Source organism: Phyllosticta capitalensis (assembly GCF_038381095.1).
Source record: "Phyllosticta capitalensis strain CBS 128856 chromosome Unknown BKA78scaffold_1, whole genome shotgun sequence".
In the NCBI taxonomy this organism is placed as follows: domain Eukaryota; kingdom Fungi; phylum Ascomycota; class Dothideomycetes; order Botryosphaeriales; family Phyllostictaceae; genus Phyllosticta; species Phyllosticta capitalensis.
The window spans coordinates 3766051-3892367 of NW_027117439.1; the positions used below are offsets into that span (position 1 = coordinate 3766051).

At 54.3% G+C, this 126317-nt stretch overlaps 48 protein-coding genes and 3 non-coding genes across 51 annotated transcripts in view; 26 read left to right on the plus strand and 25 right to left on the minus strand.

Annotated features, from left to right (window-relative positions):
- Nucleotides 1-1505: 1505 nt before the first annotated feature.
- On the minus strand, nt 1506-2993 carry BKA78DRAFT_244177 (arginase family-domain-containing protein; the record flags this gene model as incomplete). Its single annotated transcript, XM_066884010.1, has 6 exons — nt 1506-1753; nt 1806-2116; nt 2167-2472; nt 2551-2623; nt 2696-2713; nt 2765-2993. The coding sequence occupies 6 exons, from the start codon at nt 2991-2993 to the stop codon at nt 1506-1508; spliced, it is 1185 nt and encodes a 394-aa protein (XP_066750040.1).
- Nucleotides 2994-5024: 2031 nt separating this feature from the next.
- On the minus strand, nt 5025-6643 carry BKA78DRAFT_245095 (mate family transporter; the record flags this gene model as incomplete). The annotated part of the gene is made up of 2 exons (XM_066884094.1): nt 5025-5941; nt 5998-6643. 2 exons carry the CDS (start codon nt 6641-6643, stop codon nt 5025-5027), a joined length of 1563 nt encoding a protein of 520 aa, XP_066750041.1.
- Nucleotides 6644-7949: 1306 nt separating this feature from the next.
- BKA78DRAFT_329561 (major facilitator superfamily transporter) lies at nt 7950-9694 on the plus strand (the record flags this gene model as incomplete). Its single annotated transcript, XM_066889676.1, has 3 exons — nt 7950-8226; nt 8277-9332; nt 9390-9694. The coding sequence occupies 3 exons, from the start codon at nt 7950-7952 to the stop codon at nt 9692-9694; spliced, it is 1638 nt and encodes a 545-aa protein (XP_066750042.1).
- A 444-nt stretch (nt 9695-10138) lies between these two features.
- BKA78DRAFT_23135 (major facilitator superfamily domain-containing protein) lies at nt 10139-12544 on the plus strand. Its single transcript, XM_066883775.1, has 4 exons — nt 10139-11026; nt 11165-11278; nt 11351-11480; nt 11527-12544. Exons 1-4 carry the CDS (start codon nt 10582-10584, stop codon nt 12485-12487), a joined length of 1650 nt encoding a protein of 549 aa, XP_066750043.1. The 5' UTR covers nt 10139-10581; the 3' UTR covers nt 12488-12544.
- Nucleotides 12545-12967: 423 nt separating this feature from the next.
- Nucleotides 12968-15569, plus strand: BKA78DRAFT_304095 (ABC transporter transmembrane region 2-domain-containing protein). The gene is made up of 4 exons (XM_066887597.1): nt 12968-13605; nt 13654-14290; nt 14345-15242; nt 15295-15569. The coding sequence occupies exons 1-4, from the start codon at nt 13105-13107 to the stop codon at nt 15368-15370; spliced, it is 2112 nt and encodes a 703-aa protein (XP_066750044.1). The 5' UTR covers nt 12968-13104; the 3' UTR covers nt 15371-15569.
- Nucleotides 15570-15595: 26 nt separating this feature from the next.
- Nucleotides 15596-20225, plus strand: BKA78DRAFT_304097 (dynein associated protein-domain-containing protein). Its single transcript, XM_066887598.1, has 3 exons — nt 15596-16403; nt 16454-18282; nt 18331-20225. The coding sequence occupies exons 1-3, from the start codon at nt 15960-15962 to the stop codon at nt 19820-19822; spliced, it is 3765 nt and encodes a 1254-aa protein (XP_066750045.1). The 5' UTR covers nt 15596-15959; the 3' UTR covers nt 19823-20225.
- A 1066-nt stretch (nt 20226-21291) lies between these two features.
- BKA78DRAFT_359892 (uncharacterized protein) lies at nt 21292-22425 on the plus strand (the record flags this gene model as incomplete). Its single annotated transcript, XM_066892392.1, has 1 exon — nt 21292-22425. The coding sequence occupies one exon, from the start codon at nt 21292-21294 to the stop codon at nt 22423-22425; it is 1134 nt and encodes a 377-aa protein (XP_066750046.1).
- An 898-nt stretch (nt 22426-23323) lies between these two features.
- BKA78DRAFT_304100 (exocyst complex component Sec6-domain-containing protein) lies at nt 23324-26189 on the minus strand. Its single transcript, XM_066887599.1, has one exon. It carries the CDS (start codon nt 26021-26023, stop codon nt 23732-23734), a length of 2292 nt encoding a protein of 763 aa, XP_066750047.1. The 5' UTR covers nt 26024-26189; the 3' UTR covers nt 23324-23731.
- A 331-nt stretch (nt 26190-26520) lies between these two features.
- BKA78DRAFT_245591 (mitochondrial 54S ribosomal protein uL30m) lies at nt 26521-26787 on the plus strand (the record flags this gene model as incomplete). Its single annotated transcript, XM_066884137.1, has 1 exon — nt 26521-26787. The coding sequence occupies one exon, from the start codon at nt 26521-26523 to the stop codon at nt 26785-26787; it is 267 nt and encodes an 88-aa protein (XP_066750048.1).
- Nucleotides 26788-27219: 432 nt separating this feature from the next.
- BKA78DRAFT_349280 (uncharacterized protein) lies at nt 27220-31193 on the minus strand (the record flags this gene model as incomplete). Its single annotated transcript, XM_066890773.1, has 5 exons — nt 27220-27267; nt 27323-27621; nt 27669-30748; nt 30799-30918; nt 30985-31193. The coding sequence occupies 5 exons, from the start codon at nt 31191-31193 to the stop codon at nt 27220-27222; spliced, it is 3756 nt and encodes a 1251-aa protein (XP_066750049.1).
- Nucleotides 31194-31731: 538 nt separating this feature from the next.
- Nucleotides 31732-32240, plus strand: BKA78DRAFT_291927 (peptidyl prolyl cis-trans isomerase cyclophilin; the record flags this gene model as incomplete). The annotated part of the gene is made up of 2 exons (XM_066885975.1): nt 31732-32052; nt 32103-32240. The coding sequence occupies 2 exons, from the start codon at nt 31732-31734 to the stop codon at nt 32238-32240; spliced, it is 459 nt and encodes a 152-aa protein (XP_066750050.1).
- On the minus strand, nt 32054-33119 carry BKA78DRAFT_304114 (uncharacterized protein). The gene is made up of 5 exons (XM_066887600.1): nt 32925-33119; nt 32854-32869; nt 32706-32768; nt 32630-32642; nt 32054-32566 (listed from the first exon to the last, which is right to left on the minus strand). Exons 1-5 carry the CDS (start codon nt 33063-33065, stop codon nt 32476-32478), a joined length of 324 nt encoding a protein of 107 aa, XP_066750051.1. The 5' UTR covers nt 33066-33119; the 3' UTR covers nt 32054-32475.
- BKA78DRAFT_304117 (cytochrome c oxidase, subunit VIb) lies at nt 33120-34308 on the plus strand. Its single transcript, XM_066887601.1, is given in 5 exon segments — nt 33120-33437; nt 33453-33455; nt 33754-33866; nt 33962-34025; nt 34079-34308. The coding sequence occupies 5 exon segments, from the start codon at nt 33392-33394 to the stop codon at nt 34111-34113; spliced, it is 261 nt and encodes an 86-aa protein (XP_066750052.1). The 5' UTR covers nt 33120-33391; the 3' UTR covers nt 34114-34308.
- Nucleotides 34309-38376, minus strand: BKA78DRAFT_261683 (NUC173 domain-containing protein). The gene is made up of 2 exons (XM_066885428.1): nt 38259-38376; nt 34309-38205 (listed from the first exon to the last, which is right to left on the minus strand). The coding sequence occupies exons 1-2, from the start codon at nt 38337-38339 to the stop codon at nt 34486-34488; spliced, it is 3801 nt and encodes a 1266-aa protein (XP_066750053.1). The 5' UTR covers nt 38340-38376; the 3' UTR covers nt 34309-34485.
- Nucleotides 38377-38416: 40 nt separating this feature from the next.
- On the minus strand, nt 38417-40589 carry BKA78DRAFT_340471 (pyridoxal phosphate-dependent transferase). The gene is made up of 3 exons (XM_066890322.1): nt 39891-40589; nt 39707-39840; nt 38417-39656 (listed from the first exon to the last, which is right to left on the minus strand). Exons 1-3 carry the CDS (start codon nt 40491-40493, stop codon nt 38663-38665), a joined length of 1731 nt encoding a protein of 576 aa, XP_066750054.1. The 5' UTR covers nt 40494-40589; the 3' UTR covers nt 38417-38662.
- Nucleotides 40590-41197: 608 nt separating this feature from the next.
- Nucleotides 41198-43022, minus strand: BKA78DRAFT_329569 (MFS transporter-like protein; the record flags this gene model as incomplete). The annotated part of the gene is made up of 4 exons (XM_066889677.1): nt 41198-41336; nt 41385-42587; nt 42635-42972; nt 42999-43022. 4 exons carry the CDS (start codon nt 43020-43022, stop codon nt 41198-41200), a joined length of 1704 nt encoding a protein of 567 aa, XP_066750055.1.
- Nucleotides 43023-45546: 2524 nt separating this feature from the next.
- BKA78DRAFT_291931 (uncharacterized protein) lies at nt 45547-47547 on the minus strand (the record flags this gene model as incomplete). Its single annotated transcript, XM_066885976.1, has 7 exons — nt 45547-45932; nt 45987-46261; nt 46315-46391; nt 46440-46493; nt 46575-46876; nt 46898-46945; nt 46992-47547. The coding sequence occupies 7 exons, from the start codon at nt 47545-47547 to the stop codon at nt 45547-45549; spliced, it is 1698 nt and encodes a 565-aa protein (XP_066750056.1).
- A 2472-nt stretch (nt 47548-50019) lies between these two features.
- BKA78DRAFT_334911 (D-3-phosphoglycerate dehydrogenase) lies at nt 50020-51280 on the plus strand (the record flags this gene model as incomplete). The annotated part of the gene is made up of 2 exons (XM_066890207.1): nt 50020-50127; nt 50177-51280. The coding sequence occupies 2 exons, from the start codon at nt 50020-50022 to the stop codon at nt 51122-51124; spliced, it is 1056 nt and encodes a 351-aa protein (XP_066750057.1). The 3' UTR covers nt 51125-51280.
- Nucleotides 51281-51523: 243 nt separating this feature from the next.
- On the plus strand, nt 51524-54875 carry BKA78DRAFT_359901 (uncharacterized protein; the record flags this gene model as incomplete). The annotated part of the gene is made up of 2 exons (XM_066892393.1): nt 51524-53476; nt 53632-54875. 2 exons carry the CDS (start codon nt 51524-51526, stop codon nt 54763-54765), a joined length of 3087 nt encoding a protein of 1028 aa, XP_066750058.1. The 3' UTR covers nt 54766-54875.
- A 110-nt stretch (nt 54876-54985) lies between these two features.
- BKA78DRAFT_244271 (aldehyde dehydrogenase) lies at nt 54986-56498 on the minus strand (the record flags this gene model as incomplete). The annotated part of the gene is made up of 2 exons (XM_066884017.1): nt 54986-56116; nt 56172-56498. 2 exons carry the CDS (start codon nt 56496-56498, stop codon nt 54986-54988), a joined length of 1458 nt encoding a protein of 485 aa, XP_066750059.1.
- Nucleotides 56499-57782: 1284 nt separating this feature from the next.
- Nucleotides 57783-59078, plus strand: BKA78DRAFT_304133 (scaffold protein Nfu/NifU N terminal-domain-containing protein). The gene has a single exon (XM_066887602.1). It carries the CDS (start codon nt 57931-57933, stop codon nt 58891-58893), a length of 963 nt encoding a protein of 320 aa, XP_066750060.1. The 5' UTR covers nt 57783-57930; the 3' UTR covers nt 58894-59078.
- BKA78DRAFT_304134 (replication factor RFC1 C terminal domain-containing protein) lies at nt 59079-62935 on the minus strand. The gene is made up of 5 exons (XM_066887603.1): nt 62783-62935; nt 62575-62639; nt 62481-62525; nt 59716-62430; nt 59079-59666 (listed from the first exon to the last, which is right to left on the minus strand). The coding sequence occupies exons 1-5, from the start codon at nt 62849-62851 to the stop codon at nt 59354-59356; spliced, it is 3207 nt and encodes a 1068-aa protein (XP_066750061.1). The 5' UTR covers nt 62852-62935; the 3' UTR covers nt 59079-59353.
- A 190-nt stretch (nt 62936-63125) lies between these two features.
- Nucleotides 63126-63962, plus strand: BKA78DRAFT_291937 (mitochondrial 54S ribosomal protein uL16m; the record flags this gene model as incomplete). The annotated part of the gene is made up of 3 exons (XM_066885977.1): nt 63126-63204; nt 63254-63754; nt 63805-63962. The coding sequence occupies 3 exons, from the start codon at nt 63126-63128 to the stop codon at nt 63960-63962; spliced, it is 738 nt and encodes a 245-aa protein (XP_066750062.1).
- Nucleotides 63963-64238: 276 nt separating this feature from the next.
- On the minus strand, nt 64239-65369 carry BKA78DRAFT_23382 (uncharacterized protein). Its single transcript, XM_066883820.1, has one exon. The coding sequence runs from the start codon at nt 65005-65007 to the stop codon at nt 64282-64284; it is 726 nt and encodes a 241-aa protein (XP_066750063.1). The 5' UTR covers nt 65008-65369; the 3' UTR covers nt 64239-64281.
- A 576-nt stretch (nt 65370-65945) lies between these two features.
- Nucleotides 65946-66398, plus strand: BKA78DRAFT_349294 (uncharacterized protein; the record flags this gene model as incomplete). Its single annotated transcript, XM_066890774.1, has 1 exon — nt 65946-66398. The coding sequence occupies one exon, from the start codon at nt 65946-65948 to the stop codon at nt 66396-66398; it is 453 nt and encodes a 150-aa protein (XP_066750064.1).
- Nucleotides 66399-66934: 536 nt separating this feature from the next.
- BKA78DRAFT_349295 (uncharacterized protein) lies at nt 66935-67408 on the plus strand (the record flags this gene model as incomplete). Its single annotated transcript, XM_066890775.1, has 1 exon — nt 66935-67408. One exon carries the CDS (start codon nt 66935-66937, stop codon nt 67406-67408), a length of 474 nt encoding a protein of 157 aa, XP_066750065.1.
- A 45-nt stretch (nt 67409-67453) lies between these two features.
- BKA78DRAFT_349296 (Alpha/Beta hydrolase protein) lies at nt 67454-69460 on the minus strand (the record flags this gene model as incomplete). The annotated part of the gene is made up of 5 exons (XM_066890776.1): nt 67454-67841; nt 67975-68619; nt 68671-69054; nt 69103-69198; nt 69252-69460. 5 exons carry the CDS (start codon nt 69458-69460, stop codon nt 67454-67456), a joined length of 1722 nt encoding a protein of 573 aa, XP_066750066.1.
- A 1225-nt stretch (nt 69461-70685) lies between these two features.
- Nucleotides 70686-72445, minus strand: BKA78DRAFT_329578 (ASST-domain-containing protein; the record flags this gene model as incomplete). Its single annotated transcript, XM_066889678.1, has 3 exons — nt 70686-70829; nt 70904-72016; nt 72065-72445. The coding sequence occupies 3 exons, from the start codon at nt 72443-72445 to the stop codon at nt 70686-70688; spliced, it is 1638 nt and encodes a 545-aa protein (XP_066750067.1).
- Nucleotides 72446-73009: 564 nt separating this feature from the next.
- On the plus strand, nt 73010-74037 carry BKA78DRAFT_23417 (uncharacterized protein). Its single transcript, XM_066883825.1, has one exon. The coding sequence runs from the start codon at nt 73261-73263 to the stop codon at nt 73948-73950; it is 690 nt and encodes a 229-aa protein (XP_066750068.1). The 5' UTR covers nt 73010-73260; the 3' UTR covers nt 73951-74037.
- An 809-nt stretch (nt 74038-74846) lies between these two features.
- On the minus strand, nt 74847-76040 carry BKA78DRAFT_359929 (uncharacterized protein; the record flags this gene model as incomplete). Its single annotated transcript, XM_066892394.1, has 1 exon — nt 74847-76040. The coding sequence occupies one exon, from the start codon at nt 76038-76040 to the stop codon at nt 74865-74867; it is 1176 nt and encodes a 391-aa protein (XP_066750069.1). The 3' UTR covers nt 74847-74864.
- Nucleotides 76041-77036: 996 nt separating this feature from the next.
- On the minus strand, nt 77037-78215 carry BKA78DRAFT_349298 (uncharacterized protein; the record flags this gene model as incomplete). The annotated part of the gene is made up of 3 exons (XM_066890777.1): nt 77037-77097; nt 77390-77895; nt 77943-78215. 3 exons carry the CDS (start codon nt 78213-78215, stop codon nt 77037-77039), a joined length of 840 nt encoding a protein of 279 aa, XP_066750070.1.
- A 284-nt stretch (nt 78216-78499) lies between these two features.
- On the minus strand, nt 78500-79640 carry BKA78DRAFT_349299 (uncharacterized protein; the record flags this gene model as incomplete). Its single annotated transcript, XM_066890778.1, has 2 exons — nt 78500-79261; nt 79323-79640. The coding sequence occupies 2 exons, from the start codon at nt 79638-79640 to the stop codon at nt 78500-78502; spliced, it is 1080 nt and encodes a 359-aa protein (XP_066750071.1).
- A 789-nt stretch (nt 79641-80429) lies between these two features.
- BKA78DRAFT_349300 (fumarylacetoacetate hydrolase) lies at nt 80430-81649 on the plus strand (the record flags this gene model as incomplete). The annotated part of the gene is made up of 2 exons (XM_066890779.1): nt 80430-80624; nt 80975-81649. The coding sequence occupies 2 exons, from the start codon at nt 80430-80432 to the stop codon at nt 81647-81649; spliced, it is 870 nt and encodes a 289-aa protein (XP_066750072.1).
- A 4177-nt stretch (nt 81650-85826) lies between these two features.
- Nucleotides 85827-86197, plus strand: BKA78DRAFT_349301 (uncharacterized protein; the record flags this gene model as incomplete). Its single annotated transcript, XM_066890780.1, has 2 exons — nt 85827-85945; nt 86005-86197. 2 exons carry the CDS (start codon nt 85827-85829, stop codon nt 86195-86197), a joined length of 312 nt encoding a protein of 103 aa, XP_066750073.1.
- Nucleotides 86198-89697: 3500 nt separating this feature from the next.
- Nucleotides 89698-89812, plus strand: BKA78DRAFT_t16. The gene has a single exon. It is a non-coding gene; the product is annotated as a tRNA-Gln (tRNA).
- Nucleotides 89813-91697: 1885 nt separating this feature from the next.
- Nucleotides 91698-93248, plus strand: BKA78DRAFT_304161 (uncharacterized protein). Its single transcript, XM_066887604.1, has 2 exons — nt 91698-91906; nt 91970-93248. The coding sequence occupies exons 1-2, from the start codon at nt 91864-91866 to the stop codon at nt 92944-92946; spliced, it is 1020 nt and encodes a 339-aa protein (XP_066750074.1). The 5' UTR covers nt 91698-91863; the 3' UTR covers nt 92947-93248.
- Nucleotides 93249-94101: 853 nt separating this feature from the next.
- On the plus strand, nt 94102-95806 carry BKA78DRAFT_243780 (UV-damage endonuclease; the record flags this gene model as incomplete). The annotated part of the gene is made up of 3 exons (XM_066883977.1): nt 94102-94224; nt 94273-94674; nt 94727-95806. 3 exons carry the CDS (start codon nt 94102-94104, stop codon nt 95804-95806), a joined length of 1605 nt encoding a protein of 534 aa, XP_066750075.1.
- A 700-nt stretch (nt 95807-96506) lies between these two features.
- On the minus strand, nt 96507-98598 carry BKA78DRAFT_376605 (uncharacterized protein; the record flags this gene model as incomplete). Its single annotated transcript, XM_066892832.1, has 8 exons — nt 98122-98598; nt 97812-98070; nt 97652-97763; nt 97427-97599; nt 97271-97381; nt 97200-97220; nt 96741-97107; nt 96507-96691 (listed from the first exon to the last, which is right to left on the minus strand). Exons 1-8 carry the CDS (start codon nt 98247-98249, stop codon nt 96507-96509), a joined length of 1356 nt encoding a protein of 451 aa, XP_066750076.1. The 5' UTR covers nt 98250-98598.
- Nucleotides 98599-98853: 255 nt separating this feature from the next.
- On the plus strand, nt 98854-100874 carry BKA78DRAFT_277169 (major facilitator superfamily domain-containing protein). Its single transcript, XM_066885577.1, has 4 exons — nt 98854-99165; nt 99230-99590; nt 99643-100483; nt 100578-100874. Exons 1-4 carry the CDS (start codon nt 98934-98936, stop codon nt 100821-100823), a joined length of 1680 nt encoding a protein of 559 aa, XP_066750077.1. The 5' UTR covers nt 98854-98933; the 3' UTR covers nt 100824-100874.
- A 542-nt stretch (nt 100875-101416) lies between these two features.
- On the minus strand, nt 101417-102503 carry BKA78DRAFT_340489 (uncharacterized protein; the record flags this gene model as incomplete). The annotated part of the gene is made up of 2 exons (XM_066890323.1): nt 101983-102503; nt 101417-101928 (listed from the first exon to the last, which is right to left on the minus strand). Coding segments are annotated over exons 1-2 (957 nt in total), but the record flags the coding sequence as incomplete, so codon positions are not given.
- A 2032-nt stretch (nt 102504-104535) lies between these two features.
- Nucleotides 104536-105309, minus strand: BKA78DRAFT_340490 (uncharacterized protein; the record flags this gene model as incomplete). The annotated part of the gene is made up of 1 exon (XM_066890324.1): nt 104536-105309. One exon carries the CDS (start codon nt 105307-105309, stop codon nt 104536-104538), a length of 774 nt encoding a protein of 257 aa, XP_066750079.1.
- A 242-nt stretch (nt 105310-105551) lies between these two features.
- On the minus strand, nt 105552-106906 carry BKA78DRAFT_23554 (uncharacterized protein). Its single transcript, XM_066883843.1, has 2 exons — nt 105932-106906; nt 105552-105874 (listed from the first exon to the last, which is right to left on the minus strand). The coding sequence occupies exons 1-2, from the start codon at nt 106725-106727 to the stop codon at nt 105795-105797; spliced, it is 876 nt and encodes a 291-aa protein (XP_066750080.1). The 5' UTR covers nt 106728-106906; the 3' UTR covers nt 105552-105794.
- Nucleotides 106452-107531, minus strand: BKA78DRAFT_304173 (uncharacterized protein). Its single transcript, XM_066887605.1, has one exon. It carries the CDS (start codon nt 107465-107467, stop codon nt 106724-106726), a length of 744 nt encoding a protein of 247 aa, XP_066750081.1. The 5' UTR covers nt 107468-107531; the 3' UTR covers nt 106452-106723.
- Nucleotides 107532-109759: 2228 nt separating this feature from the next.
- BKA78DRAFT_t17 lies at nt 109760-109840 on the plus strand. The gene has a single exon. It is a non-coding gene; the product is annotated as a tRNA-Gln (tRNA).
- A 780-nt stretch (nt 109841-110620) lies between these two features.
- Nucleotides 110621-112425, minus strand: BKA78DRAFT_329583 (MFS transporter; the record flags this gene model as incomplete). The annotated part of the gene is made up of 4 exons (XM_066889679.1): nt 110621-111843; nt 111968-112079; nt 112138-112246; nt 112280-112425. 4 exons carry the CDS (start codon nt 112423-112425, stop codon nt 110621-110623), a joined length of 1590 nt encoding a protein of 529 aa, XP_066750082.1.
- A 1223-nt stretch (nt 112426-113648) lies between these two features.
- BKA78DRAFT_t19 lies at nt 113649-113730 on the minus strand. Its single transcript has one exon. It is a non-coding gene; the product is annotated as a tRNA-Ser (tRNA).
- A 713-nt stretch (nt 113731-114443) lies between these two features.
- BKA78DRAFT_291953 (uncharacterized protein) lies at nt 114444-115409 on the minus strand (the record flags this gene model as incomplete). Its single annotated transcript, XM_066885978.1, has 1 exon — nt 114444-115409. The coding sequence occupies one exon, from the start codon at nt 115407-115409 to the stop codon at nt 114444-114446; it is 966 nt and encodes a 321-aa protein (XP_066750083.1).
- Nucleotides 115410-117680: 2271 nt separating this feature from the next.
- BKA78DRAFT_242123 (chaperonin 10-like protein) lies at nt 117681-119196 on the plus strand (the record flags this gene model as incomplete). Its single annotated transcript, XM_066883929.1, has 3 exons — nt 117681-117838; nt 117965-118629; nt 118679-119196. Coding segments are annotated over 3 exons (1341 nt in total), but the record flags the coding sequence as incomplete, so codon positions are not given.
- On the plus strand, nt 119158-120456 carry BKA78DRAFT_243866 (luciferase-like domain-containing protein; the record flags this gene model as incomplete). The annotated part of the gene is made up of 1 exon (XM_066883982.1): nt 119158-120456. One exon carries the CDS (start codon nt 119158-119160, stop codon nt 120454-120456), a length of 1299 nt encoding a protein of 432 aa, XP_066750085.1.
- A 433-nt stretch (nt 120457-120889) lies between these two features.
- Nucleotides 120890-122756, plus strand: BKA78DRAFT_349311 (uncharacterized protein; the record flags this gene model as incomplete). Its single annotated transcript, XM_066890781.1, has 5 exons — nt 120890-120932; nt 120990-121289; nt 121342-122223; nt 122269-122426; nt 122475-122756. The coding sequence occupies 5 exons, from the start codon at nt 120890-120892 to the stop codon at nt 122754-122756; spliced, it is 1665 nt and encodes a 554-aa protein (XP_066750086.1).
- A 1365-nt stretch (nt 122757-124121) lies between these two features.
- BKA78DRAFT_291955 (Molybdopterin-binding domain of aldehyde dehydrogenase-domain-containing protein) overlaps nt 124122-126317 on the plus strand; it is a gene marked incomplete at both ends in the record, with an annotated part of 4159 nt that continues 1963 nt past the window's right edge. The window contains 2 exons of the mRNA XM_066885979.1: nt 124122-124550; nt 124600-126317. The exon at nt 124600-126317 is cut by the window's right edge and continues 1963 nt beyond it. Coding sequence (XP_066750087.1) covers nt 124122-124550; nt 124600-126317 — 2147 coding nt within the window. The remainder of the gene's footprint in view (nt 124551-124599) is intronic.

Genomic DNA, 126317 nt, shown 5'->3' on the forward strand with positions numbered 1-126317 from the left:
ACACCAAAAGGGCAAAACATCACCCACCAAAGTGGGGACCAAACTCAGGCTTTTGGGGGAATCCTCGGTGGGAATCGTGAGATTCGAACACCTATCCTCGGCCTCGGTTTTATCTCACTCTACTGCACCCTTAGTCCGTAGAGACGACTCAGTCTTACCAAGTACGCTAATAGTACTATACAATGTACAAGGCAGACGACTATGGAAACTGACCGCGCTTCCGCAAATCATATGCTGACCTTTGCGCCGCGGCCACTCATGCAATTGCAAAGAGGGCTTCTGAAGGTGCCATTCCAATAATCACCATCACCACGGCTTTCTTCAGTGGCTCTCCCTCAGATCACCTTGCGCCGCCCTACTCGCGCCTACTGCGGCTTAAGGTGACTATGCTGGCACGCTCAGATTTTCGACTTGCGCCGCCCTGCTTGCCTCTACGGCGGCTTGAGGTGACTGCGCTGGAGCGCTTAGACCTCCAACTCGCGCCGCTTGATGTGATTGGAAGACTAGGTAGACGCGATACTCAGAGCCGACACGAGTATTGCTCGCAGGGTTGCTTCACGGAGTTGGTGACTCTCAACCATATTGTTTACTCTGCCACTAAGGACATCCGCTCCAAACGTCGCGCGGCGTGTGTTGAGACTTTGAGGCCCGGGTATCACTCAATCAGGTGCGCCGAATGACGCATATTAGGCATTGCGGTCAGTTATTCAAAAACAGATATCAGAAATTCAGCGGCCGAACAAAAACATCCTGCTCATTTTGCATTGCACACAGTGGGTTGCAAAAGAAATGGCGTATTCAAGGCGGCGCAGGGTATCTGAATGCTCCCTGTAGCTGTCCTTATACCAGCTTAAATGACCAAGTCTTTAGAAAACAATGTGCTTGATCACTCCCCGTGTACACATTTCTTGATTTTCAACTCATCAAATGGCAAAGTTCGAGAACAGAACTACAAGGAGCATTCGAGGACGCCACTCTGGATTTGCCATTTCTTTTGTAACCCACTGTGTGCACATCGACTTTCATTGTGAGCCGCGTTGGTCATTGAGTACAATGTCTGTTTCTTCTTTGAACGCGAGGGTCAAGAGACAAACGGGAGTCACACATTTCGAAGACACTGTGGGCGCTCCATGTTGTGGCTTTGTCGCATGGCGGATTTGTTTGTCATGACAGAGCAACGTTGCATGATTGCTGAACAACTTCATCGATCCTGCTAATGACTAGGCAGTTGGTAGAATTTGCGTCGAAGTTATGCCGCGATCGAATTCAACATTGATTCATGGAGAGAATGGGTGGTGGGGGGCATCAGATTATGAAAGGAAGTGACGTTGGGCTCGGCGGCAAATTAGGCAAGTCGGGTGGTTTCACAAGGCGCCCGGTTTTTCAAGCACCTTGATGTCTCTCATTCAAGTACAAACACCCGCCCACCCTCACACCACCGGATCCTGTTCCTTTCATATCATCCAAGTCATATCCTCATTCTCAATATTTCCTCACTACATTTTTCAAAGCTCCTCCATGTCGTCGCCAATAGAGCTGACGCTCAGCGGGCCCCTCTTGACCATGATGGTCATGACTTCGTACAGAGCGTCGGCAGCAGCCATAGTTGTGTGCTCGGCGTTCGTGTCGTAAGCGGGTGCAACCTCGACGATGTCGGCACCGATCAGGTTCATGCCGTCCAAACCGCGGATGATGGTGCGGAGCTCGCGAGTCGACCAACCGCCAGTCTCGGGCGTGCCAGTGGCAGGAGCAACTACGACGCTGTCAGACTCATGGAAACACGCAAAAAGAGCTTGGGAACTTACAAGCCGGGTCAAGGGTGTCAATGTCGATGCTGAGGTATGCGGGCCTCTCGGTACCAACGCGGTCACGGATCTTCTTGATGATGCCGTCAATGCCAATGGTGTCAATCTCCCTAGCCTCGACAATCTCGAAGCCGCAGTAGCCGTCGTTCTCGTAGTCCGAGAGTCCACTCAGCGTCGTGCGGATACCGGCGTGGATATTGGAGTCGTTGGCGAGCAGACCCTCCTGGGCGGCGTGGTAGAAGTAGGTGCCGTGGTTGATCGAAGCAGTGTCGGAGGGAGCACCACCAAACACCTTGGGGCGCCAGGTGTCGCTGTTCTCGATTAGCTTCGATCTCGAGCAAGCACTCAAGAGAGATCTTACAGGTGAGAGTCAAAGTGGATCACAGACACCGGGCCGTACTCGCGGTTGATGCTGCGGAGCAGGGGCAGAGTAATGGTGTGGTCACCACCCATGGTGATGACACGGGGAAGAGTCTTGCCCTTCCTCGAAAGACCCTTCTTGTTGGCGTTGGTGGCCGGAGCACGGGACAGGATCGAGTTGTGGCCCTCCTCAATCTGCTTGATAGCCCAAACATTGTCGTACGACGTCACCGGGACATCACCGCAGTCGAGAATGGTGGCCCAGCTGTTGAAAGGGTTGGCCTCGAGGGGAACATTGTATCCTCCGCTAAATCCAATTCTCCGTGAGCCTTGACCCTCCACAAACACTTGTGAGCTTCTGCTCTTTGATGGCATAGGGACATACTAAAGATTGAGGCGGCGAGAACCTTGTCTGATTCCGGAAGGACCGAAACGAGCACCGGGCCTGTACGAAGTACCTGGAAGAATCAGCACCATTGACCAATCAAACAGCAAGTATCGGCTGTGGTCCAATCTCATTCAAAACTCACCAGTGTCGAAGGGAGCGCCTGGAATCGACAGTTAGCAAACACCTCAGCCTCAAAGATTGTTCAACATACCCAGGAAGGCAATGTCGTACTTGACGTCGTCGGTAGCCAAGCACGGCGAGTAGGCGACACGACCAAAGGTCGAGATTCCGCTGAAAACAGAGTCTGCCTGGGTGCCACCGTCACCGGGCAGCGTGTTGTACCAAATGCCCTTGTGCGGGCCCTCAATGGGCTCTTGCTTGTGGTCGCCGTGGGCAGCAACCAGCGCAGCGACGCTGGCGAGAGCAGCAACGGTCTTCATGGCCAGAGACTTTGTCGACAATCCAATGGGCAAAAAGGATCAACAAGACGACCTTGGACAGCGCGAGGGGAAAGAGGAAGAACTTGGAGAGACAGAGGGACAGACAGCAAGGAGACGACGGAATCATCCACTCGAGCAGCAGAGGTTGAACAGCAACTGGTTGAAGCTGTGCCGCGCTTCCTGGCCTTCTTTTTGAACCCGCGTCGTAGCGGGGAGGATCCAATTATCGTCTCCACACGCCGAGCGCCAGCACGCTGGTAAACCTTGCCTGTGCCTGACTGACGTCCTCCATACGAATCGACCGGCGGGAAACATCTGCAGCAGCATGGATGACGGTCTCCAGGTCCCTCCAAACCCATGTCAATCGCACAATCGCCAATCCCATATCAACTATCTCCCTTCCACCTTACCTGTCTGCGACCTTAGCAGGCCAGCCCGCCTGCCTGCCTGACCGACCGCTCGCCACGTCGTTGTCGATGCGCCTACATGAGGGACGAACTTACCTAATGTCGTCATGACCACTCGCTCTTACACGTCGCGGCCTCTGCACGCAATTGGCTGAGGTGATCTGCGCGCTTCTGCCGTCGTCGCCGCCGGGCCCGCCGCCGCTGCTGTCCCGTATCCTACGTAATGCCGGACGTATCAATTCACGGCTCTACATGCTAGACTTGAAGCTGGCTGGCTGTTACATACAGCCGCTTGCTCATGTCAAGAGGCGATGCATGTTTGCCTGGCCCGTCGATAAGAGCTGTTGTCGATGAACAGCTCGGCATCGGAAAGGTTGAGACCAACACCATGATTGACCGTCCAAAGACACGAATGCTCCCGGCACCAACATCAGACGGACTATGACTGCTAGCAGCCTTTTCCTCATACAATCCGGCCAAAACAGCAACAGCATCAGGACTGTCCCAAACAACAAGCAGCACATCACCCCACCGACGCGCCGATAAGCGTGCTGAAAAACGGCGTTTACTAACACCAGTGCTGGCCTGTGCTCAAGCTCTCCCCTGTCCCTCTCAGCACCCACGCCTTGTCTGCCGTGCTGATCGCGGCGTCGATCCTACATTGACCAATCACAGGGCACAGCAACGACTACTAACGGCGTGACAAACGTCCCCCCGCAATCTATGGCATTACATATGAGCAGCGACAGAACACTTGCAGAGTCACTCTGCGTCTTTGCGGACGTTTGCCGTTGTACGCCCTACCGTATCGACAAGACACGCCTGTGCGAATACGGCTTCGTTCTGCCCGGGCCAGCCAGCAACACAGACAGCCCGACCCGGATCGCCGCCTTCGTGCCCGTCGCCGTCGCCATCAGAGCGCCGTCGTCGCGTGGGATAAGAACATTGACCTCGGGGTTCCAAAGGTTAAGCTTGATCTCCTCGTGTCGAGGCTCCTCCGCCGTCGCGTTTGCTCGGTCCACTCGCTGTCCACCACGAGTGGGCGTGCGTCGACACTGTCGCGCCGATGACTTCTGCAAGGCCGGACAGTCACAGCGGTAGAGTTGCGGGTGAGTCTGTATCTTCGTCTTCAGGTCTCCCGTTTGTAGACGTCGTGAATAACGGTCGTTCCGCTTGTCGTAATTGTCTGGATAGTTGGTGAGATGCTTCGAGGTGATCCGTCGGCTTCTGCTACCCATGATGGCCATGACGACATTGTGCAGCTTCGAGTGCAACGTGGGGAAGTGGGCGATAAGATGGCTGGCTTGCTGGCTGGCGAGCGCAATCGTGGGGAGTCTAGATTTTTGGATTTCCTGGGGGCAGCGGCCAATGAAAGTCGAAGTCTTTTTCTTCCGGAAGCCCTTTCATTTTATCGGATCCTTCCGGCCTGGACATTTGATGATTTTTGCGGCTGTCGGTTCGGTTCGTGACAAAAAGGTCTTCGTGAGTATCGAAGTCTACATAAAGTGTTGGTCTATGAAAATCGTCTCTTGCTTCTTTCCTGGATGACGTAGCAATCAAGGTATTGCGCGAATACTGAAGAGAGGAAAGAGAAAGGAAAAAGAAACCAGATCCATCGTGAACATCACTCATCATATCCTTCTCCCAACTCGGCCCTGTCACCGTGATCCATACGCTCAAACGCCTTCTTGACCTGATGCTCCCAATTGCTCAGCGCAACAATCGCCCACTCGAGCGCGCCAACAAGGTACAAAGCAATGCACTGACCGACCCACAGACCCGCGAGGCCCCAGCCGTGGAACGCCAGGTAGATGCCAAGGGGCAAGGCGCCGCAATAGTAGCTGACCATGTTGACGGCAGCGCCAATGTGCTGGCGGCCCATGCCGCGCAGCGCGCCACCGCAGCTGCCATTGAGGCCGTCGGCGATCTGGAAAAGCGCCACGTAGGGCATGACTTCGGCGGTCAAGCGCACAACGGACTCGTCGTCGTTGAAGATGCGCGCGTAGAAGTCCTTGACGCCCATGAGCACGGCGAGCACAATGGCTCCCAAGATGACGCTGAGCCAGGCGGCCGTGTTGGCGGCGCGAGCGGCGCCGCGCGCGTTGCGTGCGCCTAGGAGGTTGCCGACGCGGGCGCTCGTCGCGACGCCAACACCGAATGGGATTGTGTTCATGACTTGATCCGTGGTCATGATGACGGATTGCGCTGCCAATGGGATCGTGCCCAGGCGGCCAGCCGCGAGGGCGACGATCTCGAACGCCCACCATTCTGTACCGACGTGGACGACACCCAGGAAGGCGAGGCGTGCAAATACTCGCAGGTTGCGGAGCGCTTCGCGCGGTGCCCATCCGCCCCAGCATTCGCTACCAGCTACGAAGCGCGCGTAGGCGATGAGCAGGAAGAAGGATAGCCAGTAGCAGATGCCTGTTGCGAATGGCGCGCCGAGGAGACCCATATCGAAAGTGTAGACGAAGAGGTAGTTCAGGGCGGCGTTGAGCGGCGAAGTGATGCACAAGACGTAAGTTCCTGGGCGCATGATTTCTATAAAAGTTAGCCCAGATGCTCATTAGGATAGAAAGATGGGTGCCATGACTTACCTTGCGCCTGAAGATACTTCTTCATACACTCAAAGTATATGTAACCCAGACCTCCAGGAACAAGCACACTCAGGAACTTGGCCGAGTCTCGCGCAATGTAATCCTCCTGGCCAAGCACTTTGAAAACTGGCTCTGAGCAAAACCACAAAATGGCTACGGGGATGTAGAACAGGGTCAGGACGAAAAATGAGCGCTGGAGGATGATGCCCAGGTCGTGCTTGTTGCGGCTTCCCGTGAAGCTAGCTGACGCCAGAGTATCAATGGCGGTGGTTCCTCCGAGCGCAATCAGCCAGGCACTGGCCATTGCAAACATGTAGGAAAAGGCAGCGGTTGCCAGTGCCTCTGCGGAGAGACGGCCGACAATGAGGACGGAGATTGTCTGCAACGAGTTTTGCAACGTGTATGCCAGAATGACTGGCACTGAACTCTTGAACAAGAGCCAGAATTCCGCCAGTACCAGCTGTGTTTGACTGCGACCTCCATCCTCAAGGTCGATAATCTCCCCCTCTTCTCTTTCCCGCGGTGGTAGAAGTGATGTGTATTCGTCCGGCGTTTGGAGATGCGACAGGGATGGCTTCTTGTCCCGCCGCAAAAACTTTGGCAGCCATGATCGCGCGCTCGGCATCTCGTCTTGTCGGCTTTCCATGTTGATTCAGCGATCTGGAGATTTCGCAAGAGGGAAGACAATAGAAAATGTTGCAGAAACGCTGCAAGACAAGAGAGAAAAAGCAATTGACACTCAGCGAGCACGAGCAAGCCACGCTCAGCCCAAGGCGCTGCGAATGCGAGGAAAAATTGTTGAAATGAATTGCGGATCGTGGTGTCACTTCAACACTAAAGAAAGATTTTCTGGAGGATGAATGTACTAATGCAGACAGTCACGGCGGAGCCTGGAGAGACTGCGGGTGGCACAGTAGCTGGAGCGATAAGAGCAAGAATTACACATGGTTGTTGCATATGTGAGTTGCCAGCGCCAAACCTTGGTCGGCCGCGCTTCTTGTAAGCAGACAGAATAATCGAAGCAGTAGAGAAGAGGCGATTGGCAAGTGGTTGCTGCTGGGGATCAGTCGGAGTCGTGGCCGGCGGGAGTGCCGAAGGGCTTGAGACAGGGATGACGGGCGTCTTATCGCCGTCGCAGCAGGCTTGGACTTGACTAACGTGGTCGGCTAAGCATTATGCCATGTGCGCAGTCCAAGTCGATCCCAGGGCGGAGGCCGTCTCCGCATCGTGGTCTGGAGGCGACCAATTTGAGGCCAGCATCGCCAATGGCGGCCTGGAAATGGAACAAGTCGATGAAGAGGTGGACAGATGTGGTGAGGTTCTGAAGAAAAGGATTGGTCTCGCCAATTTGGGCGGTGACGAGCGGCAGATCAGATGGCTCCCCCCTCACGACCGACGCCAACGCACTGGTCGGTCCCAGAGAATCCTCGACCACGATGCAACTCCAACATTGGACATCCCGCGCCAAAAACCTCTTGTTCGACCACATCCATGCAGGAACTTCAGCCCGTCTGCGACTTAATAGTCGTCATACAAGATGTACGCCTCACACTTGGCCACTCGCTGATAACCGGAGAAGAGTAGTCTGAGATAAGGAACGGCAGTCCTTTCCGAAATCAGCCAGCACTATCCGGCTCGCGTGGGACAGGTTGCGGCATCGACATATGCTTCTTGCCATGGGCATTAGCGCGAAGCCATACATGTCGTAGCCGCATATGCCTGCCATGACCTGACGGGAAGGATTTGGGTTGACCCTCTTCGCGGCCGTGTGCCTCTTCTTGTCCTCTCCCCTGTCCAGATTTTGTTCCGTTGCTGTGAATCAGGTCGACCACTGGTATAGATAGACCAGGGGTCACTCCAAAATTTCTAGTCTTCCTCAATTTGATCTCTTTTCACTTCGTTGCCAGTCTTGCGCTTTCTTGCTTGTTCCCGAGAGCCTGCATTCTGTCAAGATGGAAGCAACCACCAGGGTTGCGCCAGAATATTCCCAAGTCAACACCGAAGCATCCGATTTTGCAAGCAAAGAAAAACAGGATGGAATCATCGAAGGCTCTTCGCAAACCACGCCCGAGGTCGATCATGGTGTGGTTCTCAAACATGGCATGAAGCTCCATCCACAGCCTACCAGTGATCCACTGGACCCCTTGAACTGGTCAACCGCCCGGAAAAATTCTATTCTTGTCATTCTCATGGCATTGTATTTTGAATTCACATACCTTACGACGACCAGTAAGTTCGTTGGGTTCAGATTGTCGTCAGTGTTTACTAATCTTCTACAGCCGTTCCCTCATTCCCCCAAATCGAAGAGCAATACGGGATCTCCTTGGACCAGGTGAACTGGACCGTCGCGATCCCAGCCCTTGGACTCGCCGTTGGACCATTCCTGTGGTCACCACTTGCCGACATCTTTGGCCGCCGCATAGTCTTCATCGTTGGAACCTTGATCGCCTTTGCTTCCACCATTGGTGCGGCGTTAGCGCCCAATTACGGAGGATACATGGCTGCCAGATTTTTCCAGGGTCTCGGAGTTGCGCCTGCTTCGACCGTTGGGTTGGCCATTATCAACGACATGTTCTACGAATATCAAAGAGGTCTGAAGCTGGGTCTGTGGGTGCTCGCCCTCGACCTTGGTCTCCTTCTCGGGCCCCTGATTGGAGGCTTCATGGATCTCGTGGATCAATACTGGGTGCAGTGGTTGAACGCCATTCAATTTGGCGTGATCCTGATTGCCGAGATCTTTTTCCTGCCAGAGACTCTGTACCCGAGGAACAAGATGTTGGCGACCATGCCATATGTCGAAGGACTTGATCACTCACAGTCCGTCGTGGACATTGAAAAGACTCAGCGAGCACCCAGCATCGCCACCGAGGTTGACCTCAAGCGCACCAAGACTCTTCCCTTTTTCAACATCAAGCCCGTCCCCGGCATGCGGCACCCGAGCATTCTGGACCATTACATCCGCTTTGGAAAGATGTTCACTCTCCCCACTGTATCCGTCTCCGTCTTGATCTACGGCTTTGGATGGTACTGGTGGATCATTTCAATCATCACGTACATCCCCACGGCCTACGCGCAGTATACTCCCCAAATTCAGGGTCTGCTGTTCATCGGGTTGATTCTCGGAACGCTTTTTGCCGAATTGTTTTGCTCTGGCCGTCTGAGCGACTGGATCATTGTGAAGTTGATGCAGAAGAACGGTGGAGTGAGAGTCGCTGAAATGCGCCTGTGGCTCGTTTACCCCGCCTGTCTTGTCACGACTGTTGGTTTGATCCTCTGGGGCATCAGCATCGACAAGGGGTACCACTGGATGGTCGGCCAGATAGCCTTCTTCTTGAGTAAGTTCCCCCTTCCACTCACCTGAGCTTTTTTTGCTCAAGCTTATACATCTGCAGTCGCCGCTGGAATCCAAACCGGCAACACCATCCTGGCCGCCTACACCGTCGACTGCTACCCGCTGCAATCCATGAGCGTCGTCACCTTCTATGCCGTCTTCCTCAACTTTTCCGCCTTCGTCGACCCTTTCTTCATCGTCCCTTGGGTCGAGGGCTCCGGTTACACTTGGAGTTTTGCTGCGCAGGGCATTATTACCGCCTTCTCGGGCCTTGTCGTTATGGCACTCATTCACAAGTTTGGCCCGAGGATCCGCGCAAAGGCGGGCGAGCCGGGCTGGGTAAACCCCGAGTACAGTTCTTTTTAATTTTCCTTTTTTACACGTTTTTTCTTCTGTTTGGGTTTAGGTTGAGAAAGAGATCAGGGCGGTGGCTGTGGAAAAGTTATATACCCCGGGTGTAGGAGAGGAAAGACGCTGCCGAATCGAAATCGTTCAAGTTTGAATTTTCTTTTCACGTTACACGAGCATTTCAGCCATCGCTGTCTCGTTTTGAGTTTGTCCTTCTACTGTGAGCACATCATACAGCACCCTTGCTTTCCAGAACCATTATCGCCGGTGCCTCCTTTGTCTTATCGTCGTCCGCCTGGTTCAGGAGACCCATCGACTGAAATTGCCCAGCGACGTCCAAAGTTTTCCAAGTCTCTCAATAAGGAAAGAACCTTCTCATCTGCAATGAGCTTCTCCATTCCACGTTTTCCATTCGTCGATACAGCAGCGCGCCAGTCAGCCTCGCGTTTCTAATCCCCTCCCAACGAACTCTTGGACCCCATGAAACATTCCCATTCCCATGCGCGGGATTGTCGCTAAACTCCGGTACGTACCTCCGTGTCCCAGACGGCAGTGTGGCAGGACACGAAACGAACCAACAACCGAACGGGAACCAGCGAGAGACAAACGCACCCCCGGGCAGTCCACCAACCAGCTACCACGTCATCTGCTCCCACCACCAATAGCACCCTGGCTATACGTCAGCCTGCTAGGCATGTCAGCAGCCTCCACGAAGCTGAGACGAGAGGTTGCGGTTATCTTGATTGCTGCGCGGCGAAATGCAGAAGATAGCTCCTCGTAAATACGTTTAGGCACATAGTCGCACTTACTGTACAAGTACATACGAGCGACAAAATCGACCGCGCGAGCAACGCGTACAACAACTCAGCGCAACCAGTCTCGTCTACCGAGCTGCAAACCAATCGATGGCCATCCCGCCTGTCGACACCAGTTCCAGTGACGCAAACGACGAAACCTCGCCTCTACTTCCTCGCCGCAGCGCCTCGCCGTCCACGCACACGCGCAAAGATGATATCTCACATCACCGAAATCGTCGCCGCTGGTCCAGCGCCTCCATCTGTCTGCTCCTCCTGATAATTATCGTGTGTCTCGAATTTGCCGACACGGTGCCTCGGCCGGCGCTAACGCGCATCTACGAGGCCGTGTATTGCAGGCAGTATTATTTGGAACATGGCTTTCCTGGCGATGGAAAGGAGGGAGGAGCAGTAGGAGGAAGATTTGGTGGATGGGCAGGTTTTGGTGATGGAAAATTGGCCTTGTCGATTCCAGAGAAATATTGCAAGGTGCCGCAGGTGCAGGGCGAGGTTGCGCTGCTCAAGGCGTGGCAGGTGGCGTTTGATGCTGCGGGAAGTATGTCTGTTTTCCGTGTCTTCTCCCCCTTCCCTGAACGTTTAGTGAGGCATGAAGAGTTCGACTTCCATGGAGACTGCGTTGCTGCAAAGAAGCGCGGGAATAAGAGGAGAAAGGATTATGGCTGACGACTCCCAGGTCTTCTTTTCGCAATACCATGGGGCTACTTCGCAGATTCCTACGGGCGCAGACCGATGCTCTTAATCATAGTCGCCGCGTTCGTCGCCAAGTCTCTGTGGATTCAAGTCGTTTGTATGCCATCCACGATGACTCCTTGTGCTCCGGCTTCGAGCTAGTGCTAGAAACTTGCTGATGCACATCTAGGCTATTGTTGGAAGACAATGCCCATTAGATTGGTCTGGTTAGGGAGTTTGCAATCGCTTTTTGGCGGAGGCGCTGTCGCTGGAGCAGTTCTCTACACCTCTATTGCCGATGTGACGGACCAAGATGAACGGTGTGTCTTCCAGACTGATTCGAATGACTTGCGCTGAAGGCTGCAGAGTGACCATCTTCTTTCGATTCGGCGCCGCGCAGCTCTTCTCTGGCTTCATTGCGCCGCCCCTGAGCGCCTGGCTGATGCAATTTGGTCCCTTCACCCCGACTATCCTTGGAACAGCGTTCTTTGCGTTCGGCTTCGTCATTCTGTGCTTTTTGCCGGAGACCATGAGCTACAAGGGAGAGGAATCTTCACCAAACACGGCGGCTGAGCCACCAAGAGCCGAAACCAGCGATTCCACGAGGGAGCCGAGCATCCACGACCGCGTCAAAAGCCTGCTTCGAAGCGCCCAAGACTCGGCCGCGTTCCTGACGTCCGACATGCGCATCTTGATTCTCCTGCCCACTTACAGCATCCATCTCCTGCTGTACAATACCGACGACCTCCTGCTGCAATACTCGTCAGAACGCTTCGACATCTCCATCTCGCGAGCCACGCTTGTCATCTCCCTGCAAGCCGGCCTCAAAGTGGTCGTCTTGATCGTTCTACTCCCCGCACTCGTCAATTACCTTACCACACGCTTCCCTTTCGACGCCCAGTTCAAAGACCTCCTGCTTGCGCGATGCTCCGCCGCCGCCATGGCACTCGGCTTCCTGTGCATCGGCCTCGCGCCCTCTCTCCCGCTGCTGATCACTGCGCTACCTATCCAGGTCGCTGGTTGGGGCCTCATGTTTCTCATCCGAAGTTTGGTGACGAGCTTCGTCGAGCAGCATCATGTGGCGCGGCTGTACATTATGTTGACGCTAGTTGATGCAGCAGGGTTAATGGTAGGGACACCAGCCATGGCAGCCTTTTTCGATTGGAGTTTGTCAATCGGTAGTTGGGGCGGCGGGTTGCCGTTTGTGGGGTGTGGGCTCGCGCTGATGATGGTGGAGTTTGCTCTGTACTCTGTAAGGGTAGGTGAGGAGAAAGGGGAAGAGGAAGTGGAAGATGACCGGTGCTCCGGGACATCTGGAGGGATCTAAGTCTGCCTATTGGGCGAGGCTCGCATGTGTCGACAGGAGACTCGCACATTTCTGAAGGAAGCTCTATTTCGTCAGACGAGACGAGAAGCGTTCCATTTCAAAGTTGTTGTAGACCTAGAGGGGTAAGTCGAGAGATGGTCTTCTTGTAGATAGATGAGTAGACATGAAAAATGCAAATGTGATGAAGCAACAAAGTAACACAAAACGGAAATTTAGAGCACGGTGGATAGAGTGAATTTTTCCTCTTGATAGGTACTCACAAGGAGCATTCAAAAAATTGTGTCTGAGTATGCGACGACTTTGAATTTCTTTCATCGCCTACTGGGAGGGTTGAGATGCTGAATCAAAACGGCGTTGTGGTGTTTGGCTAGGTTGGTCAAAGCTCTCCAAACGATCGACGACGTCATTTGAATCCGTGACTAAGCCGTTTGCGAGTCAGCCGACAATCCGGGGAACCGAGGTGGGCAATCACATGCATCTACGAGCTTGGGTGCTAGCAGTTCCTCTTGCGGCTACATCGACCATCGCATCTCCCGTCTATCTCTGCGGCGAGCATGCCATCTCTTACAGGGAAATTTCCACTTCTCCAGATGCGCAGATAAGCGCACTCCTCCGCCATGGCCGCTCAGTCGAAGCTTCTGCCCTTGGACCGCTCCAAGGCCCTTGTGAACGAGCTTACCTCGCAGTACCTGAAGCATCGGACTCGCATCTCCCGCGCCGTCTACCTCACTCTTTTTGTGGCCTTGGTCAACCGCATCCGCATCGCCATCTCCGAGCAAAAGGCTGCGTCAAACCGCCAGGCCGAAGTTCGGAAAGCTGGAACTGGGACGACTGAGGGCGAGGCCACTTCGAGGAAGAAGGTCGAGCTCAATCGCGAATTCTTCAGAAACCTCTTCAGGCTGCTGAAGATTGTCATACCAGGATGGCGGAGCAAGGAGCTCCGGCTGCTCATCAGCCACACCGTGTTTCTCGTCCTTCGAACTCTGATCAGTCTGTACGTCGCGGAGCTCGATGGAAAGCTGGTCAGCAACCTTGTTCGGGGCAGAGGCAAAGACTTTTTGACCGGCCTGGTGTGGTGGATGACGGTCGCTATTCCCGCAACCTTTACGAACTCAATGGTAAGGTTGAAATCTCAATATGTCTCTCTGATTGCTGACTGATGATAGCTTTCCTACCATCAATGCAAACTCTCCCTACAATACCGGACCCGCCTCACAAACTACATCCACAACAAGTACCTCTCACAGATGACCTTCTACACCCTCTCCGCCCTCGATGATCGGATAAAGAATGCCGACCAACTCATCACTGTCGACGTTGCCAAATTCTCCAACAGTCTCGCAGAACTGTACTCCAACATTGCGAAGCCGGTTTTGGACATGATCATTTACAACTACTCGCTGTCTCGGAGCGTTGGAGGAGAAGGTCTCTTCATGATGAGCTTGATTGTACAGCTTTCTGCAAGCGTCATGCGAGCTCTTACACCTCCATTCGGTAAATATGTGGCAGATGAGGCGCGATTGGAAGGAGAATTCCGGTTTCAGCATTCCAGACTCATAGACTACAGTGAAGAGGTTTCCCTGTATGCTGGTCATGAGGCGGAGAAGGACACTCTCGACAAGGGATACTTTACGTTGATTAAGCACGTCAACAGGATCCTGAGGCGAAGATTCTACCATGCCATCATGGAAGACTTTGTCATCAAGTATTTCTGGGGTGCGCTGGGCTTGATGCTTTGCAGTGTTCCAGTGTTCTTCAAGATACCCGGCGTTGCTGGCAACAACATGGGAGACCGGACGGAGAGTGAGTGTCCAATGTTTTTGTTTCTTGAAACGGCCGGCTGACAAGAATGTTTAGGTTTCGTCACCAACCGACGAATGCTCCTCAGCTCTTCGGATGCTTTCGGGCGCGTCATGTTTTCCTACAAGGAAATCACCGAATTGGCAGGCTACACTTCGCGCGTCTCGACCCTTCTTGATGTCATCGAAGAGATTCAAGCCGGTCATTTCGAGAAGAAGCTTGTTTCATCGGCCAACACGGAAGAGAATGCTGCCGTTCTACGGAGCCGCGGCAAAGTAACCGAAGGCGAGGACATCGAGTTTGTGGACGTCCCGATTGTCTCGCCCAACGGGGACGTCCTGGTGCGTGCCCTTAGTTTTACCGTCAAACCTGGTGACCATCTCTTGATCGTCGGACCCAACGGATGCGGCAAGTCCTCTCTTTTCAGAATCTTGGGCGGGCTGTGGCCGGTTTATGGCGGCACGGTGAGAAAACCGCCGTTCGAAGCGATCTTTTACATCCCACAAAGGCCCTATCTGTCACGAGGAACATTACGACAACAAATCACCTACCCGGACAATGTTAGACAAATGCGCGACAAAGGAATTACTGATGCAGACCTCCTTCGCATCCTATCGGTCGTGGAGATTGAGTCCATCGTTGACAGGCCCGGTGGATGGGATGCGGAGCAGGAGTGGGCTGACGTCCTCTCCATTGGTCTACAACAGCGTGTCGCCATGGCCAGGCTGTTCTACCATGCTCCAAAATATGCCATCCTCGACGAGTGCACTAGCAGCGTCACGCTCGAGATTGAGCGGATCATGTACGATGAAGCGAAGAGGCTGGGCATCACCCTCATGACTGTCAGTCATCGGAGGAGTTTGTGGAAATACCACTCGAATATTTTGCAATTCGATGGCCAGGGTCACTATATCTTCACGAAGCTGGACGCGGAGCGGAGACTGCAGCTTGAAGAGTGAGTTCCCCCATTTTCATTTTCGACCGAATCTGTGCTAACAATTCTACAGCGAGAAGGAAGAGCTGGAGCTCCAGCTAAGGGCCGTGCCGGAGATTGAGAAGCGGATTGCTGAGTTGACTGCTTGATCATGACCAGGTGTTGGGCACCCCTCTGGCAGTTCTCGATCTTTCGAATCTATAAGCGTTTTGTAGAAGAAGTGCATTATAGAACGTGTAAACCAGGTAGCGCACTTTTGGATACACAATCCATGAGCGATTTGAATTTTGGTCTTTGCTGCAAGCTTCGACACAGATAGAATCAAGATAAATGATCACCATTTCGACCAGGTAAACATTCATCATGTGATGTTGATTGCTTTCGCGCTCTCGACGCGTTCCCGTCCTGTTCGGGAATGGTGGGCTAGCCGAGCTCGCCTCGGGACGGCGCGTCGGTGGTGTTCGCCAATTCGGACTCGACCAACAAAGGGAAGCGCCCGCGTCATCCTCCAGCTGTCACCTTACCCCAAGCTCCCCGCGACCATCAAACACCACAGACCACAGCTTGCCGAAAATCGCCCGTTGTGTAGACGCCGCTCGAGATCTGATTGCGACCGCCCCGTCGTCGCGAACCACAATCCCAACAGCTTCGTGTCATGAAGTGCGCATAACCTAGACCGCCGCGCGAGGGACAACACACACGCCGAATTCGCACGCCCACCTCGCATCCGCTACCAACATGGCCGACGAAGACCTCAGGATTGGCTCGATTATAGAGCTAGCCAACGGCCAGGTCGCGACCGTCCGCTTTATCGGCAGCACCCAATTCGCACCAGACGAGTGGATCGGCGTGGAATTCGACCAGGCCAAGGGTAAAAACGATGGATCCGTACACGGAGAAAGATACTTTGACTGCGAGCCCGGGCACGGCATGTTCTTGCGTCGGACGGGCATCTCACACGTCGTGGAGCAGCCGAAACCAAAGGCGCCCGCGAAACCATCACCGGCAGCTGGAAGGCCTCCAGCCAAATCGGTGAGCAGACGGCCGGGCGGCTCCATAGATCAGGGAAAGAGCAGGCCTAGCAGCGTGGTCACCGAGTCCACAACCGCGAGGCCCAAGCTGGGGAGCCGGCCGACGAGCATCGATACCGGGAGGGGGGCGCCCTCGGGGACGAAGATAGGGGTGAGCTGCTCGTCCACGCCACTTGTGGCGCAAAGACTGATTCGTTGTAGTCTCCTACAAAACGACCAGCTGCAGGCTCAATATCCCAGCGTGCACGTCCCAGCATAGGTGGTGCTACTGCGGCCAGCAGACGGGTGTCCAATGTTGCTGCTGGAAAGACGGCCGCGTCGCCGTCAGGCACTGCATCTGCTCCCAAACACATCTCAAGGCCCTCATTGGGCGGGCCCACTCGCTCAGGTTCGGCGAGGACATCAAGTACAGAGACTCCCAAGGCTCCCGCTGTTCGTCAATCACTTGGTGGGGCAAAAAAGACCCCACCCACGACCGGCTCCTCCACTCCGACGAGTACTCCGGCCGCCCAACGCAGCACCAGCAGTTCACAAGACAAGCAGCAGATTCAGGAGCTCACAACCAAGGTAGCTTTCCTTGAGTCCAAGCGCAATGAGGATCGGGAGAAGATTGTGACTCTGGAGCGCGTGCAAGAAGAACGCGACAGATTCGAGCAAATCATCCAGAAACTGCAAAACAAGATCCAACCGCTTTCTCAGGAGAACGGAGAGCTCAAGAAAAGCCTAAAAGATGCCGAGGGTCGGCTGGAGCAGGTGGAAACTATTCAAGCGGAGCATGAGTCGATTATGGAGATGGCGACGTTGGATCGCGAGATGGCAGAGGAGAACGCCGAAGCATTCAAAGCAGAACTTGATGCTGTCAAGGAAAAGCTTGAGGAGCTTGAACTTGAAAATGAGATTCTCAAGGGCGAAAACGACGAGCTCAGCAAAGACATGAGTCCAGAAGAGCGGACAAGTCAGGGGTGGATCCAGATGGAGCGTGAAAATGAACGACTGCGTGAAGCTCTCATCCGTCTGCGGGACATTACTCAAGAGTCCGAGTCTGAACTTCGAAGCCAGATCAAGGGCTTGGAAGAAGACGTCCAAGAACTCTCTGGCGTCAAGGAGGCCTATGAAGAAGCAAAGGCTGCTCTCGCGGATGCCGAAGCCGACAGGGAGGAGCTCCGTCAGCAACTCGAGGCCGCCCTTGGTGCCGAAGAGATGATTGAGGAGCTCACCGAGAAGAACCTGTCGCAAAGCGAGTACATTGAGCACTTGAAGAGCTCGATCGAAGAACTTGAGACGATCAAGGAGCTCAATGATGAGCTCGAAATCAATCATGTCGAAAACGAGAAGCAGCTCTTGGAGCAAATCGACTACAAGGACGCGGTCATCACGGACCTCGGACGTCGGGCCTTGCAGCAAGACGAGACTGTCGCGGACCAGGAATACACCATCATGAGGTTCCGCGAGCTGGTCACCAACCTACAATCGGACATGGAGGACATGCGCGCCTCAAGGGAAATCAGCGAGACTGAGGCCCAGGAGCTGAACAGCCGGTCAAGAGCGATGATGGATCTCAACAGACAGCTGCAGCAGTCCGCTTCAAGCACCAAGGTCAAGACTATCGACATGGAACTTCGGAAGCTGGAGGCCCAGGAAGCTGCCGAGCACCTTGCCATTGTGCAACTCTTCCTTCCCGAGGCTTTCCATTCGGAGAGGGAATCCGTTCTTGCTCTCCTCCGCTTCAAGAGGATCGGCTTCAAGGCTTCGCTCATCCACAACTTTGTCAAGGACAAGGTTTCGGGAGACGCACCTGTTGCGGACGAAGACATCTTTGAGGCTTGTGACGTCCTTGACAAGCTCACGTGGGTCTCAGCCATGTGCGATAGATTCGTCACGGCCATTTCCACTTGCTCGTTGGACAAATTTGCCAAGTTTGAGGGCGCTCTGTATGAGCTTGAGCCTGTCGAGCGTGCTCTGAATGGCTACATTGAAGCGCTGAAGAATGACGAGCTCAAGGAGAAGCTCGTTGCGGAGGAATTGCACCGGTAAGTCCCTCGCACGTTTTGAGTGATAACCACCCTAATAACTTGCAGGTCCATTGCTGTCATGGGTCATCTGGCCGAGAGACACTTGGGCGACACTCTGGTAGCATATGCAGACGACGTTCTTATGCGTACTCTGCTCATGCAGAGCCACCTGGAAACAACCGCTTCAGCGTTGGCTCTCGTCAAGCTGGAGGTGCAGTCCAAGGTCCACGAGACCGAAGAGACTGCTTACGACGGCATCCAGCGCTTTGTCGAAAAGACGGAGGCTATGATTGCCCAGACTCGCAGCACCAAGGTCATTGTTGGCAAGACGCTGCGCTCCCTCCAAGAGCACAAGGCACGGTCCATGACAATCGCTGGGGACACATCGCCCCAGTTCTCAGAGTGCCAGGACTTTGCCGAAGAGCTTGCCATGTACACACGCGCCCTCGGCGAAAATATCTTCAAGCTCCTGCACGAAGAAGGCCGCAACACTCCCTTCTCTACGAACGAAGTCCGGAATGTCATGTTCAAGACGGCAGAGTCTGTGTGGTCAGTCTCCGAATCGGATCTGTACACGACTTTTGCTGCCAAGCTCCGCCAGTTGGTGGACGTCATTACTGAGCTTAGCAACATGACGTCCGACCTCGAGATGATCCAAGAGTTCGAACGGACACCGGCGCCTTGGGTGCTCAGGTCCAAAGAACTGCAAGACAGCAAGATTGTCTCCATCGATGCCGAGGAGGAGATTCGGCGCCTCAAGGAAGAAGTCCATGGCAGAACCATGCAGATCAAGCTCCAAGAGCAGCGACACGAAGAGGCCACGGTCAAGATCGAGCTGCTCGAAAGCCGCACGCGGGATGCTTCCAAAAAGGCCCAGCGCATCACCGAACTCGAGCGCAAGATCGACGAGCTCAAGGCCAAGGAGAGGGAGCTCGTCGAGCAGCACCAGCAACATGTCGACGCGCTCGCAGCCATGGAAACAGAAAAGGAAAAGTGGAAGAGCGAGGCCGAAAAGGCAAAGGCGCTGGAAGCCGCCATGGGCGGCGAGCTGGGTGCCCAGCAGCGCGGCGGCGAAAAGACGGTCGCCACCAAGCGCGAAATCGACGCGCTCCGCATGGACATTCAATACCTGGAGGCCGCGACCCGGTACCTGCGCAGCAGCAACCGGCGCGAGCACATGGCCAAGACCACAAACACGTCGCGAGACTCATCATGGCTCGGTCTGCCTGTCATGCCAGGCGGCAAGAAGCCGGGCTCGCCGCAGGAGGCCATCCCCAAGCACCGTCTGGCGCTGCAGGAGATTACCAATCTGCCCAGCGTCGCGCAGCCCATCGATCTCACAGCCGTGGCCGACGACGTGGATGCCGAGGAGGCCGCCGGCCCGAGACGACGCCTCCGCTGGCGCCCCATGAAGGCAACACCGCAGTGGCAGCTCAGCGAGCAAGAGCTCCGCAAGGCCGAGGCGTGGGATGCGCTGTGGCGCGGCGACTTTGGGGAAGACAGCCCCTGGAGCGGCATGGGTCTGAGCGTGGCCACCAGCGTCGGAGTCGTTTCGTAGCAGTAGCCTTTTTTCGCTCTTTTCGCAACTTTTGAGGAAAACGGGCGCCTCGTGAAGGTGGTGGTGGGTGGTGGTGCTCTTTTGCTGCTTCTTCCATCATGTCGTAACGTGTGTTTGACTGGCATTGTGCTGCTTCGTTGGTTTCGGGCGCCTTGGGAATGGAACGGATCGGAGCGAGCGGGTTTAGTTGTCTGGTTCTAGGTCTGTACTGTACTCTCACGCGCGTCACGTTCGATACCCCCTCCCCTAGCCTTGTCATCCTACCTGCCTACCTACCTATCTACCTACCTTGCCTACTCGTTGGCAGATGAATGAATGAATGCCGACGATCAACGTAGATTGTTACCACCCAAATCAATTGTCTTTGCCCCCGATCCACTGTATAGACCTAAATCCACCCACCTACTTTAGCCGTATTCCAACCACTTAGGCCGCAGTTGAAAGCTTGTGCTCACAGTAATCTAGCATCCACCTACTTCCTGCCCCATCGGTTCCGTCCACGTCTCAAAAAGGTCAGTCACCCCTGAGCAAGAAGGACAAAACAACAAAACAGCAAAATAATCATAACTGTGGGTCTCGAACATTTGCACATCCAAACCTTAACCTGATGAGCGAATAACAACTAGCTGGTGTCCGAAACCACTTGATCAGCTGGAATTCACTACTCAGTTACCATGAAAATAAGAGTGGGATTTGCAAATTATAACCCAGCAGGGTGTGACATTAGTGACGAAGTGCTTTTAAAGGTCAGCTTCGCCGGGAGGGTTTTAACCAGCCATCCTCGTCCTTCCACATTTCCAGAACTGCCATCTCTTCGTAATTCAAGCCTCTTCTTGGACTGCGCCTCTTTTCTTCTTCATCTCATCTTCGACCTCCATTCACTTCATCAGCACCCTCTTTCGCCCGACTTAACTTCCTGTCCTCACTCCAAGCAGCTTCGACTACTCTCCTCCGTCTCCTCTGCTCTGCTTTCTCTTCCACACCTCCTCATCCACTGCTTCTTCGCCATACACTCTGCTCAATCTACCCTCGACGCTCTACTCGGCTTCAACTACTCTCCTCTCTTACCCTCGACAAGATCACCATCCTGTCAGCCACTTCTCGCCCACAGCTTCACCTGCTGCTGTCGCCAACGCTACCGCCTCTTACCGCTGCTCTTGCGAATATCTCCACCTCTATCAGCAGCTATCTTCACTTGATCTCACCTTGTCCCTCCATCAACGTCATCGACTTCCTCAGCAGCTCTTACAAACACAAGCCTCTCTGTCGATAGCCGCCTTCCATCGACTTCACTTCTCTTGCCGCTCACAAACGTCGCCACATCTTTCAACAGGTCACACGGACATCCTTCTTCCAATTATCTTATCAAACATATTTCTCTTCGGTGTTTTCACCTCACTTCCATTTGGATCGCCCGGATCGAAATCACACTCTTCCATCCACAGCTCGGCATGTCAACCAAAGCAGCCATGCCTTCCCTCACCTTGTCTGACGTTCTCAGCATGGCCACGTCAACGTCTGAGGAACAGACGAAGTTTGTTGAGTCACTCAACGAGCTCAACGTGGAGCCCATAACGGACAGAGAGCAACGAGAGGCGCTTCATGAGAAGCTGAACCGCCTGCCAACCGACATGCAGCATGATGCCTATCAATCAGTTTCACGTGTCTGGGACGTCTTCATCGATGATGACATGGCCTCTGGGTGCAACGGACTGGATGACAAGACCGGCCAGGAAGTCTCAGTGGAAAGTGGCAGTCCCCGCGAAGAATCAGCCAACCACGAAGGAGCCGGACTGTGCAAGCTAGAAGACGAGTCGGAGTTCAAAGACCAAAGTGGCAAGACTGGCTCACCGAGTGGTGCTCAAGTTACTCTGGCCTCTGTTCACCCATCCGACCTCCTCGCTATGCCCACATCCACGCCTGAGGAAGAGAGCAAATTCGCCGAGGAAGTGGCCAAGGTCAACATCAAGCTCATGGATAAACAGCTGCAGGTGATGCTCTCCAAAAAGATGAAGAGTCTTTTACCCGACATGATGATCGAGGCGTACGTTTCATGGTCCCGTGCCTGGGAAGCCTTCATTGATGAGGACACTGAGTCGGAGTCGGAAGAGCAAGACGACGAGTCTTGCGAACAAGAGCCCAGGGAGTACCTTGTCGCCTTCATCTCAACGGGAAAGTCGGAAGCGATGCGCAAGGCTCAGCGGACAATGTTTCGGCACACGATGCACAATGAAGGATGGTGCATGTGCCCATTCGGAACGCCTCTTGAGCTCAAGAATTGGGACAGGTCCACCCCACTGTCGGTCCAGGAAGCCCTGAAGGTGACCAAGGTCGCCATCGGTTCGGGAGTTGATGTCTGCTGCGAGCTGCACGTCACCATGCTCGCATACCATCTTCACATAACCCTATACGACGTGGAAGGACGTTTCAAGGGCCGTGATCCGCTTTTGACCGTCATCCGTAAGACTGAAGGGGAGCCCTTGAAGTACGCTGGGCTCAAGAACCACGGCATGGGTCCTGAGCTCTTCGCCGATGGCGCTCATGACCATGAGTTTCTCCCCGGATTCTACGTTGTGGAGAGGCAGGATGACATCAGTATCTAAAAGAACTGGGAAACTCATCGCAGAGGCTAGGGAGAGGGCCGGTCTCCTCAACGGGCCTGACAGAGAGCCGGCCGACGATGGTGCGCTCAGACATCTGGTCTTGGGCGACCCTCGGTTTTTCTTTTTCTTCCCCTTTTTCATTTCTTTTTCCATTCCCCCTTTTACTTACAGGACGATGGTGCGCTCAAAAGTTCGGTTTTGATGGTCCTCAAGTTTTCTCCTATTTCCCCCTTTTACACTACCAGGGGACGACCGCTCAAAGCCTCAAAAGTCTGGACGGATGGATTGGCGATTTGATTTTGATCATTCTGATTTCCAAGGGGGCACACACAGCATCTTGATCTCCTAGCATAAGGAGTCAGGGCATTTAAAAAGAAGTTGAGCGAGGTGGAACTGGAAGCACAGGCAGCAGCAGGTCGACTCAGACCCACCATACAAAAGTTCACAACACAATAAAAACTCCTTTCCATTCCTACTTCCATTCAATGTCTCATTTAAGACGGCCAACAGCCGTGCGCATGAAGATGAGAAGTGGCAAAAATATCACGAGTAGAGTGAGTGATTGACGAAGGAAATGCGAACTCCAACTCTAAGTGCTGATACAAGCTGATACAAAGATCGCTTGACAATTGACACAAGCTAGTGTGCGAATGACCAAGGCAAGGTGTGTTTATACCGGGAGCATTCGAGCACCTGACTACCTGAATACTTGAACGCTTAGACTGGTAAAAAGTTGGTTAGAGGAAGCGTTCAGGCATACTGGCACCGCCTTATACATTTGAGACCCACTGTTATCCCTGGTGGAAGTTTTACTTTTAAGCTGGTTCATTGGGTCATAAAGCGCAATTCACGGCCGCGGAGATGTCTGGTGGTAAGCAGACACGCACACCCAAAGGAAATCGGCGGAGTTGATGCGCAAGCATTTATTACTGCTTCAAAATCTAGGTATCAAGATATTCCGTCTGCTACAAACAACATCGCGAACAAATGGGAGAAAGCAGCGCATGTCTTCTGCCAGTCGCGCCCGCTACTATTGATTATTTGCTCGTCCACAGCGCCATTGAACGCCCGTCCGCCATGCCAATGAGCGCCTTCACGCCTACCTGCCTACCTGATGATGTCCTTGTATATGGAGAAGAAGAGGAAAAGGTGAAGAGAAGCCCCCCGACAAAATGAACCAAACCACCAGATGAGAGACGGCCGACCAAAGATCAAGATGGTTCCACGCTCGCTCTGCTGCGCTCTGCTCTACACCTGAACGACGACGGCGATGAGTTGCAACCACATCCCGCAGCACGCCAACCGACTACTTGACCTTGCTCATGATAGTCTCGACGCCGCGCTCGACCTGGACGGTCGCCGCCTTGGCCTTCATCTCCTTGATGAGGCTGCGATCGGAATCATCCCTGGCGCGGAGGACGCTCTCGACCCAGCCGACATTCAGGTCCCAGTACTCCATCTTGAAGCCCTCAAAGACGGAGGCGACGACGTGCTTGTCGGCCTCGAGCAGCTGCACGAAGCGCTCGACGACGCGCCACTTCTGCTTGATGTCCGGGCCGGCGCTGAACTGGCCGAAGAAGTCGAACACGGCCAGCACGTCGTCGCGGATCTTTTCGACAAACGGCTCCGTCCGCCGGAACTTGGCTCCCTTGTTGTGCACCGACGAGAGGTAGCGCACCAGGAGCTCGTCGGCGAGCTCTTCGATCAGCACGTCGCGGAGCGATGGGTGCAGCACGGTTTCGTAGTCGTTGAGGTAGTCTTGGAATGTCGACACAATCTGTCCAACGCGCTTTTGCGCGTACCAGCTGGGCGTGAAAAACTCGGCCAGGATAGGCCGGAAGTCGACGTCGAAGATGAGCCGCACGAAGACGGTCAGGCAGTGCGTCGAGAGGTCGACGTAGCCGTCGCGCAACACGTCGATTTGCGCCTGCGCTGTCGCCGAGTATTGCGGCGATGTGAGCGGCACGAGCTCCCGGCTGAAGCGCGACAGATATGACCCGCCGGTTTGCGCTTCGTCGTCACCGTCGTCAATGCATGCGATTTGGTCGTTAGCGATGGCGAGAAGCCAGTCTTGCAGCGGCTGTAGCCCGTCTGGATCCCCGGTGCCCTGCGTGTACTTGTCGAGCTCAATGTCGACAAGCTCCTCCCACAGACGCTGGCGCGACATGAGGGCTTTGAACATGGCGTCAATGACACCCTCGGCCACGTCGGTGCGGTCGCTGCTGCCAGCCACAGCAAGTTGCTCGCGCAACATGGACCACATGTCTCCGAGGGTTTTGGTGCGAAAGTATCCATTGACGTCGGTGTCCAGACTGTTTTCGGACCGTGAGAGAAAGGTCTGCTTGTCCGTCGCGGACATGCGAGACATCCATTCTTCGACGGCCTTGATGATGAGCTGCCTGTACTCGCGGACAAGCTCGGATGCCCGGTTGTCAATCATATGCGGGGTGAGGTCGTCTTCTGGAACACCCAGCTTGCCCATCTTCCTGTAGTACTTTTCCTCCCAGTGGATAATTGCAAGCATGTGGACGGGCTTGAGGTCTGGATCGTCAATGTGTGACACAAGCCAGTCGTGCATCATCTTGTGGTAAATGGTGTAGTAGGTCTTGAAGACCTTCCACTTGCGAGGCATCAAGTTCACCATGCCGAGTTTCACAGTGTTGAGATCATTGAAGAACCAACGAAGGCTCTTCTCCAACTTGTCCGGATCCTCGAGGAACGCCGCCTTGGTGTCGTCAATCTTGGCTCCACACGACAGCTCAATCGCCTTGAGAAACTTCTCCTTGTATCCGCGGAGTTCCTTGGGACCAGTAGCAATTGACTTGAATCTCGCCGCCAGGTCCTTGTAGTCTCTCTGGGCATCCTGCAGCGCCTGGACCTTCTTATCAATCTTCTCCTCCTCCTCAATGACCAATGCCAGCCTGACCACCATGCCGTTGTTGCCAGTCTGCACCAATGGAATGAGGTTCATGCAAGCCAGCCCAACATGCTCGTCAAACATCTCGACGACCTTGTCCAAGCGGTCAAAGTGGTCCTGCAGCGTGCCTCCACTATCCAATCGCAAGTTGTTGACGAGCTCCAGGCTCAAGCTCTCATCGGCACTGCTCTTGATCTGGTCCATGGCGGCATCCCTAATGTTCCTCAGACGGTTCAAGCCAAAGTGGATCTGCAGCAGATTCGGCTGGTTCTCGAGGTCGTCCTCGTCATCCTCGAGCAGGCGCTCCGTCTGGGCCATTTCGCGCTCAAACAGGTCAATGTCCTGCTTCATCTTCTGGACGGCCTCGAAGTTTCGGTGCGTCTGCGCGACCAGGTTGATGTGCGGAAAGTCGCGGATCATCTGCTGCGCCTCGGCGCACAGCTTGTCTATCGTCATCATCTCGTCCTTGATCAGGTTGACGGTGCGCTGGCCCTCGCTGATGCTGTTCATGCCCGACTGCGTAATCTCCAGCTGCTCCTTCAGCCCATGGCGGAGCTGCGCATCCACGGCCGCCTTTTTGCGCGAGAATTCGGCCTTGAGCGAGGCTATCTTGTCCAGGTCTTCGGGGTGCCGTAGCAGCTCGGCCAGCTTCTGGAGGCTGGGGGAATCCGCATCGTTCATGCTGGTCTCCGGGGGCGTTGGATGTGACGATGGAGCATTTGGCCTTTCAGGGCGATGGTAGAGAAAGGGTCCAGAGGTCCGAGGCGGCGGGCGGGGTATTAGTGGTGAAGTAGTTGTTGTCTTGGTACAGCTCCGTATGCGGGAGCGGACGTCTCGGTGTCCTGTTGACCCCAGGAGTGTTGTTGCCTGTGTTGCCGCTCGCTGGTTGCATTGGCACAGTAAATGCGGCCACGCATTATTGGGCCTCTCCCTGCCATTCTATGATCGCCGCGACATCTTGGCACTTGCGGCTTTCTCCAGACATTCCCGCGCAACAATTATTCCAAAAACACAGCAGCCAGCTCCACCTCTGCCAAAACCCAGGTGCCAATTGCGCCGGTAAGCCATTACAGACTCGACGAAACGTCACATCCAGCTGAACCTCGCCCAAACCAGGCCATCCATCCGCTCTCTACACGCTACCGCACTCCCGCACCACCACCATCACCGCCGCCAGCATGGCCTACTTCCGGATAACGCTTCTCCGCTCCGCCATCGCACTTCCGCACAAGACGCAGGGCACGCTCGCTGCGCTCGGCCTGCGAAAGCGCATGTCGACCGTCTACCACCCTGTCACGCAGTCAGTGGCCGGTATGATCATGCGCGTCAAGGAGCTCGTCGACGTGCACGAGGTCGACAAGCCGCTGTCCAAGGCCGAGCAAAAGGAATTGAGAAAATCGGACCCCGGATATTTCATCGAGAAGAAAGGGTCGCAGGCGTCGTGATCGGTCAACGTTGGCGAGGCGAGCTTCAGGTTTTGATATCGATGGGCAGTGGTCCAATGCTGAAAATGCTATGGACTGGTATTGGGTCACGCATGACGATGCTGAGCCAGAGACACTACAAAATGCGGCGCAGGCTGGCTTCAGGCGTTCACGGTTTGAGGAAAGACAGAAGACAATCAGAACTGCGAATTCGACTGAGCGAATGGCTCAAGGTCTATTACACAAACCAAAAAGAGAGCGCCATCTCGGAGGGCTATGCCGCTTCTGTGCCTTCTTGTAAAAGAGAGCAAGGATGAAGAAGAAACAGTTCGACCATGCATACTGAGACTTTTAATGCTACAAGGAAAAAACCAAAGGTCCATCAAATCATCCTCTACCTTAGGCCATCGTGTCCGTGTCATGCCTATTGACATCCAACTCCCCGCCACTTCTTCAAGCCGGGGTCACTCTGCTCATTTGGATTAGGCGCTTGACACCAACCTGTGCCTTTGTCAGTACAAATACCATAAAAACCAGGGGCCAAGAATTGGCTTACCATCCAGTTACTGCCCTCATCGTTCTTGTTCTTCATGAGCTCCGTAAACAGTGCCTGCGCCTCGTCGTACCTCCTAGCTTGAATGTGGTTGCTCAGCTCCACCATTTCCTGAACAGTGTCGGGCTTCAGCAGGTCCTCGTTGTTGAGGTGGTCAAACAAGATGTTGAGGCGCTTCTCCGTGTCGAGGACCTGAGGCATGAAGTTTTGCGGAGCACGCGACTTGACACGTTCCATGTCAGCGGCCAAAATCTCAAAGACTGGCTTGGCCGAGTCGTCAATGTGGGAACGGTCGCCAGGGGCTTTCAAAGTTAGCTACGTTTTCGAACAGAAATTGAGGTCGACTTACGGTGTTTGGCCTTTGGAGGGGGCGGCGGTGGGGCAGCCGAAGCGCTCGAAACGCTTGAGGTCCTCTCTGGCATTCCGGCAGGAGGTCCTGCCCTCGGGGGACCAGCCGGAGGACCAGTCGGCGGACCACGCGGCGGGCCCTGTGGTGGCGGCGGCATGGGGCTAGCTGATGGAGGTGCCGCCGGAGCATACGACTGCTGTGGTGGTGCGTACGGGTTTGGCGCAACCTGGCGGGGCGGCGGGGCCATTTGAGGTGCGGGCTGTGCATTAGGGGATGGGGCATAACGGTTGTTTGGTGGTGCCGAGGTCGGCGGAGGGTTATAAGGCGAAGGACCACGTGGGATGGTCGCTTGCGAAGGGTACTGCTGAGGCTGCGGCGGTGGTGCATACGCAGCAGCGGCCGCAGAGGGAGGCCTTCTGGTAGGGTCCAATTGGGTGATGGGCGAGCCAGCTTGAGGAGGAGAAGTGACGCGAGGAGGTCCCTGAGGAGGACCCTTGGGCGGCGGCGGAGGGGTTGGCCGCTGCTGCTGCTGGGGCATGTAAGGAGATCCAGCAGCAGGAGGAGGTGAAATGACATTCGGCGCTTGGCCTGGGAATGGAGATGTGATGGCACCGCCGTTGCCGCCTGGAGTACCACGGCGAGAGGGTTGCTTCGCAGCACCGAAGCCTTCAGGAAGATCATTCCATGCCGAAATGTTGGCGGCCTGAGATGGCGGGGGCATGGCCGGAGACGAGGCAGATGCTCGAGGAGGGGGTGGGAGAGGAGCTTGCTGCTGCTGCTGCAGCGGCTGAAATCCGCCAGTATACGGGTTAGGCTTAGGGATACTGGCCTGCGGAGGCTGATATCCAGCAGGAACATATCCCCTACCAGCACTGGGGGCGAAAGACTGGGCAGGCTGTGCTGGTTGGCCGACGGGGGCATAAGGGTTTGCGGCCGGAGCAGGAGTGGGAATTGCTGGACTTCCACCAACAGGCATGTACGTAGGAACCACACGTTGGCCCCTCTGTGCGCCGGCGCTGGTGGCTGTAGCAGTCCTGTGGTGAGTAGGCTGAGCGGGAGCCTTTCTCGTGGCCATTCTGACTCTGTTGCGCGCGACCTCGGCTTCGTTGTACTTGTCTGGCAAGAGGTCGAGGTACTTCTCTGCCTCCTGGAGTTGACCGTGAGACGCAAGCAGGTCCGCGTACTCTGCGTACTTGGCGTACAGCGGGGCGAGCTTCCAGTCCGAAGTCTTTTGGCGGTCCGAGTCCTGGAATTTGGTGACCTCGCGGAAGATGGTCACCTTCTCGATGAAGTTCTGGAGAGATCTGGCGTGAATGGAGAAGCTGGTGTCGCCTTCGTTGTGTTCAATGCCAGCAGCCTCACTCTCTTGCAGCTCCTGGGCCCAGTTGCCGACAACCTTTTCAAGCTTCGAACCGGCCAAGTAGCAGAAAGAGGCATCCTTCCTCAAAGATTCCGAGCTTCCAGTTTCTTGAATAGCTTCCTCAAGGCGGTCACCAAGAGCCTCACAGAGATCAGGGAAGTCGGACTGGTCAGCGTAGGTGCAGAGGGTAGCCATGACTTCTTTCCAGTTGCTGAGATCAGCGTTGTAGACCACATCCCACAAGTTCTTGCCAACAACGGATGCAAGCAAGCGCAAGTAGTTGGGTCCATCTGCCTTCTTCTTGAAATAAGCCGATTGAGCCTTGTCGATGCATTTTTGACCACCGCAGATGGCAATCATGAAAGCGTCGGACAAGCGATCTTCCTTCAGGCAAATGTCCAAAGCCTTCTCGAACTGGCCAAGCATCAAGGCCTTGGTGATATCCTTGTCAGCTTCCGTCTCGTTGCCGGTGAAGATTTTGAAAGGGTTGTTCGTCTTTGCGCCCTTGGTTGCTGCCAGATCAGCCAAGAAATTGTCGCTGTCTCCCGACTCGTCGAAAAAGGCTCCAGGGTCCTTTTCTGACGTCCCATTGGTTTTGGCTCCATCTTGAGTTTCCTCGGCCTTTTCAGCATCAGAAGGCGCGCTGAAACCCAAGTAATCCACAAGCTTCGTGCGAGATCCAGAAATCAACGTTTCGATGACTGTCCAATCCGCCTTCTCCTCCTCGGTCTTCGCCTCGGAAATCTTGGCCTCACAAATGCTGGCCAAGTCTCCGCTCTTCAACGCCTGCTCGAATTTCTCCGTGGCCTGTCCAATGGCAGAGTCCACCGCAAAAGTCGAAATGCTGATCTTGGACTTCTTGGTGGTGGCATCTGTGCCCAGCTTGACCAGTTTGCCTCCAAATCCAAAAGAAGCACCGACCGGCCTGCGCAGCCACTTGGGGGCTTGTGGAAGAGAGAAGGTGGCAGCTTGCGGCTGCGTCTGGGCCCTGGCAAAAAAGTCCTCCCCATCCAGAGCAGCCGCTGCCTCTGTAGGTTCCGCCTCTTGCTTTGTGTTCTGGAGCGTCTGGACGGCAATCTTGCCGTCGAAGGAAGCCGTCGCGAGCAAGTTCGGGTTGTGGGGGTTGAATTCGGTCTGGAAGGTCCAATTGGTAACCACGGGGAACTCTCCAAGAGACTGGCCCGTGTGCGGGTTCCAGCAGATCGTCCTGTTGTCCTTGCCGCACGACAAAAGTATGTCGCTGTCAGAGGTGCACCAAGACAACGAAAGCACTCCCTGGTCGTGTCCCTTGAGAATGCGCTCAGGAGCGTTGGAGTTGCGCAGGTCCCACATCAAAATGAGGGGTTCCTGGTCATTGGGGACCGCAGTCATCAACTTTGTGGGTACGTCGGGATCCCATGCCACTGCGCTGACAGCTTTTCTCTGAAAGTTGTTGAGAATGAGATTCTCCTTCTTGGTCTTCAAATCCCAAACTGTCACGAAACCCCCGCTGCTACCAGTAGCCAAAATGTAGGGGACCTTCTTGTTCCAGTCCAGCGCCTCGAAGTCATCGGCGCGGGCGACGGAGTTGCCCAAGCGGAAGGGGTTCGGGTTGTTCAGGTCGGTAATGTATAGCTCGCCTTTTGCGCCAGCCGTGGCAAGGAGTTCGGGTTTGAAAGGGTTGAATTGAAGCGCCTTGATGGCTGCGCTGTGCTTCTCGGTCCGGGAAAGAAAGGCGTCGCTGGACATTTGTTAGATCATCGCGTACATGATTCAACTACTTTAACCTACTTCTGACCCTTCAAGAGCTTGTCCGCGTCCCAAAGGTCCAGGCTTCCGCTTTCCAGAGCTCCAGCTATAACACCCCTCGGGCGGTCGTCGTTGGGGATGCCCCAGGCAATGTCGTGGAATCTTTTAGCAAACGGTCAGTATCATGTCGTCCATGGAAATTGGGGGAGAGTCCAAATCTATACGCACCTGGAATCTGCGCTTATGCTCCCAGCCGGTTGAAGCTCCACCGACTGGCCTGGCGAACCTAGCGCGAGGTCCCAGATCTCGAGCTGGGTCTCGTTTGAGAAATCAGCATCGACCGCGCCAGCTTTGGTTCCAGTGGCAATCAATGGCGGCGCGGAGCCTGGAGACCAGGCGAAAGTCGCCGTCCTGGGGATTTCCCGCAGGCGGACCATGGCTGTAGGTAGCTGCGACGCGGGTGCTCCGAACGGCGGTGGAGAAAACGTGGAGGAAACAGTCGACGCGGGTATCACAAGAGGAGGTCAGAGCTGGCGTAGCTCCTCGACAAAAGCCGGAAAGACGGTGGACGTGCGAGTGCAAAAGGTCGAATACGTGTAAGGAAGTGTCTAGGGTCAGTTTACCTGCATACCTCAAGGTGGCCTCGCGGGCCCGCCAAGACCGGATGGCTCGTTCGAGCAGGGGGCATCCAACGGCTGGCGGGCAACAGCAATGCCGTCCGCACCAGCGAAACCACCGTTCTGCATTGCGATGGCCTCCAACTGCATGTGTCTGGCCAGCTCGCTCCTCTGTAAAGCTTGAAGCTTTCCCACAGTTTGGCACATCTCGCGACAGCTTGCGCCGACTGCAGCTCCATCAATTCACCGGACCGCCGCAAAATCATCCGCACGTGATATCGAACATTGAACTTTCGGCGTCCTCGACCAGACAACCACCTCTCCACCGCGGAGTTCTTAAAGACTGGATCGCGCGATCATGGCGGAGACTGCGCGCCTCAAAGCAACCGTCTACGTCGGCGGCCTCGACACTGCCGTCACGAGCGAAGTGCTGCACAACGCTTTCTTGCCCTTTGGCGAGATTGTTGACATCTCGCTGCCAAAGCCCGATCTGCCCTCGTCGACAGACCCACACCGCGGCTTTGGCTATGTCGAGTTTGAGTACGCAGCGGATGCCCGGGAAGCCATTGACAACATGGACCAGTCGGAGCTGTTTGGGCGCGTCATCAAATGCGCCGCAGCACGGCCTCAAAAAGACCAGAATGAGGGTCTGGGCAGCAAGACTGCGGTTTGGGAACAGGTTTGTCAAATCATTTCGTTTTCAATCTGGTATTCTAACAAGTCTATCAGGAGGGCTGGCTCGCAAAGCATGCAGTCAACGACGAGGATCGCGCGGCAGTAGAGCAAGCAAAGGCCGAGGCAGATGGCCCGATGGATCCCATGCAAGGACTGGAAGAGCTCGATGTGGCAGGCCCGAAGCAAGCATGAAGCAGGCAGCAAGCCTTTCTATCCAGTCGAGGGAAAAGCACAGGAAAAGCACAGTAACAACAGCTCGGGAAATCCGCAGGCTGTCAAGAAACCTCAAGATGCCGCAGAAACCCATGCAATTTGGCAAAGGGAGAAGGCTGCTCAATCCATTCTGTACAAAGAAACCCTTGGGCTTCACCCACCCATCTGCTCAATTCCGCCCCATTTCAAAGAATACCCCAAACCGTCAAGCAATTTACTCGCGGGAACCCGACCTCTTGAGGCGGAGGGTGGGGTCCCTGAAGAGGGACCTGACGACGGAGAAGATGGCAGCACCGACGGCGACACTGGTGGCAAACGTTAGAATGATGATGTAATGGAGCGACTTTGGTTGGATGGATAGATCTTACGCAAGGACGATACCTGGAGAGCAGAAACGAATTAGCAAGTTGATCAAGGACGCATGCGATTTTGTCCGAGGCTCACCGAGGGGAATCAACTCCGGGGGAATCTTCTTGAGGGTGCGCAGACGCTGGGAGATGGTGTGCGCTATGCGAAATCAGCATGTTCCAGGACCAAAGATGGCGGTGCAATTGAAGTCGGCTAAGGGATCAATCGCTGGGGCGGCTCATACCGGCCTGTTCCTCCTTCTATGCGCAAGTTAGCAACTACTCGTAGACTCTGTCATCGAGGCGTGAGACTCACAGGAACGGGAGTCCTCAGAGGGGCAGAAGCCCTCAGGTTGAGGAAGCGAGCCTGCATCTGCTGGCGGACAGGCGCGGCAAAACGGACAGGCTTGACAGCCCTGACGGCCTGGAGGCCGATCATGCGAGAAGGCGCGAGCATGTTGCGAGTGGTGTTGTAGAGTGGAGAGGGGGAGGCAAAGGCGTTGCTCGACGGCGACGTTGGAGAAAGGGAAGCTTCAAACTAACCAAACGCACATCCCGCCCAGCGCCGAGCCGGAGCCAGAGCGGGCGGGCCGAACTGACAGACGGAAGGCGGACGGCCGACGGCGGAGCCAAGCATTTCCGCCCGGAAGAAGCCGCCGCTTCTCTTTCGCAGCAGCGCCTGTCGAACCACCTCCCGTCGCCCATATCGACTGCAACCGACGTCAACGCTTCACTCTCCACTCCCCACCCTCACCCGCATCCCTCAATTGCACATCCGTCACCATGGCCGACGACGAGCGCGAGACCAAGCCCTTCAAGTTTGTCACTGGTAAGCCCACCCGCCCTGCTCTGCCGCTGCGTTGAGCTCCTCTGGACCAAGCTGACCATTCCTTTACAGCTGGTACGTCTACAACTCACTCTCCTCGCACGCTTCCCCGCGCCGTTTGAGCAACAACCCTGCGCCAACCGCACGTCGCGGCCGCCAGGCCCGTCTGCAAACGTCCTCGATGCCCTTCCGCATCCCCGCGTTCGCGATAATGCCGATTTTGCCGGGGCCAGTTTTGCGATGATGGCGAGGGGCAGCCATTGGCATTAGCCATTGGGAGGTCACAACAAGCTGACACCGCGCCTCTGCGCATCGCTAGGCTTTGACGCCCGCTTCCCCAACCAGAACCAGACCAAGCACTGCTGGCAAAACTACGTCGACTACCACAAGTGCATCCTCGCCAAGGGAGAGGAGTTTGCTCCCTGCCGCCAGGTACGTTTGCACCGCCCCGCCGCGCCTCCTGGCTCGAACGAATCTGGAGTCAGAGAAGGAGAAGAGTCCGGGATGGATGGCTGACGTCTTCGCAGTTCTACCTTGCCTACAAGTCCCTGTGCCCCAGCGCCTGGACCCAGAGGTGGGATGACCAGCGCGGTAAGCTGCCCCAAACTCAGAATTCCCTCGAAGCAACACTGACAGCTCCGCAGAAGCCGGAAACTTCCCCGCTCGTTTGGACGAGTAAGCGCAGCGTCGGTCTCGGGTAAAATTGGTCCATGGTAGACAAAGCGCGGTGGAGGGGACGGTAGTAGCAGCATGAGAAATCCCCTTGAACGAGGCGAGGCTCTGTATCATATGCAGCTTGCAATGCACCATCCGCTCAGCCCATAGAATTACTCGACTTTGGCTCCTAAAGAAAATGTGGAAATTGATTTGCGCTGTACAATCGAGGACCAATCAACGGGGATGTGATGACTATGAGTTGCCTGAAAATTGACGACTATCGAAAGACGGCATAACTGATCACCTACCTATCCTTTTGGAAAACACCGACAAAGGAAACTCCCTCTCATGCAAGATCAAACTAGAAAACATTCCACCTTAGTCGATTCGCCTTTTACCTCCGACCGCCTCGTCCACCGCGTCCGCCTCGTCCACCCCGTCCACCACGACCTCCGCCACCACCACGGCTGTCCTTGCCCACGCGTCCGCCTCTCGTGCGATCCATTCCACCCCTGCCACCCAGCGGCCGGCGGTCGGGCTTGCCCTTGCCCTTGAAGCCGGGAGACTTCTTCAAGCCCTCCTTGACCTCGTCCTCATCCACCTCCATCTCATCCTCGTCCTTCCTGCCCTTATTCGAAAACTTGATCTTGCCGCCACGACCGCGCTGCGCGGCGTCGCGCCCGCGGATCGCCGAGACGTACGCGTTGATGCCGGCCTCGAGGCTGCCGCCGTCGAGATCCATGCCGCCGGCGTCTGCACCACCGTTGTCGTCGTCCGAGTCGGAATCTTGGCCCAGCAGCAGCTTGCCGTCCAGGTCGACCTTGGCCTTTGTGCGCGTCTGGCCGGGGGCCTTGGGCTTGACGGGCTTAGTTGACGAAATCTGGCCGAGCGCGCGGCGGTCGAGCAGGTCGAGCGGCTCGTCGTCGTCTTCGACGATGTAGGCCGAGCCGCCTGCGGATTTCGAGGAACTTCCTGATGCTTTGCGTGCGCGGCGGCCCATGGCTTCGTTGTCCGACACGTCGGAGCCGGAGGACGAGGCGTCGTCGTCGTCGGAGCCGTAGACGGCCTCGTCGTACTCGGACTCGAACTTGGAGCGGCGCTTTTCGGGAGCGGGTGCCTGTTGCTGGTCGTCGTCGTCGGCGCCAGCGTCCTTCTTGCGCTTGCGCCGGTCGCGCGTCTTGCGGATGTTGGCGATGAGCTTGCGGTCCTCGTCGGGCGTGTTGCGCTCGACGACTTCGACGCCGAAGCGCCGGATCATGCGCTCGAGGATGTGCTTGACCTTGGCTTTGAAGTGCGCCTTGTGCTCGTGCGACCAGACCATCAGGTGGGGGATGAGGGTCTGGAGACGGGGGAGCATGAGGGAGGCCGGGAGAGAAATGACCGACACCTTGACGAATCCAAGCACCGAGCGCACAATCTCGCGGTTGGGCGATTCGAGGAAGAGGTCCATGGTTTGCACCATGTCCACGATGGTGGCTTCGGGGAGAACGCTGCGGAATTCGTACAAGGAGCGGGTGAGGGCGGTGATGGATGCGCTAATCATGTGCGGTGTCGAGCCCGCAAGACCAGCAGACATCATTGTGAAGAACTCCTCCAAAGATGCGTTGATTGTCGGAGCCGAGTCGTCCATTGCCGGAATCTTGGACTGGACGACGGTGCCTCCTTGCTGCATCTTCTGGCCCATCAGGACAAGGAGATCAAAGGCCGCTGTCCGCGCCTTCTCATTGACTTCCTTGCACGAGATGATGACTTCGGGGAGAACAGACGGGATAAAGTGCAGGTCGGAAGACGGGAGGTATTCCACAACCTGTGAAATGGCGGAGAGACGGTCTCGCTTGGCGGGTGCGGATGCCTTCTCTGCGCTGTCAACAATCAGCGTCTGAAGCTCAGAGTTGCGCTCTTGGAGAGCCGCCTTTCCAATCTCGGATTCAGCCAGACGAGGGATGAGCTTGTAAGCCTTCTTCTGCAGCTGAGGATCATCGTCCTTGTTGATCATCAACGCCGCAATGTTGAAGAGAGTGACAAAGCTGTCCCTGGGAAGGTAAATGGAAATGGTAATGACCAGGTCCATGAGGGTATGGCTTGCAGGAGGCATCTTGTCCGCCGGCTTCTTCTCCTTTTGCTTGTCGGCTTGGGTTTGCGGGCCGCTTTCTGCCAGAGATGACTCAAGCATAGTGCCCACTTGAGCAAAGGTCTTCATGAGCTCCTCCTTGGGTGTAATGCTCAAGTAAGCATTGATGCACCTCAGGATGTTACCCCTGGATTGAGGAAGGGTTTGGTTGTAAACGTTGAAAAGAACGGCGAGAATGTTTGTCGCGAACCCTGCCAGATACTCAATGTTCTTTTGAGCATCAGCCTTTGAAAATCTAGACTGTGCGACAAGATCTTCTTCGCCTTCAACCTCGAGGATGGCCTGGTTGGTCTCGACAAGATTTTGCAGGGAACGGCAAAGGTCTGTGCGAAGCTCCGTCTTCTGGTACAGCAGGTTGGAGACAAGCTCGGCAAAGCTCTGGTCAAACGCCTCAGTAAGGTCCAACGGCAGGTCGCAGTAACCGGGGAGGGTAGCCCAAATCTGGTGCACGATAGTCTCGTAAATCTTAATCTCCATGGTCTTCTCCGCATCTCCGTGGTTGAGTACTCTTTGGAACATTGCCTCACTGAGAGGAACCAGGTCTGACCTGAAATGCGCAAGCCTTGTGTTGCTAATCGCATCTCTCATAATGGGGAGAAGCCAAGCACGTCCTGGCTGACCAGGGATCGGCTTGGTCAGGTTCAGGGGAAGGATCTCGAGTACATTGTCCGGGCCCATGGCCCTGATGGCTTTCGCAAGCACTGCATCCGCCTCCTTCTTTCCAGCGAACGCGTCGTTGCTCCTGAGATCTCCAACGACCTTAACCACAGAGATAAGGACCGGTGCTGCGCGCCACCTGAAGGCTTCAAGCATGGAGCCAATGACGTTGAAGACTTCCATCCAAGCAGCTTGGTACTTGACGCTCAGCAGGTCTGCCGCGTGTTTACCAAGCTTCTCAAGGGTCTTTTCGTCGTAAATGGACGGCTCAAGGAGGACGCTATCGGGAATGCAGTTGGCCATGAGGGAAATCATTCCCTCTGAAGCCGAAATGCGAATGTTGTGGGAGGGCGAGGCGAGGAAGTTGCCCATCATGGCAAACAGCTCTGGGAGCTTTTGGAAAGTTTCTTCCGGTTCCACCTGGGCAGCGACGTCGTATCCTCTCGACAAGACGGCAATCCACGGCGGAAGGAGTTGAGTGTCGTTTTGCGAGGGCTGGAGCTCGCCAATGACTTCGAGAAGGCGAGGCAACTTGGCGGAAGACACCTCGTCAGCCATTCCTTCAAAAATCATTTCAAAGACTTCGAAAACGGCCATGGTCAAAAACTCGTTGCTCGACTTGGAAATGTTGAGAAGCAGCTCGCACAGAGCGTCAATCTTCTTGCTTGGCCATCCACCCGAAGCAGTCGCAATCGTCTTGATGAGTTGGAGCGCGTGGATGAGACCGGGATCGTGCGATTGTCCGTCGCGCTGGGAACGAGCGAGCTTCCGCTGCTTTGCTGAAGCTTCAATGATTTCCTTGAGCGAGCGCATTGCGGTCTCCGCGCACATGTCGGCGGCCGGGTGGTCCAAAGACGGGCTCGGAGGAGGATTTTGCAGCACCTTTGCGAGCGCTTCTTGCGCCCGCTTCCTAACCTTGGGTCTGTGGTCCACCGCGATTGTGAGAAGACCGGCCACGGCTCTGCGTGGGCTGACCTCGGACTGTGGCAGCTCCCATCCCTGCGAATCCTGGGCGATGAGCAGCGATTCGAGACATCCTATCGAGGCGCGCAGCAATGGCGCTTCGGCCTCCGGGTGTGTGATGGCGGGCGCAAGGCTGGTCAGGATCTGGGAGAATTTGGCGCGGAGCAGCGGAGGAGGGACGTGTGGGGTGACGAGATCGAGAATATAAACGACGGCGGAGGCGACTTCTTTATTTACAATTCCCTTGCTCGGATTGATGTACTGTGCGAGGAGGGCGAGGAGGGCGGCAAAGTATGCGGTGGGGGTAAATTCAGACTTTTGGCTGCGCAGTGTATCTTCGACTGCGGAGAGGACGACGGCGCTCTGTCGGTGTGGGTAAGTACAACATCTTGAGGAGCGCAAGCGCACAAACGCACCTGCTGCTGGCTTTGCAGCTTCGGCGAGGACCGGATCTTGTCCAACCGCTCCGCGAGAGACATTTTGGCCGCCGAGTCCATGTCAGCGGGAAAGTCAAGTCGCGTTGGAGGTTGCTTGGTCTCGTTTGGTGCAAAAAGTTTCGGATATCGATAAGGACGAAGTACAACGATTAATGGTCCGTGCGTCCTCAACTATGACATATCTGGTGGGTGGAAGGGAGAAGGGTTTGCATTTTTTGGTTCGTGTATTTCCATAGAAGCCCAGGCTGCAGACTCCTCGCTTAGAGAACAAACATTCAAATAGCAATGCTCTCCGCCCGAATTCCCAAGAAAATTATCATCCCGATTCGCTAAGCGCTTTCCATACACGTTATTGATGTCATTAATTCACTCTTCTCACGCCTTTAGGCTTTGTACAGAGTATCCAAGAAGCCCTTTGCCAAATCCACAACGACGCTCTTGTTGGGCAAGCTGCCGGCAACACCGTACAGCGCCGCAGCGTCTCCTTTGACAGAGCCCTTGGCGCCCTTGCCCTGCGCAACACGCTGCCTCTCCTCCTCGCGCACGCTTTCCACGCTCTCAACCAAATCAGCAACCAGCTGGTCTGCTGCGGCAACGATGGGAAGCGTGACAGCGACGTGGATGGCGGGTGGGTTCTGAAGCGCGTTCAGATGCCAGCCGCGCGCCGACATAGCATCGGCGATGTCGTAAATGTCAAGAGTCGAGGACGTAAAGGCTACGACCGAAACCAGCGGCTTGCCCATCACCTTGAGATCCGCTGCAAGCACCGGATGCGCGTGCAGCTCCGACTCGATGCGCTTGGCTGCCCCGACAATCTTGTGGCAAGCGGCGATGTAGCCAGATTCGCCGCACGCCATAAGTGATGCCCAACAGCCGGCAATGAGCGCACCTGGTCGAGAGCCAGCGATCGATGGCGAGGCATAGACACCGCCAGACCAATCTGGAGAGATGAAGTACTGGTACGCGCGGAGCGTGTCGGTGCGGTAGAGGACAGTGCTGTTGCCTTTGGGAGCGAAGCCATACTTGTGCGTGTCGCATGATATGCTGGTAACTCCTTTGAGACGGAAATCAAAGGCCTCGGTCTCGAAGCCGGCCTTTTGGAGGAACGGGACAAGGAAAGAGCCAAGACAGCAATCCACGTGAAGGGGGATACTCTTCCGAGCAGCTATGCGGGATAGACCTGAAATGTCGTCTATAATTCCATGAGGGAAGTTTGGGGCGGATCCAACAAGGAGAACAGTATTGGGATTCACAAGACGCTGAACGGCGCGTAGGTTGACCCTGTGAGTCGGAGCTGGGCAGGGTACCATGTGGATTTTGATCTTGAAATACTCGCCTGCCTTGCGGAACGCTGTGTGGGCAGTTTCGGGAAGAATCCTAGTGCTTGGTAAGTAGAGAATCATTGCAAATTAAGAGGTCAAGCATACATCTCGGGCTCTGTTACGCCGCGTTCAGCGTAGGCCTTATTCCTTGCGCTCAAGCATGCCATGAGAATTGACTCTGTACCGCCACTGGTCGTGACACCAGCAGCGCCCTCCGGAGCATTGTACATTGCCAGAACCTATTTGCCGTTAGCGCATAGTGATCGGGCTTTTTGACCTTTGGTCTCACCATCGCCACTACTTCCGCCTCCATCTTCCTGACTCCGGGGAACACGTCTGGGTGGATGGGATTGGCATATGTGAAGCTGGCAAAAGCATCCGTCTGGAGCTTGACCAGGTCCTCACCACCATGGTGTTTGACCAATTCTTGGCCGCCATGATAGACCGCGCCGCTGACCCGACCGTCCTCCCACCGTGTGTGCTTCATCTCGCTGAGCTTGACAAGCTCCTTGCGCACCTGCTCCGGCGACCATCCCTCCGCTGGCAATTTTATGTATCGATCGACACCGGGACCGGATGGCACGAGTTTTTGTTCGAGCTTGAGGATGGCTTCGCCAACTTCGGCTTGGACTTTGGAGCGCACGCCCGGGAGGCGCAAGAAGTAACCGTAGAGAATGCGGCGCACAGAGATGTAGGCTTCGACGACTGTGCCAATCAGGCCGCGGCCCTTGAGCGTGTAAAAGGCCTTGCGAGTCCAGCGCAGGAGGAATAGGATGAAGACGACGTTGCGGACAATGTCGAGGTTGAGAGCGAGCAGCTGGCCGCGCGGGGTCGCGCGTTTGCTCTGGTATGCGTCGCGCAGGCTGACGGGAAGCCTGGTGGAGCCGGGCATGTTGCGGATGGGTTGTTGATCCTCAGATGCGAAGAGGCATCTTTGAAAAGCCGGGGAGGACCAGGTTCAAGTAGCGGGACTGCCCAGAAGCCGCCGTGCCGTGATGCTCACACGGTCGGTTACATCACATGCCGACTAATCACTATGGACCCACCCTTCACCTTCCAAATGTGGTAGGCTTACTGCGAGGGTAACACATCTTTTCTTTTTCTTCTACCTCTTCCGTATTTCAATCCAACTTTCCCACCACTTCCACACATCGCATCCAGCAACTGTTGCGACGCGGAGCTCGGCATCTTGGGCACCCGTCGCCACTACCTCCCGCGGCAATCGAACCAAGAATTTAACCTACAACGATATCCATCGCCTCTTACTGGATAATCTTCCTTCCGTCTACTTCTAAATCGCCTCCATTGCCGCAGGACATCCGAGGTTTGATGGGGCATATTATGGCGTCTATGAGAAAGCGATGCGATGACATTACGAAGATGCCGTGGAAAGAGCTCGGACGGGAATCATTCAAGCACCTCAGGGGTACATGATGGGAAGAATGAACGTCCTTGAAAAAAGTGTAAAAAAGTTAAAAAAGGAGGAATCAGATGCACCAGACGCCTTGAAAGGGTAGATGCAGAAAGCGCGGCTTTTAAACCTAACCCTCAGTCGATGGGCGACTTTCTAAATGCATGGCAGCCTCACCGGAGTCCCTATGGTTGGGTTTGCAGATGGTGGACGTTGCTGTCTCGACTCCACTTCCGAAAAGTCTTTCCATAACGGTAAAAGAAGATCCCAAAGAGACACCAAAGTGTGGTCAAGGCCATGTTTGTCATGACCGGTGGTGTGTACCTTAGAAGTCAGCATGACCATCTCAGAGTCTCGTAGGTTTCGACTCACCCTGATTTTTCGCTCCATGGAGTGATGAACTTCGAGAAACCGTATCCCCATACGTTTTTGTTGACTGTTATACTCACAAAAAGGCTTCCAGCAGCTGACTTGTAGCTGTCAATGGCATACGTGCTGACAATCGCAGGAAGAGCTGCCATCTGTATTCCGGCGCAGGTGAAACCAACGACCACTATCGCGGCCCAGTGCCAGTGATTGTCGTAGCCAAGAGCCAGGACGACATGGCCCAGGATCATGATGAGGACGTACGGAATCATTGCAGGCAGCCGCATTTCGGCCTCCCGGACGCCTCCATTCTTGGCCGTCAATCTGGCAGCGGTCCAGTCGCTGAGCGGTCCAGCTGAGAAGAGCCCAATCAGGGCTCCAACGAGAATGGAAATATTCAACAAGCCCACAACTTCGGTATCCATGTTGTAAGGATGGCTTCCGAAAGCCTGCTCCTGGGTCAAGTTGACGATCAAGAAAGATGAGCAGCTGAAAGAGACGACAAAAGAAGCAAATGCGATGATTGGAAAAAGGGAGATTTTGCAAGGAATCCAGAGGTCCAGAAGTATCGCCGTCCAGGGACTCGAGTTGGACTGATATAACATCCATTGTTTCTTTGAAGGTCTGCCCCGGCCGAGCCACTGGTTTGACTGTTCTGAGGCTGTGGTCGATGGCAGTGCGCCTATGGCTACACTGGTCTGGCTTTGGTTGACTCCCGCCGAAATCTCGACCTTGTCGTCAAAAATCTCAGTCAGGCGCCGCAAATCCTCGCCGCTTGCCGATTTGGTGACCTGGATGCTCCCGCTATTTCTCTTTTGCTGGTATCCTCGGTGATACAGAGTCTCCGGTAACAGGAAGATGACCAGGAGTAAAGCCAGTCCAAGCATCGCGGTGTACAACCACCAAAAGCTCCTCCACCCGAGATGCTTCGCCATGGTTCCAGATATCAGAGGGCCAGCAACGAAGGATCCCATGTAGACGACCCAGTACAAGGTGTTCCACTTGCCGCGGGAATGCAAGAAGAAGAGATCTGTGGTGATTGACGGTTGGATCGTCTCGGCTGGTCCGGCGCCAACACCGTCCATGATGCAAGCGCCCATGAAGCTCCAGTACGAGTTGGCTTCTGCGCGCCAAAGGGAGGATCCCATACAAATGAGAGTCGAGAATATCATCGCCGGGCGACGGCCCCAAGAGTTGCTAATGGGTACCCTGGAGCATCTGTGAGATTCTGCACCTCAAGAAACCTCAGAACCTACCATATGAAGTTGCTGAAAGCCAGAACCAAGATACAGACACCACTGAACTGGACAGCTTCTGAGAGCGTGCAGTTAAAGTCCTCGACGTAGTAACTGAACATTGGCGCAAGAGCCAAAGGACCGAAGCCCTGCACGAAGCTGACATAGCTGGTCACAGAAATGGCTGAAATCTTCCACGCATGAGACCAGTTGAGGGGATCATGCTCGTCATTCTCTGGTCGCGGGACTAGAAACAGGCCGTTGGAAACATCGGACATGATCTCAGTGCCTGGAACAATTTCATTGTCGAAGTCATTCTTGCTGCGACGCTTTCGCTGGAGTTCTTTCTCAGTCACCGCCTTCACTGTTCTTCTCAATCACGTACCTGCGTCTCACGAGGAGCCTCCATGATCACCGACGCAACAAGCGGCTTGGGCTAATCGAATCTGGCCCTCGACTATGCATGCGCTCTGCAGCCCGCCCGGTTTATCATCGACCAATCGTCCCCTCCGCTCCCCAACGGCCAGGTACCCTTTGAGCATTGCCATGATCCGAGTTCGCAAACCGAGCGTTGGGTCGAGACAACCCCACTAGTCAGTACCTTGATACTCACAATCTTCTCGATTGGACATGATGTCAACGAGGGACGAAGTTCGGTCATTTCAATCCGATAGCAAGCTTAAGTCGCGCCATGTCTCGCCCTACAGAGCTTAATTATTGCCCGCAGAATATTGCAGCATGTCACAATAGGGGCCTGCCTGCCTATGAATCAGATTAACTTCAGGCAGAGACACTCTTGTACTTCAGCTCCGAGGGCTTGTGTAGGCTTCGCGCGGAAAAGATGCCGCATTACCGCATGAGGCAGTTTTGTGGCGTCTTGTCCTTCTGAAGCTTCGAAGTTTCCAGCACGCCGTTTGCCTCCTTGTCTGTCTCACTCGCACCTGCAGCAACTCTGATTGTTATGCTTGTCTCTGAGCGGCTTGCGTGCATGAGGGTCTTGCCGCGTCGCCTCTTTTTGGCACTGATGCAGCGAGATCAGATAACGATCATCCAGAAATTTTAGAGAGCGCGGACGAGCCTGCCCAGATGGACAGCCAATCACTTGGCACCGCCGAAACCGCCTCAAATTCACCGAAAGAGCGCCATCGTATCGTGACACGCTGCGCTATACATGGGGACGAATGTACAAAGCCATTGGTGGAGCACCCTTTTTCTCGGCAGGGGTGCTCTTTAGGCCCTCGGAAGTTTAAACGTGGGCTCGGTTAAGCCACACCTTCGGCGATGATGTCAAGGCCGGCCGGCCTGCGCCAAAAGAAGCTCAAAGTTCGGCCCGTAACCACGGCTACGGAGAAGCCGCACTACCGGCAAGGGTTCGCTGGTCGTCGGTGTCCTCGACGCGCGGCTTTTTGTATCCTTGGCAAGGGGGTTTTGAAAGGGATGTGGTGTACTTGGGTACCTCGCCATGTGGTAGGCGGGACTGAAGTGTAAAGAGTGGATCGTCTTGGAGCTTGATAGATACTGTCCTACTTTTCCCGTCTTGCCCTGTTCCTTGATGGCGGGCCGCATGCTGGGTTGAGGCCGTTGCTGAGGTCGGATCTAATCAGCGGTAGAGATGATCGGGAGAATGGTCCCGTAGATTGGACATGGCGTGGTTTCTGCTACCTTGCTGGACTTCGGCGTATCTCGCACCGAAACTGGTAGACTTGGATCGAACAAAGATAGGTAGTGGTGGCTACAACAACATGAGTTGGAATATCGAGGACCATTCACCGATGATACTCGGAGGTGTATGAGGAGAATCTAGGGACTGCGTGTGCGAGCTTCGAGTGGCCACAACATTCTGCAAAGACAATTTCATCTTCGAGGCCTGTCAGGGGTGCTTGAATGCTCCCTATACACACACACTATGACTTAGTGATTAGAAAGCTTTCCTGTGATTTGTGACTTTCTCATGCTCAGTAGACCGTCCCTATGAGGCCCCATGTGAGGTGGTTGAGAGACGGAGACATTCGAGTCACTTCCAAACAAGACTGAACCTTGGACGCTTGCACATGCTGAACTATCTCTCCCAAAGATCAGACCACAAAATATCGGATGGAGCAAAATCGCAGTACTGTGAGAGCCCGGCCTGGACCAAATTCATTCATCATCATGGCTGGCCTGCTGCCCAAATGGTGGCCTCGCGCGGTGACTGGTCGAGTAATTATGCTGCACATCGATCTGTGTCTGGAATCGTCCGGCAGTATCATTCCGACAATCACTGTATAGATGAATCTAGGTCGGAGAGACGTGTCGGAAAATCTGCTCAATTCTGTGTGCAGGGGGAACGGACAAGGGCAAGGTTTGTCGCACGCTGTGTTATGATACATTGGTTTTGAGAATGATTACGTTTTCCACTCTTGTTGCAGTTCCAGGAAGGACGAACCTCAAGTTCCAGAGCTGTAGGTAGAGGGAGCATTCGTATTGCTTGTGATTGACGAAACTTCATCCGAACACAAACTATTTGGAAGTAGGAAGTTGAGCAATAAGATGCTCCATCGTCAATGAAAGCAGTGCCTTGTACAAGTCATACTTGCCACCATATTCATCCATCAGTATAAGCAATCCTATAAGTTGATCAACTGTATTGTGACTAGGCTGCAAAAGACATCTCAATTGATACGAAGAGCAGAGATGCTTGAATGCTCCCTGTATGCACGCATCTCGACTTGTGTTTTGAGAAATATCTACATACCAAGTCAAAGTACATGCGTACAGGGAGCATTCAAGCACGCAACCGTGGAGTTGACACTTGTTTCGACACCCACCTTGGAGTGAAGATGAATGGAACATTGCACTGCAGAGGATATGCTTCCGTAACTAGTATTTCAAAGTATATTATTCAGTATATAATCCAACTATCCGACCAAAAGCTCCATTACTGCCCCTTTCCCTCATGAATCAGCGAAAGTATTTGCAAGACCCTTCGCAACACACGCATCCGTCGCAATGACACGTCCACGGTTGAACAAGCATTCAGGGTCGTATTTCGCCTTGATTTCGAGCAGCTTTTTGTAGTTCTGCTCTCCCCAGATCTCCGACGTCTTGGAGTACTGGGCAATGTAGTTGGGGTAGTCGTAAATGTCAGGCTCGCCGAGGCCGTTTTGGAAGTCGCGAAGGTAAGCCATCATGTAGTTCTCGTCGCGGTCGTACATGTACTCCGTCAGGCTGTTGTTGGTCCATTCGCCGGAAGTGAGCGTGATATGCGCGGATGTCGAGTGCGGCCAGGCAGTCACACTGTCATCGGTGGGGCCGGCGCCGTTCCAGCCAGGGAAAACGTCTGAATTGACATGTCAGCATCTGAATGCTCCCCGTCCGCTGTTTTTTGACTTACATTCATCAACCCAGAGCGTGTGACCTGGATCCTCGCCCCTTGCGATCATGCCATTGACGGTCTCCTTGTAAATGGCAAAAGTGTTCTGGTAGAACTCCTTTGTCGAGTTCGTGTGGCTCTTGCCGTAAAACAGGCGGTTGTAGCCGTAAGGATAGTTGGTAAGGAGGTATTGCTGCAAAGTCTTGAGAGAGTATTCCTCGAAAACAATGCTGCTTGCTCCTTCAAAGAATTGACCGTAAGTCTCGTTGAACTTTTTCTGGTCGCCTCCAAAGTACCTATTTGGGGTCAGTTTTGATTTAACGTGTCATTTATATTGAACTTCACTTACAGTGCGTTCAGCTGGAATGTAAATTTGCGCTCGCGCAGCGGAACCAATGCTGAAATATCAGAGGGGTCCTTAAGGTACTATTTTTTGGATTAGCTTTCTTCCAGAATGGAGAGGAGAGAACCAACATAGAGTAAAGCGGGAAAAGCGGAAACGTCATTATTACCCTCCCAAAAGGCTGCCTATGAAGAAATTAGATCAATTATCGCAAAAAATGGGCAAAAGGGGTTCAGGGGGGTTTCAGGGGGAGGGACATGACGTACCGTCTTCTCAAACACCTGATCAGCCTGATCTTCTGACCACGCAATAGTACCAACGGTGACCATGCCCGGGTCAGGGTTACTGCGTATGTAGAAGTGGGTGACGACTCCGAATCCAAGCCAACCAGCGCCGGTGCAGGCCCAGAACAGGTCGCTGTACTCGTTGTATGGAGTAACCATGACGATTTCGCCGCTCAAGAGTACCATTTCAAGCGCCACAACGTTGTCCACCCCCGTACCGTACTCATTTGTTTGAAAAGCTATCCCTGTGGGATCGCGCAGTATTAGCGGGCCTGCGGTTTTTGCTGTCAACTCGTTTTACATACCTCCACCTAAAAGAAAGCCACCAACACCAATGGATGCCGCACGTGGACCTGGAGAGTGTCAGCACTGGCAGAAAAGGCAAGAGTATTCTCGTACCCAGGAAGGCCCAGCCAGTTCCGTCCAGGGCATCGTAGACGTCTCCAGCTTCTGCGCCGCCACCAATTTTCAGGATGGCGTACTCAGACGAGTTCTTGGGAGGATTCGTCACAATCTCCGTGTTCGATATGCGCTGCAAGTCCATGATGACGCTAGGAGACTGGGCTCCTCCAGTGTCAAAGTGGCCTCCGCCCATGATAGCGAAACCATCGCCCCAGAAAGAGTTGGCCTTGGAGTAGAACTGCATCAGAATGCTCACGTGCTCCGGCGTCTCGGGATAGACAATGTAGTCAGGATAGGTCTTGCGCTGGTTTGTCCAGACTCTCGCAATCGTCTGGCCATAGTAGTAATCTCCAGAACCAGCTATCGTGACATTTCCCAGTGCGGTTTTGAGAGCAGCAATGGCGTCAGCTTTTGTCGAAAATGAGTCGGCACTGAATGCGTTTGCCGGGCTCTCAGGCACCGGGAAGGTGTAGTTCGATTTCTGCCAGGCGGTGATGGCATTGGCCGCAGACAGGAACCCAAGCCATACAAGAGAGTGAATGAGGGGCGCCATCTTGAAAGAAAGAGACTGTTGGACCAACAAAAACCCGTGGCCTACCAATCTTCAAGGGGCTCCTGCTGAAGATATATGAATGCTCCTCGTCCATACAGTCACCGCGACTCGCATATTAACGGCCCCGCTGCTCTTACTTTTTTAGCTCATTTCAAAAACACCTTGAAATTGTTCCCAAAAGTCTCCAGATGGGTCCAAGTGGTCTGACGGGGATGTCTTGGTGATTGAGCGGTATTCGGACCAACGAACCAAGCTTGGAGGTCCACGTCGACGGCTATCAATCAGCTCAGACTATAGAAATGGCCGGATTATTGTCCGATGCCACGGGGGAGGCCTGAATGATGGGATCTTTCCTTTTGCCCAAGCCTTTGGGAAGCTCGTAGAAGGCGCCTTGGGTCCTTGGCTAGTCAAGCTTGAGATTGGGAGCAACAGCGTCGTGCTTACCCAATGGTGAATAATGCTCTGAATATGCAAGGCCCTTGAAGCAACAACGATGGGACTCCACACGACGTCAATCAGTTGGGGAAAGTGACACAGAGGGTTCAAGCACCAAACAGGATCAGATGGCTTTTGCCAGCTTGACTGACACGGACGGGATGATCATACCGGCGCAAAGAGCAACTTGCAATGAACATCGCCAGCGATCAGTCCAGTTCCTTGTCGGATGCTTGCCGCCAGTGGTCATGTTCCCAGGTGCTTTTTCTCGCCAGAGGAGCCAAGCCTGCAGCAACGGGAATTTCTCCTGAACAGGACCACAGGAGAAGGGGTCCTGAGCAAGGTACAAAGCAAGTGGTACCTTGCGAGCGCAAAGCGCGCAAACATGATACTGTGGTACAACTGCGACAACGGATGAGGTACGAGTAAGGTTGCGGGGTGTTGTCCCCAGGTGTATACTCGGCAATGGTCGTCTTGCAGTTTGTGCCGACCAGGCGTGCCAAGTTCGTGTTGGTATCGGGCCATCCGAACCCGGCGGCCGCTCCATAACGGAGCGGAGTTTTGGGCCGTGCTGTGGCTGGTATAAGCTTAGCGATAGCGGCAGGACAGAGTAGAAGAGCCGCACCTTGTAATCGCTTGTACGCGTGGGCCAAGTCGACCCTGGAATCAGAGTGACAAGGGTATCACGACATTTGGTCTTCGGAATAATTCCTTCCACCAAGTCTACTCCCCGACAAACATTACCAAGCATTACAACAGTGCAATCGTTGGCTCTTGCTGATTTTGCTTTTTTGAAACAATAGACCACTCTTTGAATGATCTCTTTTCGGAAGCCAAGACATGAGGTGCAGCATCTGAGGTCGAGCCTGGCACTGCAGGGTGACCGGAGAAATTGCCAACTTGTCCCAGTACTAAGGTAAAATGTAGGAATACGGGGAGCATTCAAGCTCTTGGTGCGTTGAAGATCGAGAAAATTCAGGCTCGGGTGAACAGTCCCAAGGAGCAGTCAAGCGCTTGCATTTTAGACTGCGATGACTTGGAACCAAGAGCCGAATTAGTCTCTGGAGTAAGGGCCATTGTAATCGTTCCTTTCCTGTAGTGTAGACATAACGCGTCTCGGGAGCTATCGTTCAACTGTTGCTCTGCTTAGACGGTTTCGATAGAATCATCAGCCATTCTCGAGATCCATACGTTTCGTAACCAATCGACGACCAATCACGCTGGAGCTCCGTCGGGAGGTTGTATGAAACGTGCGCTATCAGGCTGCCAACACACGTAGTTTCTTCTGCGGGTCTCCGCCCCATTCGAGGAGGAAGATCATCACTCGGATTTGCAGCCTTGGGCTATAGGGGATACCGGCTCAAATTCCGACGTCAAGGAGGACTCGACGAGTTCAGCGGGCCGGTCTTCGGAATGTGTTCGGAACGATGGTACCTCTTCCTACGGTTCGCGGCGGCGATTCCCGAGACCTTCAATTTGTATGTTCATGCCTTCAATGTGAAATGACGATTTACTTGCGGGGATGCAAGCAGGTCTGAGAGACTTTGTGAATCCTGGCGGTGGGGGCACGGATCGACCGTGGTGGTCGGCAATGGAGGTACAGCGCAAAAGCAAAGTACGAACCAAAATTATCACCAACAGCAGCTCGCCTCGCCATGAGGCCATCCACTGACATGTGAAATTGGACCCTCCAGCTGACCGAGTAATGCTGTCAACCGTGACCCTGCCTGTCAAAACCGGCAGAGATACCACATAAATTGCCCAACGGACAATGAGCCTTGCCATGGGTAGTTCGGCGTTATTCCTCCGTTGTATCAAGGTTGCATGCGAGATTTTGCTGCAATCTGAGAATAGCTGTAGAAGTAAATCTTTGACTTCTGGGAGATATCAAGGGGTAGGGTTCAGGGGACCTACGTACCACGTTCCAAGCAGGTGGATCTGTATTTTTAAGGACTAGTTTTTGTACGTATCCGCCGTGAGTTCCGCCAGACCTTGCAATTTGATCAATCTCACACTGAAGCCTTCAGAATTGTCATCATGATTCCAGACTTGTACCAGTCCCAGCGACCAAAGGTCTTGTACTTGGGTGAACCAAAGCACTCTTTCAGAGGGATTGAGGAGAACAGCAAATATTTCGACATAGATGTAAGTATCAGACAGTCGGAATCAGCGAGCAGCAACTTACGAGTGACAGATAATCAATGCTGCAGACCGCAATGAACTCATGAGAAAACTGCCCGCAATGGTTGCGGCCCACGGGCCATATCAAGCTGCAGTGTGTCGCCTGTCACCGCAGCCGTATGAGCCTTTCGACGAGGAGCTTCTTGCTCCGCTTCTGCCACATCTCCGAATCGTTGTCTCTGCGCAATCTGGTTTCAACGACTTTGACGTCAAATGGATGACGAAGGCAGGAATCTGGTTCTGCAATTCCATTTATGCCACTGGCGAAGCAACCGCCGACATGACCTTCTTCCTCCTTCTGGCCATTTTGCGCGACACGAGTCGAGCCGAGCAAAACTTTCGACAGGGCCACTGGCGCAAGCAACTGGAGCTTTCCCAGGATCCGGCCGGCTTAACTCTCGGGATCATCGGAATGGGCAACATTGGGCGGAAGGTCGCTCGAAAAGCCGCCGCCTTCAACATGAACATTCGATATTATAACCGCCGCCCTCTTCCCGAAGAAGATGCTCGATATGGGGCTCGATATTGTGCTACCGTCGAGGAGCTTCTGCAGACGTCGGACGTCGTGTCGATTCACTGCCCACTCACTCCCGAGACGACCAAGCTCATTTCCACAAAGCAGTTTGCGATGATGAAGCAGGGCTCGTACATCATCAACACTGCGCGTGGCCCCATCATCGACGGAGAGGCATTGATTGAAGCCTTGGAGAGCGGCAAGATTGCTCGAGCGGGACTGGATGTGTTTCCGGGAGAACCCACGGGAATCCATCCCTATTTCTTGGAGAGCGACAAGGTCGTGGTTCAGCCTCACATGGGAGGCTTGACGAAGGGATCGTTTGCTAAGGCCGAGAAGGAGTGCTTTACCAACATCATGAGCTATTTCCGCACTGGACGCCCGTATGCTCCAGTCAACGACATTCTTCCTAGGAGAGACTCCTTCGAGCCGGAGGAGAATGCGTGAATTTTCTGCTTGGGAATCCAGGGTAGACGGCGTTGGTGGATTTGAATTTGGGTTTCTGGGAAATCTGCTTCCTCTTACTCATGAGAATGTGAGCTTGAATTTGAACGATTAGAATGGTCTTAGATAGCAACTTGGCGACGAAATTGAGTACCGATCAACGCCGGAATTGATGACGGATCCATGTCCCTGTCTTGAAGATCATGGTGCCAACCTGCAGCCAGTATGATAAAGAGCTAAATGACCCGAAATCGCACGGATCTTTTAAGCTTTGAGGTATTTTAGTCGCTGTGTAGTCCGCTAAGGCGACCCACATGCTGCAGGATGCTCGACGTATAAGTGTGGGTTGAGCGCACCTGTGCCTGAGTGCTCCACACACCTTCCCCCCAAAGCACACTCAACATGTCTTCCGATTTACAACCACTTGTCACAATGGACCAGGTTATCAACCGTCGGGCCAAAACACATGACCAAAGTCCTCTTCTTTCATACGCCGGAGAGACCGACTTTGCCCAGTACACCGGCGCCGACATCGAAAGACTGAGCAGATATGCCGCAAATGCCTACATGGAGATTCTCAGTGACGTTTCAAAGGAGTCTGCGAAGACAGTGACAATGGTCGGAATCTCGAATATGGAGTACTACATTACCTTTCTCGCACTTCAGCGCGTGGGAATCACAGCTATGCTGATCTCCCCGCGACTACCGGACCAAGGATTTACACACTTACTTCAAAAGACCGGCTGTCGAGTCGCCATTGCCTCCAAAGGCGCTCGAAACAGCTTGGAAAGAGCCTGCAAATCAGCCGATCTGGACGTATCAATCCTACCAATGCTTGACGTGGAGGACTTTGCCAATTCCACCTTCATCAAACGCTTTGGGGGCCCGTTGAAGCCTATCGACACGAGCGATCAGCAAGGCTTCATCATCCATAGCGGAGGCACCACGGGACTTCCCAAGCCAGTTCGACTTTTCGCAAAGGCGTGGCTGCTTCAAGCCGCCAATGTCGCTGGTCGAATGCCTCAGGTTGAGACTTTGACAACTCTTCCGCTTTTCCACAGCTTCGGTGTCGCAACGCTGCTGAGAAGTCTCGTCAACGGGAAATGTTTGTCCATCATGAACGCCACGCGGCCAATCACAGCTTCCACGGTTCTATCGGGGCTCGAAAAGACGTCATCAGAGGCCTTGGTTACAGTTCCCTATATCTTGAAGTTCTTCACGGAGATTGAAGGCGGTGTCGAGCGCCTGGCTCAACTTCGACAAGTCATCAGCGCGGGCTCCGCCATTCCGGACGACCTCGGGAACCAGATCAGCGACGCCGGAGCGAGGATTTACCATTTGTACGGCCAGACGGAGTCGGGAGCGCTGATGGAGGCGTGTCAAGATCAGTGGAACTGGGTGACGCCATTGCCCAGTGCAAAACCATTCTTGAGGTTTGAGCCCGTTGGCGACGACATCTACCACCTCATCGTACTTCCAGGGCTGCCGACCAAGGTATTGTCTGAGAGGGAAGACGGCTCGTATCCAACAAAGGACCTTTTCCAGAAGCATCCGACCGACCCGCAGAAATGGAAGTTTGTGGCCAGGCAGGACGACATTATCGTCCTTGTGAATGGTGAAAAAGCGGATCCGATTCCACTCGAGGATGCTGTCAAGAAGCATTCGAACGTACGCGCGGCAGTGGTGTTTGGCGCCCAAAAGGACTCCTTGGGGATGATCATCGTCCCTTCTCAAAAGGCCGCAGACTTGGGACTGAGTGCGTCGGCCGTTGTCGACAGTGTCCTGCCAGAATTGGCGCTTGGAAATTCGCGTGTTCCGGCGTACGCCAGGATATCACCAGAGGCTGTCATTGTAACGGCAGCAGATGTTCAGTTGCCAATGACCGACAAGGCAACTATCATCCGTTCTCGATTCCTCAAGCAATTCGAAGAGGACATTGACCGATACTACACCATGAAGGAAACCTCCGGTAGTGGGATCAAGGCGAAGGAGCCCGCCGAAGTCTGCGAGTTTGTTCGACAAGTCATCACAGAACAGCTGGACCTCGACGAACAGAAAATGTCAGAATTCACTGATGGATCGGACCTCTTTTCGCTCGGAATGGACTCGCTTCAGGCAACCAACGTGCGATCCAGGGTTCTCAAGAGAGTCGAGCTCAACGGCCAAAGCCTTGCCACCAACGTCGTCTTCGATCATCCAACGGTCGAGCTTTTGACCAGTCACTTGCTTGAGCGGCAAGCTGGGCGAGGTCAAGAAGTACGCGAGCCGCGCGAGGTGGCTCTGCAGATGATTTGTCAATACTCTGATTTCGTGGAGCCTCAGGTTGGTAACTTGAGTGCTGAGGGAGAGTGCGTGGTGAGTGGTTTCCAAGTCTTTGCATGCCCAAACCCAAGCGTTTGAATACTCCTCATCTCCCTTCAATATGCATTAGCACCAGAGTCTCGCGGTTCTGTTGTAACCCGGGTCACAATTCTCAGGGGTTTAGAGAGAGATTACTGACATAGCGCCAGCTGCTCACTGGAGCCACTGGGTCAATCGGAGCCCACATACTCTCCTCGCTCATCCTTCGAGAAAACGTCTCGAGAGTCGTGTGCCCCGTGCGCGCCGACGACGACCAGTCGGCACTCCGTCGCGTGGAAAGTGCTCTCCGCAAAATGCGTCTATTGTCAAACCTCTCAGCTCTCCACATGGAGAAGATCACGGCTCTATCCAGCAACCTCAGCGACGAGCATCTCGGCCTCTCCCCGTCAACATACGACTCTCTCCTGACCTCCGTCACCTCCATCATCCACAACGCCTGGCCCGTCAACTTCAACATGAACCTGCAAAGCTTCGAGCAGGCGGGCACGCGCAGCACTTACAACCTGTTGAACCTCGCCCTCCGCTCGCACCTCCAGCAAAAGCCGACGGTCGTCTTCATATCCAGTCTGGCGGCCGTGTTGCAGGCAACGCCGCTCCCCATCCCCGAACGGCGCCACGGCTGGGACGGCGTCGCCGCCATGGGTTACGGCCAGTCGAAATGGGTGGCCGAGGAAATCTGCGTGGCCGCGGCGGAGAAGACGGGCTTGAACACGCGCGTCGTGCGCATCGGGCAGGTCGCTGGCGACACGCAGCACGGCATCTGGAGCGCGACAGAGGCGTTTCCGTCGACGGTGCAGTGCGCGCTGACCATTGGCGCGCTGCCGGTCGTGGAGGGCGCAGACGAGGAGCTCTCGTGGCTGCCGGTCGACAAGACCGCGGCGACGGTTGTCGATCTGTCGCTGCTGGACCGCGCGGATGCTGGTGCTGTGTCAGCTGTTCCGCGGTTCTCTCTGTTCCATGTGGCGAACCCTTGCCTGCTGAGATGGAATCAAGACTTCTTGCCAGCGTTGAAGCGGCAGGGCCTGCAGTTCGAGGCTCTCCCTCAGCGAGAATGGGTGCAGAGGCTCGAAGCAAACCCTGACGTGTCGAGGAATCCGGCGTACAAACTAGTGGACTTTTTCAAGCAGAAATACGGACAAGTCTCTGAATCTTCTGTGCAGCCTACCTTGGATGTTACGCTGACCCGTCAACTCTCACCAAGCCTGAGGGAAGAAGCGAGAATCGACGATGGCTTAGTGGGCAGATTCTTGAAATACTGGGTGGAAGAAGGTTGGACTTCGTAATCATACTTTCATTTTTCTTTGTTTGAGCGACGAGCGATTGGATTCAAGAGCAAGGAGAGCGCCATCTGGCATGTTCCTAGACATTCTGTGGACCAGAGCCCTGAACACATCCTTTGAGAGTCACCCACCAAGCCTTGCTCTCGAAGGAAAAACGTAGGAAATGACAGTCCAATGATGCATCATGAACATATTCCTCGCTTCCTTTGCTCCCGCCTCACGCTCACTTCTTCAAGAACAGTGACTGCACATTGCAGAATGCCTTGAATCCACCGGCGCTAAGTTCGTAGCCGACACCGCTCTCCTTGTGGCCGCCAAAAGGTGCGTTGGGGTCAATCTCCAAGTGCGTGTTCACCCACACGCTGCCAGACTCAAGCTGCCTAGCGATGCGAGCAGCCCTGTCCAAGTCACTTGACCAGACACTGGCACCAAGGCCCATCTTGGTGTTGTTTGCGCGGGCAATGACGTCGTCCTCGTCGGTCCACTTCATGAAGGGGACAATGGGGCCAAATGGCTCCTCGGTGGCGATCCGAGAGGTCTCCTCAGGGTTGTCGATGATGGTTGGGGTGATGTAGTAGCCGTCATTGCGGTCGTTGGTACCGCCAACAGCGACCTTCATCTTCTGTGCCTCAACGTCACTGAAGAAACCCTTGACTCGCTCGTACTGCATCTTGTTCTGGACCGGTCCGAGGAAGACACCATCCTCGGTGCCGTTGCCCAGTCGGAGCTTCTTGGTGTGCTCGACTGCAGCAGCCAGGAACTCATCGTAGATCTTTTCGTGGACATAGATGCGCTTGATGGCCAAGCAGATCTGGCCAGAGTTGAGGAAGGCAAGCTCAGCTACCTTTGGTGCAATCTGAGCGACATCGACGTCATCGCAGACAATGGCTGGGTCCTTGCCACCAAGCTCGAGCGTCACGCGCTTCAAAGTCTTGGCTGCCGACTCCATCACCTTCTTTCCTGTTGCGCTGGATCCAGTAAAGGAGATTTTGGCGGGACCGGGGTGTTCAGTCAACCAAGGACCGAGGTGGTCGTCGCCAGAGAGAACTTGAACAACACCAGGAGGGAAGAACTGTTGAGCCAGCTCAACGACCTTGAGGTTGCAGTAAGGAGTGAATGGAGAGGGCTTGATGATGACCGTGTTTCCAGTCATGACGGATGGTCCAATCTTGATAGCGGAAAGACTGATGGGGAAGTTCCAAGGAACAATGCCGACAACGACTCCCAGAGGCGTGTAGCGCACGATGGTCTTCTTCGTCTCATCCTCAGAAATCTCCTCTTCTGCCAACTCCACCTTGGAGAAGTTGGTCAGCCATGCGTAGGCACCTTCAATTTCGTTCAGAGCCATTGGGAGCTGGCTTCTGGTTAGCAGGTTGTCATTGAATAGATTGGACTTGGGCAGGGCTCACAGGCTTTCCTTGCTCCTTGGTCAAGAGCTTAGCAAACTCCGTCTTGTTCTCCATGATTGCCTCCGCAAAGGCTTGCAGAGCCTTGCTGCGCTCCGCGTGTGAAGTCTTCTTCCATGACTTGAACGCAGTCTTGCCGGCCTCGACAGCAGCGTCGACGTCTGCAGGAGTAGAGACGGGGACTTCGTAGAGCTCTTCTAATGTGGCTGGGTTGACACCTCGCCTAGTCTTTTCCGTGGAGCTCAGCTTTCCGTTGATCACGTTTGAGAACTTGGTGAAGTCGAGCTTCGACGCTCCGCCATCACTACCAAACAAAGCAATGGGCGCCATGGTGTTTCAAGTTTCGGGAGAGATTTTAAATGACGAATAATTTTTGGTGGGGTTAGGAAAGCGGCAGGTGAGAGGTCTTGAGCTTTGGAATGTTGATGCAGGGCAAGAGGCACCTTAATAAGTGCGGATGCTTCCGCCACCTTCGACCTCGGATACTGGAGGCAGCAGCGGGGCACCCTCCAGATTCCTAGTAAAGACACCGGCCAAAGACGACAAACTCCACAGAGGGCATTGGAATTTGACTGGTAGGAATGCCTGATCGCGGGGTTAGGTCGTAGATCCTAAGCCTGTCCCACATTACACCGGGGGCTAACGGACCCCACGATGCTAAACGCCGGACCATACACGTCCACTGCTGCCAATAAGACTCGCCAAGACGTATGTGGTGGTGGCCATGGTGTTGGTCGAATCTGGATGAATCCTTTCCGCCGAACGAACAGCTTCCGTATTTGGAAGTTGTAAGAGACCAGGTACGACATGCGTCTATTTCTGCCTCGTCATCCCCTTTACCGGCGGCACCAGTCCAAGACATTACTGGACGACAGGCTGTCGATAGGCTCCAGCGAGGCCATTTCTGTCTTGACGAGACTGATAGAAAATGCACAGTAAACGATAGCGGACCGTCCACCAGTCAAGTTGCGCAGGGTCGAGTCGACTGGATACATGCAATGTAATCAATCAGGCCGGGGGACCTCAATTTCAGACATGGTCGCAGACGCTGTGATGACATGGAGTGTCGTGCAGGAGTTTACGACAACCCCACGTTCCAGCCCTCGGCCAACCACCTCGTCATGGATGAGGAGCATTACGAGCCAAGCGCCGCCAAGACAAAAAGTAATTGATCTCTCTCACCGGGCAGAGGACACAAAACGCCACGGCTAAGCTAAAGTTTTTAAGTCCCATGGTTTGTTGTTGTCGTTTGGCTGCTTTTTCCTCCTAGAACTCTCTCTATGCGCCAGGAGCTTGCCCATGTCCTTCTTGTTGCTGACATGCATCATCTTCAGTGGAGTAGTGGCATAAATCCGAGAGGCAGCCTGGAGTCAATGACTCGGATCCTTTGAACTGAGGCACAGCGAGAGCTGTCATGCTCGTGGCGGTTTGGAACTTGATGGGGGCGAAAATGAAGGCGGCGACGAGAATCCGGAGAAGGCAAACGATGGGGAAGAGGAGTGGAGGTGCACGACCGGGAGGGGTTGACAGGGCAGGCCGAAACAAAACCGAGCGCTCGGCCGTTTTGAAACAAATTGGCCAATCAGCGCAGCCTCAAAAAACCAGCGACAAAGGGTCCAATCACGTGGCGAGGAGGTTGCTGAGAAATCGAGCAACCACGTCATATCTCCGACTGCGTCGCTGGGTACGTGCATGAGAAAACATCTCCAATCTCTAACCTCGAACCTCCTGTCTCGACACACTTCACACCTCTTTCGCCATCATGTCGACCATTGCCGTACCAAGGACAGCAATCCGCACTCTCTCTCGCGCCCGGCCATCCGCCACGGCGGCGCGCCGCGTACAACTCGCCACAGCGCAACCAGCACGACAAATCCACCACGCCTCATCGCCCGCGCCGCTCACATCCACCTCGCGACGGCCCACCTCGCAACCCACGCACCTGCGCCATGGCGCAACCTCGCGATTCAGCCCCATCGAGAGCCGGCGAACAATGTTCATCCAAACGGAAAACACGCCCAACCCAGACGCGCTCAAGTTCCGGCCAAACACGCGGGTGCTGCCCGAGGGCTTCAGCTCGCCCTTCATCGAGTACATGAACCCGCGGTCGACCATCTCGCCGCCGTTCCCGTCGCCGCTGGCCGCCAAGCTGCTCCAGGTCGATGGCATCACGAGCGTCTTCTTCGGCATCGACTACATCACCGTCACCAAGGACAGCACCGTCCCCTGGGCCCACATCAAGCCCGAGGTCTTCAGCCTGCTGAGCGAGCACGTCGCCACCGGCCAGCCCATGGTCAAGATTGTCGAGGGCAAGGCGGCCGACGGCCAGGAGAGCGCCGGCGAGCAGGACAGCTTGGCGTACAACGAGGACGACGACGAGGTCGTGGGCATGATCAAGGAGCTGCTGGAAACGCGCATTCGTCCCGCTATCCAAGAAGATGGCGGCGACATTGACTTCCGCGGCTTCGTGGACGGCCAGGTCTTGCTCAAGCTGCGTGGCGCCTGTCGCACGTGTGACTCGAGCACCGTGACGCTCAAGAACGGCATCGAGAGCATGCTGATGCATTACATTGAGGACGTCAAGGGCGTGCAGCAGGTTATGGATCAGGAGGAGGAAGTTGCCATGGCCGAGTTTGCCAAGTTTGAGGAGAAGCTGCGGCAGCAAAAGGGCCCTGATGCCACGGCGACCACAGTGGGCAAGGGAAGCTTGGACTACGTTGAGTAAAGCTGTGGAAAGAACAATCAAAATTCTTGTAAAATTCTTGGGCGCCTTTAAGGGCTGTGGCGTTGATGAGTGTTTAATTCCGAGAGCGGAATTGTTACGATAGTCGGCGAACAAGACTGGCCTGGGTCTTGTTGAGGTAGATGGATATATCCCTACAATGAATCGAATTGAATCTGGTACTTGGTAAAATGTGGCCCCAATCGCGAGGCTTTTCTTGAACGTGTTTTTGTAATCTGCAATCGTATTTGTCCTAATGCGCCGCTTGATATCCCATGCCTTCCCTAACATGCCGCAGCAAGCCATCAACTCTGAACCTTTAGTATAGGGCGCCCTTGGTCCCAACACCTAGCAAGTACCCCTAGCAAGTGACTCCGATGTCGAACCACACTACTCTGCAAGGTAGCAACAAACAAAACACCATCCCGTTAGCTTTTACCGCCATGTCTTCACACGAATCCCTCTATTTCTTCGCGCGTCCCTTGCCCCTGCCCTTGGGCTTGGGCGCCTCGTCTTCGTCGCCGTCATCGGCAGCCTTCTTCTTGGCCGACGCCTTCTTTGGCGCCGCCTTCTTCTTGGGAGCCTTGATGTACTTGTCCTTGCTGATGTCGCCATCGTCGTCGTCGTCGGCCTTGTCCGCGTCGTCGAAGGCTTCGCCAATGTCCGAGTCCTCAATGGCTTCTTCGAGATCGGGCTTTTCGGTTTTGACGCGGCCCTTGGGGGCGACGACGTTGGATGCCTTCATGAAGGGGAGTGGGTGTGACTGCTGGTTGTACCTGCAAAGACTGTTAGCTGCCAATTTTCAGAGCATATGTGGACACTTACAGCCGGGTGAAGGTAGCCTTGGCTTGGGATTCAATCTTGATCTTCTCGAAGTCCATGGGCCCGACACCGAGCTCCGCGATCGCATCCCAATCATCCTTGGTCAAGAAGTAGCTGTCCATCAACTCGATGATTTCAGGCACGGCCTCTTTTCCGTCCTTTTGCAGTCTCTTGATCATTTCTTGCCACAAAACAGGCACGTACTGCTGGCGAATCTGGTTCCGATCGGCCGAGGTGCGCAGACGCATGTGCCCCTGAATTTCCTTGAGCATGCGCATCAACTTGCCTTGGTTGCTGTTCTTGCCGAGCCACGCCGGGAAAGCCGTCTTGTGTCCAGCCATGCTACCAGAGATGAAAGAGGCTGGGCGGACGAAACTGAAGGCGGCGTGTGTTGGCATGAGAGTCCAGTGTTGCTGCGATCCGTGAATCATGCGGTCCACGAGATCACCGTCGCTGATGCTAGCAGCGGCGTCGTCGAAAAGTTCGAGCATCTTGAGCTTCTTCTCCGGGCCTTGGTAGCTCTGTGCACGAATGGGATTGGCACCAAGATAGTTTTCTTGGAGCATCAGGTAGGAAAGTTCGTGGTCGTTGAAATAGAGCTCCAACTTGTCGTTGAGCGTGGCCTTGCTGCTCTCGGCAAACATACCCCCGCCGATAATCTTTTGGACAATGTCCCACGGCTTCAGGATCACATGCTTTTCCCAAGCCTTGGACATCTGCTTGCCTTTGTCATAGTCCATGTTGCCCTCGTCAAGCTTGGCCGTCGAGATCATGTTGACGACCTGACGGATATCTGCGCCAGTTCCTTCAATCAGGGCGTTTACTACGTTGGGGGGCATTTTGAGGCCCTCGCGAAACGTAATTGTCGAGATTCGAGACCTTATCTGGTCCGTAGTCGGTCTTCTAAAGGGCAAGTCATAGACGGCAAAGTCAAAAGGCTTCATCTTTGGTTGGCGTCGGTCGTTGCAGATGAGGATGATGGGAATCTGTGACTTTCTGCAGACAGCAGCCATGGCTCCGACGCCGCCACGGTCACCAGCTGACATGCCATCGACCTCGTCCATGATGAGAACCAGTTTCTTTTTCGAGCCCTCAACTTCCTTCCCATCACCAGCAAAGTATCCGAGCAATGACGTGGTCTCGAGCACGCCTTTGAGACCCTGCTCGACGAGCTTTTTGCTGCGAGCGTCGCTGGCATTCGTTTCGACAATATCGTAGCCTTCGAGCTTGGCAACCAAGTGTGCAGCGGTCGTCTTTCCAATGCCTGGCGGGCCATGAATCATGACTGCGCGAAAGACACCACTTCCATCCGGTCCGCCCATTTTGAACTTCTTCTGCTGGAACTTTGGAAATCCACGGAGCCATCTTTGCAGCTTCTCGACTTGAGCCTTGTTGCCGCAGATCTGAGCAAGAGTCGTAGGCGCATACTTGACTGTCCACAAGCGGCTGTCAGGGGCCGACTGTGAACTCACTGATTGAGAACCGGGGGCACTGCTCGCGGGACCTTGGCTGGCTTGGGGGCGGTTTGCTTTGCTGGAAGCTTTTGCAGCAGCATCGCGGGCGCGTTGCTCTTCTTGCTCCATCTCTTCAGCTGCCTTCCTAATCTTTTCCTGCTCATCCGCTTGCTTCTTTTCATAAGCCAATGCTGCTTTACTGTCTCCACCATTCGCAGGCAACCTGCTGATGAGAGCGAAGAGGCCCTCTTCATTGATGGTCTTGATTCCAAGTTGTTGAATCTTTTTCAGCTTGCTGGGTCCAGCCTCACTGCCCAGCACCACGTAGCTAGTCTTGCCGCTGGGTGCGCCTGTGACCTTTCCTCCGTACCGCTTGACCAATCCTTGAGCAGTTTCGCGGTCGAGGTATTGGAGCAATCCCGTAAAGACGAAAGTCATACCTGCAAGACAATTGGGCTGACCCTCAGGAACCTCCACAGATCCGGCCATTGGAGCTGGACCTGAGTTGGCGTGTCCACCCCTAAAGTCGAATTTCTTGCCTTCTTCAGACGCTGGCGGCGGGGTGGGAGGGCGAACGGTGGGGATGCTGTTGAGAATGTCCTGCATTGCAGCGCTCTCTGGTTCGTCCTTTTTCTCCTTCTTCGCGCGCTTCTTCGGAGAGGCCTTGGGTGCCGCAGCTCGTCCCTTTGATTTCTTCGGCGCCTCCATTTCCAAATCGTCGTCGTCCTCCGACTCTGTCGACTTGCGCTTCCTTCCAGCTTTGGCCGCTGGTTTCTTGGATTTCTTCTTCTCGACGAAATCTTCATCGTCGTCGGGAACAACAAAATCCTCCTCTGAATCCGCGTCCTTCATATTCTCGTCCTCATCTGGAGCAAAGTCATCGTCTTTGCCTTTCTTTGCACGACCTTTATTGGTGACCGTTGGCTTCGGCATCTCCTCTTCCTCGCTGGCTTCGACATAATCATCGTTCTTTGTGGTGTTGCGGAAATCGTCGGCGAAGATGTCGTCTCCACCATCTTCGTCAAAGTCCTCGTCCTTGATCTCTACGTATGTCGACGGTTGCTTCTTGCGGGCAGATGAACGTGACGGCGTTGCAGAGGTCTTCGAAGCAGCGCCATTAGCCTTCGATGGGGAGGATTTGGGGGTCTCAGTCTTCTTCACTGTAGGCTTCGAAGTCTTGCTCGTTGCTGATCGTGAGGGCTTTTTGTCACCAAAGAATGCACTCGCTGTCGTGGCTTCGCCTTCGGGAGAGGGTTCACGCTTTCTGTGGCGCGGATTAGATTTGGTGGTGAAACAAACGCAGGTGAAACTTACGCCTGCTTCTTCGGTGCCGCCTTCTTTGGGCTTGCCTTCTGTGGTCTACTTTGGCGTTAGTGCAAGGCGATTTCAATGAGCGGAACCATCATACACATCGTCGTCGTCCGAATCCTCGACGACCTTTCGGGCTGGCCTTCCTCTTTTCTTGGCAGGCTTCTGCAAAGATTTGGTGTTAGCCATTTTGATGGAGAGATCTTGAGTGAAAAGATTGAGGGAGAATCAAGAAGAACCAAGGTGTTGAAGAGTCAATAGGTGGCGGTTGCTGGTCATGGAAAGAGCTCGCCAAGGCAGTCACGTACCTCTTCCTTTGCTGGCTCGGCCTTCTGAGCCGGCTTGCCGCCAAAAAAGCTCCTAATGTCGGACGGCATGCTGCGAGAGTGCCAATTCGACAAGTTGTGCAGGCCGAGCAGATGAGAGACGCTGGGGTTGGTCGGCGTCGCTGCGAAGTCGAGGGGCGGAAGCACGGAGTCTGACTTCGGCGACGCGACTTGGTGATGTCGAGCGCGTCGCAGCGGCGAGCACAGACCACCTACCGCGCCAATCAATTCCGATCAGTTCCTCCGACGCCGAGAAATCCATCGAGACGGCGGACCTTGGCCTGCGATTGTTGCGCTGCTGCTCCGCAACACATCAGCGCCAGCCATGCCGCCTCCAAGACTGTTCCCCAGATTAGGGGCTCCGCTGCGGAGCAGCCTACTTGCTGGCTCTCAAAGATCTTGCCGTAATACAAACTGGCGCAGTTACAACGTTTGAGCTAACTCCATCACCAGTCCAACACCTCCGCTGCACGCCGCAACCCTCCGCTCCAATCTCTAGAATCCTCCCCGCCGCCCTCGCCTCCAAGTCATTCAGTACCACCTCTTCCCAGCAGAATTGGCTCTTCCCCAAAGCTGGTCACAGCAAGAAGGACCGCAAAGGACGTCCGCGCGTGCGAACCGGTGGCAGCACTGTTGGTACGACCGTCGCATGGGGCGACTATGGCCTGCGTATGGTCGACACTCAGCGCCGTATTCCCGCAAAGAACCTCAAGATCGCCGAAGAAACCATCCGTAAAAGATTGAGGGGTATGAAGTTTCGCCTGTACATGCGGGTGACGGCAAACATTGGTGTGTACGTGAGTGGCAACGAGCAGCGTATGGGTAAAGGAAAGGGTAGCTTCAAGTTCTGGGCTACTCGTGTCGCTGTGAATCATCTCATCTTCGAGCTGAAGGGTGATGTTCACGAGCAGGTGGTGAAGGACGCTTTTCGACTGGCTGGCAACAAGCTGCCTGGTAAGAATACAATGTCAACAATATTTGCTTGAAGTGCTGACTTTGTCAAGGCCAGTACGAGTTTGTCAGGAAGGGCGACCCTGCTGTCATGGGTATCACGAAGCTTGGTAACGGCGTCACGGCGGAAGATTTGATGAGACCGAGGAAAAAGCTGCCCCTCCCGGCCGAGGAGACCGCGGAACGGATCTCAACGTCGCCGCCGCCTTGAATTTGCTGTAAAATATCCAACAATTCCGAATTCCAGTAAATGGCTATCCAAGATTCATCTGCGTGGCCATCGATGCTCGGCAGAAATGGTATGACAAACAAGAGAGCGACTGCGCAGGCATGGAGAATGAGTGCCATGAACACAGTGGGTGTGTGGAGGTCAATCTGCTTGAGCTTATGAGAGTGTAGGAGCATTGAATTCCCTTCCAAGTCTCTCGAAGGGTAGATACAGGGAACCGTTAATACTATGCGTGCCACGACCCTCCCAGGCAAGTCTCCATTGTTAAAGATGAAGCAGCTCAACCCCTTTCTTTGATGGACTACGCTCTAAAATTCCTAGGTCCCAAAGAGTAGTCATTTCCTATGCTCTCCCCCGATGCTTTCGGTTGACGGGGTTGGGTTTCCAAGAATGATGACCACCACCTTCGTCTTCTCGGTCTGATCTTCCTTCTCCACGACCTTGCGCAAAGGTTGCTCCGGCTTCTCCTACGGCCTATCTCTCTTTCCTGGTGATGCCGTGCCAACTCCCAATTAAGCCGTTCCCGTACATAAGTCAGGATGCCACGGCGCCAAGAAAATCGAGGGCGCTCCAGGACGACAATATGGACGGGTGTGTCTCCCGGCCTGTGCACGGGTACGAGATGCTTTCTCCTGCCGTCATCAAACTCAAAGGTTACATGAGACGGCGTGGGCGAGTCTCTCCCTGAGCTCACCCAAGGTTTCGGGATAGCGGGCGGAGGCGTCCGAGCACGAGGCGGGATGGTTACCCGGTGTCTTTGTCCACGTATGCAGAGGCTTGCCTGTCGCCCTGGGCATGGTGTTTGCGGACGGATTCCCGTCGAAGTATTCGGCCTCCTGGGCTGTCCAGAATCCACTCTGTTGACCTCGCCTTCGACACCTTGCTGAGTATTGCTTGGTTCCTCTGTCCAAACGTGGTACGTTGGCAATGCACGTGGACGGTTGCCGTCGTCGGATCCGCCGCCCTGGTTTGACTGTGGGACTTTGCAGCGCAGCAGGAACGAGAATATCCGCCAGTCCTTGCCCATGGCTATTGTTCTCGGTCTAGTGAGATGTGGAATCAAGGTCAGAAGGACGATGTTGAGGAAACAAAGGGATCATATTAAGTAATGCGGGAGTCTCAACGTACAATCTGTTGCAGAGCTCTAAGGCGTACTCAGGGCTCTGTGCCTGAAGGGTGGCAAACTATGGGTAGGTGGTCCTCCCTTTTGTATCCAAATACCACACCATCCTCATGGTCATGTGGCTAGATCGGACAAGCGTTTCTCGAGCACGTACGATTGTCATGCATGCTAGCTGACATGATCACTAGCACATTGAAGCCATATGGAAACGGAGACCGACCACCTCTGGTACTGTACTAATTTGGATCGCTTGCGTCAAAATCTACCAATCATGCAAAACCCTCTTCATATCCTTCCGAAGAGCTGCGAGAATTGACCTCCTCGGACGAACCGGAGCATGTGAAATATCCCTTCCAACGGCTTGGGAACGGCCCGAGAATCAGAGCCAAAAGCGCGGTATACGCTAAAGGCCGTTTTTAAGACCGTCCTTCTCAAGAGATGAGCGGCCAGTGAGCACTCGAACGTCTCAAAAATGGGACCAGGAAATCCCTGCCGTCCATGTGAAGAGCATCCTAACGTCTCCAACGTGAAAGATACGGGGAGTAGTCGTGGCAGTATGTGCACGACTTTTGCTACCAAGACCCAGTATCCACATGCGATTTTAGCGTCACTGGTCTTTCAACCCATGGTTCGGTGCCGGGCTGGACGCCGTTGTTGAGCCCGATTCGCAGAATTCTGACCACTCCTGTCTGAGAAGTCTTGCCAACAGACTATCCTCAAATACATTTAGCTCGCTCACCTTTGGCTTCTCTTCTTGACCGTAAGTGATCTCGGGCTCGATTTCCACCTCAGTTACGACAGGCTATCAAATCCACCACACAACCACCATTCGACCCGCCAAAATGGTCTCCGAAAAAGACACTCTCCAATTTGGCAATGATCGAGAGCTCCTACGCCGCCCAGAACCAGCATTCAAGCCCTCCCGCTCGGTCCAGGACTGGGACGAAGAAGCAGCGATAGACAAGGCCGCCGAGACACCATCGCCATGCACCGAGTGCCTGCTTTGTCCAGAACACGCTACGGAAACAGAGCGCGAAGCGGCAATCAAGCGACGACAGGCAAGAAACAAACGGGACTACAGACGCGGTGTAGCCTTTGGGATTCTTCTCATCGCCATCATCGTGCTGCTCAGTGTCGGGCTCTGCATTGCCCTTTCGCCACAAATCAAGGACCGCCGCCCTGAATTTACGCAGGAGGTGAAAGACTCTGTTAAATCTATGATCGGGTCCATGCGTGGCCGCGTCCACGACTGGATCAATGGTAAAAAGAAGGAGCTCAAATCTACCACGGATTAACCCGCCTGGGATCCCTCGCCTCTGGACCACGTTTTGGAGACCCTGGCTCCCTCAACGGCTCTCCCTCTTGCGACAACCGGCGTCCGCTGTCAGCTCCGGCGCGTGGCAACTTGATGGCTCCTCACGACTTTCCACTAGGACGACGAACGCTCTCTTGGGTCTTGCTTCCGAATTCTCCGAATTCAAGGAAACGGCGCCTTTCGAACTTGAGGAAATCGACGTTTCCTAGTTATTCAACAATATCAATTGTCTCCCAACTTTCTTGTGTACCATGGCTTCGGCCACTTGGAGGTCAACAGTTCTTTCATGGCCCATTATGTCTGTGTCGTCCAATCTCTGTGATGTCCCTGTCTTCCTTCCCGCCTCAATAGAAGATGCCATCTCGTGTATAACTAGCTTCCCTCTCTTTCTGTTTCCTACCCTTCTCTTGTCTCTCCATCGCTCCTCACTCGGTCCCACATCCTCAGCACAATTCACCTTTCGCCGTCGCAATGAACACACACCACCACAACGCGACCCACACCACCCTGCCAACCATGGACACGTACAAAGAAGTCAACCTCCTCGACGACATCGAGCTCCACTCCCACGGCAGCAACTCAACCCCCTCAATCGACGACAGCGAAGCCGCGCGCCTCTACCCCAAGCCCACCCTCCGCCGCCGCATGGCCACGTGCTGGCACAAGAGCCTGCGGCCGCGCAGCTGGTGGACTCCCAAGGCCAAAGTCTGGACCTGCCGCATCATCAGCATCATCGTGATTCTGGGCATCATTGCCGGCTTCGTCGTCGGCATCCGCCAGGGCGTCCTGGAGGACGAGGCCAAGGCGAAGAAGCACGAGATGCATCACAAGCAGGTCGAGTTCATCGCCGATCGCGTTGGCCCTTTTCCCACAAACGGCCTTTTAGCCAAGCAGGATGCGGCGATGCTGCCGCTGTCGCAGTTGTTGGTGGTGCCGTTGCCCTCGCCCTCGCCCTCGCTGCGGCCGCAGCATTCGTTGGTGTCGCAGTGATGGACACCTGCGGCGCCTGCGCCCTGGCTCCCTCGCTGGCCTCTCTCAAAACGCAAACCGTGGCTCAGCCTTCCGTTCCCCTTCTCTCCACACCAACCTCTTCGGCGGCTCTCCATCCTCGCCCGTCTCCTTGGGCAGCGGCACAAACGGCTCGGTGCGCGTGCTATTCGGCGGGCCGGTCGTGCTCAAATCGTCGCGCAGCATCATCTCGCCCGTCGCCATGTCGCGCCCCTCGATGGCGCGGCGGAACAGCTCGAGCGACGCCAGCGGCTGGTAGTACGGCACCAGGTGGCCGGCTTCGTAGACGCGCACGAAGGAAAAGTTGCCGTATTGCCTCACGGCGCCGTAGTCGGTGCCGTTGACCAGGAAGGGGGCGTAGCCTGATGAGCGGAATTGTGTGGCGTGTGTGTAGTTGACGGCAAGGGAGAGGGCTCTGGTGGGGTTTGTCAGTCTTTGGCTGGAAAGACGGATGGGCAGGTGTATGGGCGTTGTGGTGTTGGGTTCCCGTGCTGCTTTTTGGAAAAGAGGGAGATGAGATGAGAAAGACGGAGGGGAGGACGACATACTCGCCACCAAACCAATTGCAAATGTAATCCGCATCGCCATAATACAGAATCACGCGTACCCCCTGATCCAACAGCATCTCCATGTCCTTGACAAACGACGGATAGACAAAGTCGCCCGACGCCTGGAACGCGTAGTAGATCTCCGAGTTTCCCGACGAGTAGTTGGCCGCCACGCCCAGCGCATCCTGCACCTCGGCGCGATTCAGATACTTCTTCCAGTACTCGGGCGGGACCGTATTATTCGAGTTCTCGCGAACATCGTAAGTGTTGCGGTCGCTGAGGGCCTCGTAGATGCCCTCGACATTATCACGACACATGTTGCTTGCCTGGGCGCAAATGGCGCGTTCAGTTGGGGTGGTGTAGTTTGTCTTGCGGCAGGCAGCGATCTGGTCGATGCAGCCGCCTCTGCGATTGAGCGCGAATTTGGCAAACGCGTATTCCGTGTCGTTGATGCCTTTGATGCCGTACGTGTTGTTGACGGCGAACTCAGGATAGTAGGGCATTTGGATCAGCTCGTCGATGACACCGTTGCCAATGCCGAGCGTGTTAAGCTGCAGTTGGATACCAGCTTCTTCGCCTTTGGCGATCTTCTGGTTGTGCTCGTAGAAGTACTGGAAAAAGGAGGGCCCGTAGTGGCCGCCATAGCTGGACTGTGTCAGTCATGTCGTGTGCAGGGCGGATTCAGACTCCGCGTACCTCTCTGTCCACAGATTAAACTCCTTGCTCTTGACATTCGACGCGAGCTGCGGCAGCGCGCTGTAAAAGCCTTGCAGCACATGCCACGCCGACACAGCCGCCAGATCAGTCGTATCCACAAGCTCTGGGTCAATCACGGGATACACGCCTTCCACTGGGGCCTGGCTGGAGTTCTTGTACTCGCCCGTTTCGTTGTTGAGCGATCCGGGAGCTTGCTCTGCGTACGAGAAGCCGACACCTACAGGTTGCGAGATGAACAGTAGATTAGACACTTCGTTCCAGCTGTACGGATTCAGTTGCGTCTGGTTGGCCTTGGTCACGTTGCAGGGGCCAAGCTCCGAAAACAGTCCAATGAGTGCATCAGATCCTGGACCGCCGTTCAGCCTTTTCGAGGTTAGCAGGAGCGTTCGGGTGCCACATGTTCAGTCATACCACAGCGTAATCTGGTCATTTGCGGGATCTCTTCTTGACTCAAAGAACCAAAAGAACGAATGAGATGTCGGCGACAGATCTATGTATCCAGAGTATCTTTTACTTGTTAGATTTCCAAAGTGTATCCTTCAAAGGGAAGGGAGACGTACGAATTCACTCCTGGCGTCGTCTCACAAATCCCCTGTTTTCCCGGCTCTTTATATCGTATAGTGACCCCAGACGGCGAAGTGATCGTCTTGACATTTGCCGGACTCTTTGGTATTTGCCTTTTTGTCAATGATTGTGAGGGGATGAAGCTCGAGGCGACGCCAGCGAAGAGCAGCAATGCCAAACAGCGAATTTTTCTAATGAAGACCATGGTGATGTGGGTTGAAAGAATTCAAGGACAGGAAAGAAATGGCAAGGGAATTTGGCTAAAGCAATTCCAAGTATTTGGAAGCAGCAAAGTGCGGTCGTCCATGCCGAGAGCCAAGCGTGGGTGGTATAGTACGGTCAAGCAACGAATCGGATGGGATTGTGGGTGGGTTGACGCCAGCGCAGACGGGAGCACCTTCCCCAAACAGGCAGGTCGCGACACTCATCCCCGTTCTGGACCTATAAGCCTATTCTTTCGCATCTCATCCGAGCTCTCGGGCTTCCTAACAGGGCGTGCAAGACTCATATACAAGCAAGTCTTGTTTGAAAAAGCTTTTAGGGGTGCGCAGTGCTGCCCGAATAGTAATTGAGGTGCTGCTGGACAGATGGTGGGGTGGTATCTGGTGATGGACGGGCTGGGTGGGCGCGGGTCCTAGATTGGTAGGCTGGTTCACCGCAGTCGTCCCGTCCCCGGCGCGAAGTCGTTGGAGTTTATTGAACTAATGCATGTGTTGGATGACGATGCTGGGAAGCGGTTGCCGCTCATTGTTTATCATGTTTCCTGGCTCGGTTGGTCATGCTCACCGAGCCGCTGGTCTGCTGCTTCATGTCGAAAGTCGTGACATAGAAATTCAGTTAATCGAGTGCGCAGATTTGGGAGATCCCCGGCCTCACCTGCGCTTCTCGAAAGGGATGACTGCTCCCTCGAGTACAGTACCGTGCAAGTAGATTAAAGTCGGCGGAAGACACCAACCACTATCTAGTGTATTCAAGAAAAGGATGGATAGAACCTGCGACTAGTCAGTAGTCGCCCGGCGTGTATCCAACGTCCGCTTTCCAACGGCGGCTGGCGTCCGCGCTAAACCTCGACTTTTTCCGGCAAGAAGGCAAAAGGTCCGCACTAGGCTCAGCGCCAAACCAGTCTTTTGAAATCCAACCGCCTGGCGCAAAATGAAAAGAGCATGTTGCTGTCTGCGATGAAGTGCTGATTAAATCCATGTGTCCATTGAAGGGTATAGGTAAAGGTTCTGCAAACGCCGCGGGATGCTCTAGTATTATGGTACAAACTGACTCTTTCAACCCCGTTACTCCGCCCATGATTGGTCGTCATGTCTTCGTCATTGGTAGGACTAGCTGCTGTACAGGAGAATAGGTACGAATGTGTGCAGGCTCGGGTCAGAACTGCCTAAAGCAAAGGCAAGATTCTTCTGCCAAGCAACTGCAAAAGCTCAGAAACGTTTGAAGCGTCGTAGCCTCAAGGATGGATAGAGGTTCCAGACAATGGTGCCGAGGGTGCCGCAGGCAAGCAGTCCGAGTAAGAATTGGAGGAATACGAGATCGTCGTCAGTAATTGGCGAGAACGGGCCATCAACCTACCCATGGGGGTTAGCACTCGATTCGTACAGACATACGATCCTGGACGGCAAGTCTGCCGCTGCCGACTTACAAGCTGCCCCATCCGACTGTCCAACACTGGCGAGTATCCTAGAACTTCGCCGTCTTTGTCCAATGCCGCTGCTCGGAGAAATTGCCCCGGCTTTCCAGCAAGGTGGAAGCTGCTTTCGAAGCCCACCTTGTCCACGGTGCTCACGTCTGTGAAATTCCCCTCCGTGTCCGCTGCTGCTTGCAGCGTCCATTTCTTCACCTCTGTCGCTCCGTTCCAGCTCACGTAGACCCTGCTCTTTCGTCTTGCAATACTGGGAGACCAAGTCGGCCGTCCCACCCAGTTTCCTTTGAATGCGCGGTAGGACTTGATCCAGCCCCATCCGAAAAATGCTGAAGATCCGAAATGCATGTCGCACAGCACTTCTCCGTCATCCCGCTTGAATTCTGTAAAGGCTGCAGAATGACCCCATCCCACAAACGCATTTCCATTTTCAAGAAGCTGCACGGATCCTTGAGAGTGGGCGAGAATGCCTGCAGGGCTGACGTAGTCGGCGATGAGTTTGGCAGTCATGTTGGCCAGATCTAGTTGTATATAAAGACCACGGCTGTAGTCTGCAGTGTAAAAGTTGTTGTCATATGCGCCATTGTCAAAAATCGTCAGGGTAGTGTCGTTTTCAAAATAGCGCATGTGGTGTTGCCACGAAAAGTTGGACGCGGCTCCGTGGGAGAGGTCGGTAAAGTCGCTGTGTTGGCCGCCAAGTCTCCATCGAACCTGGCCGTCGGGACCAATGCACGTAATGGTGTGCGTATAGCGAGCCGAGATGTAATAGTTGCCCTCGCTGTCCTTGTCCACGCTGTTGATGTGAAAGTAATCCCACGCGTCGTCTTTGCTCCTGCCCTTCTTTTTCAACGGCGCATAGGACTCGTTGACATGGTAGAAGCTCGAGGCCCGCCATTGGAAGATAGCCTCTCCCGTCTCAATGTCCAACTCTTGAAAAAGACCGTCGTATATCCACCCATCCTTTGGCCCACCAACGGAGGAAAGGTCGGCCGGGATGATCTCGTAGATTGACATGAGGGCTGTGCCGTTTGGTGTAATCTCGAACTCGTGGAGGTCACCCTCGAGCCCGTTTGTAGGATTGACAACGCGCGCCACATCGTAGGATGAATTCAGCTTCTCACGTTAGCTTCCATAAGTTGGCGGCGGTGACACTGGGCGCACCATGTAGTAAGATCCTCTTCCATGCGTCCCATCGTCAGTGCCAGACCAAAAGGTCAGATAGTCTTCACCCTTGTACGTCTGGGGGCGAAAGTCCATGGCCTCTCCAAACTTTTGCTCCATGTACACAAGGTGACCTTCAGCATCGAGTATCATGGGCCCCGGCTTGGCCACCGACTTGCCGCGCGGTTCGAGGAAAATTTGGCCCGGGTCGCATTGTGTGCTCCAGGTGAGAATGTTCACTCGCGGGGAGCTCAGATCGAAGGATACATAGTCTCGCGACGGGTAGGCGCCGAAGAGGCCCTGATCGTACCAGAGGGAATTGAAGTCGGTCGAGGGGAGGGCGCTCACGAGGGCGGGTAGGGCGGCGAGGACAAGCCGCATGACGAGGCGGATGGCGCAGGTTGAGAGGAAGAGGGCGACATGGCAAGAAGAGCAAGATGTGGGGGAAGTCTAGGTAAATCAGTAGCCACTCGTGATACGGTCTGTATTGAATCTTCATCTTACAACGCGGCTCCTTGGCAATCCCACACAGCTGATGATGCGGTGACGACGCCTGTGGGCCAAGTGGCGCAGGTACCAAGTGTTTTTTCGCCCACGGCGGCAGGCGTTAGAGCAGCACGAATCAGACGGTGTAATTTTCGTCCATTTTGAAGACGTCGGCTCGAGTGGTTTGCCCTAAAGCTGGAGGCTCGCCGTGTGACCGGACAAACGCCCGAGGCGGGAAAGAGTCCCAAGGCCGTAGGAACATATTGGATGTTCTGGGTGGGTGAGTCTGCCCAGCGCGTGCCCTCCTCGGTGAAATCCAATCTGCGATGCTAAGTCCGGCGCTGGGGGTGATAAGTGACACGGACCGAGAGGTTGTGCGGGCGCTGTATAGGAAGTGTTGGCCAAGCTGCTAGTTTCAGCTGGGCATGCACTTGATGACTTTTGCGTATCCCGAAGCGCATTTTCGCATCGGCGGCCGAGTTGCCTGATGTTGCGGCAGGACGTACGGAAAAGAGTTGAGATGGGAAAGATGTCGGCAGACACCGCTCGGGCGGATCCTCCCTTGACGCGCGCCACAGTCGGACGCGTCCCGTTGCACAGGCGCATGCTCCCCCGCAGCCCCCTGTGCCCCTTTTACGCCACATCCATCACCTCTTGATCCTTTGATCCTATCGCTCCACCATCGCTATCAGAATGGGTTAACCGATGCCATGGGGGCACCTTCAACACAACTTCTTATCAACTTTTCAGCCTGTCTCGCGTGTGTCACCGATTTTTCAGCAGCCCCCAGGTTGCCAAGGTGGGATTTTCAAAAGAAATTCTTGGCCAAAGTGGCGGCCAATTTTTGGCAAGACAGTCTCACTCATGAAGAAAGACGCTGCACCACGACTAGAGGAATTCGAGTCATCTATAAATCATTTCATCTCACACTTTACAGAAAACAAGGAGGGGAGAATCAAAAGAGGAGAAATTCGGAAAAGGGAGAAACACGCCTTCCTGCTTTCATTCAATCACATTATATTGCTACAAAGCCGGCCGCTTATTCATCAATTGCAGCTTTAGCTCACTTGGGAGAGCGCCAGACTGAAGTTTCACTTCGGTTCTTACGATCTTCCGAACGACTTGCTTCGTCGGAAGCATCAGCCCTGTGCGGTATCTGGAGGTACTGTGTTCGATCCACAGAAGCTGCATTGATTTTTGTCCTTTTGCCGGTCGTCCGTGCTTTTGGTGTTGAGGATGGATCCGCGAATATCGACGTTGTTGCGAGGAACTTGATGAGAGCGTCGAATGCGTTGTTTTGCCAAAATTCGGTGTTCAGCAGCATTTGGAGTTTGAACAGCTTCCTAGCGATGGTCGACATGCGAGTCCTCGGGATGCCACTCATACATGGCAAACTGTGAAGCGAAGAGAAGCGAGAAAGGGGACACGGAACTCGACTGACAGCAACGACAGTGTCCTCACATCACCAGACAGGTCAATCCCCACTGAATTCCTTTCTTCTGTGGTCCACCTCGAGTCCCTTGGACATCGGATATAGCAAACCCGCCAGCAGCATCGGCAAAAGATCTAGCAACCGAAGCTGCCAGCCTGCCGAGCCGAACCAAACGCCGTTCGGGGGAGGTCGGCAACCCCACATCTGTGGCGTAGCCTGTCACACCGCCACAGCCCAGTTTTGTGGCGCTGCAGGATGGAGCGAGGGAGCTCGAATGCAAGCATGGGCGGTGAATTGGTGAGGTCAGTTGGCCTTGGGATGCTCTGACGATCTATGTTTGCTCGGAAAAGATGACTGAGAAAAGTATGGGTGAGGTAATGCAATGCTGTTGAATCTGTCCGTGGCCGTTGCGGTGTTGATGGACCAAGTTAGTCCTGGAGCACATACAGAGTTCTTTGCGATTGATTCCTCGGCTTGCCGAAATGCCGAAAGATGGCATTGACGCGCTGTGCCGGAGTCAAAGTAGATGGCAAAAGCAATGCCAACTCCATGACTTGGTGTCGAGTAGGAATACGTAGAGACGGATGGGAAGTCTTCAAGCTTCTGATGCTTTGAAGATGGTGTTGCTAGACGCTCGGTTCTCAAGTCGGAATTGGATTTGGCACATGGCCCGGACTAATATTTTGGGGTCATGAAATTGGGGAGCTCTAGGAAGCGAGTTCACTTGAGCAGAGTATTTGATTCGCCATTGCTTGATACGCTGCTCATCCAGCATGAGGCTTATCTTGTCTCATTCGATGCTCTCTCTCGTTCTTTTCGGGTTCGTCTCAACATTCGCTGTTCCTTCTCCTGTCTCTCCTCCGCTGTACCCTCTTTTCCTTGTCAGGGTTGTCTGATTGTTGATCTGACCCACGTCAGTGATTTGAACGACAAAGGGTTTTTTTTCTCGCTTACCCGCTCATTTTCAACAAATTGCCGGCTCACTTGACCTTTGATTCGGTCGATGTGCAGATCGTGGTACGAAGCCTTGACTCCCCTGCATCCTTTGCAGCGTTCAAAGGACCCCGTCGTCATACACTTGTTGCACTTGCCGCAATGCCAGATTTTCCAGCCTTCACACCGGCCACAGTCAGCACAATGGCTATAACAAGTGCTATCGGACCAGGAGTTGTCGCAGAAAGAATAATAGTAGCCATGGAACTTGGTTTTGTAATCGAAACCCGAATCAAAGGCCATTCTGAGCAGATCGCGCATGGCCTGTATCTTTCGGGTACTGTTGTCCGCATGGTTGGCGACCTGGTCCCACTCTTTTTTCCATTCGTCGTAAGCATCACTGGTGGGCGTTCCAGCTTTGAGGATGGGTTCAACGAGTGACTTGAGTGTGATTTGCTGCAAGAACTCAATTTTGTGTGTACGTTTGCTGATCCATTTGGCGAAGCATGGGGAAAGCTTCGGATTAGAGCTGCCGAACATCTGTTCCAAATTAAGGAATTCGAAAGGGTTTCGACAGGCCCCAAGTTCCTTGAAGCAGCCGCACGTCTCTCGAGAACATCTGTAGCCCCATTTGACACACGCGCAAGAGCGACAAGGCCCAAGATCACCTCGAATCAATATGCCGGCCCGTCGTGAAAAATGTTTGCCAGTCTTGCATCGGCATTTGGGGCTGAAGTCTTTTGGTATTTCGTCTGTCCATTTCTGCATTGTGTTACGAATCAATGCTGCATGTTGTTTTTTCCATTGTGGACTCACCTGGGTCACCAAAGCGTTTGGATGGTAGATAAGCGGCCCATCAGGACCTTCGAAGTCATCAGGACAATTGACACAAGTGGCGTCATGCTCGTGGGACTCAGTGGCAGCTATGAGTTCTTGCTCTGTTAGCTCATACCTCCCGCGAACCCCTCGCAGGTATTCAAGCAGAGACATGTTGTGACGGCTGGCGACTTTGCTGTGATACTCTTTCCAAAAAGGAGGCATATTTTCTGCATACTTTTCCATCTCCTGATCGGACCAAGCATGCGCATACATGCGGCTGGCGCTCTTGGGAGACAACCACAACATTTTTGACAAAGAGATCGTTCGGTCCAAGAGGAAACGGAGTGAAGACGTAATTGTGGAGAGTCAAAACTCAAAGAACTTGAAGAGCAGTGTAGTTGATTGTTTCGGAGGGTTGCGCCCTGAACGTGGCCTTAAATAAAAGGAATCGAAGTCAGCTTGGAGCTCACCCAACTACGCTAAAAGTGGAGAGAACCACGCTAAAAGCCCAGTTGACCACCACTCACCTGTCTCACCACGTTACTAAGGTGACTCCTTCTGGTGGCGCAAACGCTTTCGCGGTCGTCTCGCAGTATCATACAGCCAAGTTCGACCTTGTCCAATTGAATGTTTTCCAATTGTTCCCAGTTCAGGCCGTCCTGCTGGTTGATCTGGTTGCCGTCAGTCATGAATGCGCAACGTCGAATTTGGCTCACCTACCTTCGACATTTTGAATTGAAAGCTCAATCCAAGCCGCTAAGCGTACAACCGACTTCGAGATGCCATGATGAATGTAGTACACTCTGCTTGGCAGCATCTTTTCCCACCAGTCTCCAACGACTCGTTCGATTCAGGACGTCGTACGATTTGATCTAGCCTTTGTGGGCCATGGATTTTGCAAAGCGCGAAAGATTGCTTACCTTTCCAACCCGGACATTGGCAATTCAGAAGCCCAACTATGGCCTCAGACAAGAACCACAACCAATCCTCTCCTAAGGCCTCAGCAACTCGTGATAGTTGGTGGCTTTGTAGGAACGGCGAGAGGTGATTCTTTGCACTGGCAGGGAAGGGCTAAGGCAGTACAGGGCATATGGGCTTGAAATATCGAGCTATTCTTCTCCGGGCTCAAATGGCTTGGTCTTTGGGCAGTTGGGTATTTCAAAGCTCCCTGTGAACATGAGTCTCAACTTGATGATTTGAATTTGCTCTCGTCAACCACTGCGAAGCGGAAAGTCCAATTCATGTCCCTCGCCGTATAGCCAACTTCAAGTATGCTACACTGAATGTTTTGCCGTCCTCGTCCTAACATTTTCTCATCTTGCCTCCAATGAGGTGTCCAACGCACAATGCCGTTTGAATTGATCTGTTTTTCGTCAGTGACAGATTTGCAAATGAGAAGGCCCTGCTCACTTGTTCTACATTGGCAATTAGCCAATGACACGTCCAACCACAGTCTCTAGCAAGAGTCGTAACCACTTCTTCTGTTCATCATGTGGTAAGTCTCACAGACTCCACCGCAACCATCGCAACGCCCACCACAACTGCACTTGTTGCAGTTGCGGCAATGCCAATCGTCCCAGTCCATGCAGTCGCCGCAGCCGCGACAGTGCCAGGATTTGGTGTCTCGACGCCACGTGCCGAGTCTGTCGCCGTACAGTCCACCTGCGCAAAAGGAGAAGTAGTAGCCGTTAAAATCGCCGTAGGCAAAGTCCTCGTCGAAGGCGATGTTGATGAGGTCGCGCATGGCCTCCACCTTCTCCGGATGGTCGTCGTTCTTTTTGGAGACCTTTTTCCAGTCCTTCCTCCAGGCATTGAAGGCTTTGTTGAACTTTTCAAGCTCCTGTCTAGCAGAATGGTGGAGCTTGTCGAAAAGCCACTTGAGGGTGATCTGGCGCAGCTCGAGCTTGTGGTTTCTGTAGCCGCGCTTGAGGATCCAAGAGATGAAGCACGGCGACAGCTTCACCTCGGGGCTGCTTCCTAAGATGTCTTCGATGTTGAGGGTGTTGAAAGGGTTCTCGCAGGCCTCGCTGCAGCCGCACGTCTCTGGGGAGCAACGGTAGCCCCATTTGCTGCATGAGCAGTTGACGCAAGGTCCCTGCTTCCCTTTGCCGCCCTTGCAACGGCACTGAGGCTTGAAGTCGGAGGGAGGCTCGACTTGAGTCTGGGATATGTTAGAACGACTGCGGATGAGTTCGGCGGGTTGCTCACCTCTGTGATGGGAGCCTTGGCGTCGTACTTGCCCCCTCCAAAGTCGTCATCGGAGGAGAATTCGTCGACAAAATCGGAATCATGCAGTGGTATTGTAGGGTCGGTGAATCGTGCCGGTCGAGCATTGGCGGCCTCTCCGCGTTCGCCCTCTTGCGTAGTCGATGCGTTTTGCGATTGCGAAGCCTGTGTCAACCAAGCTGGACTGTCCTCTGTGCGCTTGCGCTTTCCGAGATTCGATGAAGCGTTGCCGCTGGATTCTACGGGTAAAGACATCGCGAGGGATAAGATCCTACGTTCCTGGCGATTGGAAATGGAAGGGTATTGTGGTTGAATGGGCGTTGAGGAGGCGGTGCTGTCTGGGTGCTGTGGTGGACGGGAAAGTGAGATGCGTTCGCGACGCGTCCAAATGGAACCACGCGTGAAGCCCACCCGATGACGTAAAGCTCAGTCACCTCAATTGACCACATAACTCCCATTAAGAAATAAACATCGCTCCAACCTAACGCCACATGAGTCGTTCCCAATTCATAACCTCGTCGAACGCCGAAATCGAGAATTTAATCCAAGCTGCCCGCGTCTGAAAGCCCATCTGAAAAATTGCCTGTCCTCATACGCTCCTCCCACTTGTGATTCTCATGGTACGAATCACAGACACCCTTACAGCCTCGACAGCGCAGACTGATACCATAGGAGCAATTGTTGCACGTGCGGCAGTGCCAGTCTCTCCAGTCACCGCACTCGCCACAGCCGCGACAGTGCCACGTGCAGTTGCCCTGCTGCCATGTTCCGATTTCCCGGTCTCCCCATGCCTTTCTGCAAAAGGAGAAGAACCAGTCGTGGAGCTCGTCTCCATATTCAAAGCCTTCCTCAAAAGCCAGCCGAAGCAAACTGCGCATGAGATGGATCTTGCGCGGGTTGTCGTCCGCCGCGTCATCAACCGTTTCCCACTGCTTGACCCACGCATTGTAGGACTCGCTGAAGTCCGAGATGTCCATATTCTCCTGGACGCGGTCGAACAGCCACTTACGCGTGATTTGTGGCAGATTGACCCGCGCAGGACCCGCCTTCTTGTAGCCGCGCTTGAGGATCCACGTCACAAAGCACGGATGAAGCTTGACGGACGCGCTTCCAAAGAGGTCCTCCAGGGGCAAAATGTTGAACGGGTTTTGGCACGACGTGCTGCAGCCGCAGGTCGAGGGAGAGCATCTGTAGCCCCATTTGCTGCACGCACAGTTGACGCAGGGGCCGCGATTGGCCCTGCTATTGCCAGACGAGCAGCCGCATCTGGGGGAGAAGTCCTGGGGCGGTTCGACTCTTCTCTAGGCGTTGTCAGCACCATTGTTAAAATTGCCCGCCATCTCATTCGCTGCGCTCGCCCACCTCGGTAATAGGAGCTCTGGGGTGGTATGTGTCCTCGTCACCAGAGTCCCCCGAGTCGCCAGAGCCGTCATCGTCGTACATGTCTTGGTCAGCCAGCTCCATCTCGCGGCTATAGAAATCGAGGTTGACTTGAGCGTTCAATGGCGTCGATATAGCAGCCCACAGCTCCAATGGCACGTTGGGGTACCGTTGAAAGAACTGTTCCTGCGTCATTTGGTCTAAGGCATCGGGGTCGTTCATTGCGAGGTCGAACATGTCGCGCAGGGCGGCTCTCACTGCATTGTCTGCCACATTGCCCGAGTTTCCCGCGGAAGACATGTTGGTCGAAGTGCAATTAATGTGCAAGAGTGAGGTTTGGAAGCCAGTCTTGAATTGAAGGTTGTTGTAAAGAGACGGGCGAACGCGTTGAGACGCGTCCAGATAAAACTCACTCGCAGCGCCAAAGTTTAATTGACCAATGGCACTGCTATTGCGCAGAAGCACAGGCCGCAATCCCTCACTCCAAGGCCAGGGGGAAAACACGGGCAAGGGGGCGTCATGAGCCAACGAAAGGGGAAAGATCGGGCAACGACGCCCCCTTCTCACGCCTCCTCTCTTCCCTCAATAATTTTGGTGACAGCGCAACAATCAATCAAAATTGCGACGCGACGCGTCCAAAATAAGAGACTACCCACGGGTCCACGCGTCACCGGAGGAGCCCCTCCCCGCCCTACTAGCGACACGGCCCAATTTCTAGACCCCGCTTCCCTTCCCACCACGGCACCGAGCTGGAGCTACCCCACGTCGTCGTCCCCACCCAATTGCTGTTCCGATAGGTACAAGAGAAGGACTGCCGTCACTTCCGACAGTTCGTGTCAAATGAACATCTCCTCTGCGTCTCTTTTGCACGTCTGCCGCTTCAATTGCAATCCTACTGTCGCTGCGAGCCGCTGCAGAGCCATCTCCACGCTCATCTGCCCCAAACGAGCTTCCTTTTGCGCGCGTTCTACGCCGCGATCACCACCACTTCGAACAGCAATCAGCTCATCGTGGCACTTACTGCATCACTCACCCCGCCAATTCGCTTCCTCCGTCCGCGCAGCGAAGGGAACCGCCACCGCCAACGCAATGGGCAACTGGACGCACCTGATCCGGTTCATCGCCAAAGAGGACGGCCAGGCGCACTATGGCCAGGTCGACGCGACGCGGTATCCGGATGTCGGGCTGACGACGTATGAGGGCAAAGAGGAGGTCAAGGTAAAGGAGGTGACGGGCGGCTTGTACGACGGCGTTGTTACGGACAGGGAGTTGAGTGTTGCGCAGGTGAGTTTTTGGCTGTTGTCTCGCGTTGGGGAGAGGGGATGGTGGAGACGGTTGATTGCTATTGGAAGAAGAGGAGGAGGGGGCTAGGTCTTGTTTCTCTGCTCCATGTCGATGTTCGTTTTCTTCCCTTGGAGTTCAATCTTGTCTGAAGTTCCAGTTGATCAATCGGCGCTCGAGGAGAAGAGGAGACGATATGGGACCGGACGACAGGATAAACGCTTCTTGACTTTCCGCTCTCCTTCCAACTCTTTGCGAGGCATTCGTCTCTGCATTTTTCGGTCCTCTCCAGCCTCCCCATCCGCTTGTTGGTAGCATCCATTTTGCACACTCCACTAACACCCCCTCTCCAGCTCCTGCCCCCACTTCTCGCAACCGATATCCCGCTGATCCGGTGCATGGGGCTCAACTACAAGGACCACGCGGCGGAAGCCAAAATGGCGATCCCCGACGTACCCATTCTCTTCATCAAACCACGCACCGCAATCAACGGGCCGCACCCGGCGGCCATCAACGTGCCCAAGCTGGCGCAAGACGGCACCTCAGACTACGAGGCCGAGCTGACCGTCATCATCGGCAAAGAGGGGCGCGACATTCCCGAAGAGCGCGCCCTCGACCACGTGCTGGCGTACACGGCCGGCAACGACGTGTCGGCGCGGACGCAGCAGTTTGCGACGAGCCAGTGGAGCTTCAGCAAGGGCTTTGACGGGTCGGCGCCGCTGGGCCCCGTCCTCGTCGCCCCGTCTGCCCTTCCTACCCCTGATGCCGGCGCCCTGCGCATTCGTGCTTTGCACAATGGCGCGGCGGTCCAGGACTCGAACACCCGCGAGATGATCTTCAACGTCGCCAAGCAGATTGCGTGGTTGAGTCAGGGGACGACGCTGGAGAGGGGCACCGTCATTATGACGGGCACCGGGCCGGGCGTGGGCATCATGCGGGACCCCAAGGTAGTGTTGAAGCACGGCGATGACATGAGGATTGAGATTGAGGGCATTGGGACGCTAGTGAATCGCGTTGTCTATGAGTAGATTGGTGCAGGTGGAGATCTGAGTCGGAAATCGTGGGTTGTTGGATTGAGGCTGTAGGTGTCGATTAGATCAATGAAGACGCAAAACGAGTTCGGCAGTCCGATGGTTGGGGAATGGTCCCTTTTATGAAGTCATGTGGATCACATCAGAAGAGACTCAGAAAGAAAGCAAACAGACTGCCCTGCCAATCCCCATCCATCACCCCCATACTATCCGCCGCCGCAGCGGTGTCGACAATCCCATCAAAAAAATCGATTTTTTTTTTTTTTTCAGCCGTTTGAAGTTGCGTAGGTAGGCAATTACCCCTTAATGTCGAATTTGAATTCCGAGTTGAAAACTTGAGTTTTTGGTTTTGCTACGTTCGACGTTGGCCGAAAAAGGCAATACCTCTCTAGCCAACGTCGAACGTCTGAGAAGAAATGGGTTTTCGAGGTGATAACCAGAAGTCCAGGATTTTGATTCTGCTACTACGTTCAACGTTGGACCGAATAGCTGATTGCCTTTTTGGGTCAATGCCTTTTTGGGCCAACTTCAAACGCCTAGGGAGAAATGGGTTTGTTCTAGGTGATAACCACGAATTTTGATTTTGATCTGATTTTTGCTACGTTCGATGTTGACCAGACAGGTACTGCCTCTTTGGGCCAACTTCAAACGTCTGAGGGTCTGTTCTGAGGTGATAACCAGGATTTTGATTTTGATTTTTGCTACGTTCGATGTTGGACTGAACCGGTATTACCCCTTTGGACCAACTTTGAACGTCTAAGGCGGGGCGGGTTTGTTCTGGGTGATAACCACGAATTTTGATTTTGATCTGATTTTGCTACGTTCGACGTTGGTCCAAAGGGGTAATACCGGTTCAGTCCAACGTCGAACGTCTAAGAAGAAATGGGTTTGTTCCCGTCTGACGTGATAACCAGCATTTTGAGGATTTTGATCTTGCTACGTTCGACGTTGGACTGAACCGGTATTACCCCTTTGGACCAACTTCAAACGTCTGAGGAAATGGGTTTGTTCTGAGTGATAACCAGATTTTGGTTTTGATTTTGCGACGTTCGACGTTGGACCGAACAGGTATTTGCCTTTTTCAGCCAACGTCGAACGTCTGAGGAAATGGGTTTGGTCCGAGGTGATAACCAGAATTTTGATTTTGATTTTGCTACGTTCGATGTTGGCCAGAGAGGCATTTCCCCTTTGGCCCAGTGATAACCAGATTTTGATTCTTGCTACGTTCGATGTTAGCCAGAGAGGTATTGCCTCTTTCGGCCAACTTCAAACGTCTGAAGATGTGGGTTTGTTCTGGTGATAACCACGATTTTGAGGATTTTGATTTTTGCTACGTTCGACGTTGGCCAGAGAGGTATTGCCCCTTTGGGTCAACTTCAAGGTATTACCTCTTTCGGCCAACTTCGAACGTCTTGAGGAAACGGGTTTGGTCCGAGGTGATAACCAGCATTTTGATTTTGATTTTGCTACGTTCGACGTTGGACGACTGAACAGGTGATTGCCATTTCAGGCCAACTTCGACCGTCTGTGGAAGAATCCTGAGGTTGAAAAATCGGTTTTTTTTTTTTTTAGGCGGAGCGCAATTTTCTAGCAACATCATCACATCACACTTCGCACCCACCTCACTCAAATCCCGTCCAGCCAACAGCCAGTTGCTCCTCGCAATCGCCCATCACCCCCGCTTCCCCAGACGACCGCTTGGGACCGACTCTCAAGCGGTGTGTTGAGCTTTCGCAAAAGTGAGGCGGCCTAGATGTCTTGGTATGCGAAGCCCATTGCTGTTGTTGAGGTGATGGGACAGATCAACCACCGAACTAACTATCCCACAGAGGAGGTCGCGGAGGATGGCAATGCTGGGGCGTGGTAGTGTTGTGGTTTTGGAGTTTGTTGGGAGGTTGGTTGGTGCGTCGAGTGTTGACCTTGTGTCCAAATTTTGAAGGCGGGGTGCGCGCGCGTAGAGCTGAGCACTCCTACTGTGCGCTGCTTTGCGGTTGATGTTTCTTTTACAAATACTGTAATGTTGAAGAATCGAGGGCGTCCCATTCAGTGCGAACACACGCCTCTTCAATCATTGGCTCGATTAGGAACGGCGCCTAGAAAGACGAGGAGAGCCAAAGAACATTCTGAGGGCCATTGCGATGGGCCGGAGTAGTCGAGGACGCAGGAGCGATATTACAAGAGAACCATCCGCTTTTTGAATTTACATCGACGACTTGCTTGGGCGAACAAAATACTGATGCTGTTGACAACAAACGACGAGATCGCCCGAAGCTGAACGCTAGTCGGCCTCGGAGATTGGCGTTCAAGATACGAGCGGGTCGACGGGTAATGTGGTAGCTCCAGCAGTAGCGGCAAAGGGAAATGAGCAGGAAAGGCAAGACACGAAGCGGCCTGGTGGTGAAGGTGGCTCAGGCTGAACTGCCTTCTCGGTGGTGTCGTCTATCGTGAGATGGCGGCTGGGATAATGGACGACGGAGAAGAAAACAATCTTTGCATAGAGATGCAGCAACGGAAGCGCGTGATCAGCGCGCAGAAGATGGATGAGGGTCTCAGGAATGTAAACTAGAAAGCCTGACTTATCAACCACCGACTGCTCTGGAGTCTGGCGCCATCGTGCATCTACACCCAGCCTTTGAGAGCGAATGCGTCGTCTTAAGGTTGACTGCGCCTTTAGATTTGTTTGGAGAGCTGCATGCCATTGACGCTGCGTCAAAGTTTGACGACCTGCAGTTCCGTGTTTCTACGAATCCTTCGGTGGTGAGAGGCAGCTTCGAGACACCCCAAACATGTAGAAGCATGATTGCGTTGATGCACGCAGGCGACGTGCAAGATTGCGTACGAGGCCGCAGAAGGATTGATTGGTAGTTGAAACGATGGAAATGGAGCGCGCCGAATGCGACGGCGTGATGGAAGCTGTGCGACCCTTCTACATACAATCTCCTATGTCGTCGATTTTGAATGATGACGACCGTCAGACTGTCATTCCGGGTCCTTTGGTCAGACTACTACGGGTGTACAAACTCTCGACCTAGCGCAACACGTGGATGGCTCCTTGGAGGCCTGGTGCGGGCAGGATGGCGGCCGTGCGTATTTCCGAGCCTGTTCTGGGGCTTGACAGGATCATGGTGGCTGCAGAGTCCCAAAAAGGACAAGTCCAGACGGGGTCAGGAGGTCTCAGAGCTACATCCCATCTGGCGCTCGAGTCGGTCAAACACTGCACAACGTGGCCATCAGTCAGGTTCGGAGTCGGGAGAGAGCCGGCGGTGGGAGTGAGCTTAATCAAGCTCATTGACGACCAAGTTTGAAGCTCCCGAGACGAGATGATTTGCATGACGGCTTTTGGCTCTTTCTCAAGATTTGCATTGTCCAAAACTTTTGCTTGGCCGGATGAATGCGGCTGTTGAAAAAGACGAAGGCCAAGGCAGCTTGGCGGGTGGTTTGGACGCACGCATCAGAGCTGTCAGAGGTTCGTGTGAGAGTCAGACAGCACAGAGAACGACGACGACGTGTGCGTGTCTTTGGGTTGAAAGAGGTGGATTGATGCCTCATCGTCTCAACGTCGATCGAACGTTGGAAACAGGGTTGGCAAAGTCTGTCGAGCCGTCTGGCAGCAGTAGCAGGATGCGATAAAGACGAGCGGCCTTGGGCTGCGCTGCAATGGGCTTGATGGTGTCAAGCTCCGGCGATGGCTTGGCATGCAGTTGCGCAGAGATACTGTAGTTTCGGTGGCGGGTCAATCCGTTGTTGTAGCAGTAGGAGGTATTCATGCGCGCAGAGGTGCGACGGCGACGCGGCCGGGGAATGCTGTTGATGGTCGGCGGATGAAACGCGTCGAGTGTGTATGGAGGTGGAATGTTTAGTGCAAGAGTTGCCCTGGCCGTTTGTCCCGCTCCCGAGTCTGCGCTGCGCTGCTTCTGGTACCGATTCCGTCATTGGCCATCCCTACCTGCTCCCTAATCTCCCCATCGCTTTGGCCGCAAGACTTTAATGACCTTTATAACCATCCACCACCCTCGCTCGTGTTTCGTCCTCACCGTCACTCGACCTTTAACCGTCCCCTCGGCCTTATTCCATTCAGCTCCACCTCTGATTTGAAGATTGCCTCTATAATCGACTGCTCCACCACCACCATCACCAAGTCACTCGTTTCCTCCACTCTCGCTCCACCTCCACCATGCCAATCGTCAATTTGGCCTCCCGGGACTCGTGCAAGGACAACGACCAGGGCAACACGTGTGAAAAGCCCGTCAGCACTGCCCTCAAGACTGGTGTTCCCATTGCCATTTTCGTGTGGTATGTAAATACCGCGCCCTTGCGTCCCCCAGACCGGCACTCTAACACGTTTACTGTAGCATCTTCCTCGCCGCCGCCATAGTTTTCGTCATGCTCCTCCGAAAGCGCAGGCGCGTCCTCAGCAAGGAGGAGCTCTACGACAAAGAAGACGGCCGCCGCTCGCTCGACTTTGACCTCGACGGTCCCACTGGTTACAAGTACGTTCCAATGCCGGCAGCCCCCAAGGCGGCCGTCGTCAAGGGGAGGAGATGATTCCCAGGCCTCCCACCGACGCAACAACCACTCGACCCGGCTGCTCCTCAGCAGCATTCTCCGACACTGTAATCATCGCCTTGCGAGTGCGCATAATCCCGCCTAGAAATTTCTTCTCTCTCGCGACCATTCTCTGATGCGCACCAACGACCGGCTGCCCGGAGCGAAGCGAGTGCGAGTCACGGGGCGGCATGCGGCCCGGCGCCCACCATTCTTCTTCCCTTCCCCGCAGTCTGTCTGCACCCGCACCTGCACCTCCCACGCCAGCACGGGACGTAGCGGCAGGCCGACCGCCAACATTCTCTTCTCGTCTGCGCCCACGCGCACCTGTAAATGATAACCACTAATGTATACACCGTACGACGACGACGACCGACGACTGCACCACCACGGATCCGCGCGGATCCCAAAAGATTTCCACTAGTATCTCATGCAGCCAGCACGACCAGACCAACCTCTCGAAACCACTGGCGAGAGATTGCAATTTCCGCTGTGCAGCGCCCCGCCACACCTTGTACAGCCGGCGGCGCCGCTGCCATTCGTCCGCCGGCGAGCATCCAACAACCATAAAACGCAAAGGGTCCAACGACATGGCGACAGCCGCGGCAGCCATTGCGTATATTTGGAACCGAAACGCATTCGCAAGTGATGCAACCCCTGCCCGGCGGCTCGAGCGTAGGTTGTGGAGAGAGCATGCTTTTCGAGCGCCGACGTCGACTGGCGAATGCGAGCCGCCTCCGCCACGGCGGCGATAGGCACGCGCAGGGCAGGGATGCGAGATCTGGGGGAGAAAGCATGCGCTATCGCGGGCTACTGTACATATTCACTACTGCTGCTACTGCTGCTGCGGTGCTATCGCGATGACGCTGGCCTTGCTAGACAATGTCGACGACAGAATTTAATGCCGCGACGATGATCTGCCATTTGCTTCCCAACCTCACCCGCTGTCGCGCGTCTGCTGATCGTTTGATGTGCAGGCCAGTCAGCCACATTGTAACATACCCAAGTATCCCGCATCCACACGCCACTATCTCGGTCGTACTCACTGGCAGGAAATGCAAACACGTCCGCTGACAGGTCGCCTTCTGATGTCCCTCTATGCCTCCACTCCATGCCACTGCCACCACACATAACCACATCCTCCGTCCGTCACTTCATCAGCCGCTCCCGCTTCGTGCCCTACATCCCTCCCGTTTCCGTTTCTCTCTCGACACTCATCCCTCGGAAAGAAACCGAGCTTCGGGCGAGGAGTCTTCAGCCAAGCAGTAAATGCCTGCGTTCTGCAGCGCTGCACTGCACCTCGCGCACAGATCGACGCCGCTAGCCTGTTTGGGTAGCTGGAGCTCGGGTCCATCTGTTTGTCTGTCTGTCTGGCGCTGTGTTGGCCGACCGACTGGAGGTTGATTGTCCTGGCTAGATGCGCTCACGACCTCTTTCTACTCATAGGACGACGTCGAAGTAGTCAAACGAAGCAAATATCAACCTCAGACTACAACTTTCCACCACTTCTCCTCCCTCTCCTTAAACCTAACGAAAGCAAAGTCAAGTGCTGAGGTTGAATCGCTCTCAACCTATTCAGCAGTCCCCATTGACCCAACTTCAAACGTCTACGAAGACCTCGCTTATGACTGAAAATTTGAGTTCTCGCTGCTACGTTCGAAGTTGACCTTATGTGGCAATGGTCCATCATTGCATCATCAAACGTCTGTGAAAGCCTTGCTTATGCTTGAAAACTTGAGTTTTCGCTGCTATGTTCGACATTGGCTGAAAGGGGTAGCTTGATTACTGTCCTTTGCTTGCAACCCCTCAGAGAAATTTGAACAACAGCCCAAAAAGGCAATAGCCCATCTTCGCAACTTCAAACGTCTATAAAAATCCCTGGGTTGAAAAATCGATTTTTGAGGATAGACGTGCAACATTGAGCAGGTCAAGTAATTACCTCTTCGAGTCAATTTCAAACGCAGCGACGGAAGTGCGTCGAGGACCTCTACGGACCGCGTGGTGGATATTGATAGACGTTTAACGTTGAGCAGATCTGGCAATTACCTCTTTGGGCCAACATTGAACGTAGTAAGGGGAGGTGTCAAGGGCTCCTCTAGAAACGCGTTTAAGGATTTGTATGGAAAAATTCCACACCAGGCTCCAATTGACCGCGTGGTCAGGCTTGACAGACGTCTGATGTTGAGCAGTCCAGTGATTTGCCCTTTAGGCCAATTTCGAACGTAGTAAGAGGGAGGTGTCAAGGGATCGTATGGGAACGCGTTCAAGGTTTTGTAAGCAGTCGACAGTTGGTCTCCAATTAACCGCGCAGTCGTTCTTGATAGATACTCAATGTTGAGTAGATCTAGTAATTACCCCTTTAGGCCAACATCGAACGTAGTAATGAGAGGTGTCAAGGGCTCCTCCAGAAACGCGTTTAAGGATTTATGTGAAAACATTTAAACCCAGGCTCCGATTGACAATGTGGTCAATCTTAATAGACGCTCGATGTTTAAAGTGGCATTGCTCTTTCGGGCCACTGGAAAAGCGGAAGCTGAAAGAAAAGCAGTCGTCGCTTGCCTCGTATGTCGAAGTGCGCACCCGACTGCTCCTTGTAGACATCATTATAGAAAGTGAGTCCTCTTTCTCTAGGTTCTCACGTAGGCGCTTGGATGCTCCCTATCTTTCAAAACTCTGGCCCAGCCACCAACATGAAGCCCTGAAATTAGTGATCTCTCTCGTCGCCGCCGTGACAGTGCCCCAAGGAGGAAAAGCTCAGTGGCTTTCATGAGAGCGTGGCGCCAGATCAGACGGAAGCCGCAACGCCGAGGCGGAATGAAAGATCCCAAGTATTCAGGCGCAAAGGTGCTCGAATGCTCCCTGTACACACGCTTTTGCCTTTAGTGAGTCTAACCTCCTTGGACATCGTGAGTAGTTTTGGCGCAGAACCTCAATCTTGACCTTTTTTTCCAACGCCCACGACTTCAGTTGCCTCATGCCTGGCAGTCTCGTCGCATTTCCGTCTATGCCCACGCCTGCTTTTGCAGATGGAAGATCGTAGTAGACAGGGCTTGCCACTAGGCCGTGCGGTGCGTGTTCCCACCTGTGCCATAGCCGTTGTCAACTGTGGTGGGGCGCTTCGAGGAAAGCCTTCCGTGCACTTGTCCGGCACTTGGCTATTCGCTTTAGAAGTCATGATGAGAGACGGCAATATGGCTAGAGGTGGTGGAGAAAAAGAGCACGCCGTATAGCGGCCGAAGCGCGGACGGGCAAAACGCGCTAACCCGATCATGCGAAAATCGCTGACTTGGCATCCTTCGAGTTTCCATGATCCTTCCACTCTATTCCATGTCCAGCTGCAGTTGAACTTTCGTGAGGCAGTCAAGATAGGGGGAAAAATGAAGGCTGTTGGGTGGATTCTCAGTTTCGGCTCGAGGCTGGCCACAGACCCCCTGAGCAGGGGGCGCCCCTTTTTTGATACCAGTATATTATTTTTTTAAGCGCTCTATCGACCAATCAGAGGTCTATTAGTGTAGTGGTGAGCACATCGGATTTTGACGTAAGCAGCGTATTCTATACGAATATGATGTGATGCTGAATGTTCCGGTAACCCCGGTTCGACTCCGGGATAGACCTTTTGTGTTCTTTTTCCCCTGGATCCACCCCTTCTCTTTTTGCCCCACCTTCCCTTTTGCAGCACTACCAAGGCAGATCAGCGGTGTTTGATGAATGCTCCCAGTACATACACATACGCTTTCATGGGCTCAAGTGCCGAAGTCCTCTTGACGTGGGGCGCTTGAAGACTCCCTGAGCATACGCAGCCGCCCTTGGCCATTTGGACATTCTCTGCGGTGCGAGGTGTTCGTACGCTCCCTGGGCGCGCGCAGGAGGACTGTGAACTTGTGACTTGTTGCTGGGATCGGGGCAAAGCTGGCGATGATGGAGACTCCCTGAGCACACGCAAAGGACTTTGAACTTGTGACTTGTTGCTGGGACCAATCCAATACTGGCGACGAGGGAGACTCCCTAGACGCACACAGGAGGACTTGTGACTGTTTGCTCGTTGCCGGCAACAAGGCAAAGCTGACGATGATGGACACTCCCTGAGCACATGCAAACCCCCCCTTGGCCGTTTGAATAATCTCTGCGACGCGCACGGCTTTCGGTCCTACCCCATGAAGTTGACAATTCTTTTGCGGTACACTGTGTGAGGCATGGTCTACTGGCTGGCCGGGGCAAGAGTGGGAGTATTGGTGGACTCTGTCCAAAACTTTCGGAGGTTGTCGCGTAGGTGTTCCTATTGGCCAGAACAGTCCTGCCGGCAAGAGGATCTGCTGTTCGAAGATAGGGAGTTGTCGAAGGCTGCGAGACGACTTCTTTTGTTGGTTCTGGATCGCAAGAAAAATTTCAACAGGCGTCCCCACAAATTCTTTGGAGCGATCATCGACGTGGTCGTTGGCGAATCGATGCACCAGCACAGCCCAAGTTCCAGAAATACATACGCCCGTATCATCGGAATCGAACAGTCGCAATCGGGGCCTAGATTCCCATCAGTGGCTCGGTGCGTGTTGTTCATGCCATCATAGCCCAGGCTCAACGTGGCCAGCTTGCAGCAGCGTCATTCCGGCAGGCCCCATCCAACATTATGCGTGGGAGCAAATTCTGAAGCGCGGCAGATGGAATTGGTGACGTCCTGGCGGAGCACATTGTATATTGAAGTCAGTGCTTGGTGGAGCATAAACGCGTGGTTGACATGCCACCGGGCAGCGGTTACGGCAGCGGAGCTCGGGGCGGTCGATCCTGGGCGCAAGTCAGCCCACGACTGGGGTTGCAAGGTCTGATCGACCATCTGGCGAATTTTGGCTGAATTGGAATGGCCATTTGCGTGCTCTCTCCGCGGCGGTCATGATGTGAAAGCAGAGGGTTCACGTGGCAAGGAGATCTCGCGGGCGTGAAGATCATCCGCGGGGTGGCTATTTTAAAGAAGAAGATGCTGGCTCATCAAAGACGACTTGAAGCAAAGTCCTAGAACCATCCCGACTTCATCACCGCCATGGAAACAATTTTTGTCGACTCCTTCGAGGCCCACGAGCAGCTGGCGGCTAGGCCAGACTGGAACAGGCGGCGGCGAATTCGCAGCGATTTCGGCAAAGTCAGCGATTGCGGCAAGTTGAGCGATTCCGCTGGGCAGGAATCATCATCATGGCAGGGCCAGGAGCCGAGCAAAGACCGGCATTGATTGAGTGAAACGGCGGGCGGGGCGGGAAGTTCAGGAGTTGGAAAACTGTCGTGATGGCAGCGTCGACAATCAGACAAATGTCAGCCCACACCGGGCACTTCAGGGGCGGAATGCCCTCTGGGCGGAAGCGTTGCGAGCCTCTCGGGCGGGCCCGACGAGTGGCCTGATCAGCACGCCAGCTCGGAGACGCAGCGGCAGCGGCAGTGTAGCGTCACGGGTCGGCTCACCCGTCCGGCAACGCCCTTGAGTTCCGTCCCAAAATCGCCGTGCAGCTTTTTTTTCACGACGCCTTGCCAAATAAATAAATGCTGCTACGGCACTTTGCCCTGGCCATGATCTCATCAGCATCACCAACAGCATCAAACAGCACTCCGCTCCCGCTTCTGCTTCCGCTACCGCATCCACATCCACATCCACCACCTCAGCAGACAACATTCCACCCCAAGTCATGACCTGCGATTGGCTCGAAGCCACCATCATGCCTTCTTTGTGTTAGCACTCCCGAAGCCCGCTGGCCGCTCCGCTGTGCATAGGGCTGACCATAGCTCCTCCAGCATCGTCCCACGAAGCATCAAACAGCTTCGACCCCCTGGACTGGATCAACGCAGACTGCCTCGACTTCCCCACCACGACGCTCGATTCATCATCATCATCCGTCACCACGCCACCCCTGCTGCCGCTCAGTCACACCACCCTCACGCCAGATTTCCGCAATCGCTCCATCCGCCCGCGGTCAAAAGACCCTCTGGCGCCACAACATACCCCCTTCCAGCCAACAACCGCCGCCAATCCCTTCGAGACCCTCCCGACTTTGTCCGACGACTATCCCTTTGAGGAATCTTCCAACGCCCTCCAATCAGCTTCGCCCTTCCACGTCGACTTTTCTCCAGACATGGCCCCCTCCCCCACCCCCTCCCTGTCCGGCCCCGAGTCCCCCTTCTCCCACGAAGATCATTCCATGGAGGGACTCACGAGCGCCACCACCACTGCTCCATCATCCCCGCGTAGATCTTCCGCTATCTCTCTCAAGCGCTCCGCGCCCTCGTCCCCTGTGATGGACACCATTCCACCTGCCCCAAAGAGGCAGCTCCGCACCCGTCACCACGAGGAGCCCCAGCACGACGATGATGCCCCTCTCGATGCCAGAGCTTCTGCTCGCGCCGCCTCCAACAGGGCCCAGGCCAAGACTCGCCAGCCTCACAACATGGTCGAGAAGAAGTACCGCGAGGGCCTCAACAACGAGCTCGAGCGTCTCCGCCGAGCCGTCCGCACCCTCCCTCAACCACGCACGCGGTCCCTTTCTTCCGATGACGACGACGACGGTTACGGCTACAGCTCATCCGTCCCCAAGCCCAGCAAGGCCGCCGTCCTCGCCGGTGCCGTCGACTACATCCGCTACCTCGAGACGGAGCACGAGCGCCTACGCAGCGAAAACGAGCAGCTCCGCGAGCTCGAGGGCCTGCGCCGCCGCCGCGAGGAGGGCTGGGTCTGGCGCAACCGCGCCGCGGACCCCCTGGGGTTTTTGAGTTAAACTTGCCCGACGAGGTCGAACGGGCTGCTTGGATTCTTTTCAACATGGCGCAACATCAACAACATCATCCGCGGCAGGACGGCGTTATTTTTGGGAGTGGGAATGGGAATGGCGATTGACAGGTTTTGGTCTAAAGGATACCCCATCAAGCAAGCGCAAATTTATAGAGCCGTGCATAGAAAGCGGTCTTGAACAGGCGTTTGTGACTGGGGTTTGTAAACACTCCGCTTTCTTATGGAATCTTGACGAAGTAGTATGAAATGTAATATCTCCACTTTGAGCTTTTGCACTTCTCGATTGAGCATCATGAGCCTTTTCCTCGAGCTCTGAATAACTCCCTCAAAAGATCGGTATGTCTTTCAAGATTTGGAGCGCGTATTAGATTTGGTGGTGTGAGACGTTGCACAAAACACGCCAATGACGTCACATCGATCGCAGATCTGATCTCTGGGTCCCGGGGCTGCTGTGGGGAACCATCCACCGCACCGCAAATCCATCTCTGCGCGTCATCGACTCTCAGGGACTCCCCACGCATCTGATCTCATCCATCAGCCATCAGCCAGCTCCCAAACGGAATGGCCTTGGCGCGTCTTTGTGGCGCTTGCGGCTCCAAAATGCGCGGCTCGCAGTTCGCCTCTCCCACACCTCAAACCTCTCCCTTTACCTAGCCACCGGATGCCGATTCCACTACTTCGTACTGCAAGAGCTTCGCAAATTGCACTCCGCCTTCTCACTTCCAGCTCATTCCTGCACGTATCGAGAAGCCGAGTCGCGCAGCGTTTGCTGTCCACCATGCCGCCCAAGCGCAAAGCCGCTGCGACTCCCATCGCAGCTTCGGAAGATGTTGCGCCTCCCCCCAAACGACCAACTGGTCTCTCGCGAAGGTCTTCAACGCGTACTGCAGCGCGCAGGAATACGAATCCAAATGTCAATAACGAAGTCATAGACGCCCCCAATGCACTCAGGGCGAGCCCGGATGCTGCGCAGGTTGAAGACGAGCCTGTTTTGGAGCAGACGGCGCAGGAGACCAGAAATGTCGTGTCAAAAGGTGGATTGAAGAAAAAGGAGACCAAAACAAAACCAAAGGCAAGACAGGAAAAGAAGCCAATTCAAGCTCCCATCAAAAAAGAAGACGCCGGAGAAGATGCGTTTGGAATGGACCCAGAAGCTGATGGCGGAGAGGATGCGGGCGAGGAGGAGATCAAGGCCGCGGTCTCAAGACCACCACCGGTCAACTCTGATTATCTGCCGCTTCCTTGGAAAGGACGGTTAGGATATGTAAGTGGAAGCAGAGCCGCGTCGAGTCCAAGTAGCTGACAACTCCAGGCATGTCTCAACACCTACCTACGCAACAGCAACCCTCCCGTCTTCAGTTCTCGTACTTGCCGCATCGCGTCAATCCTCGACCACCGACATCCTCTCAAAGACCCCTCGCAGCCTGAACATGCCACCAAGAACAGACCGGACAAAGAGCAGCCAGCCGAAACCAAACTCGGGCAGAAGTTTGTGGAAGAGTTGGGGCTGGCAAATGCTAGAGACATCATCAAGATGGTCAGGTGGAATGAAAAGTATGGTATCAAGTTCTTGCGATTGAGCAGTGAAATGTTTCCGTTCGCAAGCCACGAAGAATATGGGTATAAGCTCGCTCCATTTGCAGCGGAGACTTTGGGGGCCGCTGGTAGGGTAATTGCAGAACTGGGTCACAGAGTGTCCACTCACCCTGGCCAAGTAAGTCCATACAACTTCATCGTAAAGTATCCTCACTTCTGACAGGGTGCAGTTTACCCAACTTGGTTCACCTCGACAATCAGTCATCAAAAGTGCCATCCGAGACCTCGAATACCATGATGAGCTGCTCTCCCTCCTCAAACTCCCACCCCAGCAAGATCGCGACGCTGTCATGATTCTCCACATGGGCGGCACCTTTGGCAACAAAGAGGAAACACTGGACCGCTTCCGCCAGAACTACGCTTCCCTCTCTCCATCCATCAAAAACAGACTGGTACTCGAGAACGACGACGTTTGCTGGCACGTCCATGACCTGCTCCCCATCTGCCAAGAGCTCAACATCCCACTCGTCCTGGACTATCACCATCACAACATCATCTTCGACGCCACCCAACTGCGCGAAGGCACCAAGGACATCATGGAGCTCTACCCGGCCATCCGAGAGACGTGGACGCGCAAGGGCATCACACAAAAGATGCACTACTCGGAGCCAACGCCCGCCGCTGTAACGCCCATGCAGCGCCGCAAACACAACCCGCGCCCCGCCACGCTGCCCCCTTGCGCAAACGACATGGACCTGATGATCGAAGCCAAGGATAAGGAGCAGGCCGTCTTTGAGCTCATGCGCAACTTCAAGCTGCCCGGCTGGGATCTTTTCAACGACATGATTCCGCACGTGCGGACTGACGAGAACAAGCCTGTCCGCGCGCCCAAGAAGAAGGCGGCGCCCAAGAAACCCAAGAAGCAGAGCGACGCAGCCAATACCTCCCTGGACGCCGCCGAGCCAGAGCCCGCTCCTGCTCCCGTCATCCCCGACGAAGAGGTCGGCATGGGCGGCCCGGATCGCCGCGTCTACTGGCCGCCCGGCATGGACGAGTGGCTCCGACCAGCGAAGCGCGTCGTCACGAAGAAGGAAGACGCAGCAGCGGATTCGCCGGCGAAGAAGACTGCGCCTGCAAAGGGCAGGAAGGGGAAGACGGCGGTGGCGCCCGTGCCGACCCCGAGCACCTCGGATGCCGACGATGCCGACGCGGCGCCGACGCCTGTGGACCGCGAGGAGGGCATTTCTGGCAGAAGGAAAAGCGGAAGGGCGGGAAGGGGTGCGGTCAGCTACAAGGAAGAGGAGGAGTGAGGAGTGAGTGAACGGCCTGACCATGTTGGACTATTGAACTTGGGCCAGAAGAGGCAACTGTCCAGCTATCCAACATCAAACGTCTACGAAAAATCCGGAGCTGAAAACTTGAGTTTTGGCTTTGCTACGTTCAACGTTGACCCAAAAGGGAAGTGCCTCCAACATCAAACTTCTATGAGAAAAATCCGGAGCTGAAAACTTGAGTTTCTTCTACTGCGTTTGATATTGGCGAGAAGGCGGATTGCCTCTTTGGGCCATCATCGAACGTAGCAACTTCAAAAACTTGAGTTTTCAACCCTAAGTAAGGATCATGGGACCCGCAAAGGCAATGCTGACTGCTCCAAGGCAGTGCAGCAGTGCTTGAATGCTCCCTGTACACACACATTTCAACTTCAAAATTTGGGCAGATGAGGTCAAATCGCTAGACAACTAAGTCCAGGAAGATGACTACGGGGAGCATTCGAGCACTGTCCTGTCTGATTACTCGACTTCAACAATATAGCGACTTGAATTTAGTGTACCTACATCTCCAGCTACAGCGCCAGGACCGGGCAGTGACTTCAGCAGTGTTACTTGCACACTTACTACTCTCCCAAGAACCCAAGACGACTTTTGGAACGGGCCACTATTGCAAAAGCAAAAATTTCCAAACGTATCCCTTCTGCCAGGATTGCGAGTGCCAGACTCTTGACTCGGGATATCAGCCCGAGTGCTTCTTCCTCAAAAGGTCATCAAACTTCAAGACGGCTCCGAGGAGAGTCTGGGCTCCGACGCTGCAGTTCTCCGGCGATGCATACTCCAGAGGATTGTGACTGATGCCATCACGGCAGGGAGTGAACACCATGGCTGTCGGGACATGCATGTTCGTGTAGAGCGAGTCGTGAGCTACACTCATTAGCTACTTGCTTGCTTTCGACATGCTCTCTCGTCATACCTGTGTGGCTAATCAACTTCTTGTAGTTGAACCCTTGTTCTTTCGCCGAAGCCTCGACACACGCAACAGCGTCTGCGTCAAATGAATTCGGATCGTAGCTGTAAATGCAATCCAGCTCGGCGACCTTCAGGCCATCGTCGGCAGCAACCTTGTGGATGAACTCCTCGATATGCTTCTTCATGCCATCCAGGGTGGCCTTGTCTGGGTGTTGCATGCTGAAGGAAAAGTCGACGGCCGATGGAATGTTGCAAAAGTTCTGCGGCTGCGACTTGAAGAGCGACACTGTGGCCATGCCACCAGTTTGGCGACCAAGACGCTGCATCTCAAGAACAATCTTCGCGGCACCGGCGAGCGCATCGTGTCGCATCTGGTTCAAGTCAGTCTCTTGGGCTGCTGTCGGTGCCAGACTTCTTCAAGTCAAAGAAAATGTCAGTCTTCGATTGAGTTTAGCTAACTTACCTCCATAGGGGTGGTATCAGCCTTGGACAGTTAGCATGCGACGCGCAACACGATTCCACTCGAATACTCACGTGTCGTGTGAACCCCCTCAAGCCTGCATTGAACCAATGCATTCCTTGGACACTGTCGACAACACCGACATCCTTGCCCTCCCTTTCCAGACGCGGCCCTTGTTCGATGTGCTGGAATACGTCAGCACTGAACAAATACTCCAGAAACGGACTCACAATCTCAAAATGAGCACTCAATGGACTGGCCTTGTACGAGCACTCTTTCTTGCCAAGGTATCCGATCCGCTTCAGCTCGTCGCCAATTGTCGTCTTCTTGTCCGCGGTGTCGGTGCACTTCCGGGCATACTCGAGGTCGAGCTCGCCAGCCCAGACAGCGGAAGCCATGCAAGCTGAGCATATGTAAGCTACGCCTCGAAACCAGAGACTTGGTACGGTATTTACCTGGCGGAAATCTGGCACCCTCCTCATTGGTCCAATTGATGACGGCAATCGGTGCGTAGGTCTTCTTTCCGCTGTCCTTGATGACTTTGGCCACCTCCAGCCCGGTCAATACCTGAGTCACTCAGCAAGTCATCTTTGTCAATCAACCTCAAGATCATACACCCAGTGGACCATCGAATTTTCCTCCGCTTTGGACAGAGTCAAGGTGAGAGCCAACACCGATGGGAGGAATCTTGTTGTTCTCGCCCGGCAGCACCGCCCATTGACAACCCATGGCGTCCACTTCGTACTTGCATCCCAACTTCTTGACTTCGTTGGCAAACCAGTCCCTCGCTATCTTGTCGTTATCATCGCACGAGAGTCGTCTCAGGCCGCCATCCCTGGCTCCGGCCATGTCGCACGTCGAGTGGATGTTGTCCCTGGAAAACGTTGAACATCGGAGAAGCAGGGATGACGGTGCTTTTGCTCACCACAACCGGTCTTGAGACACTTTCAGGGCGCCAAAGGACGAAGCCCTGCGCTGAAAGGCTGACACAGATGGCGCCAGCGTCTTGCGCGCGACAAACGAAAGGTTCGACTTGAAAATTACGGCAGCCATGTTGATTCAATTGATTGGAGACAATTCACATTCGAAACCTCTGAGGAAAAGAACACAACTTTCTCAATTGCTACCTTCCTGTGCTCCTCTGCCGTGTATATGAATGCCGCAAGTTGCTCTTCCCCGCACCCAAAGAAAGAACAATTTACCAGGCAAGACTTAGGTTCGCATTGAAAATGCAAGATAACAGCCGCTCCTGCCAGGGACCTGCGTTGAGATATGAGCCGAAGCTTTAAAAGCAGAAGCGCGGGCGCACGTTTGATACGCTACAGACGCGTCCAAAAAGTGTAGATATGGTGTTGCGCGCTCACGGCATCCCACTTTCGACAACGGGAAACAAGGTTAGCGGGCCTCCGCCATTGCCGCGTTCGTGGCGCCCACTGACTCCAGTCAGCGCGCTAGCATGGTATCTGAATCGATTGCGCCCGGTTAATAGGGCGGCTTGGAAATCAAGAGGCCGGATCCTGCATGGATACTTTACTGAAGGAGTCGGTTTTCCTTATCGGCTTCTCCGTTCTGGCACCGCGATGCCGGACAAGCGTATTTATCATGAGGCTATCGCGTTGGATGAAGAGGGGTATCTGCAAAATATCATCACTCTCGGAGGACGCGTCGCTACTTCACGAGCGAGTGCGCGTAGGTCGGCATCTTCTCAACCTCCACCTCCACAAACACAACACGACCATGGCGGCGCCTCGTGAAGACATCGTGCCAGGCACGGTGCACCTGGTCGACACGCAACATGAAATGCGCTCGAGGCATTTGGAGGGGAACAAAGACATTGTCCTCGTTCCGCAACCAAGCAATGATCCTGAAGACCCATTGAACTGGTCTCCAAGCCGCAAGGCGCTGGCAATCGGCATGGCATATGCCTACACCCTGGGCGTCGGCATCTCGACTGCAGTCCAGTACAGCGGTGCGTCGAATCAGTGCGCGCGGCAGCAAAACCACCAACCACACGACCGCTGACGTCGTTTCAGTCCTCACAAACATTTCCGACCACACTGGCCTCACTGTCGCGCAGCTCAACCTGGGCACCGGCCTCATGTTCCTGTTCCTGGGCTGGGCAAACCTCATCTGGCAGCCGATAGCTCTCGTCTATGGCCGCCGTGGCGTCTATGTGATATCCGCCTTCTTGTGCACGTTTCCTGTCCTGTGGTCCGCGTATTCGACCGGAAACAAGTACGAATGGTATGCGCATCGGATCATTCTGGGAATCTTTGCCGCGCCCATTGAGTCGCTGCCCGAAGTCACGGTTCCGGATCTGTTCTTTGCACACAATCGTGGTCTCTATATTGGAATCTACGCATTCCTGTTGTTTGGATCCAACTTTTTGGCACCGTAAGTACTATGCTGTCTCGCAATGTGCGCGAGCTCAGACTGACTGGTGAAGGTTCTTTGCTGGATGGATCAACGTCGCCGCTGGCTGGCAATGGGTCATGTGGTTTGGCGCGATCGTACAGGCCGTGTCCTTCTTCATCTGTTATTTCTTCATGGAGGAGACCATGTACTTCCGCAAGTCTGTCGAGGGCGACGAGACAGCCGCAGCAGAGAAAGAAAAAGAGATTGCACCGGCAGCGAAAGAGACCGTCACCGTGCAGGGGGAAACCAAAGCGCCCCGATCAGAAACGGACTCGGACCGCGAAAAGACGCAAGCAGAAGCGCAAACGTACGAAGCAGTAGCCGGCGAAGTGACGAGGAAGAAACGGTCGTACTGGGATAGTCTCGCGCTGTTCGTCAAGATGGAAGGGCGTCCGTCGAACCAGGCCATGTTTACCATGATGTGGCGGCCGCTGCTCATCATGTACTACTTTCCGTCCGTCTCCTGGGCCGGCTTCTTGTACGGTACCTGCCTTTCGTGGTACAACGTGCTCAACGCAACGGCCTCGGCAGTCCTCAGCGCCGCCCCCTACAACTTTTCGTCTGGACTCGTCGGCACTGCTTACCTGTCTCCCGTTATCGCCGCTGGCCTCGGTGCACTGTGGAGTGGTTGGTCCGCCGACAAGTGGGCGCTCTGGCTGGCGCGCCGCAATGGCGGCATCCGCGAAGCGGAGCATCGTCTCTGGCCCCTGGCATTCTCGGGAATCATGTGCTCAGCTGGCTTGATTCTGTGGGGTGTCGGCGCCGCGCGTGGTGTGCATTGGTTTGGACCTATCGTGGGCTTGGGCCTGCTGGCTTTCAGCGTTGTCTGTGGTGGTTCCATTGCGCTGAGTTACGACGTTGATTGCTTCAAGGTATGCTCGCTCAATCCTCATGACTCTCTTCCCTCCCTCTCAGCCACAGAAAAAGAATCATTAACACGGTACTCATCGCTGACCCTTCTTCAAGGAAATCGCCGGCGAATCCATGATATCCGTCATCATCATCCGCAACACGTTGGGGTTCGCCGTCTCGTGGGGCATCAACCCGTGGATCGACAGCTTGGGCCTACAAAACTGCTTCATTTCCGTGTCCATGGTCGCGCTTGTCTGTACGGCGACCTTTTTGCCCATGATCAAGTTTGGAAAGCCGCTCAGGCGCTGGTCGACCAAGAAGTATTGGGAGTACGTTGCGACAAGTATTGCGCCGCACTGAAAGCCTGTAATTGTGGTTGGAATTAGTGTATGTATAATGAGAAAGATCAACTGATGCCTTGCGTCTGCGCTACTGCTTTGCGTAAGAGCCCCTATTTGGCAATGTTCACTGGTATATGGACAAACTCTACGGCCTTCTTGGGCACTTCATACGAGAGTTCATGTACCAATCACAAAAGAAACACCGACTCTGGGGAAGTCTATGGATGCTTGAATGCTCCCTATACACACCTTTTGAGATAGAAGTTCTGAATACCTCTGGTTGCTATTTTGGTTGCTCTCTCAGTCACTTCCTTTAGTCAAGCCTTCCTTCCAACCATGTCATCGCCTTTTCTTTTCACTGCCGCAAGAAATAATCCACTCTCCCAGATCCAAGCCCAATGAGACGGAAGCCGCCACAGCTTCTCCTTCCGTCGCCCTCAATTTTTGATGTCATCCAACTCCTCTTCGTCCAAAGCCTCACTCGTCAAAAACGTCCAAAGAGTTCCTATTGACAAGTATGTAGTCCCGGGAAAAGCCGTCCGGAAAGAGGACCAGGGGGAGTGACTTGAATTGCCTAGGATATGTTTCCTCGTCGGGATGTAGCTGGAATTCCTCGGGATATATTTCCTCGTCATCTGGCTGCTTCAAGAGAGTTGGCGCCCCTTGAAAGTTCTCGTAGTCTTCTGGTCGCGATGGAGTCATAGAAACTCGCCATTTCCATTTCAGTACTTCTACCCCGTCACAGTCGACAAATGTCTCCCGGGCAATTGAACGAATGACGACAAGGTCGGATTGGGTGTGGAGGTGAGCGACGAACTTTCTTGGAGCATGCCCGAAAGTGTCTCGAAACGAGATGCTCATGATGTCGGGACACTTTTCAAAAAGGAAACTGGAGATGTGCCATTTTGCCAGGTAGAGATTGTCGACTACCCAATGCGGATCCATCGAGATGAGGCCTCTTGGTGGCAGAATCCAATGAAGGACTTGGGGTTGACTCCTCATTGCGGCCACGATTGTCGGCATGTCGATTTCATCTGCCCCAACGTAGTTTTCTGGCAGGCATTGCGGACTTTTCGTGCTAATCTCCATTGTGGTCAGGGTTTGGGGGAGCCTTGGCCAGTTCACTTGGGTAAGATGAGCATTGACAACTTTGAAGTTGTGGGAGCGCAAGAGCTTACCAGGATCAGGCATGTCATTGGTTACTGAAAGTTCAAGTCTGGTAAGGAACTGCAGATCCTTGCAATAACTGAGAAACCTTGCTCCGCCCGACGCATCGCCATCCAAACATGTCGGAACACTGGATAGCAGGCGCAGGTTGGGAGTGTATTTCATGATGAACCACATGCAAGTCGATATGCGCAATTCTTTGACGCTTGCAAGGTCGAGTTCATGGGCGGCCTCCGAGTTATCCAGGGTCCATTTGAAGACATCGGCTTCATCTCCTATGAAGCCGATATCTAGACTCCTCAGCATTGTTGGTCGAAGAAGCAGTTTGACTATGAGTGGTGGAATCTCTTCGCTAAGATCAATCTCAATTTCTTCGTTAAAGAAGCGGTGTACCTTGAAGTTTCTAATGTAAAATGTCAGACCGAATGCCAATGAATGAGCCTTAGAGTGACTCATACCGCACGTGCTTAAAGACCTCGGGTGGTCGTCGTAAGCATTCAATGAGGTGGTCGGGGTGATCGGGATGTTGAACCTGTGATAGTGCAGCACAGAGGCGAGTTGTGCTGTGTAGTTGTCTTGGCCTCTTTCTAAGCAACCAGACGTCCCTAAGAATGACAGGAGCCACAAAATCTCGAAAGCGGCGAGAAACCATCGAGAAGTTGACGAGGTCCGACCTTTGATCAGGGGTGTCCATCGCTTCTGCAATGCACATGATCACCTCGTTGCTCAATTTCTCGATGGGGCCCATGTTGGAGAGGCTGATGAAAGGTAAGCCTTAGCCTCAAGATCTGCAGTGTTGTCTTACCCAGCTTGGACGCTCGGCTTTGAAATCCCGCGGGGTTGGTTAGGTCGTCAGGAGGCGGTGGGAGTTGAAAAGGGATGGAGCTACTGAAGAGTCAAGACCTTAAATCACCCCTGGAACCCTGAGAAGGTGATTTGGCTCCGCAGGCTCGCGTGTTTGGAAAAGGCGCTCGGCTCTGAAACTGCTCGTGGGCGTTGGGAGGGGCCGTAGTAAGTGAGAAAAGGGCGCTGGTCCTAAATCCCGTGTGGTTAGTAGGTTGTCAGGAGGGGGAGTGGAGTTGAAAAGGAATAGAGACGGCGGAAGGGTGGGGACTTCACATACCTCCTTGAAAGGCGCTAGGCTCCTAAATCCCGTGTGGCCTTTAGGGGCGCTGGGCTCCCAAATCCCGTGTGGTCGATAATGGCGCTGGGCTCCTAAATACCGTGCGGTTGGTAAAGGTGATGTTCTCCTAAATCCCACGTGGTGGGAAAACTGCAGGAGGGGTGGAGTTGAAAAGGGATGGAGACGGTGGAAGGGGTGGGAGCTTAAAAACCCCTTGAAAGGCGCTGGGCTCCCAAATCCCGTGTGGTCAATAAGGGCACTGGGCTCCCAAATCCCGTGCGGTGGGTAAACTGCAGAAGGAGGTGTTGGTTGAAGAAGAATGGTTCGAGGTAGGAGAGAGAATGTGAAGTACCCAGCAAGAAAAGAAGCAGGAGGAAAGCGCGGGCCCAATGGAACGCGCCGTTGCAAACTCGGTGGGGAAAAAGAAGGATGTAGAAAGATGGTTTAAGGCAGAGTGGAATTCTTGTAGAGACTAAGAAACAAATGAGGAAGAGGGCCGTAGGCTTCGTTTGAGTAGCTGTTGGATCCTTGTAGGTACGGGCTTCCTTCGAGTAGCTGTTAGAATCCTTGGGAGGTCGCTGGCTGTAATCGAGTAGCTGTTGGAATCTGTGATGGAGGTGGAAGAAAGAAAGGAGGTCGGATAAAGAGTCGACGTTGAATTACTTTATTATGTAGCTCAGACGATGCCCTACAAAGTGGAGCGGTAGATGGGGGCTTTGATCCAGTAGCTGTTCAATCTGTTGTAGATGTGGGCTTCTATTTAGCAGCTATCGCAATCCTTGGTGGGTCGCAGGCTTTGATCCAGTAGCTGTTTGAAACATTGCAGGTGTAGGTTTCGACCAAGTAGGTGATGGATCCTTATAGGTATAGGCTTCGTTCGAGTAGCTGTTGGGATCCTCAGTGGAGTGGAGTCAGAAAAGAATCTGGAAAAGGAGAACAGGCTGTAGGACTTGCCCATGTACTCGTGAATGTTGCCAAATAGGGGAAGAAGCAGGTGTATGGCTTTTATTGAGTTGCTGTCTGAAATGTCGGTAGAGTTCGCTTCGTTCGAGTAGCTAGCAGTAAAGTGGTAGATTGAGTGGAAAGTGGAGGTAGATCGTCGGACAGAGTGAATGATCTATTCTACCCCTGGCTGACCCTTGGCAAGAGTATCCAGCTAAAAGCCTGGAGGATCGGCTTCAATCGGGTAGCTAGCAGAAAACTTATGGAGTTGGGGAAGGGTAGGATGTCGATGAAGTTGGCCTGGGATAGATCCCTAGAGGTGAATCCGAGCAAAAGTAAGAAAATCCTTTGCAGCCTGATGTGCTGCCAAACCCCTTCTACCATTTTTCCCCTTCGACTGCCAATTCCTAAGGCAATGCCTTTAAAGTAAAACCAAAATTTTTCTGGGCACCAAAAGGACCCCCTGCCCAAGCACTCATCTCATCAGATCCATCCGAACTCACTTTTCAACGTTGCCACGGGCCCTGCCACCCCTGCCATCCCTGCCACCCCTGCCTTGACCGCCAGTGGGGCTACCAGGAGCCTCTTCCTCATCGTCGTCGTCCTCCTTCACTTTCTCAGCCGACTCGGGCTTCTTGCGAGAGGACCTGTGGGTTCCAGGTGTTGGCTCTTTGGCAGCCTTCTTCGGCTTCTTGGGAGCCTTCTTTGGTGCCGTTTTGTTCCCACCTCCCTTAGCTGGGGTAGTCTGCATTGGCGTATCAAAGCGTTCGGGCTGCAACTTCTCCAGCGCCTGCTCGTCCATATCTGAGAGGTCCTCCTCATCGCTCCCACTGGTGATCTTGACAGTCTTGGCCACATTACCACTTGTTTGCTCAACTGGCGGCGTCTTGGGCGGCTCGACGGGCGTATCTTCAGGATGGACTGTCGGAGTTGAGGGAGACTCCACAGGTGCGTCCTCCAGCTCGACGTCCGGGTCTTTGGCCTCACCATCCTTCTTCTGCCGCTTCGCCGAAGCGGTGGTCTCATCTTCGGCATTCTTCCTCCTTCCAGAGGGCATCAGGGGCTCGAGCAGTACCGGCAGAGCGTCGTCAACGAAGGCGACGACGTCAGTGAACAGCTTCGTAATCTCTTCATCGTCCTGATCCTCCAGGGACGTGACCTCGTCGCTCTTGGCGCATTGCTCCGACTCACAGAATTCGCCCAGTAATTGGTAAGAGTATGTTGCAGCGACTACCAGATTGCGGAGGACCTGCATCTTGTCGAGTTCTTCCATGGCCTGAATTACCGGGTGCGACTTGATGGAGTAGAGCAGGCAGGGGCTGCCAAGCTCAATTTATGGGACGAGGTGGACGAGGTATTCGCGGAGCAAGTCGTGTGCTCTGTCATGGTGATCCGAGCAAAGTAGTCCACACCGGACGATCATGTTCGCGGTGACCTTCTCCTCCGTGTCGTCTGCCCTTTCGTTGCAACGGTCACAAGACCGCCACGTATCACGTACGTGACACTCAGAACCAAAGATTGTGCACTGAAGGCACCGTTGGCTGGGTTTCTTGGATTTGGATTTTCCGAGTTGGAGACGGAGGCGACCGTCCTGCGGGAGGTCTTGCGGCGGTGCGGCAGTCTTTACCTCAACCGGCTTGTCTCCTGGCATGAAGACATTCAACCCATAACCAATGTCGTTCGTGCGACGGTATTTTATGGTGGCCCTTGAGTGTTTTTTCCCGTACATGCGCGCGTATAAGTCATGGACGGCCTTGTTCAAGGCCACAGAGGGTTGCAAAAGAAATCGCAACTTCGGGGTGGGATGCTTGAATGCTCCTCGTGGTTGTGTTCCTGGACTTCTTTGTTTAGTGAGTTCAAATCAGGATACGTGCGCATAGGGAGTGATCAAATACCTTGGTCCCAAAACACTTGGACATTTGAGCTTGTAAAAGGGTAGCTACAGGGAGCATTCAAGCACACCCCGCGCCGCCTTGGAGTGTCGGGTGGACTCGTTCCTGGCTCATCAGGAATGAAAGTCTTGAGGAAGGAGGACATCATCGTCTCGTAAAACAGGCAAGTCACCCTCATGAGGTTAATCTGTTCGGCCGAACCATTCCACCGCTTGCAACGAATCTGGTTGTTGACCACGGTGGGCTGTTTCTTTGGCCTGGATTGCTTCTTGGGCCTCTGGTTGGAAGACGCACCCTGAGCAGTCTGGTTGGCGCCGTGAACCTCGTTGCTGGCCTTGACAGCCTTGTGGCGACCACGTTTGCTGCCCTCAGCACTCAATCTTGCTGTTCTCTTGGCCTTGGCCTCCTTGACCCATTCAAGGACCTCTGCCTCTGCCACTCCTTGGCGTCTCATGTTCTTGGCCGGGGTCTCAATTTCCCGTTGGAAACTTCGCCTCATTGCGTTGCGTCTAGCGCGTTGCTCTGGCGTCTGCCGCTTGTACTCCTCTTGTCTCTTTTGGCGTCGTTGCTCGGCGAGGACATCCGGGTCAATTGAGACGTCGCCCTTGGCCTGCTTGAACGCCTCTTTCAGAGGGACCGACCCGTTGGTAAAGTGCCACTCCATATCGACATGTTTCCATGGACCGAGGTTCAGGTACAATTGGCGGGTGGTTGGAGGGCTAGTGCCTGGCTCATCAGGGATAAAAGTCTTGAGGAAGGAGGACATCATCGTCTCGTGAAACAGGCAAGTCACCCTCATGAGGTTGACCTGTCGGCGAGTATGACCGCTACCATATTCCGGTGAACATCAGGGTCGTCGAGCAGCCGTTGAAGGTATGACCCTTGGCGATCGTCTCCATTGGAGTGCTCGCTTACTCGAGTGGCAATCCATCTGTCGATACCGGTTGCGGACCCGGAGTACCCAAATTCTGTAGAACTGCCAACCGGAGGGCCGCCCTTAATGGAAAGAAAGTAGTTGCCCAAGGCCTTACGTTTGTCCGCCCTCTGGAGGGACTCCATCTCGTGGCGTGTTGGTGGGTCATCCCGATCTAGAAGGTCGCGAACTTCTGTCGTCGCCATGTTGTACAGTTTCATTGCCCAGAAGTTGACATCATTCCGATGCAGGATCGTGTGGGACGCCAAATTGAAATGAGTGATTGGCATCAGCAGCGTACCAGCGGCAAACTTCTCAATTCGTGCTTTGAATTGAGCATGAGCATTGCCGGCCCCGTCGTCGGAATCGTCATGGTTGGCCTCCTCGTCATTGGCGTCCGAGTCGTCATCACCGTCATCACCCAAGTCGTTGCCGTCGGCGGCATCCTCGTCATCGTCGCTGGCCGAGACAGACTCATTCTCACTCTCTGAGCAAGACGAAGAGTCATTGTCGTCGTCTGAGTCGTCGTCGATTTCGACCCATTGCTCGTTGGTGACGTTCAAGGCACCTGGTGGTGAGGTGAGAGCATCACGGAGGTCGTCGTGGGTGGTCAATGACAAGGGCATCGTGACCTCGGTCGAGCAAAGGTCTGAACAAGGTGCGGGCGAGGATGAGGGTGAGGGATTGGAGAGGTGCCGTCCGCTGAGAGCTGTGAGAGCTGGGGAGCCATCCGACTGGCAAGATTGGCAAGAGGTTTCGACCGGGCAGTTGCGACTGCCTGCCCATCATGGCCACCCCACCACCTCCACACCCCACCTAGGCTCAGCGACGCAGGCGCGCCGCGCTGACGTGCGCACGAGGAGTCATCGGCGGCGGCCAACGGAGCCTACATGTAATATAGCGCTGAACTTTTTGGCATATATATCGCGGCGGGTAGAGCACTTGGGCGACTGTGGATTCTTAGCCTGGATCCCCGTCGAAGGCATTGTTCGAATCTCCTGTATAAAAGCTTCGACCACGTACTGGCGAAGAAGCTGCCGAGGCTCGTCTGCATCTTCTCCTTCTCGGCTAATGGCTTTGTTGGGAAGTTTTGTCCTTTCTCTTAGCACGAGTGCTTTCATCCGGGGGTTGGTAGTAAAAGTCGTGGCACGCACATATCAAGGTGGTGACTAACCGCACAGCATCCATGGCAGTTTTGCACCGAATTTGAGCTGTACGGTATTCCGTCACGCCATCTGCCAAGCAAAACAAGACGTGGCTAAGCTGTTCTGGTCTGGTGCGTCCCGGGAGTCATCGTATGCGGCACACAGAGAACCCGATCTCTCGCGGGACCGCGGGATTACATAGTAATCTGCTGAGGCAGGATCGTTGCTTTTCTTCGAGCGTTTGTCGGCGGTACTGATCCCTTACTCGCTGGCGCCGTTCCTCAGCAAGAGCCTCCGGATCGATGTGAACGTATTCTTTAGCAACCCTGGACCAAGATGAATTCTTGGGTCAGCCAGGCCCAAAGCATCTTCACTTTCCGAATATGAGGGTGTATTCATACAGGCAGACAGGGAGCATTCGTGTTTCCGACGCCTAAAATATAGAGAGTATTCTCTGATATCCTTCGTAAGGGATGGGCACAAGGAGCAGTCAAGCGCTTACGTCAAGGGAAGTCGCAACAATGCGGGACCTGGAGTCGCGTCCCGTTGGTCTCGAGCTACGAGCGAAATCCAAATCATTATATACGTGGTTTGGTTTGCATAGGATAAAAGATGCCGATTGGAGGCACTGTGGGTCGCAAAAGAAATGTCAACCTCAAGAGTCAAGACTTGGTGTCAAAAGCCTGGGAATGCGCAGATCATCCAAGTTGCAAACAACTGAGTATGACTGCATGACTTCAGGGAGCATTCAAGCGCCCCGCGTAGGAGTTGACACTTCTTTTGAAGCCCACAGTGGCGGATGTAAACAGGAAAAAGCAGGCAGGGATGAAAAGGATGGGTGCCTTCAACTGGAGGAACTCACGTTGCTTTTGTAGCTTGCAATAATCGAGAGAATGATTTTGAATCGCAAGCGGCCCGAAAAAGTGATGTGTTTGGGGCGGCATCCGAAACCCCCAAGCCGACTGTTTTCCAAGTGTTCTGCTTATTTTAAGGTTGCGTGGAAAAGCGCTCGGGTTCTGCTTGATGAGACATGAGCGTGGTGGATTGATGCCAAATATCCTGAAGAGGCTCATTTGCTTTCGAGCGTGCGCTGGGAGCATTCGGAGTGTCGAACAATCAAGCGACAAGAGTGTTGAGTGAGATGGTAATGAGTGTAGGCACCTGCAAGATGGGTCGCAAACGAAGTTTCAACCCAAGGCAAAAAAAAAAAAAAAGAGCGCTCGAATGCTCCCTGTACACACACATCTCGATCTAGTAGTGTGGACACACAGTTTGTCGCGCGACTTTGGCACCGGAACTTAGAGTTGGCATTCCTTTCGTTGTCCAATGTACTTGCCATCGTGTCCAGCGATCGGGACGGAGCGCGTTTTACCGGTCGGCCAAGAGGATTTCGAAAGATGGGAACTCGAAGACGCAAGGCGTTAAGGCAGCGAGGTAGATGATTCGAAGTCATAGTAGTAATCTACAGAGGATTGCTGGGCGTCGGAGGATGGAGAGGGTACGGTCGGTCGTTTGGTTCTCTGGGGAGACTTGGGCCGCGGATGGCGCTAATCCCAATTAGGCAAGAGACCCCGACCTGGTGTCCCCATCACTTCCGGCTTTCCTCGGTTTCGGGTCTTCCCGGGTGAAACATGCATGACAGGTGCGAATTGCAAGCTCCAATATAGCGGTTGATGGTGTGCTATGAACCTTCAGGCTAGGGCTAACCCCTTTGGCTCAGTCAAAGAAAATATAGTATATACTATTTCTTTTCTTCTACATTGCATCAAGCTTGGTTTATTAGTGTAGTGGTTATCACTCCGGATTTTGAGATACAGAATTCCGGCAACCCCGGTTCGAATCCGGGATAGACCTTTTGTCCATCCAGATATCTAAAATCTTTTGGTTGATGGTGGGGGTGGATGTTGGGGCGTGAGTGACCATTTTGGCAGATCTCGGTGTTGCTGTGCGCACTTTGCGCGCGGACAGCCTTCTGCTGGTAGATTCGGAGCTACTCCGGACAGGTCGGCCCGACTTTGAGCGTATCTCATCACTGGACAGACGACTTGCTTGCCTACAATCCAACAGTCCGTTTGCACTCCTTTGAAGCACCCAAGGCCCCGAGACTGGCTGCAAAGTTTGTGGCACTTAAGAGAAGACCAGAATCTTCGTCGATGAACTGACAGGAGGCATGAGGGCAAACAGGTGCTGGAGGTCGTGAAGCATCCAAGCGTCCTGAGTTTGCAGCGACCGGCGAGCCAAACGACTCCGCCACTACTTTTGTTCGGCACTCCAAACGAGCACTCTTTTCGCATCTCAATCGAAATCCTCCTCACAAAGACAACAGGTCGCATCCTCAACTATGATCATGTTTCTCAATATCGGTCGCTGGGCGGCAAACTGAGACGTGGTTCGCTCGCCGTGTTTCGTTGACTAGCTGCGAGGAGCATGACCGACCGGATCGACCACCGTCGCAAAACACGAATCAAAACTGCTGGCTACTAAGGTCTTCATAGTCCTCCGCCACGAGTTTGCCAAAGCCGGCGTTTCCAACTCCATTCCGAGGGGCTGGTTGATGTTGCAACTGCGAAGTTCTGCAATAGCATGCAGGCCCAACCTCTCAAGAACGTTGATGTGTCTGGCATCGTCAATGGGTCAGTGACTGTGCCCCGTCGCAATTGCCCAAAAATAGACGGCCCATGAAGCAGCCATGAGAACGAGCAAAGCAGCAAAGCAAGTCAGGCTGACCAGTCTATTCAGCCGACTGTGCGAACCACTCTCAAACTCTCTCCTCTCAGCATTGATCGTCTCCCCCTTGCGCAACCGCTGTTTGCGGGTCCATTGAAGCAGCCCCAAATCCACGCTGAAGCAGCTGCCAATCAGGAGGACCCATCCAACCACAAGAGCACCCGCAGCCATGGCAACGTAGACAATGACAACGTGGTTGTAGCTGTTGTCATCGGCGTCCTGGATTATTCCCGTGGCGATGCGGATGATGATGTCGACGGCATTCGCAACCGCAATTTTGATCGCGTACGCGGAGCCAAAGACCTCCTGTAGCACTGTGGCCCGCGTACTGTCGATGATGATGGGCATGCCCAGAGTACTGGCAAAAGCATACACACCAAACGCCGCAGCGGTGCCACTGGCGCCCGGGCCCCACGCGCAGAGCGCCATTGCGACCAACAACCCGGAGCCACAGACGGCCATGACGGTGCAGCGATTGCCGAGCATATCGAGAAACAGGCCGAGCAGCGGCGTGAAGAAGAAGCCCAGGAACTGGCTCATGGACGAATACCAGCCGGCCGTGATGGCCGACACGTGGAAGCGCTGCTCGGCGAGCTCGGTCGCGTTCTGATTGAACACCATGGCCGTGCTGGTGTAGAAGAGCGAGAAGAGCATGATGGCCCAAAAGGTCCACGGCAGCTGCAGCATTTTTTGCACTTCGAACTTCTTGTTGCTGTCTTTGAGCCGCTCGCCCGTAGCGGGATCCGTGTTGTTGAAGAAGAAGTGCGAGTAGCGCTTCTTGAAGAAGAGAAAGGCGACTGACGTACAGACTGTAAAGAGGTTGATCAAGAGGGCTACCCAGTAGACCCACTTGAAGTCGCCCGTGTTCTTTGCAATAATGTTTGCCGTCGACTTTCCAACGAAGGAGCCGACTTTTCCGATGCCGATTTCAACCCCGAGCGTGGTAGCGAAGCCGCCGGACGGTGGGAACCACGAACTGAAAATTTTGTACTGTGCGCATTGGGTTGCCATGTCTCCAAGAGCTTGGATGATGGTGCCGCCAATCATAGTGTTGAATGATCGCGTGCTCGCGCCAGCAGCGATAATGGCAGTCCCAATAAAGTACATGATGTTGTACAAAAGTAAGGCATCTGGGTTCCTTCGGTCAGCGATTCATTGATAGTAATCTCAGACGGCCAGGAGGACATGAAACGGAGTTCAATGACTCCTCAGATGCGTCTCATATGACTTAGAGCTGAAGGGGCAGAGACTCACCAACACCACCAAGCCGGTCAGTCAAAATCCCCGTTCCCAATATCAGTGTGACTCTGACGAAATTCTCGCTCGAAGTGAGGATAGAAAATTGGGTATTGTCGATGTTGAGTTCCTATCCAGCAAAAGTCAGCCACGCATATTCACAACAAGAGCTGGAACTCTCTGCATACCTTCTTGATGGTGCTCTTCATCGCCGAACTCAGCTCCGAAGACCAATGCGAAGTGAATCCAATCAACGTCACAATCACGACTGCCGCGAACTTGACGCGCTTCGGCACTCTCTGAGTGCTACCAGCACCACTGGAAACGGACACTCCATCGCCGTCGAGCTTTTCGATGTTAATATCGTCGACGAGTTTGGAGTGTAGATGCTCTGGCGCCGGCGAGTCAGTGGGAAGGGCCGTCTCCTGGCGCTCGTCCCCCTCCGTGCGGAGCTCCTGAACGGGTTGGGCGATCATCCGCAAAGCTTAGCCGTCTGTGTGAAACAATGGGAGGTTCTGGAGGTTATCTGATGGAATGCTACATCTTATCCATCAGCGACACGGCCTCTTTTATCCGTCAGGAGTCGAAAATTTTGCCATTTGGGCGCAGGATGATGTCCGAGCCGCTAAAACCGAGGAAAGGGTCTCTCCGACATCAGTTTAATCATGCTCAAAGAGTTTCTAAAGACGGTAAGAGTTCAGAGTAAGGCTGGAAGTCGATCACGAAGAGGGGAGTCGACGGCGAAATTTTTGGTGTTGACGGCGCAATTCGGTAGGTCACGACGATTTTGGAAGCCGATAGCGACAGTTTGAAGACGCCTTTTCTAACCAAATGCGAAATCTATTCAATGACACCTTGTGTCGATCTAGAAATTTCGGGATATTCCGCAACGGACGACCATTCTCTTGATTCCAAACTCCATTTCAGACGGCACTTTGTTGCCGGTTGAAATTTCAAATGCACGACCGACCGGTACCGGTACGAGGTGCGGCCTAAACTTGTGAATTTTGTCGAAGTGACTTAGGAGGAAGCAGGACTTCAGTGCTGTTTGCTGGTCATTTTGGCGAGCTTTGCGGCTCCGACACTTTGCGACTGCTTGCCAGCTGGCAGCTGGATCTAGTCAGCGCTGCTCCATCTATTGGCCTCTTGCAATTTTGGAAGGCCTAGGTCGGCTGCTACGCTAATCTAAGGCTAGATGACCGTTGCCAGCATCCACTTCTCTATGTGACGGCACAGTAGGATGCAAAAGCAATCTCAGCTTCAGGGCGGTACCGGGATGCATGAATGCTCCCTGTAGCTGAGCTGAAATGTCCAAGTCTTTGGGTACTAAGGTGCTTGAATGCTCCCTGGTTATACGCATCTGGACTTGGTAATTTGGGCAATGACCCATGGCGTCATTTGTCGTCGTTGCCAGCAGTAGCGGATAGGCGCGTCTGGCGGCAGGCACCGTCCGCGAAACAACAATAACATCAACAACACCAACAACTCATGCTGTCGTCAGGTAATGAGCCCTCCGTCCCGAGTGCCGTCTTCACGCTGAACTTGACCAAATAAACCTTGCTGAATCGATTCCGCTCACCAGATTTGCACTCAAGGCGCTCGTTGTCGCCGGCGCCATTCACTTCGCTCTCTGTCAACGTAACAACGTTTTTTTGCGCCCGGCAGCTCATGATCTCGCCTTGACCGACGTATATATACTTAGGTCAGCCAGGAATCGAACCTGGGACTTGCCGCGGGAGCGACTGTAGCCGCGGCACATGTTACCACTACACCACCAACCCGTTTACGCCGTCTTGTCGCCGTATAATAGGGTAGCGATCGCACAAATTTATATACAGCACCGTTCACGCCGTGTTTCGCTCACCCTGACATAGAAGTTCATGACTTTTGCGTGCCACAACCCGTTGTAACCAGCATTGCGCTGCGCTCCAAAAATTCCAGTCCAAGCGAATTCCTGAAATCCTAAGTTGAATTGCAGACATCTGGGGAAGTATCGTATGTATGATGCAGTAGACATTGTGAAAATTAGGCATCTCTCCATTCAAATATGCCCAAGTCCCCGTTCAGCCTCCCGATCACTCCTTGTCGCCTGAGCTTTTAACATGGAGAAAATTGGACTAAAAACCCCAAGTCAAACTTTAGAGGCACAGGGAGGTATCTTATGTATGCTGCAAAGTCTCTGACCGACCTCCTGATCACTCCCTGTCGCCTGACCTTTTGACAAAGACAAAATCCAATGCCGCTGCTATCCCAAATGCCTCAGTCCCCGCCCGGCCTCCTGTTGACTCCCTGTAGCTCAACCTTTTGCCAGTTCCTTCACCAATTTTTAGTCCCTGCCATCGCATGCAAAAAGTAAAACCATGTCATCCCCTGAAAAAAGTGAAAGCCCAATCCTCTCGCCAATTTTAAGTCCCTATCCCCGAATGAAAGAACCAAACCCAACCATATCGCCTGGAAGACTAATGGTCTTTCCACTCCAAGCTCATTCCTACCATCAGAGCTCTTCGTTCCTGCCGCCGAACAGAAGAAGCAAGATCCACACCGTACCCAGAAAGACCAATGTCTTTGCCACTTTCTCCAAGCTCAAGCCATCCCTTTCCGAGTCCAAGCGCTCCGCCACCTGGTCTTGAACTGGATCCTCCGGTTCCCTGGGAGTCGCCTGAGTGCAGGGAGTAGAAGTACCGCCGCTTCGCTCATGATCCTCATGTCCGTCGTCCGGCTGTTGCTTCGAAGGGGCTGCTGCTTTTCCTCCTTTTCCGCTCGCAGCAGCTTCCTCCTCCTCCTCCAATGTGTAGAAGTCCACTGGCATCGATGGCTGATCAGCCCCGATCTTCCTGCCGTGGACATGCCGGACATAGAAACGTACGAGGGCGACAGCCCTCATCCAATCTTCGTGATGGAAACCCCAAAGGCCCGGGTGGTCCCTGAGGTCTTCCCTCAGCGCACCAGTCAGAATGTTTGGAGGAAGCAAGAGCAGAACCTGGAACGCGGCAAAGAGGGCATTCATGTGGCTCCACCTGTCGAAGGCTCCCTTGGGTGTCGCAAAAAAGATTTCGACTTTCTGATTCAAAGTCCTTGGAGGGGTCTTGGGCAAAGGAAAGGGGGTGCTTTTGTCATGAAAGTAGTCCTTGAGATAGTTCTTGAAGTGTGGGTGTTCAAGCAAAAATGTGATTTGACGCGTGTAAATCGAGGGCCAAACTTTTGCCTGAATGAATTCCTTGCGGTTTCGAGAGTACGCATGGAGCCATTCCACCAGAGTGACGGGACGCTGAGTGTTGTCTCCCACTTGGTACCCGGCAAGTCGAAACAAGTCTCTTCGTGTTCGTTGGTTGAGGTATCCGGCCACGATGCGACAGTCTCCGTTGATTGCGGAGTGGTTGATCACGCAAGAGCCTCTGGGGTTGTCTTTCTTTGATCTCCTGACTTTGTCGAGGCGCTTGCTGTCGAATTTGGTCGACATGATGCTGAATTTCGGCCCTAATCGATCGGTTGGTTGGAAATTCAGTGGCTTGATGGATTGGTGACGGAGGTTAAGGTTGGAAAAGATGGTCCAGGAGAGAAAGGAAGGAGTCGAAGTAGTCCTTATACTGTCCTTGGTAGAGATCCAGGGATTGGCTCCAGCTAAAACACGTTTAAGGTGGTGAATGGTAGAGGTGGAGGTTGGAAATGATGGTCCAGGAGAGAAGTGAAGGATTCGAAGTAGTCCTTATACTGTCCTTGGTAGAGATTCAGGGATTGGCTCCAGGAGAAACGCGTTTAAGCGTTTGGGTAGTGTTTTGGCTCCAGCTGAAACGCGTTTACAGTGGTGAATAGTAGAGGTGGGGTTTAAAGAAGATGGCCCGGATGAAGAGTAAGGGAATTGAATTATTGCGAGAAGGTAGATATTTGGCTCCAGCCAGAACGCGTTTAAGGGCTTGAGTGGAAGGGTGGTGTTTTGGCTCCGGCAGAAACGCGTTCAAGGGTTTAGGTGCTGTTTTGGCTCCGGTAGAAACGCGTTCAAGGTAGTAAGTAGTGGAGGTGGAGGTTGAAGAAGATAGTCTAGGAGGGAAGTAAAGGGGTCAAAGTAGTCCTTATGCTGTCCTTGGTAGAGATTTGGGGATTAGCTCTAGTAGAAACGCGTTTAAATGTTTAGATGGTTGGGTGGTGATTTGGCTCCGGTAGAAACACGTTTAAGGTAATGAGTGGTGGAGGTGGAGGTTAAGTAAGATGGGCCAGATGAGGAGTGAAGGGACTGAAGTCCTCCTTTTGTAGTCCTTGGAAGGGGTAGGTCTTTAGCTCTAGTAGAAACGCGTTTAAGGGTTTGGGTGGTTTGGTGGTGTTTTGGCTCCAGTAGAAACGCATTCAAGGTAGTAAGTGGTGGAGGTAGAGGTTGAAGAAGATGGCCCAGAAGAAGAGTAAAAGTTGAACTGCTCCTTGTATAGTCCTTGGTAGGGGGTACAGGTTTAGCCCGGCCTAGTAGCAAAAGTCGCGACACACAGAACTAGGACTGCTCCCTATACAACTGCGCAAAGGACATAGTGAACTCTTATACAAAGTGCCCGAGACGCTTGAATGCTCCCTGTACAATGGCGTAAAGGACATACTAAGCTCTTGTATAAAGTGCACAAGGCGCTTGAATGCTCCCTGTACAACTGCCATGCATCTCACTCTTGTGACGCCTAACTTCTGCTACTAAGGCTTGGTGGCAAAAGTCGTAGCACACGTAGCTACGACTGCTCCCTGTAACTCTACACAAAGGACTCAGTGAATTCCAGCATCAAGTGCGTAAGGTGCTTGAATGCTCCCTAGACGCACGTCCTTTTAAGATAGAGCATTTCTTTGCATCCGTGGTCGCTCATTTGCATACTCTCTAATCGCTCTGCCACGACTTTGGCGACCAAGCCTCGTACCTACCTGCCTACATACCTAGGTACCTACCGCATTAGGCAAAGTCACGTGTCAGCCGTCCAACCACGCCCGCCACCTACGTACTCATCACACTTCAACCAAAAAAAACTCATAACCACTCCCTCACTCTCACCTCTTCTAACAAACCAAGCACTCGACACATCGAGTTCACGTGTTCCCATTATTTGTTCCCATTCTCGTTGCAACCGACCCATTGAATTTACCTTTGGCTTCCCCGCGGCGATCGCCCATCACGACATCGCGGGGCAGGATGATGGTATCCCGCCAACCTACGTCCCGCCCGCTTGCGAGCTCGCCCACCCATGCATCCTGACGCGTTGCGCGCTGACGGCGGGCGAGCAATTGATAGATGCAAGAGCATTGGAGCTGGGAAGATTGGGTCTAGAGAATGAAGTGAACGGAGAGGGATTATTGGCTGCTGCTTGGAAGATGATGTGCGAAGAGCTAGCTCTCAGGGACTTTGGTGGGGTTGAGATGGATGCGAATTCAGGGTCCACGGCACTGGAATGAATTGCACCATCCCGTCACCTCATATGTAGCCTAAAGATACCATTCGCCATGCGGTCTTGATCAAGCTCCTGGCCATCCCAGTCAGTAGTCCGCTCCGTCGCAAGCAGCAAGCAGCACAAAGTTATCGGGTCGACGTCGTGTCCTACTTATTCTCCCTCATCTTCTCGGCCCACCATGGATCATGTTCCGCTTGCTACTCATCCTGCTCGTTCTGTGGTACCTACTTAACCTGCTCTTCCGCCTCGCCCGCCTCGTCCTGCGTCTGTTGTTCACCTTTTGCTTTTTTCTCTTTGATTTGGTTGCTGTCACGACGATGCCTTCGAAGATCTCGAATGGCCCGTTCCTGGGCCTGCGTCCGGACCCGCAGTGTGGGAGGGAGGATGTTAATGGTCATCATCAACTTGATGGCGCTGCCAACGGTGGCGTGAATGGCCACCATCACCACCATGACAAGCCGTCTACGCCGTTCGTGTCCCTGCGGTCGGGCCCAACCACTCCCAATGGCTCGCAATCCGCAAGCTGGGCGTCGCTAAATGGCCTCGGGAAAGCAATCAACGGACACACGGAAAACACCAACGGCTACAGCCACAACCACAGCCACGACGCCGCCAACGGCAACGGCACCTTCAACGGGGGCGACGAGTTCCTACGCCTCGACACGCCCAAGCAAGACGTGCTGGTGCTGCACGGGCCGCGGCAAAAGTACTCGCTGGAGCGGGCGACCGACATCCCGGCGCTCAAGAGCGACGACGAGCTGCTGATCCAGGTGCTGGCCATCGGACTCAACCCGGTCGACTGGAAGGGGCCCGACTACGGCTTCGGGCAGCCGGCCTACCCGTGGGTCAACGGGCGCGACTTTGCCGGCATCGTGGTGCGCCCGCCGCGCCGCCGCTCTAGTCGCATCCAGAGCGGCGACGTCGTCTTTGGCCCCTCGACCGACTATCGCGATGTACGCAAGGCCGCGTATCAGGAGTACGTCGTCACCACCGACTCCAATGTCGCCCGCATCCCAAAGGGCTACAATGTCAAGCATGGCGCCGCGCTGGGCGTCGCGTTTGTGGCGGCCGCAATCGGCCTTGGGTCGTCGTTTGGTTTGGACTTTGGTGACTTGGTCGCTGATGTGCCGCGCGGGCCCAATCTGCACGGCCTGGCGCGCGCGGTGGATCGAAGCGCGATTCCAGAGGATGTGCGCGCCGAGGTATTTGAGCACTTGCCGTACCACGAGAGACCGCAAAAGGGAGAGTGGATCGTGATTTGGGGAGGTTTGTCATGACTTACATGTAGACCGTAGATGGTTGCTGATGGTAGCAGGATCCTCCACCACTGGCATCATGGCGCTTCAACTCGCCAAATTCGCTGGACTGCGCGTCATCTCGGTTGCAGACGTGGCCAAGAACGGCAAAAAGCTGCTGGATTTTGGCGCCGACATGCTGGTCGATCGATTCGACCAGAAGAGAGCGGCCGAAGTCATTCGCAGCATCACCGGGGACCAGCTGCGCTTTGCCATTGATGTTACTGGAAGAGAGTCAGCGACGATTCTGCAAGACATTTTGGTCAAGTCCAAGAGTAGCCTGCGACGTCATTTGCTGGGCTACACGGGCTTGCCCAAGACCACGGCTCCCGAGGTGCAGCATCATTCTGTTCCCATCAAGCTGTTCCACAATGTGCCTGCCGTCGGTGAATCCTTAATGGAGTGGCTGGAAGACTTGTTGGCTTCTCAGACCCTCAAATTGCCTGAGATTGAGGTTGCCAACGGTGGTCTTGCCGGCATCAATGCCGCCCTGGACAAGATGAGGAACGGTGCAGTCAGTGGAAAGCGTATAGTCGTGCCTGTAACACGACCAGATTCGGAACACGACCACTCCCAAACCGCAACAAACGGCATCCCGCCAACAGTCGACAACAGCTCGGACGAGTTTGCGTACGCAGACCAGCTCAACTCGGACCCGGACCGCGTCAAATTTGCCTACTGGGTCCCAAATGTGTCGGGCGGTCTGGTCGTCTCCAAGATCCCGCAGAGGACGGGATGGGACCTCAAGGCCAATGAGCGCTACGCACGTACAGCGGAGCGCGTGGGCCTGGAGTTTGCGCTCATGCAGATCCGCTTCATGGCAGGATACGGCGCGGAGAACCAACACGAGTCTGTCAGCTTTAGCCAGGCCCTGCTGCACGGCACTTCGCGCATCCGCATGATTGCAGCGCTGCTACCTGGCCCTTGGAATCCGGCGCTGGCGGCAAAGCAAATTGCTAGCATCGACCATTACAGCGAAGGCCGCATCGACGTAAATGTCGTCTCGGGCTGGTTCAAGACCGAGATGACGTCCATTGGACAGTGGTGGCTGGACCATTCTGAGCGCTACCGTCGCTCCCGCGAGTTTATCGAGTGTCTTCGAGGCATTTGGACGCAGGAGACCTTTAGCTACCACGGCGACTTTTATCAGTTCAACAACTACCCGTTGAAGCCGAAGCCGCTGTCTTTGCCAGGACGTCCTCATCCAGTCATTTTCCAGGGTGGTAACAGCCACGATGCGCGAGAAAATGGAGGTGCCGTTTCAGACGTGTACTTTATGAACGGCAACACGCTCGAGGGCCTCATGGACCAAATTGCCGATGTCAGCGAGCGGGCGCGCAAGTACGGACGCGAGGGCAAAGTCAAATTCGCGCTCAACGGCTTCGTCATCTGCCGCGACACGGAAGAAGAAGCCGTCCAGGTGCTGCGGGAGATTCAGGGCAAAGCGGACGTGGACGCGGTCGAGGCGTTCCGGGGAGAAGTCCAGAATGCCGGTGCCAGCACTGCCAACAAGACGGGCATGTGGGCCGGGAGCGAATTCAACGACCTGGTGCAGTACAACGACGGCTTCAAGACCAAACTAATCGGCACGCCGCAGCAGATTGCTGAGCGCATCGTCATGCTCAAAAGTCTTGGTATCGACATAATCTTGACGGCCTTTTTGCATTACGAAGAGGAGATTCAGTTGTTTGGCGAAAAGGTCTTGCCGTTGGTGCGGCAGCTGGAGAGACAAGGCAGAGGAAAGGATAGGGATTTTGAAATTCGCCTGACTGGAGACGTGTACAGGCAGGGAAAGTGAGTGGGCGCCATTGTCGCGAGGTCGCCGTGCGCTGTAGTTACAAAGTGTCCGCGTGTTGTTTGGATCTTTGACGGAGCAATGGGATGCGTTGGTTTATGAGTTTTGATGTGGATAGGCTCTTGATGAATGTGATAAAAAGTGATGTCTTTGGAGGAGCCAACGAATGTCGACCAGGTGGTAGTCTGGATTGGATTGCCTGAGCGCCAAGAGGTGCGTTGCAAGCGAGCGCTGAATTCGGCGCTAGCGGGCAATCGCTTTCTTCAGCTTTCCTCTTGTCGCGCAACGTCTTTCTCACCACCAACACTCCACCCAACTCACCCGACCGAACCGCGAACTCCCTCTCGGCATCGAGACTTCGCTTTCGATCGGAACTCCCACATCTCGCGCCCTCCATCCCTCAGCTTTTGCTTCACTGCAAAGCCTCTCGCGTGCAATGGCGGCTCAACCGGACATTTCGCAGATTCTGGCCGCGTTAGGTGCGATCAACCACCAAGCCCAGCCTCATTTTTCCAGAAAGCTGACCCGCAGACCAGCGGCCACCAATCGTACTGGAAGCACTCCATCTCAGACGCCTTCGCAACCGCCCCCTCAGCAGCAACCGCCGCCGACCATGCCTCAAGCCTACCCGTCAGCCTACGTGACGCCCACCCCGCCCGCTGGCGTCCCCGCCGCTTACGGCCTGCCCCAACCTACAAACTCTGGAAGTGTCGACCTGAGCTCCATCAAGCCTGTCAACACAGGCTCAGTCAACTTTTCCGACGTCCTCGCGAGAGCGCGCAACATTGCAACCGAGAAAGGTCTGCAGCCCTACAGCGGCGGCAGGTCCAGCACAGGTGAGACACTTGCAACCACGCGCGTCGACCGCAACTTACCAAGACGTCCCAGGCCCTCCTCGCGATGACCCAAGACTAGCAGGTCGACCCTACCGTCACTCTCGTTCGCGTTCGCGCTCGCCTCCCCGCCGCGACGGGTACCGCGACAACTACAATCCCTACCGCGATGAGCGACGCGACGACCCGCGCAGATCCGGATTCGTGCGTGAAAGGTCCCGCTCACCCCCGAGCCGAGGTCGCGACACGTTCTCTCCCGCACGCAACTACCCTGCCAGGGACCGGTCGCCGCCCGACAGCGAAACCATTACCATCGAATCGTCCCTTGTCGGCCTCGTCATTGGCAGACAGGGCGAAAACCTCCGCAGAATCGAGCAGGACACTGGCACAAGAATCCAATTCATCACGGGTCCTGAAATGGGTGGCCCACAACGCCAATGCAGGATTTCCGGACCTCCACGCTCTCGCATCGATGCCAAGCGCGAAATCTTTCGCATCATTGACGAGAATGGCGGCCAGGTATCGCGAGATGCTCGGGGAGGCGGCAGGGGAGCCAAGGCAAACGCTGCGCTCATGCACTCTGGAGACAACAGCGTGCAAATAATGGTCCCAGACAGGACTGTTGGTCTCATCATTGGACGCCAAGGCGAAACGATTCGCGACCTCCAGGACAAGAGCGGCTGCCACGTCAACATTGTGGGAGAGAACAAGAGCGTGAATGGCTTGAGACCAGTGAACCTCATTGGCAGCAGAGAGGCCGCCGCCAGAGCCAAGGAACTAATTCTGGAGATTGTGGACAGCGACACTCGCGCGGGTCCTCCTGCTGCTGTAAAGGAGAACAACCGTGGCGGGAATTTTGACATGCAGGCCGGCCCTGGTAAGATTAACGACACCATCATGGTCCCCTCTGAGGCCGTGGGCATGATTATTGGAAAAGGTGAGCTCAATCAAATCCTGTGTCCGCCAAGTCTAACCCGTGTAGGTGGGGAAACGATCAAGGAGATGCAAAACTCCACAGGCTGTAAGATCAACGTCTCTCAAGCATCCGGAGCCGACATTGAGCGTGAAATCGGTCTGGTTGGTACGCGCCAGTCGATTGAAGATGCCAAGCAGGCCATCTGGGAGAAGGTCGACACAGTGGTCAGTGCCCCGTTCCGTTCCATCGACCAAAGCTCTGACCCTGGACAGCGTGAAAAGAATGGCGGTGTGGGTAGTAGGGGCCGTGGCCGTGACAACGATCCTTATAGTGACCGCTACTCACAACCCCAGCAACAGTCCTATGCCCAACAGCCGGCGGCAGGAATGCCACAGCAGCCAGCTGCGGCCCCCGGAGAGGATGGTGCTGCAGGTGCTGACCCATATGCGATGTATGGCGGGTACCAAAACTACATTTCCATGTGGTATGCTGCTATTGCGCAACAACAGCAAACCCCAGGACAGACGCCAGGCCAGCAACCTCCAGGAGCATAGACGGCAGAGCGTGACGTCGTGATACCGTGACACCGATGCTTAGGGGACCGAACAGCAGTGCCTTGTGCACTCGACTATTGCTTGCACACGTGCTTGACGATGGCTGATGGGCTCTTGCTGCAAACGTATGGCTTGACTGGCTGCACACTTTCTGGATTCCGTCTCGACTTCGGATGCTCTGATACTTTCGCAAGCCGCCCTTCTGACTCGGCGTCGACCTGACTGAGTTCTGCATATCATGCTTGATCTGATCGTCTTTCTGGATCGACGACTTGAACTGCTATGGCTATGCGATGACCGCACGATGCTATTCTTGATGCGCCCGAACATCTCTGGTATCAAGCCTCCTGGTTTCTCTCCTGCCGCAGCTGAGGTACTCAACCCGATCATGAGCGGGTATAAGCGTAATATGCAAACACCGGCGAGTATAGTGGATGCAGCATCTTCGCCAGTCTTGCCCTGCTCTCTCTCCTGGATTTTTCGAAAACAAAAAAAAGTTCTCCTCTTCGACATGGTTCCACGCCACGTAGTAATTGGCACCTCGACACTCGTACAAAGAATTGAATAAAAGCGGCTGCCACGGACGGCGGCAGGCAGCTCTCATCAAGCTGCATTGATTACCTTTATCTCCTGGTTCCTTTGGAAACGTGGCAGTCTGGCTTTCACGCTCCTCTTTCGCCGACGAGCTCTGGCAACGTGCTGCTGGTGGAAGACTGTTTGGGAGGGGTTCATTGGCGACACGAGGTGGTCAGCGAACGGAGGACGGCTTTGTATCTTCAACAGTCGGTTTTCTTTTTTCCTTTGATAGCGCTCAAAAATGGAGTTGATGGCTTCAAGATCTTAATCCGGCCGCTACGGCTAGCGACATGCGTAGTAGACGCGCCAAGTGCTAGTCTGATGTAGCTGGACCCTTTCATAGGACCAGCAGTGACCGCGTTCGTTAGCCAGTCCGACGGCCAAGAAGCTGCTGACAGCTTTGGCTCACGTGGGCCGGCGGCATGTGCATAAAAGCGTCAGGGATTTGCATGCCCCGCCCTGTCGGGCCTCGCCGCTCAGCGCCCTCGATACTCCAGCCGCAACCACTGCACGTAACAACAAACATTCTCTTTTGATAAGACTGGGCCAAAGCGACTTTTCTGCGCCTCTCTGCCTTTTCCTTGTCGATTCCTTTTCTTCACCTTCTTCTCCTGTTTCCTATTTCCTCTTCTTCACATTCGCCTTCCTCTTTCGCTGCTAGATCGCCCTTGGCTCACTATACACCCGTCACACAAATCCGCCACCCCGTAGCTAGGCTTGCGATAAATACTACTTTTTCCACACTCTTTCCTCTTTTCTAGTCTCCCGGTACCATTTGGAAAATTCAATATGGCTCCGGGGCTCGTTGACCCAGCCGTACCCGTATCGAGCATCAACGCGCTCGCCTCGATAACCACAGACTACGACGACACGCTGCGCTTCTACCTCAACGGCACCAAGGTCGTGCTGGACGACGCCGACCCCGAAGTCACGCTGCTGGAATATCTGCGCGGCGTCGGGCTGACGGGGACAAAGCTGGGCTGCGCAGAAGGCGGCTGCGGCGCCTGCACCGTCGTCGTCTCGCAATTCAACCCCACCACAAAGAAGATTTACCATGCCAGCGTCAATGCGTGCCTGGCGCCGCTCGTCAGCGTCGACGGCAAACACGTCATTACCGTAGAGGGTATTGGAGACGTGAATGGGCCACATCCGACGCAGGAGCGTATAGCCAAAATGAATGGGAGCCAGTGCGGGTTTTGCACGCCGGGGATCGTGATGGTCAGTCTGGGTTGGGTGTGCTGATGACAGGTTCTAATTTACTTGACAGAGCTTGTACGCGCTTTTGAGGAATAACCCCGAGCCGTCCGAACACGACGTCGAAGAAGCGTTTGACGGCAATCTCTGCCGATGTACTGGTTACCGGCCGATCCTGGACGCGGCGCAGAGCTTCAGCGTAAAAGGGGGGAGTGGAGGTGGTTGCGGAAAAGCGACGGCCAACGGCGGTACAGGATGCTGCATGGAAAAGACCAATGGGGCCGGCGGTGGATGCTGCAAGAACGGGACAAACGGAAGCATCGCCAACGGCGATGATCAGCCCATCAAACGCTTCACGCCTCCCGGATTTATCGAGTATCATCCAGACACGCAGCTCATCTTTCCATCGGCGCTGCGCAAGCATCAGTTTCGACCGCTGGCGTTTGGAAACAAGCGAAAACGATGGTTTAGGCCCGTCACCCTGCAGCAGCTTCTGGAGATCAAGAGTGCCTATCCCTCGTCGAAAATCATTGGTGGAAGCACAGAGACGCAGATCGAGGTCAAGTTCAAGAATATGCAATACACGGCGTCGGTGTACGTCGGCGACATACCAGAGCTGCGACAATTTTCGCTCAACGACGACCACATTGAGATTGGAGGCAATGTCGTGTTGACGGATCTGGAAGATATTGCAACGCAGGCAATCGAGCATTACGGCGAAGTCAGGGGCCAGCCATTTGCTGCAATCCTGAAGCAGTTGAGATACTTTGCAGGCAGACAAATCCGGAACGTGGGCACGCCGGCAGGAAACCTGGCAACCGCCTCGCCCATTTCTGATTTGAATCCCGTATTCGTTGCTACCAAGGCCACACTGGTTGCAAAGAGCTTGGAAAAGGTCACGGAAATCCCCATAACGGAGTTTTTCAAGGGATACAGGGTCACAGCGCTGCCTGCAGACGCCATCATTGCAAGCATTCGAATACCGGCCGCCAAGGAAAAAGGCGAGTACATGCAGGCGTACAAGCAGGCAAAGAGAAAGGATGACGACATTGCGATTGTGAATGCCGCATTGCGAGTGTCTCTCAGTGACGCGTATACGGTCGACGAGGTCAACTTGATTTACGGCGGCATGGCACCCACGACGATTGCAGCCAAAAAAGCCGAGCAGTATCTTATTGGGAAGAAATGGACAGACCCACAGACGCTCGAGGGTGCTTTTGGCGCACTGGAAGAAGACTTTGATTTGCGTTTTGGCGTCCCTGGTGGCATGGCTACGTACCGCAAATCTCTTGCGTTTGGCTTCTTTTACAAATTCTACCATGAAACGCTGGCCAAGATTAGCGAAGAGGAAGAAGCCGAGGCCGCAGCTAATATCGATCACCACGCCATTGGTGAGATTGAAAGGGAAATCTCGACTGGACACAAGGATCACGATGCCTCCATCGCTTACGAGCAGCAAGTGCTGGGCAAGGGTCGCCCGCACGTTGCGGCCATGAAGCAAGTCACCGGCCAGGCGCAGTACACCGATGACATTCCACTGCAGAAGAATGAGCTCTATGGCTGCATGGTTCTCTCCACCAGAGCCCACGCCAAACTACTCAGCGTCGATCCCTCTGCTGCGCTCGACATGCCTGGCGTCGTGGACTGGGTCGACCACACAGACCTGCCCAACCCCCAAGCCAATTGGTGGGGAGCGCCAGTCTGTGACGAGAGCTTTTTCGCCGTTGACGAGGTCTTCACGGCTGGTCAGCCAATCGGGCTTGTCCTTGCAAACACGGCAAAGCGGGCAGA

Coding starts and splice junctions, on each gene's coding strand:
- BKA78DRAFT_304097 (XM_066887598.1), top strand. CDS start 15,960: ATGGCCGACGAAGACCTCAGGATTGGCTCGATTATAGAGCTAGCCAAC. Junction 16,404..16,453: donor CCTCGGGGACGAAGATAGGG/GTGAGCTGCTCG, acceptor GATTCGTTGTAG/TCTCCTACAAAACGACCAGC. Junction 18,283..18,330: donor GTTGCGGAGGAATTGCACCG/GTAAGTCCCTCG, acceptor AATAACTTGCAG/GTCCATTGCTGTCATGGGTC.
- BKA78DRAFT_23554 (XM_066883843.1), bottom strand. CDS start 106,727: ATGAGGGTGACTTGCCTGTTTCACGAGACGATGATGTCCTCCTTCCTC. Junction 105,875..105,931: donor CCAAGTGTTTTGGGACCAAG/GTATTTGATCAC, acceptor TAAACAAAGAAG/TCCAGGAACACAACCACGAG.
- BKA78DRAFT_304114 (XM_066887600.1), bottom strand. CDS start 33,065: ATGCTCGCGCCTTCTCGCATGATCGGCCTCCAGGCCGTCAGGGCTGTC.
- BKA78DRAFT_304173 (XM_066887605.1), bottom strand. CDS start 107,467: ATGCCCTTGTCATTGACCACCCACGACGACCTCCGTGATGCTCTCACC.
- BKA78DRAFT_340471 (XM_066890322.1), bottom strand. CDS start 40,493: ATGCCCGGCTCCACCAGGCTTCCCGTCAGCCTGCGCGACGCATACCAG. Junction 39,841..39,890: donor AGGCGGAAGTAGTGGCGATG/GTGAGACCAAAG, acceptor AACGGCAAATAG/GTTCTGGCAATGTACAATGC. Junction 39,657..39,706: donor GGCGTAACAGAGCCCGAGAT/GTATGCTTGACC, acceptor ACCAAGCACTAG/GATTCTTCCCGAAACTGCCC.
- BKA78DRAFT_304100 (XM_066887599.1), bottom strand. CDS start 26,023: ATGAACGATGCGGATTCCCCCAGCCTCCAGAAGCTGGCCGAGCTGCTA.
- BKA78DRAFT_304133 (XM_066887602.1), top strand. CDS start 57,931: ATGTCGACCATTGCCGTACCAAGGACAGCAATCCGCACTCTCTCTCGC.
- BKA78DRAFT_304117 (XM_066887601.1), top strand. CDS start 33,392: ATGGCCGACGACGAGCGCGAGACCAAGCCCTTCAAGTTTGTCACTG. Junction 33,867..33,961: donor AGTTTGCTCCCTGCCGCCAG/GTACGTTTGCAC, acceptor ACGTCTTCGCAG/TTCTACCTTGCCTACAAGTC. Junction 34,026..34,078: donor GAGGTGGGATGACCAGCGCG/GTAAGCTGCCCC, acceptor ACAGCTCCGCAG/AAGCCGGAAACTTCCCCGCT.
- BKA78DRAFT_304161 (XM_066887604.1), top strand. CDS start 91,864: ATGACCTGCGATTGGCTCGAAGCCACCATCATGCCTTCTTTGT. Junction 91,907..91,969: donor CACCATCATGCCTTCTTTGT/GTTAGCACTCCC, acceptor TAGCTCCTCCAG/CATCGTCCCACGAAGCATCA.
- BKA78DRAFT_23135 (XM_066883775.1), top strand. CDS start 10,582: ATGGCCATCCCGCCTGTCGACACCAGTTCCAGTGACGCAAACGACGAA. Junction 11,279..11,350: donor TCTGTGGATTCAAGTCGTTT/GTATGCCATCCA, acceptor ATGCACATCTAG/GCTATTGTTGGAAGACAATG. Junction 11,481..11,526: donor GTGACGGACCAAGATGAACG/GTGTGTCTTCCA, acceptor TGAAGGCTGCAG/AGTGACCATCTTCTTTCGAT.
- BKA78DRAFT_23382 (XM_066883820.1), bottom strand. CDS start 65,007: ATGGGCAAGGACTGGCGGATATTCTCGTTCCTGCTGCGCTGCAAAGTC.
- BKA78DRAFT_23417 (XM_066883825.1), top strand. CDS start 73,261: ATGGGGGCACCTTCAACACAACTTCTTATCAACTTTTCAGCCTGTCTC.
- BKA78DRAFT_261683 (XM_066885428.1), bottom strand. CDS start 38,339: ATGGACTCGGCGGCCAAAATGTCTCTCGCGGAGCGGTTGGACAAGATC. Junction 38,206..38,258: donor AGCTGCAAAGCCAGCAGCAG/GTGCGTTTGTGC, acceptor CCACACCGACAG/AGCGCCGTCGTCCTCTCCGC.
- BKA78DRAFT_304095 (XM_066887597.1), top strand. CDS start 13,105: ATGGCCGCTCAGTCGAAGCTTCTGCCCTTGGACCGCTCCAAGGCCCTT. Junction 13,606..13,653: donor CAACCTTTACGAACTCAATG/GTAAGGTTGAAA, acceptor GACTGATGATAG/CTTTCCTACCATCAATGCAA. Junction 15,243..15,294: donor CGGAGACTGCAGCTTGAAGA/GTGAGTTCCCCC, acceptor ACAATTCTACAG/CGAGAAGGAAGAGCTGGAGC.
- BKA78DRAFT_304134 (XM_066887603.1), bottom strand. CDS start 62,851: ATGCCGTCCGACATTAGGAGCTTTTTTGGCGGCAAGCCGGCTCAGAAG. Junction 62,526..62,574: donor GATTCGGACGACGACGATGT/GTATGATGGTTC, acceptor ACGCCAAAGTAG/ACCACAGAAGGCAAGCCCAA. Junction 59,667..59,715: donor AAGGCTACCTTCACCCGGCT/GTAAGTGTCCAC, acceptor CAGTCTTTGCAG/GTACAACCAGCAGTCACACC.
- BKA78DRAFT_277169 (XM_066885577.1), top strand. CDS start 98,934: ATGGCGGCGCCTCGTGAAGACATCGTGCCAGGCACGGTGCACCTGGTC. Junction 99,166..99,229: donor GACTGCAGTCCAGTACAGCG/GTGCGTCGAATC, acceptor ACGTCGTTTCAG/TCCTCACAAACATTTCCGAC. Junction 99,591..99,642: donor GGATCCAACTTTTTGGCACC/GTAAGTACTATG, acceptor TGACTGGTGAAG/GTTCTTTGCTGGATGGATCA.